The sequence below is a fragment of the Nicotiana tomentosiformis genome, chromosome 8 (assembly GCF_000390325.3).
Source record: "Nicotiana tomentosiformis chromosome 8, ASM39032v3, whole genome shotgun sequence".
NCBI classification, from domain to species: Eukaryota; Viridiplantae; Streptophyta; class Magnoliopsida; order Solanales; family Solanaceae; genus Nicotiana; species Nicotiana tomentosiformis.
Genome location: NC_090819.1, coordinates 131,179,802 through 131,314,827, shown reverse-complemented (window position 1 = coordinate 131,314,827; position 135,026 = coordinate 131,179,802). Strand labels below are relative to the sequence as shown.

The following is a 135,026-nucleotide window of genomic DNA, read 5'->3' as shown; positions in this document are numbered from 1 at the left end:
TGCCTCAGAACCCAAACAAACTCACAAATTCCAAATACCCATTCGCTTAATATTCCAACAATACCAAATCAATCAAATTCCAACCACAAATCGTCCCTCAAATCATCAAATCTCAATCTCAAATAACACGGTCCAAAACCCCCAAATCCCAACTTAAATTCATGAATATTAGGTGTATTAATCAATGGGAAATCAATATCTATCGTCAAAAGTGATTCAATTTCAATTACCTCTTCAATTAGTAAAATCACTCTAGAGATCGCCTTGGACCGAGCTCCGCAAAAAAAAATGAGAAAAACACTCAAACCCTCTATATTATAGAGTCTACCAGCAAAATTGCATCTATGATCTATAACAACGCACCTGCGATATCGTATTTGCGGCCAAAATCACGCACATGTGAACTCCACATATATCTAAACCTACCGATTCTGCGGACATACTCCCGCAACTGTGGAGCCCTTCCGCATCTACGTTCCATGCTACTTCAGCCAAACTCCGCTTCTGTCGACCCCTCCTCGTAGAAGTGCATCTGCTTCTGCGGAATTCTTCGAAGTTCGCATCTGCGATGGCCCTCTCGCACTTGCGTGTCCTCACCGCGGCCAATCCCACCGCAGGTGCGATAACACTAGACTTCAACTTCAGGAATAACACCAAGTCCCAAAATGGCCCGAGCTCTATCTAAAACAACCCCGAGGCCACCACAAACCTGTCCAAACATACAAATCAATCCTAAGACATAAGAAGAACCTTCTCGAGGCCTCAAATACAATAGAACAACATCAAAACGTCAAATCACACCTCAATTTAAGCCTAATGAACTTTCATCTTTTAAAACCATGCCAAACCATATCATATAAACTCTGAAGGACCTCAAATTTTACATGCAGGTCCGAATGACACAACAGACCTATCCCAACTCTCAGAATCAAGATAGGAACCTGATATCATCAAATTCAGCTCTCGATCAAACCATATTAACCTTCCAAATATTCAATTTTCCAACTTCCTCCAAAATGACACCAAATCAACCTATGGACCTCCAAATCAACATCCGGACATAGGAATGAGTCCAAAATTACCATACAAAGCTATTGAAACCATCAAAACCCCATTCTGGAATTGTCTACGCAAATGTTAAACTCTGGTAAACTCTTTCAGCTTAAGCTTCCAACCTCGGGACTAAGTGTTCCAATTCACTGCAAAACATCACCGAAGCCAAACCAACCACCTAGCATGTCACGAAACCTAAAAAAACACAGACCTAAAGCACCAAATAGGGGAACCTGTGCTAAAGTACTCAAAACGACAGGCCAGGTCATTATATTCTCCCCTTCCTAAACAAGCGTTCATCCTAGAACGAGTGTAGCATTATACCTGGAGTTTCAAGAAGGTGAGGATATCTGATATGCCTCTCCTACTCAGTCTCCTAAGTAGCCTCCTACACTAGCTAACCTCTCTAATACACCTTCCTGACGCTATATTCTTTGACCTCAACTTCCGAACATGCCGATCAAAAATAGCCACCAGCGCCAAATCAAAAGTCAAATCCCTGTCGAACTGCACCGTACTGATGTCCAAAATATGTGACACATCACCATAATACTTCCGAAGCATCGAAACATAAAATATTGAGTGAACCCCTCATAGATTAGGTGTCAAGGAAAGTCTGTCAACCACCTCTCCCACTCTCTCAAGAACCTCGAAAGGACCAATATACCTAGGGCTCAACATGTCATTATTCCTGAACCTCATCACACCCTTCATGGGTGAAACTCTAAGCAGATGCTTCTCCCCCACCATATATGCAACATTACGAGCCTTCATGTCATCATATCTCTTCTACCTCTATTTATCTATACGAAGTCACTCCTAAATCAACTTCACTTTCTCCGAAGAATCATGGTTTAGGTCAATTCCTTACATCCTAGCCTCCCCAGGATCAAACCAACCAACCGGAGAATGAGATCGCCTCCTTTATTAGGCATCATAAGGAGCCATCTGGATACTCGACTGATAGTTGTTGTGGTAGGTGAACTTTATTCATGGAATAAACTGATCCCACGAACCTCCAAAGTTAATGACACAGTCACCTAACATGTCCTCCAAGATCTGAATAGTGTGCTCGGACTACCTGACTTTCTAAGGATGAAATGCTATGTTGAACTCTACCTATGTTCCCAACTCTTGCTACTTTTCCCTACAAAATTTCGATGTGAACTGAGTGCCTCGATTCGAGATAATAGATATGGGCACACCATGAAGGCGAAAAATCTCACGAATATAAATCTGAGCCAACAACTCCGAAGAATATATATCACGACTGGAATGAAGTGTAAAGAATTGGTCAGTCTGTCCATAGTGACCCATACTACATCAAATTTCCTCAAGGTCTGTGGAAGACTAACTACAAAATCCATGGTGATGCGCTTCCACTTACACTCTGCAATGTCAAGCATGTGAAGCAAACCACCCGGTTTTTGATGCTCGTACTTCACCTGTTGACAGTTCAACACCATGCAACATAATCAAAAATATCATTCTCCAACCTCCGCCACCAATAGTGCTGCCTCAAATTTGGTACATCTTTGTGGCACCCGGATGAATGGAATACTGTGAACTGTGGGCCTCCACAAGTATCAAATCTCGCATCCCATCCACATTCGGCACACATAATCGACCCTGCATCATCTCCAATAGTAACTTCCTTGGCATCACCATATTGAACCATGTCCTTCAAGACAAGAAAGTAGGGATCATCAAACTGACACACTCAAACAAGAAAGACAGTGAAACCACACAAGAAAGAACCTGGCTAGACTCCAAAATATCCAACTGATTGGCCAAATCCTGAACTTCCAATGCTAACGTCCTCTATCCTACTAGAATAAGCAATACTCCCCATGCTCTCAACCTTCCTACTCAAAGTATCGGCCCCCACATTGGCCTTCCCCGGAAGTTAAAGAATTGGTGATGTCATAGTCCTTTATTAGTTCTAACCACCTTTATTGCATCCTTTTGCTTGAACAAGTGATGTAGACTCCTATGATATGTGAACACCTTATAAGACATGCCATAGAGAGAGTGCCTCAAAATCTTCAATGCATGAACAATAACTGCCAACTACAAATCATGCATGGAGAAGTTCTTCTCATGGGGATTCAACTAACGTGAAGCATATTCAATAACTATACCATCCTACATCAATACACATACAATGCAAATTCGCAAAGCATCACAATAAACTGTATAAGAACCTGATGTTGAAGGGAAAACCAAAAATGGAGCAATGGTAAAGAAAGTCTTGAGATTCACAAAGCCCTCCTTACACTCATCGGGCCTCTTGAATTTGGCACCCTTCATGGTTAATCTAGTCAAAGGTGCAGCAATGGACGAGAAACCCTCCACAAAAAGACGATAATACCCGATTAAACTAAGGAAACTACCGATCTCAAGAGCAGAAGACGGTCTGGGCCAACTCTGAAGTGCGTCCACCTTCTTCGGATGAACCTTAATTTCCTCACTAAACAATACATGGCCCAAAAATTACACTGAATCAAGCCAATAATCACACATGGAGAATTAAGTCTGGAGCCAATACACCAATATGCTATAAATGAGAACTATGATGAAGGAATCAATATAGGGTTGAAATACATTGTTCATCAAGTGCATCAATGTTGTTGGGGAATTGGTCAGCCCAAAAGACATCACACGAAATTCATAGTGACCATAGCGGGTCCTGAAACTTGTCTTCAAAATATTTGAAGGCCAAATCGTCAACCGATGAGACCCCGATCTCAGATCAATCTTTGAGAAAACCCTATCACCCTCAAGGTGATCAAACAAATCATCGATATGAGGTAGTGGGTAATTGTTCTTGACAATAACTTTGTTCAGGTGCCTATAATCAATACATATACTTATTGAGCTATCCTTCTTCTTAGTAATAAATCCTAAAATTGTCCCTCAACTCCTTCAACTCAATAGGTGCCATGCGGTACAGTGAAATAGACATCACCCTCTACTAGCAACTATCTCATCTTAAATAAGGGGAATAATGTCATCCCAATTAAGGAAAATAATTTCATCATATCAATATGAGGATTTATCCCTAAATAACTCCTACGCAGACATGTGTAGTTTTAGGGTTAGGTTGTTTCAACCTACCATTCCTCAGTGACTAACGATACTCCCAAAAACATTTTTGTTTACATACAAAGAAAACAGAAATACAAATGCATTCACCTCATAACCTTTCACACCATATATAGAGTCATTAGTACTTTCAACCATTCACAACATAATTATTTCATTGGCTCTGTTGGCCACACATATGATTCTTCATTCATGGCCCGGTGGCCCTATCTCGTATTCCATATTTTCAATTTTTTAATTTCAATGATAATCATCATAAACATCAACATATGGAATATTCCGGAAATCACAACTTTAGGTTAACTAGTAATGCAGGCTATAAACACAATAGTTTCGTTTCCAAAGAATAGAGCAAAATGACTAGCAGTTGAAGCACGAGTTAAAATCATAAACGAATGCTACACCACTTATTCTTGAAATACTTTTTCCCAAAAGGGCAACACACAATTTCAACTTATGAGTATGTAAGAACTCAATTCACATTGGAGATGTTCATAAAAGAGATCATGGTGATTTACGACTAAAACAGTGGTTCAAATCATAGGTATCAGTTGAAACAGCCATATTTTAATAGGAATTGAGTACATAAGCCGTTAGGCAATCCTTTTTTCAGAGTAAATTTGGAAAAGTTGATTCAAGGTTCATTTCAAAATCTTTCATGCATCATTTCATCTCATTGGCACCATTGGCCACAAGTATAACTTTCATTATTGGCATGGCAGTCACACTTTATATCCCCAACTCACTTCTTTCCATTTCAAGCATCTTTATAGATTATCAACAACGAGAGCATTTGAAATAAAGGCCTTAAGTATAAGTATAGGCATTAGGGGTATTAGGTACATTGAGTATTCTTTCCAAGCTAAGCATAATGGACTTTCATGTAAAACATAAATTGAAGTTATAACACTTTAACACATAAACCATACTTGAACACATTCCCTAAGGAGATCATGATGAGATAGGAGTAATTGGAACATGTTTTGAGTACATACATCTTTCGACACATTGATTACTTGGGATAATCGAATTTATTAGGAGCACCTCGAAACATAGGAATTGGGAACTTGGGCCAACCATACTTGAAACTTACGGAAACATTACAGAATTCAATTCTAAGAGAGAAGTTTCAGCCAACATACCTTTCTCGATCTTTCCATAAGTTACTACAACGTCCCAAAACCTCTAGAAATATAAATCTATAGGAAGATAGCTAAAATCGGATAATAATTAGAAGGATTCTCATGATATAAATCTCTTGGGAATTTGTTCAAACACCTATTATGCAAAATTGGCTACAAATCTCTATAATGGTTATCCCCTCCCCCCTCAACCAATTTCAACAAGAAACTACCCAAAATAGTTCAACAACCCCACATACCACCGCCTAATGTTACATGCATGGCCTATCTCCGATTCCATAACCTAATTATACCCATAACAATTTCATGAAGATTTTAGTACAAGGTCTTACCCAGGTAGATGATGGTCTAGTGAGTGGCTTCCCTTGAATCTTCAAGATTGGGGCAAGGATTGATGATTAGAATGACTAGGTCTTCTCCCTCTCTCTCCAAGGTACTATCACTTCTCTCTAAAACAATAGGTTTTTGCTTCAGAATGAGCCCCAAAGGCTACTAATCAAAATGGGGTCGGGTAAGAAAATTTTAAAAAATAACCCCCAATGTCAATTATGCGATGCCGTTTTTGGGTAGCAGAATGGTTATGCGGCCAGCAGAATGGTTATGCGGCCAGTAGAATGGTTATGCGGCTAGCAGAATAGACACAAAGGGGTTTTCAAATTCTTGGTTGGGTCTGGTCACCTCCGCCATGAAATTTCACGACAGCATAATAGTTATGCTGCCAGCAGAATGGCCACAAAATGATTTTAAAATTTTAATTGCTTCTGATTCATTCTGTGGTGATTATGTGGTCAGCAGAACAGATCCGCTATAGCATAATGGACCACATTATTGCCATTTTTGCAAATTATTCTACCATCTTTACGATGCATTGTACAATAAAAAAATTCTATTTGTGGCACGTTAGCTTACCTTGGCACCATAAAAACTTAAATTCTTGGTGAACTTTTACGGGGCCTTACAGTTTTTTACTTTGGCTTAGGCGAGGTTGATCCCAATTACACCAGCTACTTCTCAGGATAGGGGAGGAGCTCAAATCCCCCCCCCCCCACTACACAATATCGGGGTCATGTTGATCTGGCTCCGCGTGTTATAACGATCAGCCCGTGGTTGCAATTCAACCCAAGGTCAAGTCAGTTACGCCAGAAGGGGGAGCAGAAGAGGTTAGAGATGCCCTAGAAGTATCATCCTCCTCATTACAGCAACGGGCCTTCTGAGGATGCGTAGGGTTTCTTAGACTAGTTTCATTGTATTCTATACACTATGGCATAGTGCAGTTGATCGGGGTTGACCTTACTACTTTCCAGCTGACGGAGTTGTCATATTAATGGTGGCAAACTTCTGAGGAGAGTAGGCAATTTGGTGCCGCACCACTTACTTGGGCTCAGTTCATTTATCTCATTTTGAGGAACTTCATTCTACAAACCCTCTGGTATGCATTGCGCACTAAGTTCGAGCAGTCTTAGCAGGGGACTATGACCGTGACCGAGTATGCTATGAGGTTTATCAAGCTAACTCGTCATGCACATGCTTTGGTTTCCACTGTTAGAGAGAGAGAGAGTTTGCAAACTTATTGAGGGGCTCGGTTATAGTCTCACATTTGGGATGGAACGGGAGCTAGAGACTAGGACTCTATTCCACCAGGTTTTGTAGATTGGTAGGAGGTTGAAGCGTATCAAAGGGTAGAATAGAGGAGATAGAGAGGCCAAGAGTCCTCGGGGTTTTGGATGATTTAGCGGTTCCCATTATTAAGCTCCAGCTAGTGCACCTTCTGCACGGGGTTCCTACAGCGGTTATTTTATTTGTACGAGGCAGACTCAATACCTGCATCCACGCCTGCAAAGTAATTGTTTCGAGTATCGTTATACAATGCATATGGTAAGGGATTGGGTGGACCTCCCAGAGTATTCAGGCTATGGCTACTGCTCTAGTTGCTACTTCACTTGCACAACCGGGTAGAGGTAGAGAACATGCGGGCAAAGGACATTCTAGAAGGGGAGGTCAGGTCCATTGTTATGCTTTCCCTGATAGGATTGAGGTTGTTACATTAGATGTTTAAAACCATCAGTTTAATTTGATCCGAGCTCCACTTATTTGTATATGTCATCCTATTTTGCTTCATATTTTGAGTGTCTCGTGATTCTTTCAGTACCCTTATTTATGAGTCTATTCCTATTGGGGTTTCTATTGTGGTAGACCATACATATCGCTCTTGTCTTGTCACTATTGGGCTATAAGACTAGGGTTGACCTTCTGTTACTCAATATGGTAGATTTTGATGTGATTTTGTGTATAGATTGATTGTCACCAAATCACATTATTCTTTATTGTCATGCTAATACTGCGATGTTAGCTATGCTGGAGTTGCCGATGATGGAGTTGAGAGGTGCATTGGGTCATGTACCTAGTACTGTAGTATCTTTTTCTAAAGGCACACCGGATGGCTGAAAAGGGGTGATTGGACTACTTAGCCTTTATGAGTGATGTTAGTGCTGTTACTCCTACCGTTGAGTCATTTCTGGTTGTGAGCGAGTTTCTAGATGTATTTCTAGTAGATCTACCGGGCACTCAGACCAACTTTGTTCCATCTTATCGTATGGCACCAGTGGAGTTGAAGGAGTAGAAGGAAAAACTTCAAGAGAAAAAACTCGATAAGGATTTCATCAAACTGAGTGTCTCACATTGGGGTGCCCCAGTTCTATTTGTGAAGAAGAAAGGCAGCTCTATGAGGATGTGTGTTGACTACTGGCAGCTGAACCAGGTTATGGTTAAGAAAAAGTACCTACCACCACGTGTTGATGATTTATTTGATCAACGTCATAGTGCTAGGGTATTCTCAAATATTGATTTGAGATCGGGGTACGATCAGTTGTGGATCCGGGCATCGGATATATCGAATACGGCTTTCAGGACTTGCTATGGTCACTACGAGTTCTTTGTGATGCCTTTCAGGCTGACCAATGCCCCATCATCTTTTATGCACTCGATGAAAAAAGTGTTTCAGTCGTATCTCGATTCCTTCATCATTGTATTTATTGATGATATACTGTTGTATTCACGTAGCCGAGAGGAGCATGAGAAGCGCTTAAGGATCGTGCTCTAGACTCTGAAGGAAAAGAAGCTATATTCAAAATTCTACACGTGAAGCATATGCAATAACTTGACTGGGTGGCGCTCTTGGGTCACGTGGTGTCTAGTGAGGGGATTAAGGTGGATATGAAGAAGATTAAGGCAGTTCAGAGTTGGCCCCGACTTTCTACTGCTCCAAATTATTCTAGGTTTTGCTAGGTATTATCGTTGTTTCGTGGAAGGGTTTTCATCCATCGCAGCTCCTTTGACTAGATTGACTCAGAATGGTGAGACGAGAGGGAGGAGAGCTTTTAGAACCTCAAGACTACTCTGACTACAGGTTTAGTTCTGGTTTTACCTTCAGCATCGGGTTCTTATGCAATATATTATGAGTTGAATACTTACGAGAATAACTACTCGATGCACAATTTTGAGATAGCATCCATTGTTCACATGCTTATGATTTGGAGGCACTATCTTTACGGTGTGTCATTTGAGGTGTTCACGGATCACAGGAGAATATAACACTTATTCAAAAGAAAAAGGATCCGAACCTAATGCAACAGAGGTTGTTATAGCTACTAAAGGACAATGATATCACCATCTTTATCATTCCTGAAAGGCCAATTTTGTGGCCGATACTTTGAGTAGGAAAGCTGAGAGTATGGGGAGTCTTGCTTTTATTCCAGTCAGGGAGCGACCGGTAGCTTTGGATGTTCAAGTTTTAGTCAATAGATTCGTGAGTTTGGATATTTCAGAGCCTAAATGTGTTCTTCCTTGTGTTGTGTCGTGATCGTCTTTGTTTGAGTGTATCAAGGCACGTCAGTATGATGATCTGCAATTGCTTGTCCTTAAGGACACGGTGCAGCACGATGATGCTAAGGAGGTGACTATTAGTGATGATTTGGTATTGAAATTGCAAGGCCAAATTTGTATGCCCAATGTGGATGGGTTATTGGAGCAGATTCTTGTAGAGGCCCATAGTTCGCGGTATTCCATTCATCCAAGTGCGAAGAAGATTTACCATGATTTGAAGAAGCACTACTGGTGTAGAAGAATGGAGAAAGATATTGTGGAGTATGTGGCTTGTTGTTTGAACTGACAACAGGTTAAGTACCAGCATCAAAGAACGAGTGGTTTCCTTCAGAGGATATTTCAGAGTGGAAGTGGGAGCGTATCACTATAGATTTTGTGGTGTGGCTTCCACGTACCTTGAGGAAATTTGATGAAGGAGAGTATGACATTTCATCCTTAGATGGATCAGTGGCTCATGGGACCCGTTCATACCGCTAGCAGAGTTTGCCTACAACAACAACTATCAATCGAGCATCTAGATGGATCCGTACGAGGCCTAATATGGGAGGCAATGTCGTTCTCCGGTATGTTTGTTTGAGCCTGGGGAGGCTAGGTTGATGGGCACTGATTTGGTCTGCGATGCTTTGGAAAAGGTGAAGTTGGTTAAAAAGCGGCATCATACATCGCAATCCAAAGAAAATAGTAATGTAGATATGACGGCTCGTGATGTAGCATTCTTGGTGGGTGAGAAGTTTATGCTCAAAGTTTCTCCCATAAAGGATTTAATGAGGTTTGGTAAGAAGGGCAAGTTGAGCCTTTGGTATATTGGTCCTTTTGAAATACTTGAGAGAGTGGGTAAGGTGGCCTACAGACTTGCATTGCCACCCAATTTATCGGGATTTCACCTGGTTTTCCGTATTTCCATGCTCCGAAAGTACTATGGAGATCCGTCATATGTGTTAAATTTTAGATCAGTACAACTAGTCAAGGATTTGACCTATGTTGAGGAGCTGGTGGCTATTTTTGACAAGAAGGTCCGAAAGTTGAGGTCGAATAAAATTGCATCAGTGAAGGTTTAATAGAGAGGTCAATCGGTCTAGGAGGCGACTTGGGAGACCGGGCATGATATTTGTTGATGTTATCCTCATCTTTTTGGCGTTTCAAGTATGTCTCTATACTTGTTGGAGGATGAATGTTTGTTTAGGGGAGGGGGGGAATGTAATGACTCGACCAACTGTTTTGTGTATTTGATCCTGTTTTTCCTTTCTGAAGCTTCCCATATATGTATTTGTGGTTTCTTTAGTTGCGGGGATGATTGGTTGGGTTTCGGGAAGGTTTTAGGTTGATTTGGAATGCTTGGTTCTTAGTTAGGAACCTTAGGTTAAGAGTGTTGACCGAGGTTTGACTGTTGTGAAAATGGCCACGTAACGGTATTTTGATGGTTCCAATAGATACTTATGGTGAATTTAGACTTAGGCATATGTTGGGAATTTGATTTGGAGTTTCCTATGTTGAATTGGCTCTTCTTGCTGAAAGTTGGCAATTTGGAAGCTTAGAAATTTCATAGGTTTAACCATAGGTTAAGTTTGTGGCTATCAGGTTCGGATTTTTTGTTTGATACTTGGATTACGTCCGTTTTGGCATTTTGAACTTGTGTGCAATATTTGGTGCCATTCAGATTTGGTTTGATATGAATCGGACGCTGGGTTGTGATTTTAGCGGTTCTTGAGTTTCATCATGAATTCTCTATGTTTTGGTGTCCGACTCGGGGTTTTGGATGTTATTTTGGTGTTTTGAAGTTTGTGATAAGATTGCGAGCAAGATCGTATGACGTTTCGAGACTTTTATGGATGTTTGGTGTGGAGCCCCGGGGGCGCGGGTGAGTTTCAAATTTGTTTCAGATTGGTTTGGACTTGATTCATAATTGCTTGTGTCGTGGTGTTGCAGTATAGCAAATGCGAGCACTGGTTCGCATTTTCATATACCCCATTTTCAAAATAACAATCACATTAGCGAAGGGGGCAGTGGATGGCATGCTTTGCACTTGCGAAGCAAGCCTCGCAAATGTGAAATAGGTTGGGTTGGGAGTGGGTCGCTTTTGCGTAGGTGTATTTCATCACATTTGCTAAGTGAGTATCACTTTTGCAACATTCTCTAGAATTTTGGGGATTTTTTATTATGTTTTGAAAAATAAAATTTTGAGATTTGAGGGTTGAATTGGACTCGGATTTGAAAACCAAACACATATACGGACTTGTGGTGTTATGGGTAGTCGAGATAAGGTTATTGTGCATTTAGTTGTTAATGGCATTCCATTATGACTAAATTTATGACTAGATTCGGCATTCCATTGTTAATGTGCATGCGACGTCATAAGAATAGCTTGTGGGGGATAGTTATGAGATATATCGGGGGTGATTCTTGTTATTGTTTATATGTTGGAACTGAGGGTTGATGTTTTGATAAAATTCTTGTTTTTATTAAATAACGTTCCCTTGTCTTTTATGAGTCATTGGTGGAATCCAATATGTTATCACATGCCCTGAACACATAATGTCATACTTTGGCCATGGGGCCACCTTGCAAGACAATTTGCGAAGCAAAATATAAAACTGAATGGAAACTAGCGCTAACTAAATATCAATATAAAGCTAGGCCGACAAGGCCGTCATAGCTACTACAGCTGACAAACCACCAATTTATACAAACCCAACATACTGCACTAACCAACAGGATATGCCTACAAGCCTCTACTGATAGATGTACTGTGATCGGAACAGGGCCCCGACCTACCCATAACATATATACAGATATACATAAGATGTACACAAAACTCTAGACCTGGCAACTCCGAAAGATGTGGAGCTTACCGATCAGGCGGAACTCGGGAAACACCTACTGAGGAGGTCTACCCGTCTGTCTGTCTGAACCTGCACGCATGAAATGCAGCGCTCCCCAAAAAAGGGACGTCAGTACGAAATAATGTACCGAGTATGTAAGGCAATAAAATAACTGAAATCTGAAACTGAACTGATAATATGATAACTGAAATTAATTGGGTGTCAAAGATGATTTGGAGATATACTTACCTGCTGATACTGACTCAACTCCTTCAATATAGTAAGTAAAATAATTGTACGACCTTATAAGGCTCGGTATATATAACTGCTCTGCCATAGTAGGCTCGCTCATAGGCGCTCGGCCATACTAGGCTATGTATCTCGACCATGCTGGGCTCGCTCATAGGCGCTCGGCCACAGTAGGCTCGGTATATAACTTTCCATATGATCAGAGGTTGCCCAATAGGGGCCTGCCCATCGATTATAGCTCGATGGTAATGAAAATACTGTAATATTGTATATATAGGCTTGTTGCTCTCTTGACTGGAAGAGGACAATACTAAATTGAATATAGAATCTCGATAAGGAATAATATTGTAACTTATGAGTCTAGAATAGTGTGAATAAATTCATGAATATGAACTTCTCTTTATGTCTCATTATTAACACATGTAGCTACGAGATCATGCCAAAATAAAGGAAGGCTTAGACTTAACATACCTTATCACAATATTTCCAATCACCAAGTTGAACTCACCTATTCGCACCTTAATCTACAAGAATGATAATAATACTATCGTTAAGTTACGAAAGGTACAACTATCGCACAACGAACGACAAACCTATTTTGTATTAAAACGGGCAGCATCTCCCCTATAATATGCCCTTCCTCCAAATTCAAGATAACACCAACAATACAAGAACAGAACAATAACAACATATATACATCATTTTCCAGCCCTATATACACCATCAAATACTACAAAACAGCCCAACACACCCCAATCTCTTCGTACACAAAACGACCACCGTAGTAGTGTCAAACGACCCGAAAATGTTATGACGAATGACCAGCCAACCACCCTACATTTATATGGTGTTTATAAACCCCCTTCCTCCTCCAAAACTCCACAAAATAGTAGTAAAACACGCAGCCCAACAGCAACACAAAACAGTCCACAAAACAGTCCGCTACAAGTGAATAACTCGAACTCACGGCTTCCGATCACCGTCCCGTGAGTTCTTACAAGTATAGAACGACTTACCATGAATTTACAGCACAATGGATGAAAGAGAGCAGTAAACTCACCTTATTTGTTGGATAACTCAGCTCCTATCTTGGTTCTTCAAACTCAAAGTTTTACCTCCAATTGGAACTTGAAAGGTAGAGAAAATCAATTAGGGTTTGTGGGAAATTTTTGGGAGGATTCTTTGCAGAGCTTATGTCTGGTTATTATGCTCTATTTTAAGTCTAATATATGAAGAAAATAGGCCCTTAAAAGGCCTCTTTGGACGACCCGAAATGGCCCAATTTTGGGCTTTCATTTAAGCAAGTAGGTGACACACCTACTTGTCACCTAGCAGCTTGCGCAGTATCGCAAAAATGCACATATCTCTCTACTCCGATGTAGTATTGACAAATGGTTTAATGCGTTGGAAAATAGACTCATATATCTTTAATTTGATGGGTGGAACACCCCATAACTCTAAGTATATTGGGAGAAAATCGCAGTTACATTTGACCCAAAGTTTCAGTAAAACTTATGAATGTAACTTGTGATGACTTTCATCGACTTTTGTTCCACAACTCTCTTGACTTCAAAACATAACACACGGATGTCATACGACTAATATAAATCATAACATAATCTCCTTATCATGTTAAGCACCCTAGTCTCACCCCAAAGGTATATGTTATAACATTCCCAACTTGTCGACTTTCGACGAAACATTATTTTCTTCAATTGCTTTAGCTTCTGAACTGTCCAACCCTCTTTGTACTTGTTGTTCATGATCTTCAATATTTGTAACCTCAGAGGTAACATGATTAACTTACTTTATATACTTTTAAATATTATCTCATTTTTGGTCCTACATTAGTTTGCTTACGACGCATTTTTACGTACGAAAATAACATCACTCCCCCCTTGGGAACATTCGTCCTCGAATGTTTACTCTTGGAGACTTTGGAAACTTTTTCCAGAGTATCCTTCGTACACTAGGTTAAAACCAACCTGCACGTAGCCAGAAACATACTATGCATGCCACACATGGCCAATCTTTATAAATAGCAGCAATTTGCCTCACCGACCGTAAATCATAAATATTGAAAGTGAAAAATAAAAGCTTACCTGATGACCTGCTAGCCTACATAGAGCTATGTTGTAGCGTCCCATCTCGAACCATATCTTCATTTTGAAATAGGTGGGGGTATTTAGACTTCATTTCTTCCTCCGATTCCCACGTCATCTCTTCTACATTCTTGCTCCTCCATAAAACCTTTACGGAAGCTACCTCCTTATTTCGTAGATTGCGGATTTGTCGGTCTAGGATGGCAACTGGAATTTCCTCGTATGACAAGTCCTCTGTAATCTGTACATCATCCGTGGGCACCACTCGGGTAGGATCGCCAATGCACTTCCGTAACATAGATACGTGAAAAACCGGATGGACAGACTCCAATTCTGAGGGCAACTCTAACTCATAAGCTACTTGACCCACTCTCCGAATGATCCTATAAGGCCCAATATACCGTGGGCTAAGCTTTCCTTTCTTGCCAAACCTCATCACGCCCTTCATAGGTGATACCTTTAAGAATACCCAGTCATTAATCCTGAACTCTAAGTCTCGTCGCCGCACGTCAGAATATGACTTCTGACGACTCTGAGCTGTCAACAGTCGCTCCCGGATAACCTTTACTTTCTCTATGGCCTGCTGAACCAGGTCTGGCCCATGTAACCCAGATTCTCCAAACATCAAACCACCCTATAGGAGATCTGCACTTACGCCCATACAAAGCCTCATACGGAGCCATCTGGATACTGGAGTGGTAACTGTTATTATATGCAAACTCGATAAGAGGTAGATGTTCATCCCAACTTCTTTTAAAATCCAACACACATACTCGTAACATATCCTCGAGCGTCTGAATTGTGCGCTCGGCTTGTCCATCAGTCTGTGGATGAAAAGTTGTGCTGAGATTCACCTGAGTCCCTAGACCTCTCCTGAAATGACCTCCAAAAATGTGCTGTAAACTGAGCCCCACGGTCAGATATAATAGAAACTGGTACTCCGTGTAGCCGCACTATCTCCTTAATATATAACTTTGCATAATCTTCTGCTGTATATGTAGATCTGACCGGTAGGAAGTGAGCTGATTTCGTGAGCCTATCGACTATCACCCATATGGAATCGAACTTACGATTAGAACGAGGTAAACCCATGATAAAGTCCATGTTTATCGCCTCCCATTTCCATGTCGGGATCTCTATAGTCTGCATTAGCCCTCCAGGCTTCTGGTGCTCTATCTTCACTTGCTGGCAACTAGTACATTGGGCGACAAACTCAGCAATGTTCTTCTTCATATCATTCCACCAGTACACATCCTTAATGTCATGATACATCTTCGTCGATCCAGGATGGATGGAATACCATGAATAATGTGCCTCTGACATAATCTTGTCTCGTAGCCCTGCTACATCTGGAACACACAAACGACCCCTGTATCTGAGAACCCCATCTCCCTTGAGCTCTAACAATGGCTTCTTCTGCTGCGGAACTCGCTCTCTCAACTCGACCAACTCTGGGTCCTCGTACTGCCTTTCCTTGACTTCAGCTATGAGGGATGATTTTGTAGTGTTTTGGATTACAACTCCACCATCCTCAGAATCTACTAACCGAACCCCCAACGAAGCCAATTGATGAATCTCTCTAGCTAATTGTCTTTTCTCGGGCTCTACATGTGCTAAGCTACCCATAGATCGGCGACTTAAGGCATCTGCTACAACATTAGCTTTCCCTGGATGGTAGAGAATGTTAACATCGTAATCTTTCAATAACTCAAGCCATCGCCTCTGTCGCAAATTCAACTCTTTCTGCTTGAAAATATATTGTAGGCTTTTATGATTAGTAAATACATCAACATGAACACCATATAAATAATGCCGCCATATCTTAAGTGCATGGACAATCGCAGCTAACTCGAGGTCGTGGGTCGGATAATTCCTCTCGTGCTTCCTCAACTACCTTGAAGCATATGCAATTACCTTCCCATGTTGCATCAGGACACATCCTAACCCGACACCTGATGCATCACAATACACGGCATAACCCTCTAGACCCTCTGGAAGTGTTAGAACTGGAGCTGAGGTCAACCTGTTCTTAAGCTCTTGGAAACTCCGCTCACAAGCCTCTGTCCATTGAAACTTAGTTTCTTTCTGTGTCAACTTCGTCAATGGTGCCGAAAGGGAAGAAAAACCCTCTACGAACCTCCGATAGTATCCTGCTAAGCCTAGAAAGCTACGAACCTCTGTCGGAGTGGTAGGTCTAGGCCAAGATTTCACGGCCTCAATCTTCTGAGTGTCCACCTTTATCCCTTCATCTGATACAATATGCCCCAAGAATGCTACAAACTTCAACCAGAACTCACATTTAGAAAACTTAGCATACAACTTACGATCACGGAGGGTTTGGAGTACCGCTCGCAGGTGGTCCGCATGCTCATCCTCTGAACGGGAATAAACCAGAATATCATCAATAAATACTATCACGAACAGATCTAAAAATGGTCGGAATAGGCTATTCATCAAGTCCATAAATACAGCGGGTGCATTAGTCAACCCGAAGGACATGACAAGGAACTCGAAGTGGCCATATCGGGTCCTGAAGGCTGTCTTCGGAATATCTTTTTCCCGAACTCTGACTTGGTGGTACCCCGACCTCAAATCTATCTTTGAAAAGCATCTAGCCCCCTGCAACTGATCAAACAAGTCATCGATCCTTGGAAGTGGATACTTATTCTTAATAGTTACCTTGTTCAGCTGCCTATAATCGATACACATCCTCAGCGAGCCATCTTTCTTCCGCACAAATAGTACTGGTGCACCCCAAGGTGAGGTACTGGGCCTAATGTAACCTTTCTCCAGCAAATCTTTTAACTGCTCCTTCAACTCCTTCAATTCGGCAGGTGCCATTCTATACGGAGGGACGGATATTGGTTGAGTTCCTGGAAGCAAATCGATGCTAAAATCAATCTCTCGCTCTGGAGGAATACCTGGAAGCTCATCTGGAAACACATCTGCATACTCTTTGACTATGGGAATAGACTGAAGTGTAGGTATCTCAGCATCTGCATCTCTAACTCGCACAATATGATAAATGCACCCTTTTGCGATCATTTTCCTCACCTTCAGATAGGAAATAAACCTACCTCTGGGTGTTGGTGTATTACCTACCCATTCAAGGACTGGCTCACCCGGAAAATGAAATTTGGCTGCCTTTGCTCGGCAATCAACTGTGGCATAGCAAGCTGCCAACCAGTCCATGCCCATGATAGCATCAAAATCCATCATCTCTAGCTCAACTAGGTCAGCTGAGGTCTGACGACTACAAATTGTCACCGTACAACCTCGGTAAACCCATCTAGCAATAATCGATTCTCCGACCGGTGTAGATATCGCAAAAGGATCACTTAGTATTTCAGGCACTATACCAAACTTTCTCGCGACAAATGGGGTAATATACGATAAAGTAGATCCTGAGTCTATCAAAGCATAAGCATCGTGAGAGCAAATGGTTAATATACCTGTGACAACGTCTGGTGAAGACTCCTGGTCCTGTCGACCCGCTAAAGCATAGATACGGTTCTGATTACCACCTGAACTGGAACCTCTACCTCTACCTCGACCTCTACCAGCCGAAGTCTGAGACTCGCGCCTTGAAGGATGCATGGACATAGATGATCCTGTTGGTGAACTTGCTGGTTGTGCCATTCCCCCCGAATCTCTATTTGGGCAATCTCGCATCATATGCCCCGGACGCCCACATATATTACAAGCATCAGAACCTGCTCGGCATTGGCCCAAGTGTCCTCTACCACAGATGTCACACCGTGGAGGAAATGACCATGTCTGCGCAGATCCTCACTGTCGCTGTAAACCCGATACCCGTGAGCTCTCACCTGGTCCTGACTGAGTATAGCAGTCATACCTGTAACCCTGTAACCGAGGTGGCGAAGGCCTATGTGGCCGTCCAAAGTACTGGGTCCTATAACTACCCTGAGATTCCTCTTGAGGCCTGGGAAATCTCATCCTCTTACGTTGCCCTTGCTCAGCCCTCTCTGTACCCTGCTGCCGACGCCTACCCGTTTCTATATTCTGGGCGAATGCCTGAATCCGAGAGATATCCATACTATCCTGCAATGCAGCTGTGGCACATGCCTCGGTTAACTCTGGGGCTAACCATGATATAAACCTGTGAATCCTATCCCGCATAGTAGCAACTATGGATGGTGCATATCTGGCCAATGAGTCAAAATGGAGACTATACTCTCGAACACTCATATTACCCTGCTTGAGGGCTAGAAACTGATCGACTCGAGCCTGTCGGATCTCCCGCGGTAAGTACTGGTCAAGTAAAGCATCTGAAAAATTCTCCCAAATAGCTGGAGGTGTATCACGTCCCCTGGACCTCTCCCATCCCTCATACCAAAGGATGGCTATATCTCGGAGTCGAAAAGCTGCTAGCTCAACTACCTCTTTCTCCGTGGCATGCATAACATGAAAGATCCTGTGAAGTTGATCTATGAAATCCTGCGGGTCCTCCCTCTGATCTGTCCCCGTAAACTCTGGGGGACTCAAAGCAATAAACTCTCGGACCCTTGAACTCCCAGACCCCTCAGAAGTTCCTGCACTAGCTGATGCCCTAGCATGTTGCTGGGTAGCTACCAACTGTGTCAACAAATGCACCGCACTCCTTAAGTCCTGATCTGATGGAAGTGGAGGGGGAACTGGATGTGCGGTTTCCCTAGGAATCTCCGTAGTTGGTGGAGGAGCCGGTAATGGCTGAGTAGGGGTCTCCCCTTGAGCCTCAGACTGGGCCCCATCTACTGGGGGTACCATGCTGGTCCCCTCACCTACTACTGTATCTCTCCTCTGGCTAGCCGTAGTCTTCCTAGTCACCGTCATCTGTGAATGCAAACACCAACACATAAGTTTAATTCAAATTTCCTATAACTCAGTTCTATAGCACGATTTAGATTTCAAAGAAGTGTAACCAACTCCTAAATGCCCTGTAGTTCCTTGCTTTTATAATGTGGTGCACAACACATCTATAAACAAGACCCCACTAGACACGGCTTGTAGACTCCCTAGGACAGAACTGCTCTGATACCAAGTTTGTCACGCCCCGAACCTAGGAGCGAGACAAGCACCCGGTGCCTCACCTAACCTGGCGTACCAAATTGCGACTAAGGGACTCTGAACACATAATGTCATACTTTGGCCATGGGGCCACCTTGCAAGACAATTTGCGAAGCAAAATATAAAACTGAATGGAAACTAGCGCTAACTAAATATCAATATAAAGCTAGGCCGACAAGGCCGTCATAGCTACTACAGCTGACAAACCACCAATTTATACAAACCCAACATACTGCACTAACCAACAGGATATGCCTACAAGCCTCTACTGATAGATGTACTGTGATCGGAACAGGGCCCCGACCTACCCATAACATATATACAGATATACATAAGATGTACACAAAACTCTAGACCTGGCAACTCCGAAAGATGTGGAGCTTACCGATCAGGCGGAACTCGGGAAACACCTACTGAGGAGGTCTACCCGTCTGTCTGTCTGAACCTGCACGCATGAAATGCAGCGCCCTCAAAAAAGGGACGTCAGTACGAAATAATGTACCGAGTATGTAAGGCAATAAAATAACTGAAATCTGAAACTGAACTGATAATATGATAACTGAAATTAACTGGGAGTCAAAGATGATCTGGAGATATACTTACCTGCTGATACTGACTCAACTCCTTCAATATAGTAAGTAAAATAATTGTACGGCCTTATAAGGCTCGGTATATATAACTGCTCTGCCATAGTAGGCTCGCTCATAGGCGCTCGGCCATACTAGGCTATGTATCTCGACCATGCTGGGCTCGCTCATAGGCGCTCGGCCACAGTAGGCTCGGTATATAACTTTCCATCTGATCAGAGGTTGCCCAATAGGGGCCTGCCCATCGATTATAGCTCGATGGTAATGAAAATACTGTGATACTGTATATATAGGCTTGTTGCTCTCTTGACTGGAAGAGGACAATACTAAATTGAATATAGAATCTCGATAAGGAATAATATTGTAACTTATGAGACTAGAATAGTGTGAATAAATTCATGAATATGAACTTCTCTTTATGTCTCATTATTAACACATGTAGCTACGAGATCATGCCAAAATAAAGGAAGGCTTAGACTTAACATACCTTATCACAATCTTTCCAATCACCAAGTTGAACTCACCTCTTCGCACCTTAATCTACAAGAATGATAATAATACTATCGTTAAGTTACGAAAGGTACAACTATCGCACAACGAACGACAAACCTATTTTGTATTAAAACGGGCAGCATCTCCCCTATAATATGCCCTTCCTCCAAATTCAAGATAACACCAACAATACAAGAACAGAACAATAACAACATATATACATCATTTTCCAGCCCTATATACACCATCAAATACTACAAAACAGCCCAACACACCCCAATCTCTTCGTACACAAAACGACCACCGTAGTAGTGTCAAACGACCCGAAAATGTTATGACGAACGACCAGCCAACCACCCTACATTTATATGGTGTTTATAAACCCCCTTCCTCCTCCAAAACTCCACAAAATAGTAGTAAAACACGCAGCCCAACAGCAACACAAAACAGTCCACAAAACAGTCCGCTACAAGTGAATAACTCGAACTCACGGCTTCCGATCACCGTCCCGTGAGTTCTTACAAGTATAGAACGACTTACCATGAATTTACAGCATAAAAAATGGATGAAAAAGAGCAGTAAACTCACCTTATTTGTTGGATAACTCAGCTCCTATCTTGGTTCTTCAAACTCAAATTTTTACCTCCAATTGGAACTTGAAAGGTAGAGAAAATCAATTTGGGTTTGTGGGAAATTTTTGGGAGGATTCTTTGCAGAGCTTATGTCTGGCTATTATGCTCTATTTTAAGTCTAATATATGAAGAAAATAGGCCCTTAAAAGGCCTCTTTGGACGACCCGAAATGGCCCATTTTTGGGCTTTCATTTAAGCAAGTAGGTGACACACCTACTTGTCACCTAGCAGCTTGCGCAGTATCGCAAAAATGCACATATCTCTCTACTCCGATGTCGTATTGACAAATGGTTTAATGCGTTGGAAAATAGACTCATAGATCTTTAATTTGATGGGTGGAACACCCCATAACTCTAAGTATATTGGGAGAAAATTGCAGTTACATTTGACCCAAAGTTTCAGTAAAACTTATGAATGTAACTTGTGATGACTTTCATCGACTTTTGTTCCACAACTCTCTTGACTTCAAAACATAACAAACGGATGTCATAAAAATAATATAAATCATAACATAATCTCCTTATCATGTTAATCACCTTAGTCTCACCCCAAAGGTACATGTTATAACATTTCCAACTTGTCGACTTTCGATGAAACATTGTTTTATTTAATTGCTTTAGCTTCTGAACTGTCCAACCCTCTTTGTACTTGTTGTTTATGATCTTCAATATTTGTAACCTCAGAGGTAACATGATTAACTTACTTTATATACTTTTAAATATTATCTCATTTTTGGTCCTACATTAGTTTGCTTACGACGCATTTTTACGTACAAAAAAATAGGGTGTAACAATTACTATTTGAGATGAAGGGTGAAAAGAGTAACTTTGGGTAGGGGTCTCATGAAACAAAGTTATGAATTTATATAGGGAAAATAGATGAATACCATAAGGTATGTCACTATTTAAATTTAATATTTGGAGGTTATGAATATGAAATGCATATGAGTTGTGAAAATTATAAATATACGTGGGCTATGTTCTAGAAAACTGCTACATTAGGTTCTTGATTACTCCATTGTGTTAAACAACTTAAATGAGATAAATGAAGGGAAAAATAGTATTAAAAAAAATAAAAATTATCATAAAGTTACACATTAAACATTTGGGAGTTATGGATATGAAATAGATGGGAGTGATTGATATTATTAAAAGTATAGGTTATGAAGATAAAAAAAATGTGAGTTATAAAAAAATATTAATGTAAACTAAATTGAAAGAATGATGAAAAATTCAAAAAATTTAATTAGAGAAAAAAGATGAATATGCCTTTTTTGCTTTAGAGAAGTCCCACCTCACTTTCCTATTGCTCTCTTACATATATATAGACAAATTGGCGTATAAACTATCATATAGGTTATGTTGAATACAACGACATGCTATTAAATGGTAATAGTTTTTTTTTTAAAAAAAGAAAGAAAGAAATGCCATGTAATTAAAAGAAATAAGATAAATATCAATTGAATAAGATATCGTTGTACATAGATTAAAGAATTATATGAGAACTTACATTGTACTATACTGAGAGTTTTTCTGGAAAAGAAAAGAAAGAAGAATAGTCGACAGTAAAACTCTAACGATTAAATATAGAAGAGAAAAACATTTGGGAAGAATGATTGACTTTATTCTTTATATTGATAAGAAGATGTTGAATTGTTTGTGTGATGACCCGATAGGTTGTTTTGAGTACTAGCTTCATTTTCTATGTTTCAGGAAATCATGTAGCTTTATCTGATGATATATGACTTGCGTGCTTGATCCGTATCATTTTTTCAGAAAGCTTATATCACAAGTTTAAAGAAAAAGTAATTTTTGGCTTTAAACACAATTAGAGGTGAAAACGGTCAACTTATTTGGTAAATGACCTCAGATCAATTTTTTAATGATTCTGATAGGTTAGTATGATGTTTTTGGACTTGTACGCATGTTTTGTTGGGGTCCCGGGTGACCCGAGGCCGTTTCAGCGCATTATGTGAACAATTAGAAAATTGAATTTTTAAGAGGAATATCTTGAGTTTTGATGATCAATTCTTGATATTTGGTGTTATTTTAATGATTTGAGGTAGCGCGCAAGTTTGTGTGATGTTATTGCACTTTTATGAATGTTTTGATTGGAGCCCGAGAGGCTCGGCTGAGTTTCGGATATATTTTGGAAGGTTTGGACAGTTTATGCAGACATTTGTTAGTATTGATCTGCAGTTCTTGCATTTGCGAGGACCTGCTCGCAAATGTGAACCTCGCATTAGCGATATCAGACTCGCAAATACAACGGGGGACAGGCGGCTGGGACTTTGCTTTTGCGATGAAAAGACTACATTTGCGAAATCTAGGCATCGCATTTGCGACACTGGAGGACTGGGTGTTTCTTTGCTTTTGCGAAGCCTTGTCTGCACTTGCAAGCTGGTGGGTTTTTACAAATGCAAAGGACATGTCGCATTTGCAACAACATTGTGGCTGGGACACTGATCGCTTTTGCGATATCTACATCTGTGCAAAAGTTTGAAATTTCGGGACTTAGCTCATTTTGCACCATTGTTTCAACCCTAAACTCTATAGAGTCGAATATCGAAGAAGAATGTCTTCCCTAATTCATTGGTAAGTAGCATTAACTTGTTTTCAATAAATTTCAATTGCTATTTCTTGAATTTTATCATCAAATTTATGAATTTCAATTTAGAAATTGCGGGTTTTGAGTAGAATTTAAGAATTTTATAAAATTTAAATTTAGACCTCGAATTGAGGTTGGATTTGACATAAGTCATAAAGCAAGGCTCGAGGGTGAATGTGTAATCGTGTTTTTGGCCCAAATCTCAAATTTTGACCCCATGGGCCCGGGGTAATGTTTTATTGACTTTTTCAATTTAGTTAAAGACTCAACCTTTTTTTATTTGTGGGTAGTTTCTATGGCTTGTATTGATGTGTTTAAACAATATTTGACTATATTTGATTGGTCTGGAGGCTTGGTCCAAAGGGAAAGCCGTGTTAGATTGTTGACTTGTTTTCGGAAAGAGGCAAGTATCGTGGTTAACCTTGATCTAAGGGAATTAGGACTTGATTGGTCTATTTGCTACTTGCTTTATGTGAGGGAACAATGTATATTCAAGGTCACAAGTGTATATGCGTTTTTATGGGTTTAAGCATGCGGGGTGGACCAATTAATTGCATGTTTTAAATTATATTATGCCTTCTTTTTTTCCAAGTTATTACTTATTTCATGCTTTAATTGTTGCATATCTTTACTTATCAAAGGTGCCTTTACTTGTTACACGCCTCGATTTGCTTTATGTTCCAACTATCCATGCCTTTACATTTATGGACCGCACAATTATGATCTTGCAAAAGTGTAAAAATATCAACTCTTTGAAATTTGAGACTGTCAGTGTGGGGCTAATCTGCGACCACAAGAGGAAATCTGCGGCAGCACCTAAAAATATGCTGACCACACATTAAGATCAGAGAATGCTGACTGATGTGATAGAGTGCGGACCACACATGGAAATATGCGGTCGCACTTGACCCCTTTCCCCCCTTAAGATTCTTAGTATAAATAGAAATCTTGAGTTCATTTTACATTTTTTTCTTTCCTCAAAATCCTTGTTACTCTACAAGTTTCCTGAGAGATTTTCACTGTCCCCCCCTTACCCACCTATGCTTAAACACCTAGTGTACTCACTCTATCTGGTACGGTTCGTTTCATGTTAATGTTTTGTGTTAGTTTAATTTTTAAAATTTTAATATCTTTTTAGGCCTTCTGTTATTAGAGGTCATCCATGTGCCCATGTGGGGTAGATCTGTATTCGGAAGTTGATAATACATGCTATAATGGGTTGGGTTAATGAGATTTCATGTTTATACCATGTTACCATGTCTATTTGTACAACTAATTGCAAAATCTAAGTAGAAAAAGAATGCATGTGTGTAATTTTTTAAATCTACGACCGCACTTGAATTTGTTTCTTTCGTAGTTTACATGTTTTGGGAAACCTGGTGAAGCAAGTACTTCTGCGACTGCATTTTAATTGTGTGGACAACAAAAATCTTAAAGGGGTTGCACTCAAAAATGTACGGACCGCAGATGTATTATGCGGCCTCAAAACTGCCTCTGCACTATCGTCAGAGAGGGGCTTCTAGGCCTTTGATGTTTTTTGATAAATGTGTGGCCGCACTAGTAATTGTTCAGTCCGCACTTCCTATCTATGGCCGCACATAAGAAATATGTGGAATGGAGATCCCAGTTCCAGCAACCTACATAAGTCTTGCATATGTTGAATGATGAGTGGCAACTAACAATTTTCTTTTCTTTTATACAGGCAATGGTTCGATCGAACAGCGGCGGTGAAACTACAAAAGCAAAAGGTGAATCTTTTAGGGGTCGAGGTACAGGTACCTTGCCCGGTGGCCAGCCCAAAACCATTAGGAAGAAGGCCACAATAGGTAGATGGAGAGATGCAGAACTCTCTGAGTCTTGTTCCTATGTCCCATCTATGTATGCTTCGGAGGGAAACTTTGCCTATATTCAGGAGGAGCAGACACCAACACAGTCTAGGCCATAGGGGAGATTTCAGCTCATAGATGAGGCTTCTTTACCTCACAGCACTTCCGAGGGGTCAGAAAGGGCTAGCCAGAACTCTGATCCAGCAGCTGCCCCATACACAAATGCACATGGAAATATGCGGTCGCACTTGACCGCTATTCCCTCTTAAGATTATTAGTATAAATATAAATCTTGAGTTCATTTTACATTTTTCCTTTCCTCAAAATCGTTGTTACTCTACATGTTTCTTGAGAGATTTTCACTGCCCCCACACACCCACCTTTGCTTATACACCCAGTGTACTCACTCTATCTGGTATGGTTCATTTTATGTTAATTTTTTGTGTTACTTTAATTTTTAAAATTTTAATTTCCTTTTAGGCCTTCTGTTTTTAGAGGTCATCCATGTGCCCATGTGGGGTAGATCTGTATTGGGTAGTTGATAATACATGCTATAATGGGTTGGGTTAATGAGATTTCATGTTTATACCATGTTATTATGTCTATTTGGATAAGTAAATGCAGTGTGTAATTTTTAAAATCTACGGCCGCACTTGAATTTGTTTCTTTTGTAGTTTACGTATTTTGGGAAACCTGGTGAAGCATGTACTTTTGCGGCTGCATTTTAATTGTGCTGACCGCAGAAATCATAAAGGTGTCGCACTGAAAAATGTGCAAACCGTAGATGTATTCTGCGGCCGCAAAACTGCCTCTGCACTATCGTTAGAGAGGGGCTTCTAGTCCTTTGATGTTTTTTGATAAATGTGTGGCCGCACTAGTAATTGTTCGGTCTGTACTTCCTGTCTGCGGCCGCACATAAGAAATCTGCAGACTGCAGATCGCAATTCCAGCAACCTACATAAGTCTTGCATATGTTGAATGATGAGTAGCAACTAACAATTTTCTTTTCTTTGATACATGCAATGGTTCGATCGCACAGCGGCGGTGAAACTACAAAAGGAAAAGGTGAATCTTCTAGGGGTCGAGGTAGAGGTACCTTGCCCCTTCGCCAGCCCAAAATCATTAGGAAGAAGGACACAATAGGTAGACAGAGAGGTGCAGAACTCTTCGAGTCTTGTTCCTATGTCCCGTCTAGGGATGCTTCAGAGGGAAACTCTGCCTATATTCAGAAGGAGCAGACACCAACACAGTCTCGGCCATAGGGGAGATTTCAGCTCATAGATGAGGCCTCTTCATCTCACAACACTTCCGAGGGGTCAGAAAGTGCTAGCCAAACCTCTGATCCAGGAGCTGCCCTAGACACAAATGCATAAACTTTATAGGACATCCCCTATGATGTTAGAGGGGGGAGATAGTACACCCACGAGCGTGGACAGATTGAAGAAAAAGGAGATATGGGAGGTTAGGTTCATTAGCTTGGTAGCCTTCACTGACTTCCGTATGTGGTGGCCAGTATGATCCCTGACACTTGAGCAGCAGTTTCCCTTGAAGGATTTGGATAAATACAACCCGACAGTGTTGAGCAAGTTCATAGCAAGAAAAGGCTAGATGTGGTTTACCGAGAGAGTTGAAGATGCCAAGGAGTACCTCATTCGAGAGTTCTACGGAAATATTTCTCTCATCAAGAAGGGGACGAAGGTGACTAAATAACGCAACCTCAAGATGAGGTTTGATTAGTACACTCTAAATGCCTACTTGTGTTTTGAGGACATGGAGCTAAGGGAGTACCTATAGAAGTGTGCAATGAAAGAAGAAGTCCGACCTTGGCTAGCAGAGATCTTAGCACCACCAGGGTCACCACCACCATGGATCACCGTTAGGGTTCCCATTTAGCGGAACACATTGAGCTTTGAGATGAAGGTATGGGAGACCTTTGTTTGTAGCAGACTTTGTGCCAGAATGAGACTCATCTTCCTCTTCCTCGTGATGTTCTTGTGGCATCTATCATTTCCAGGTACCCAATTTATATGGGTGCCGTGATGTCGGCCAACATTTCATTGGTAGCACAACATACCAACATAACCTACCCTTATCCTAACGCTATCACTGAGTACCTCACTAATGTAAAGTTAGATCCAAGATCCTATGACACCAAGGTAAAGCCGAAGAAGTCATTTGACTGGTATTTGTTGATGGATGCGACAAACCCAAAGAAGAGAACTCGGCCTTCTACCACCACAGGCCAGTCTAATGAGCCGAGAGTGGTAGTCACCAAGACAGCTGACATTTCATCTACCTCTGCAGGTGACTACTTCAAAGTTGTCTGACATATATAGTATTGTTGCAGCGTAGTCATCTATATAGCTACCACAGGTCTCCTATGGTCTTGATGAGAAGTTGAAGAAGATTCTGGACAACTATAAGATGATCATGGACACTATTGTACATCATAAGTCAGTTATTGAGGAGTTGGCCAAAGAAGTAAAGAAGATGAGGAAGTCTCAGGCAAGAAAGAGATCGGTTGAAAAGCTCAAGAAGGAGGTGACCAGACTTGTGATGGCTGGGTTTCTACCCTTTGATATATTACTTGACCCAGACCAGTCCGTCCCAGATCCATATGCACCATCTACACAGGTTGCACTAGCTGACTAGTCTGATGAGCCATGCCTTGCTGCCAACACTGTTGAGGCAATGCGTGTGGTGTTTGCCACTCCCACCACTCCTAGATATGATTATGGTGATAAGTTGGTTGACATAATGGGAGATGATGTTGCTGGGGACACTGAGATGTCCAAGGATCCATAGGAATTTTCTTCGCCCTCTCTCTTTTCACTCTTATAATTTTAAGCATTGGGGACAATGCTTACTTTTATTCGTGGGCGGGGGGGGGGGGTGGTGGGGAGTTTATTTGATTTGACATATGACACATTTTGTATATATTTGGACTGTAATAATTTGATGATTCTATTCCTTTTCTTATTTGTAATTTATCTATCTTTAGTAGTTATTGTTCATTAGCTTCTTTAATTTTCCACTTTAGTTCTTGTTTTGTTAGTAGCATCTTCTTATATTTTCATAAATAATAAGGCTTTGGTTTTCTTAATGCCACTATTCTTTAGAAAGGTAGTTTTTGTGTGAACCGGGTGACTCGTCCCAAGGATGGATAGCGTGACAACCTTTTTAAGGAAGTGAGTCAGTTTATATATGACTAGGTAATAATAATAGTAATAATAAAAGGCCTAATCAATACATTCTCGTAAAAAGAGTCATTCATGCTTCATTTGGTACCAACACACTTAACTACGTGCTTATGGTTTGAAACAAGGTTTTTGAAAGAGAATAGCTCTAGTTAGTGACTTTGAGACTCTTGAGTTGACTTTGGTAGTCATTGAGTGGTTTATTGGACCATAGTGATCTTTAAATTGATTGTTTTTGTTGTAGTCTCTTGACTCTATCCTCTTTTAAGGTTTAGTTAAGTGAGGGGTGAGGTGATCTTTCGTTGCTAGTCCAAGTATCCGTGCGATTGATCTGGAAATTTTCCCCAATGTGCTTCAAGGCGAAATCCTGAGTTTTCTTGGTTTGGGAAATGATTGTAGGCTTTCCTTAGTCCATCTGAGCTTCTATTGCCAACCAATTTTGTTATCCCTGCCTTTCTCATTTGATTACCATGATATAAGCCTTTACCCATTTTGTCGTGATCCTCTCTTGGCACCCGAACCTTCCTTAACACTCTTGTGAAATAATTGTCCTAAGGCATAATGAGGGAGAGTTGAGGAATTTGAAAAAGGTAACAAGGCACCAAAAAGACAAAACAAATGATTTCTATGAAAAGATAAAGAACAAAAAAACAAAAAGAGAAAATGCAATAAAGATAATAGAGGGGGAGATGGTACATCCACGGGTGTGGAGAAAAAGAATGAAATGCACAAGAAAGTGTGATGTCAAGTCTCTCTAGCCCCCAAGAAAAAGAGAATGCCTATAAGAATTGGTAATTGAGTGACAAGAAATGAAAATATGGAGTGCTTAAGGAAAGGTGTAACCACTTAACCATATGGTATTCTACCCCAATCCAAAATCCTTCATTACAACCCGAAATAACTCCTACTTGATTTTGAACCGAGTAAGCTTACATTAGTGGTGATGTACACCAGGGGCAAGCTTATAGCCGCACTTGTGACATTCTGTTGTGAGAGAACAGTAAACCATTCATTGATCTAAAGATTGAGTGCTAACCTTTATAGTGAACTTGGCAAATGGAAGGTTGAGGATAAAAATTTTGGATTCCACCATGATCTAATTGATAGAACAAGAGTCCTCGATGAGTAAAGTCAATTCTTGAAGCTCAAATGTCACATTAGAACTATAGGTGCATGATATGTGAATCGTCAACTTGTTGACAATGCACGAGTGTTGTGTGTAATTGCCAGTCCCAACTGAGTATGGATGGCTTACCATTGACTCGCTAAAATTACCCTTCACTCTGAGGAGGTGGGAACTAATCTATTTGCTAGAGGAAAAGCAAAGACTTAAGTTTGGGAGAGTTGATAAGTGTGGATGTTGACAACGTTTTAGTAACTTCTTGCTTTAGTTTTAGTTTAAAAGTGTTGATTTATATTCTCAAAACTAATCGAAGTATGCAAATTGCAGTAATGTAGGAGATTTGACTATAATAGAGAAATCCAACTCAAAAAGGAGTGTTCTGCCTCACAAGGAAAGAGGGGCGCAACAGACCAGAGGTGCAGACCCCAGAATTCTCTCTACGGCCGCAGATCTTATGTAAAATCCTAGAAGTGATTGAAGAGAAGTGCGTCCGCATAACATGATTGCACTGACAATAATTCAAAAAGTTCATAGAGTGCGCAAAAATACCAAGAATAAATCCTTGCCAGAAGTGCGGAGCGCACATGATTTGTGCGGCAGTAGAAGCTGAAGTGTAGCCACAGATCAAATTGTGCGGCTGCAGAATCTCTCAACCTATAAACTCAAGCAATGTGCGGACTGCACATGGAATTGTGCATTTTTTTTATGGGAATAACTTTTTAAGATCATGTTTTGATGTTTTCCTAGATGTAGTCGTTGTAGTTTACCATTTTGGATAATTTGTGATGATTTTTGGACAAAACATCATAGTTTATCATTTCAATTTTATATTATGGCTTTAATTAGTGTTTCTTCTTTCTTTTCTTCATTTTCTACTATGAGTAGCTCGATTCTTACTAGGGTTGTGACCCAACCCTAGTGTGTAAACCTTATGGGTATTTAATTTAACCCTTGTTTATGATTGGCTGTTTCTTATTTAGCCTTGTTCATGCTTTAGTTTTATAATTAATGGTTGCATACATTGATTAATGCCTTTTTGACTTGCTCTTTACTTGAGAAAGAGGGACATAGTCTAGGAAAACATGGCTAACAAGAAATTGGGCCAATTAAGGATTTGTCTAGCCTAATTAAGAGGTTTGAATTAGGGATAGGGAAAACCCTACTTTAGCTCATATAAACTATTTAGCTTAATACCTATTTGAGCTTAAGAAAGCTAATTTGGGCAAAATCACTCTATGACCGGGAGGTATTGAGTGGGTAACTTAGAGTTGATAGCTATGATACACCCCAATTACTAAAACAAGTGTTAACATAATTAACCCATTAGGAGAATACCTAGGCGAAGGTTACATCCCTAGATCACTCTATGGTGTGGCATGTCGATCGAGCAGCTTATGCTGGATGAGATGAGGTTATTGGACCTGGAATAAGTGCTACCGGATTTGATTACGGTTTGTGGGGAAGAATAACGTCTCTAGCGAGCTTAGAATTTGGCTATGGTTCTTGTCGGGTGAGACAACTCGGAGTTTGAGCTTTTGTCATTCTATTCTCTCACATATAGTGAGAACATGAGCTGGAGTTACTGATGACCTTGCACCCCAGAGGCGGTGTTGCTAGAGGCCGGGGCAGGGGTAGAGGCAGAGGCCGATGAGGAGCATGTGCGATAGCTAGAGCACCTAGCAGAGTAGCAATTGAGGAGCTGCCAGTAGCTCTTGTTGGGGGACAGGCACTGGAGGTGCCTGTTGTTGCCACAGACTTTAGGATACCTTAGCATAGTTCCTGAGCATGTTTGGTAGATTGGTTCAAGCGGGTTTGATTCCGGCTGCACCAGCTTCTTCACAAACCAGGGGAGGAGCTCAAACTCCCGTCGCGCGCACCTTAGAGAAGCGGGCTAATATTGGTTAGGTTTCGGGTGTGGTGTCGGCGCAGCCAGGTTTTCCAGTTCAGCTTGTGATTAGGGCATCAACATCTGAGGAAAAATAGGAAAAATAGCCTGTGATTAGGGCATCAACATACCTTCCTACCTTCAGTGGTTTAGCTTCACAGGATGCACATGGTTTCCTAGAGGACTGCCAGCGTTTTCTCTGCACTATAGGTATTGTGGAGACGAGTGGGTTGTTACTACTACATTCTATCCTAAGGGCGCGACATATCAGTGGTGGCGAACGTACAAGTTGGGTAGCATGGCCAAGGCAACTTCACTCATGTGGGATCGATTTTCAGAGTTCTTCTTGAGGGAATATGTTCCTCAGACTCTTCGGGAAGCCTGGCACATGGAGTTTGAGTAGCTGCACCAGGGAACTATGTTAGTGTCATAGTACGCCGTCAAATTCAGTGATTTTTCCAGACATGCACCTGCTTTAGTTTCAACAGTTAGAGAGCAAGTCTGCAGGTTCATTGTGGGGCTCAACAAAGATATCCGGTTTAGCATGGCTTGGGAGTTAGAGTAAGATGTTCCATTTCACAAGGTGGTAGAGGTCACTCGCCGACTATAGTGCATGCGGGACTAGGAGGGAGAGGACATACGGGTTTAGGAGAGATAGGACAGGGAGGCTAAGAGGCCTCGTAGACCGGGAGGATCTACTAGTCCCTATTTTGGAGGCAATGTACGCCATGGTAGAGGGTTCTGGGTCAGTCTATTATTTTTTACTTCAGGCTTAGTGCGGTGCTTCAGATATCCATGGGTCTCAGAGTGCCCGTGCCAGATAGATTCCACAGCCACTCTAGCGAAGAGGCTGCATTGAGTATGGAGATACCAGCCATATGGTGAGAGATTGTCCTAGACTGTGAACATATGTGTCACGGCGGGGTATCTAGGCTATGCGTTCTGCTGAGTTACTAATATCACTGCACCGCCAGGTTGGGGTACAGGTCAGGCAGGTAGAGGGCACCCAAGAGGGGGGGCTCGATCCGGTGATGTACTTTCTATGATAGGGATGAGACCACTACACCGGATAATATCGCACAAGTATGGTTTTGATTTGTTATAGAGGATCATCATTCATATTTTATTTCGGTTCTGCTTATCGGGGTAAGTCCTCCTATGTTGCTTTACATATGGGTTAGTTTCATGATTTTATACTCTGCTTATAGTGGTAGCCCGTGTCTATCATTTTGTTTTATTCATTATTGAGAGCTATAAGACTAGGAATGACTTTCTGTAACCCATTACAGTAGGTATTGATGTGTTTTCTGGGTGGTCGGTTATGATTTGTGAATTAGATCCTTTACCGGTGTGGGAGTTCAGCATGTGTTGTGACCTTGCTAGCGAAAATTTCATTAGTGGAAGGTTTCGATTGGTATGATGTGTAATCTACTTGTGATTTAGAGATGAAGATGGGATCCTCGCGTTTCCATGAGGTTTGTTATGTTTGGGCTGGGCTTCATGCCGCGGTGAAGTTATATTAGGATGAGATCCTTGTGCGTTATTCGTATAAATTAATTCTCCCTTGTGGAATTAATTAGTAGCATGCTACTAATAGGGAGTTGTACCGGTCGGGCTTGTGTGATAGTTCTTTCATGTGTTCCCTCATATATCAGTCATATTCATGTTGTGCTTATTGGAGTTTTAGCTTGTGAGGTGTGTGCCCAAGTGGTGTTGGATGTGACTTGCTTATTTGAGTGAATAATCGTGGAATCTTCGTGCTTCTTGCATCTTTGTCGGTGTTATGGATGTTTGGAACAGGGTTCTAGCTGATATGAGGTTAAATGTCGGTGTTAGGTTTAAGTATGGATGACTATTGTTATTAGAAATGTTATTATTGACATATGTGTAGTGTGTTAGGTCATGTGTTTGTATTTGGTGAGTGTATACATAGGTTATTGCAGCTGGTTGAGGCTGATATTGTGTGTTGATGTAGGAATCAAGTCTTGTGAAAATAACCGAATGGTGAGAAATTTGGTTCTAAGGCCTATAGGTATTGGTGGAAGGAAAAACCTTTAGTTTAGGTGGTGTTATCCGGCTTACGTGTTTTTGGGGTGACGTGGTGTCACCCGCGGGTTTATGTATGGTTTGTTCACACAGTGATTGATGACTTCAGAATGATTCTTGGTACGGTCGAGGATGAACATTTGTTTTAGAGGGGGAGAAGGTAACGACCCGACCGGGCGTTTTGAGAATTAGTGTACCGTTCACCGGCTTAAGGTCTTGAGCAGCTTTGTGTTATGTATTATGACTAGCGTGTTTGGTAGAGTTCGTATTTCGGATGATTCATGGTTAAGGAAGTAGGATTCTTCTCTTAGAAGCTTAAACGGTAAGAGTTGGCCGGAGTTTGACTTTTGTATAGACGACTCCGAAATGGCATTTTGATGATTCTAACAGCTTCATATCGTGATTTCTTACTTAGGCGTATGTCCGGATTTGGATTTGGAGGGCCGTAGGATAATTTGAAGCATTTTAGGGAAAAATTGGAAAGTTGATATTGAGCGCAGATTGCTATTCATAGAGTTCGATTAGCTCGGTTATGTCATTTGAGACTTGGATGCAAAATTTGATGTCATTCCGGGTTGATTTGATTTGTTTCGGCGCGAGTTGTAGATGTTGAAAGTTAAAAAATTTATTAAGTTAGATTTGCGGTGCGATTAGTATTTCTGATACTCGCAAATCTGAGATATCCATGGGTCTCAGAGTGCCCGTGCCGGACAGCTTCCACATCCAACCCAGCGGAGAGGCTGCTATGAGTGTGGAGATACCAGCCACGTGGTGAGAGATTGTCCCAAACTATGAAAAGATATGTCACGGCGGGGTATCCAGGCTATGCGTTATGCTTGAGTTGCTGATATCACTGCACCGCCATCTTGTGATGCAGGTCAGGCGGGTAGAGGGCACCCAAGAGGGGTGGCTCCGTCCGTTGATGTACTTTCTATGGTAGGGAAGAGGCCGCTGCACCAGATGATGTTGTACAAGTATGGTTTTGATTTGTTATAGAGGAGCATCATTCATAATTAGTTTCGGTTCTGCTTATCGAGGTGAGTCCTCCTATGTTGCTTTACATATGGGTGAGTTTTGTGATTTTGTACTATGCTTATGTGTTTACCCCTATGTGGTGGTTATATAGTGGTAGCCTATGTCTATCATTTTGTTTTATTTATTATTGAGAGTTATAAGACTAGGAATGACTTTCTCTTACCCATTACGTTCGGTTATGATGTAATTTCTAGGTGGTTGGTTACGATTTGTGAATTAGATGTTTTACCCGTGTGGGAGTTCAGCATGTGTTGTAACCTTGCTAGCGGAAATTGAATTAGTGGAAGGTTTTGGTTGGTATGATGTATAATCTATTTGTGATTTAGAGATGAGGATGGGATCCTCGCGTTTCCATGAGGTTTGTTATGTTTGAACCAGGTTACGTGCTGCGGTTAAGTTATATTAGGATGAGATCCTTGTGAGTTGTTCGTATACATCGATTCTCCCTTGTGGACTTAATTCATAGTATGCTACTGATAGGGAGTTGTGCGGGTCGGGCTTGTTTTGATAGTTCTTTCATGTATTCCCTTGTATATTCAGTCATATTCATCTTGTGCTTATTAGGGTTTTAGCTTGCGAGGTGTGTGCCCAAGTGGTGTTGGGTGTAACTTGCTTATTTTAGTGAATAATCGTGGCATCTTCGTGCTTCTTACATCCTTGTCAGTGTTATGGAGGTTTGAAATAGGGTTCTAGCTGATATGAAGATAATTGTCGATGTTAGATTTAAGTATGGACGACTATTGTTATTAGAAATATTGTTATGGACATATGTGTAGTGTGTTAGGTCATGTGTTTGTATTTGGTGAGTGTATACATAGGTTATTGCAGCTGGTTGAGGTTGTTACTGTGTGTTGATATAGGAATCAGGTCTTGTGGAAATAATAGAATGGTGAGAAATTTGGTTCTAAGGCCTATTGGTATTGGTGGAAGGAAAAACATTCAGTTTAGGTGGTCTTATCTAGCTTACGTGGATTTGTGGTGACGTGGGGTCACCCACAGGTGTATGTATGGTTTGTTCACGCAGTGATTGATGACTTCGAAATGATTCTTGGCACGGTGGAGGAAGAACGTTTGTTTAAGAGGGGCAGAAGGTAACGACCCGACTTGTCATTTTGAGAATTAGTGTCCCGTTCACCGGCTTAAGGTCTCGAGCAGCTTCGAAATTATGTATTATGACTAGCGTGTGTGGTGGAGTTTGTAGGTCGGATGATTCGGGATCAATTTGGAAAAAGGATTCTTGTTTTAGAAGATTAAACGGTAAGGGTTGGCCGGAGTTTGACTTTTGTATAGACGACCCCAAAATTGCATTTGGATGATTCCAATAGCTTCATATGGTGATTTTTGACTTAGGCATGTGTCCGTATTTGGATTTGAAGGGCCGTAGGATAATTTGAAGCATTTTGGAGAAATTTGGAAAGTTGAAGTTTTGGAAGGTTAAGAGGTTTGACCGAGAGTTTACTTTGTTAATATTAGGCTTAGATTGCGATTCATAGAGTTGGATTAGCTCGGTTACATCATTTGAGACTTGGATGCAAAATTTGACGTCATTCCGAGTTGATTTGATATGTTTCGGCGCGAGTTGTAGAAGTTGAAATTTCGTAAGTTTATTAAGTTGGATTTGAGGTGCGATTCGTATTTTTGATATTGTTTGATGTGATTTGAGGCCTCAAGAAGGTTCGTGTGTTTGTTGTTATTGCGCATATGGTTATTGAATTTAGAGCATCGTGGTATGAGGTATTCTATATGGCCAGTGTTTAGATTGGGTCATGCATCGCATTAGAGTAGGTTGGAATATGATCCTTTTTCTTATTTCGTGTATATTGTTCCTCCTTTGTGTGACGGGTTCATATAATCGCTCCTTGTAGTTGTATTTTTTCAGCTTCCGAGACGGTTCTCTTATTTGTTTTTCTTTCCATTATTGGGTACATTCCAGTTGTTGCTTATTTGGTGCACGGGTTGCACTAAATATGGATAAAGGCGGTGCTGGTGTTGCATGTCGGTCGAGCAACTTATGCTGGATGAGATGAGGTTATTGGACCTGGAATAAGTGCTACCGAATTTGATTATGGTATGTTGGGAATAATTACATCACTAGCCAGCTTAGAATTCGGCTATGGTTCTTGTCGGGTGAGACAACTCGGAGCACCAACTACTTCACAGATCAGGGGAGGAGCTCAAACTCCCGCAGCCCGCACCTTATAGCAGCGGTCTCACATTGGTCAGGTTCTGGGTGCGGTGCCGGCACATCCAGGTTTTCCATTTGAGCCTGTGATTAGGGCATCAACATCTAAGGAAGAACAAATCAAACTTGCAAGGTTCAAGAAGTATTACCTTCCTACCTTTAGTGGTTTGGTTTCAGTTGATGCACATGGTTTCCTAGAGGAGTGCCAGCGTTTTGTCCGCACCATGGGTATTGTGGAAACGAGTGGGGTTATTTTTACTACATTCCAGCTTAAGGGAGCGGCATATCAGTTGTGGCGAACGTACGAGTTGGGTAGCATGGCCAAGGCAACTTCACTCACATGGGATCGATTTTCAAAGTTCTTCTTGAGGGAATATGTTCCTCAGGCTCTTCGGGATGCCTGGCACGTGGAGTTTAAGCAGCTGCGCTAGGGCACTATGTTAGTATCACAGTATGTCGTAAAATTCGGTGATTTGTCCAGACATGCACCTGCTTTGGTTTCTACAGTTAGAAAGCAAATCCATAGGTTCATTGAGGGGCTCAACCATGATATCCGGTTTAGCATGGCTAGGGAGTTGGAGTCGGATGTTCCATTTTAGACATACGGGTTTAGGAGAGAGAGGACGGAGAGGCTAAGAGGCCTCGTAGACCGGGAGGATATACTAGTCCCTATTTTGGAGGCAAGGTACGCCATGGTAGAGGTTTTGTGGGTCAGTTTGTTAGTTTTCACTTCTGGCTTTGCGCGGTGCTTCAGATATCCAAGGGTCTCAGAGTGTCTGTGTTGGACAGCTTCCACATCCACACTAGCAGAGATGCTACTTTGAGTGTGGAGATACCAGCTACATGGTGAGAGATTATCCCAGACTCTTAACAGATGTGTCACGACGAGGTATCCCACCTATGCGTTATGCTCAAGTTGCTAATATCACTGCACCGTCAGCTTGTGGTGCAGGTCAGGCGGGTAGAGTGCACCCAGGAGGGGGGGCTCGGTCCATTGATGTACTTTCTACAGTAGGGATGAGGCCGCTGCAGTGGATGGTGTCGTACAAGTATGGTTTTGATTTTTTATAGTGGACCATCATGCATATTTTGTTTCGGTTCTGCTTATCGGGGAGAGTCCTCCGATGTTGCTTCACATATGGGTGAGTTTCGTGATTTTGTACTCTACTTATGTGGTTACCCCTATTGGGAGGTTCTATAGTGGTAGCTTGTGTCTATCATTTTATTTTATTCATTATTGAGAGCAATAGGACTAGGAATGACTTTCTCTTACCTATTACGGTAGGTTTTGATGTGATTTCTGGGTGGTTGGTTACGATTTGTGAATTAGATGCTCTACCGGTATGGGAGTTCAACATGTGTTGTGACCTTGCTATCAGAAATTGAATTAGTGGAAGGTTTTGGTTGGTCTAATGTCTAATCTACTTGTGATTTAGAGCAGAGGATGAGATCCTCGCGTTTCCATGATATTTGTTATGTTTAGGCTGGGCTGCGTGCCGTGGTGAAGTTATATTAGGATGAGATCCTTGTGAGTTGTTCGTATACATTGATTCTCCCTTGTGGAATTAATTCGTAGTTTGCTACTGATAGGGAGTTGTGCCAGTCGGGCTTGTTTGATATTTCTTTCATGTGTTCCCTCGTATATTCAGTCATATTCACGTTGTGCTTATTCGGGTTTAAGCTTGCGAAGTGTTAGCCCAAGTGGTGTTGGGTGTGACTTGCTTATTTGAGTGAATAATCGTGGCATCTTCATGCTTCTTACATCCTTGTCGGTGTTATAGAGGTTTGAAATAGGGTTCTAGCTGATATGAGGATAATTGTCGATGTTAACTTTAAGTATGGATGGCTATTATTATTAGAAATGTTGTTATGGACATATGTGTAGTGTGTTAGGTCATGTGTTTGTATTTGGTGAGTGTATACATAGGTTATTGCAGCTGGTTGAGGCTGATACTGTGTGTTGATGTAGGAATCAGATCTTGCGGAAATAACCGAATGGTGAGAAATTTAGTTCTATGACCTATTGGTATTGGTGGAAGGAAAAACCTTCAGTTGATGTGGTGTTATTGGGGTTACGTGTATTTGGGGTGACGTGGGGTCACCCGCGGGTGTATGTATGGTTTGTTCACTCAGTGATTGATGACTTCGGAATTATTCTTGTCACGGTCGAGGACGAACATTTGATTAAGAGGGGGAGAAGGTAACGATCCGGCAGGTCATTTTGAGAATTAGTGTCTCGTTCCCCGGCTTAAGGTCTCTGGAAGCTTCGTATTATGTATTATGACTAGCGTGTGTGGTGGAGTTCATATTTCGGATGATTCAGGATCAATTTGGAAGAAGGATCCTTGTTTTAGAAGCTTAAACGGTAAGAGTTTTTGACTTTTGAATAGATGACTCTGAAATGACATTTTGATTATTCCAATAGCTTCCTATCATGATTCTGGACTTAGGCGTGTGTCCGGATTTAAATTGGAGTGCCGTAGGATAATTTGAAGCATTTTGGCGAAAATTGGAAAGTTGATGTTTTGGAAGGTTAAGAGGTTTGACCGAGAGTTGCCTTTGTTGATATAGTTCTCGAATTGTGATTCATAGAGTTGGATTTTCTCGATTACGTCATTTGAGACTTGGATGCAAAATTTGACATCATTCCGGGTTGATTCGATATGTTTCGGCACGAGTTGTAGAAATTGAAAGTACTGAAGTTTAATAAGTTCGATTTGATGTGCTATTCGTATTTCTGATGTTGTTTGATGTGATTTGAGGCCTCGAACAAGTTCGCGTGTTTGTTCTTATTGCGCATATGGTTATTGAATTTAGAGCATCGTGGCATGAGGCATTCTATATGGCCGGTGTTCAGATTGTGTCATGCATCGCATTAGAGTAGGTTGGAATATGATCCTTTTTCTTATTTCGTGTATATTGTTCCTCCGTTCTGTGACGGGTTCATATAATCGCGCCTTGTAGTGGTATTTTTTCAGCTTCCGAGACGGTTCTCTTATTTGTTTTTCTTTCCATTATTGGGTACATTCGAGTTGTTGCTTATTTGGTTCACGGGTTGCAGTAAATGTGGATCAAGGCGGTGCTGGTGTTGCATGTCGGTCGAGCAGCTTGTGCTGGATGAGATGAGGTTATTGGACCTGGAATAAGTGCTACCGGATTTGATTACGCTATGTTGTAAATAATAACGTCACTAGCCATCTTAGAATTCCGCTATGGTTTTTGTCGGGTGAGACAACTCGGAGTTTGAGATTTTGTCATTCCATTCTCTCGCATATGGTGAGGACATGAGCTAGAGTTAGTGATGACCGTACTCCAGAGCCGGTGATGCTAGAGGCCGAGGAAGGGGTAGAGGAAGAGGCCGATAAGGATCACGTGCTATAGCTAGAGCACCTATCAGAGCAGCAGTTGAGGAGCTGCCAGTAGCTCCCGTTGGGGGACATGCACCGGAGGTGCCTATTGTTGCCCCAGACTTCAAGAGACCTTAGCACAGTTCCTAAGGATGTTTGGTACATTGGCTCAGGCAGGGTTGATTCTGGCTGCACCAGCTACTTCACAGACCAGGGGAGGAGCTCAAACTCCCGCCGTCCCGTACCTTATGGTAGCAGGCTAACATTGGTCAGGTTCCGGGTGTGGTGCCGGCACAACCAGGTTTTCCATTTTAGCCTGTGATTTGGGGAGCAACATCTAAGGAAGAACAAATTAGACTTGCAAGGTTTAAGAAGTATTACCTTCAGTGGTTTGATTTTAGAAGATGCACATGGTTTCCTAGAGAAGTGCCAGCATTTTTTCTGCACTATGGATATTGTGGAGACGAGTGGGGTTATTTTTACGACATTCCAGCTTAAGGGAGCGTCATATCAGTGGTGGCGAACGTACGAGTTGGGTAGCATGGCCAAGGCAACTTCACTCACATGGGATCGGTTTTCAAAGTTCTTCTTGATGGAATATATTCCTCAGACTCTTCGGGATTCCTGGCATGTGGAGTTTGAGCAGTTGTGCCAGGTCTCTATGTTAGTGTCACAGTATGCCGCCAAATTTAGTGATTTGTCCAGACATGCACCTTCTTTGGTTTCTACAGTTAGAGAGAAAGTCCTCAGGTTCATTGAGGGGCTCAATCATGATATCTGGTTTAGCATGGCTCGGGAGTTGGAGTAGGATGTTCCATTTCAGAAGGTGGTGGAGATCGCTCGCCTACTAGAGGGCATGCAGGACTAGGAGGTAGAGGACATACGGGTTTAGGAGAGAGAGGACAGTGAGGCTAAGATTCCTCGTAGACCGGGAGGATTTACTAGTCCCTGTTTTGGAGGCAAGGTATGCCATGATAGAGGTTTTGTGGGTCAGTCTGTTAGTTTTCCCTTTAGGCTTTGCGCGGTGCTTCAAATATCCACGGGTCTCAGAGTGCCTGTGCCGGACACCTTTCACAGCCATGCAAACGGAGAGGCTGCTTTGAGTGTTGAGATACCAGCCACATAGTGAGAGATTTTCCCAAACTCTAAATAGATGTGTCACGGCGGAGTATCCAGGCTATGCTTTCTGTTTGAGTTGCTGATATCACTGCACTGCCAGCTTGGGGTGCAGGTCAGGCGGGTAGAGGGGTAGCTCGTCCTGTTGATGCACTTTCTATGGTAGTGCTAAGGCCGTTGCACCGGATGATGTCATATAATTATGGTTTTGATTTGTTATAGAGGAGCATCATTCATATTTTATTTCGGTTCTGCTTATCGGGGTGAGTCCTCCTATGTTGCTTCACATATGGGTGAGTTTCGTGATTTTGTACTCTACTTATGTGTTTACCCCTATTGGGAGGTTCTATAGTGGTAGCCCGTGTCTATCGTTTTGTTTTATTCATTACTGAGAGCTATAAGACTAGGAATGACTTTCTGTTACCCATTACGGTAGGTTTTGATGTGATTTATGGGTGGTTGGTTATGATTTGTGAATTAGATGCTCTACCAGTGTGGGAGATCAACATGTGTTGTTACCTTGATAGTGGAAATTGAATTAGTGCAAGGTTTCGATTGGTATGGTGTGTAATCTACTTCTGATTTAGAGTTGAGGATGGGATCCTCGCGTTTCCATGAGGTTTTTTATGTTTGGGCTGGGCTGCGTGCCGCGATGAAGTTATATTAGGATGAGATCCTTGTGAGTTGTTAGTATACTTTGATTCTCCCTTGTGGAATTAATTTGTAGTATACTACTGAAAGGGAGTTGTGCCAGTGGAGCTTGTTTGATAGTTCATTCATGTTTTCCCACGTATATTCAGTCATATTCATGTTGTTCTTATTGGGGTTTATCTTGCGAGGTGTGTGCCCAAGTGGTGTTGGGTGTGAATTGCTTATTTGAGTGGACAATCGTGGCATCTTCATGCTTCTTGAGTCCTTGTCGTTCGGTGTTGTGGAGGTTTGGATAGGGTTCTAGCTGATATGAGGTTAATTGTCGGTGCTGGGTTTGAGTATGGACGGCTATTGCTATTAGAAATATTGTTATGGAGATATGTGTAGTGTGTTAGGCCATGTGTTTTTATCCGGTGAGTGTATACATTGGTTATCGCAGCTGGTTCAGGCTGATCAGGTCTTGTGGAAATAATCGGATGGTGAGAAATTTGGTTCTAAGGCCTACTGGTATTGGTGGAAGGAAAAACCTTTAGTTGAGGTGGTGTTATCCGGCTTACGTGGATTTGGGGTGACATGGGGTCACCCGCGGGTGTATGTATGGTTTGTTCACTCAGTTATTGATGACTTCGGAACAATTCTTTGCACAGTCGAGGAAAAACGTTTATTTAAGAGGGGGAGAAGGTAACGATCAGACCGGTCGTTTTGAGAATTAGTGTCCCGCTTGCCAGCTTAAGGTCTCGATCAACTTCGTATTATGTATTATGACTAGCGTGTGTGATGGAGTTTGGATTTTGGATGATTGTGGATCAATTTAGAAGAAGGATTCTTGTTTTAAAAGCTTAAACGGTAAGAGTTGACTGGAGTTTGACTTTTGTATAGATGACTCTGAAATGGCATTCTGATGATTCCAATAGATTCGTATGGTTATTTTGGACTTAGGCGTGTGTCCGGATTTGGATTTGGAGGGCAGTAGGATAATTTTAATCAATTTGGCGAAAATTAGAAAGTTGAAGTTTTGGAAGGTTAAGAGGTTTGACCAAGAGTTGATGTTGTTGATATGGGGCTCGGATTAAGATTCCAGGTTGGTTTGATATGTTTCGGCACAAGTTGTAGAAGTTGAAAGTTCATAAGTTTTTAAAGTTTGATTTGAGGTACGATTCGTATTTCTAATATTATTTGATGTGATTTGAGGCCTCGAGCAAGTCCGCGTTATGTGTTGGGACTTGTTGGTATATTCAGACAGGGTTCCGAGGGGCTCAGGTGAGTTTCGGATAGGTTTGGATTGTGTTGCGCTCGTTTTTTATGTTTCGACATCGTTTCTTCAACCATAAATGCTACCGCTTTAAGAAAATGACGTCCAATTGTTGTTTTGATTGAAATATTGGATTTGTATCGTAATTACGGAGCCATAGCAAAAACATTGTTTAATTTGGACATCTTATGAGCGAGTTATGCTCATTTTAGTGTCGTAGAAGAGAACCGGTGCTGGTGCTTCGTAGATGCAAAGTTGGGTCCGCAAAAGCAGAAAAGTAGTCCGCATCTGAATGTGTTTATTTAGTATTTTGAGCATAACTTGAGTTCCAGAGCTCCGATTGAGGTGATCTTTGTAGCGTTCTTTTTGTCTTTTCATTGGGGTCAATATCAAATTAAATGTTTTGTATTTTAATATGATTACAGACGTTCATTTTTGAATAAATCTTATTTTGATTGGAGAATTGGGAGTTTTTATCAAAAACTTTTTATGAAGAGAATAATTGGTCTTTGAACATCGATCTAGAGTCAGAATTGGATGAAATTAGTATGTTTGGACTCGTAATTGAATGAGCGTTTGGATTTTATGAATTTTGTCGGGTTTCGAGGTGTGGGTCCGGGGTTTATTTTTTGGTTGACTTTTTAGTTTTTTTTAAGGATTCAAACTTTATTATCCGGAATTGTTTTCTATGAGTTTTGTTTATGGTTTGAAGTTTTTTGGCTAGATTTGAGCCGTCTAGAGGTTGTTCCACTCGAGAAGGACATCTTAGAGTAATGGTCTAGCTTCTTTGAGGTAAGAATCTTGCCTAACTTTGTGTGGAGGGAAACTACCCCTTAGGATTTAAGTCATTTCTGCTAATTGTGTCATGTGAAGGCCGTGTACGCGAGGTGACGAGTACGTACTCGGGCTTATTAATGAAAATTTGACCGTTTAGTGCTCTTGGGTTTTTATTTTCATTAGATGTGAAGTTTTTTTAGCATGTTAAATCTCCCATTTACTAAATTTACCCTTACACGTCTTATTTGGAATTAATTGATTCTTATTTTACCCTCGTTGCCAATTAAACGCTTATGTGCCTTAATTGAAGATATTGCCTCTTTATTGCCATGCTATCTTTTCTGTAATTGCTTATCCTTAATTAAAGTTATTATTATCCTTTCCGTAATTGCTTATCCTAAATTGAAGTTATATTATTCTTTCCGTAATTGCTTATCCTTAATTGAAGTCATTATTATCTTTTCTGTAATTGCTTATCCTTAATTGAATTTATTAGTATCTTTTCCATAATAACCTTAATTGAGGTTTTGTTATTCCTTTAATTATTTACTTATCATTATTTAGAATAATTGATTCATGCTATCTCTCTTACCGTCGAGTTGTAGTTATGTGGAAATCATTGTTTCACGCTATCTCTCCACTTGTTGGGCTATTCTTGTTGAAATCATTATTCTCCGTTGTCTCTTTCATTGTGAGCTCGTTCGTCCATTTCTTTGTGTTCTAAAGTTCTTGAGTTAATTTACTTTCTGTATTCCCGTGTTATTGTTGTTGTTGCTGTTGTACCGAGCATTGGTGAACCGAGGGCTATGCGTGGTTGTGGTATTGAAACTGTTTTGAGGAAATGTTATGGCATATGTGCACATGTTGTAAAGTTATTTTATTGTGTTGTTATGTTTTGGCACACGTGGTATTGTTGAGAGGATTGTCGGGGTGTTCGCACATGAGTTTTTTGTGCTATTGTTACTATTGATATTTTCACATGCGGTGTGACAAGGCGGGCTATATACGTGGGTTTGCACATGTGGCGAGACAAGTTGAGAATATTATTATGTGCTTGCTGCGAGACAGTGTGGGCATTTAATTTATTATTGCGCACGTGGCAAGACAAGGTGAGCTATGTCGGGGAATGATTTGTGAGGACTTGTGATGGCCTGGGGCATTGTTATTGTTGTTATTTATGTAGTGGTGTGCATACCCCGTGTGAGTTAGAACGTGTACATTTTGTGGTGGTCGTTTCTTATGTGCCATTCATTGTCTCTACTCTTGCTTGTTTACTTTAATTGTGGTAGGACACTTGTACAGCCATACACGTAAATAAATCACCCATATCGGTTTAAGAAGATGACTCCTGATGTTATTGAGCATTTACATGTACTCCTGTGTACTTTCCTTCTGTGTGAGAGTTATCCTGTTGGCACGTGAGTTGTCCGTGCAGCCTGATGGTAGGCTATAATCCCGTATTTTAGTCGCTTATCACACTCTAATTTACTGCACTTCAATTGAGTTTGAGCTTTAATCGCTAGTGTTTTGCACTAATTGCGTGTTTTATGCCTAGTAGTAGTGATTCCAAGCTATATAGCTATTATGGAATGAAATTGAGATATTTGGAGCTTTGAAGTCTAAGTAAAAGCCCAGGGGATTAAGTCGGGATCGGGTTCGGGGGTCGAGAACCACATCTGAATTTCAAAACACAAGGAAAAAGATTCACTATGACAAAACACACAACCGCGATGTGTGGGGCGCTGCGGCTGCACAAATTCTGCCCCAGACAATTTTTCACACTCTCTGACCAATCCCACTACAACCCCGCTTGGCGCATCGCCCCATGCGGTGCGCCTATGCAATTTTTACAGAGCTGGATTTTTGTCTGGGCACGACCCTACTAAGTATAAATACATGTAAAAACATTATTTTTAGGAATTTTGACACATCTTAGACCTAAGGAAGCAATGGAGGAGGTGGAGAAGCAAAATCACAAGGATTTCATCAATCTATCCTCACTCATGACAAGAGTTTGGATCGTTTTATGTTTTCCTTTATTTAAACATTGTTGTGATGAATTGCTCCATATTTATGCAGTAGTTCTCTTTAGGGTTTGATCGATTTGGTGTATTGATACTTGTTTGTGGATATTAATTCTAATTTTTATGTATAGCATAGTTTTGGATGTTTTAATCATTGCATCTATATTCATTTAACCAAGAGAGGCATAACTTGTGATATTCTTGCATTTTATCTTGTTGGTTGAATTCATTAATTCTTCTTAGTAATCGAAAGAAGCTAATTGAATTGTTGATTAAACTTAGTTAGGAGGATAATCGAGAGAGGTTCTCCTAAAGACCAATCCACTACTATCTGGTACATATCTTCACTGATCTTAAATTAGTTTATCTTGTGAGGTTGAGACTTAATCGAGAGAGGAGTTTCTACTAAACAATTGAATTAATAAACTAGTGAATTCGAGAGACTCACTTGAAAATTAGAAGTGAATTATCTAGAGTTAAATCCCAACATTTGTCTTACACCTATCATATCAACCATATCTTCTCCCAATTGATAACCTTCTTTGCTCACTACTTGTGTCGATTGTCATTAGCCAAAAGTTTAGATTCTTAGTTAACTTTAGTTTTAATTACATAAATCTCAATTGTTGATCATCATGGATAGCAATCTATCTATAAACTACAAAAATACTATTTAACTCCAATCCTTGTGGATACAATATTATATTTTACTATATTCGTTTATCAAGCATATTTAAGTGTGTGTTTTGCGCTCGTCAAATTTTGACATCGTTGTCAGGGAATGGCAATCAATGGTGTTGGAAATAGTTTTACGGTTGGTGTTCTTTGACTATGCGTAGGCTACAGGATAGATTGGTGCATGACCTGATCGTCTGGGAAAGAAGTGCAGCCATACGAGCTAGAAATAGAGAGACAACTGCGACATTTGAGGAAGGAAAGAAATATCCCTGAGTATATAGAGAAGGTTTGGAAATCCTCAACCAAAGAAAACATGGCCAGAGATGATGATAATGTAGATTTGGCTGCGATGGAGGCAACCCAACAAAGAGAAAAAGCTGCAAGGGATGCCGAAGAAGCAGCTATCAGAGATGCAGAAATTGCATATGAAGAAGAGAGGACTCTAAGAATGGCACATAATCAGCCCTTAGGTGCATACCAAATCGAAAACATATCTCCCGGCCAAGGGTTAACAAGTGTGAGACCACCCCCAGTTGGAGCTATTAATTTCGAGTTCAAGTAAGGGTTACTTCAAACCCTTCGAAATCGTTGTGTCTTCAAAGGCAAGCAGAACGAAGATCCAAACAATCATCTAATGGAGTTTGAGAAGATCATGAATACCATTGAAGATGGTAAGAAGAAGAAGGTAAGAATGGAGTAGAGCAAAAGAAGAAGGAGGAAACTTCAAGCAGGGATGACTCTAATGAAGAGACCAAGCACAAGCCTGCTTTAGCTTTTCCCTAAAAGCTCTATATTGAAAAGTTAGACAAGCAGTTTGAGGGATTTTTAGATATGCTGAGACAGGTTAATGTGAACCTGTCATTCACCGAAGTTCTCTCACAAATGAAAGCTTATGCAAAGTTCTTGAAGGAGATCCTTACAAATAAGAGGAAGATAGAAGAGACATCGGTAGTCAAGCTCACAGAGCATTGCAGTGCAATCTTTCAAAACAAACTCCCACAAAAGTGTGGAGATCCAGGGAGCATTACTATACCTTGCTCTTTAGGCACTCTTAACTTTGATAAATCCTTATGTGATTCTGGTGCCTCAATGAATCTAATGCCTTTGTCAATTTATAGGAAACTAAAGATTGAGATTGGAGAGATAAGGTCTGTACCAATATCATTGCAGCTGGCAGATCAAAAACAGATAACACCCGAGGGGATAGTTGAAGATGACTTAGTGTAGGTGCATAAGTTTGTAGTTCCAGTAGACTTTATAGTGGTGAAAATGGAGGAAATAAAGATATACCCCTCATCATAGGAAGACCATTAGTAGAAACAGGTAGAGCAATATTAGATATACATGAGAAAAAGCTCATGCTTAGAGTGAGGGGAGAGACTACAACGTTCAAGATGGATGTAGAAAAGGGGGTGGAAAAAGAGAAGCCAACTGCAAGTGTTGAGTGGAAGGTGAAGGGTGTGAAAGAGAAGGATGCACTGAGTGAAAAAGATAAGTGTGGGATGTACCCCAAGAAGGCTGAAAAGAAGTTGTCCACATGGATGTGTGCACTAGTTCGGGCGTGTAGAATAGATCCCTACTTTGATTCAGACCCCGACTAGATATTCAGGAAAGTTTCCACTGCCTTATTCTTTTTAATTGTGTTCCAGAGGGACATGCAACAACTTAAAGTGTGGGGTGGGGGATATTTGTATGTTGTAAGTATATTAGTCTTAGCTGTTACTTTAGTTAGTTTGATTGTTTTTGCATTTGTTAATTTGAGTAGTAGAAACAAATTGAAAAAAACATAAAAATTTTAAAATTTGTTATTTTTCCCAGCGATGGATATCATTCGACAGGTTTCTTGAGGGATTAAAGTCGAAGGAAAAAGACAAAAAAAATCATCTGTTAGGTAGTTTATCAATTCCCCCTTGGTTTTTCTTTGTGCTGCGATTCTTTTCCAAGGGTTTTGTTTGATTCGGGTGTAGTTAGTTTTTATTTTGTAGAAGTAGGAAACCTTGTGTTGTGATTTGAAATGAAAGCAATATCTCTTGACTTTATTATGCCATTTGAATAGTGAGTTCTCAGTTTTTTACTTTTGTATAAGTGATTTAAATGGTATGAGCTTAACTTTACTTAACTGCTTTGAATATAGTGTCTCGATAATCCGATCTTGGGTGAGTTATGTGCCCATTGTGTGTGAGGTTTTGTGTTAAATATTGCAATTCATTTGATGTATAGAACTTGCCATGTGTTTGCAAAGCGAAATAGTAGTTTTGTTTAGTCTTGGAAGTGGTATATTCATTTCTTTGTTGAGCCAGTTATATGCTTTTAACCACCTAATTGTTATGTATTTTAGTTAACCCTTTTGAGCCTGTAACCCTGTTTCTTTGGCAACCACATTTGAAGCTTTACTCGTTTGTTTGAATTAACCATCTATTTGAACATTGTACCTCTCGTGATCACTTGAAATTGATATGAACTTTGTAAAGGTTGAATTATGAAATGGCTGATTTGGCTTTTAAGTGGAACTAATGAAATAAGGAGAAAGATGCACTGTTTTGAAAACGTAAGAGCCATTTGAATTGAGAAAAGTAAGAAAAAATAGTTGTATTGTTGTGAAACAATTTCATGGATATGTGGTAACTCTTGATGTAATTGTGCTTAAATAATTTGGTAGTTGATGTATATTGATGTGAAGGTGGAGTTTTGGTTTAACATAAGTTTGGTGTTTTGAATGTTAGAGTACATGTATTAAACTGCTTAGGGAGGTGTAGTCACTCTTATATCTAAATGTATCCTACCCGTCCCACAGCCTACGTTACAACCAATTAAAGTCCTACTTGATCCTTGACTGAATGAACTCGATTAGTAGAGTAGTACACTACGGGCAAGCTTATGGTTCATATTTTGTGGGATATGGATGTTGTTTCTAAGAGTGAGCAAATTTTTTCTATCTTGAGTTCCTAATTGTTCTTAAAATTTATTGTGTGGAACTACTCTATATTGTTGTGTGAGGGAACTTGATTCAAGAAGAAAATGCAATGTCGTTGACCTCTATGTTATAATAAATGAGCGGGTTATAAATAATGTGTGGTTATATTGAGTCAAATCCTAAGGTGAATATGTTAAACTATTGTGCTTAGACATTAAACCGTTTGTCGATACGACATCAGATTATAGAGATATTCGCATTTTTGCGAGACTGCACTAGCAGCTCCCAATGGGACCCACTTAGGTGGTAGACGGCCCTTGAACATTTTAACGGGGTTGGACGCCTCATTTTTGGCTATTTTCTACCAAGATAATTTCTCAAACTCTCTCAACATCTCTCTAATAGCTCTCCTAGGTGCCAAGTCTAATCCAAGGTGGTTTCACCTAGACCTATCCTCAAAAGTTAGCCTAAGTGAAGAAAATAGTCTCTATGGTGTTGTAATGCCATTAAGGGTGCTTGGAAGCTAAATGAAGCTTTCGTTCGAGTTATTTCTGATTATTTAAGGTATGTATAACACTCTATTTCTTGGGCTTAAGCTTATATATGCATTGGTTAAGTTATTTGGATGATGAATTACAAGATAGAACTTGAAGTTGTATAAGAAGTTGTTGTCTCTTATTGGACTATTTTGAAGTTGTTTATATGACTTCATATGGACGGAAATCATATGGAATGGCTTGGTTATAATGTTCATATTGTTTTTATGCTGGTAAATATTTTTAGTATGTTGATGATGTTTTAAATAGGAGAATAAGCAACCACACGATACCTAGAAGTTGTCCATAATCTTGTAATATATTGTTGGGTTACTTGATGTTACTTTTATGATGGATTTTAGGTTGCAATATCATGCCAATATATGTTTTTAGATTCTGGACTGTTCGAAGGTGTTTTAAGTATAGGGGAGATGGTATAAAGATTTGGGGTTTGGTTCCAATTTAAGCTTACTGCTCGTCGTGTTAAATAGTAGTTCTGATGGTGTCATTTGTGCACTTGTTGTTGTGTAGGGTGAATTGTGTTGTGGGTTGTTCAGTGTGTTGTGGCGCTGAAAGTATATAGTTGAAGGTCGTATGTGATCTTGTTTTTTTTTTATGGACTTGGGGAAATAAAGGAAAACAAGGGAGATGCTGCCCGTTTTAATAATAAATAAGCTTGTTGTGCGTTGTACGATAGTTGCATCTTTCGTAGCTTAATGATAGCATTATTATCGTTGTTGTAGATTAAAGTGCGATGAGACGATTTCAACGTGGTCATTGGATAGACTGTGATAATGCATGTTAAGGCTATCTCTTTTTTCCTTTTGGAATGATCCATATGATACAAACGAAACAAGCAAACATGCGACTTTCACAAATAGTGTTATATAAGCGTATATTATATGTATATGTGTTATGGGAAAAGGTTATGGTGTTATATATGCACCAGCCACCTGATCAACTGGCATAGGTTTATTATTTCGCACACTAAGGCCGAGATGATATGATGGGATGCCCTCATAGGCTTGATGATGTTATGTATGCATATACCTGTACACGATATGATATTTATACCCATATACATGACACTATGAAGATTTCATGATTACTGAGCTATTCAGAGTTACAAATTGAGTCCTTTAATCCATGTTTCTTTCACGTCTTTTATATACTTATTTTCATGCCTTACATACTCAGTAATTTATTAGTACTAAAGTCCCTTTTGCCTGGGGACACTGCGTTTCATGCCCGTAAGTCCCGATAGATAGGTTGGCAGTCCTCCTAGTAGGCTATCTGCTCATTGTAAGGAGTTGGTGCACTCCACTTGCTATGTAGTTGCCTATTTGGTCAGTATGCTCTGGGCATGTATTGATTGGTATGGCAGGGCCCTATCCCGACCATTCTGATTTTTATGTACTCTTAGAGGCTTGTAGACAGATTTCATGTATATGGGTACTTGTATGGACTTGTCGGCCTATGTATTGAGGGTACAAATGATCATGTCGTCCTTATATGCCCTTATGTCACATGTGTAAGTTTCTATATCATGCTGGATCATCATATGTCGAGTATTAATTTACATTTTATTCTAGTTATCTTATGACGCCCCTTCTGTGCTATTTACCCATGATGGTGTGATAAGAAAGACACGTTACGTTGAAACTCGGTTGAGTAAGGCACAAGGTGCTCTTCGCAGCACATCGATTTGGGTTGTGACAATATGGCCTTCTAAGGAGCCATCTAAATACTCGATAGGTAGATGTTGTTGTAGGCGAACTCTGCAAGCAGTAAAAAGTGATCCCATGAACCCCCGAAATCCATAACACAGGCACATAGCATATCCTCCAAGATTAGAATGGTGCACTCGGACTACCCGTATGTCTGGGGTTTGAAATGTTCTACTCAACTCAACTTGTGTGCCTAACTCATGCTGCAAAGCTCTCCAAAAATACAATGTGAAGAGCGTGCCTCGATTGGAGATAACGTACACCGGCACACCATGGAGACAAACAATCTCATGGATATAGATCTGAGCTAGCTTCTATGAATAATAGGTAGGCACAACCGGAATGAAGTGTGCAGACTTGGTCGGTCTATCAACAATAGCCCACACTGCATCAAATTTCTTCAATGTTTGTGGGAGCTCAACAATGAAATCCATGGTAATACGATCCCACTTCCACTCTGGAATCTCAAGTGTCTGAAGAAAATTGTCCGACCTATGATGCTCGCACTTCAACTTCTGACAACTCAAACACCGAGCCACATACTCTACTATAGCTTTCTTCATTCTTCTCCACCAATAGTGTCGACTCATATCCTGATACATCTTGGTGAAACCTGGATGAATGGAATACCGCGAAGTGTGAGCCTCCTCGAGGATAGACTCATGAAACCCATCCACATTGGGCACACATATCCGACCCTACATCTGCAACACCTCATCATCTCTAATACAAACCTCATTGGCATCGCCGTGCTGCATTGTGTCCTTAAGGGCAAGCAAATAGGGTCGTCATACTGAGGCACTCTAACGTGCTCATATAGAGAAGATCGAGAAACCATGCAAGCAAGTTTCTCACCCCAAACTGAGGGTGCGCGACCGGCGCTAAACCGAGATAACCCGACCGAGCAAGCCTGTACATTACCTTCTACCCGAACTTATTCAAGAATAACACTAAAATCCAATTTATTAATTAAGCGGTGAGAAGGATCAAGTAAACAACAACTTACACTCGTTATCAGTAGTTACATCATTTATATGTTTCAAAATACATACTCTTTCATAGTTTGACGTGGAACGTGTGATACAATTACCAAATTACCAATTTGACATTCCCCATACCAACATACCACCCACGCTATGTCTACGAAGCATCTATTAGATACAAAAGAGTACAATGATAGTGTCGGCAACAAGGCTCCGGCTATACCTCAAAATATGGTGATAATATGAACAAAAGATACATGACCCCGAGTGAAGTGGGGCTCACCAAATCAGCTGGGAAAAGAGTGTAGTGATATCACTTATCAATGTCACCTGTTGTGGAACCACCTGGATTCATTAAAGATGCAGCGCTCCCGGCAAAAGAGATGTTAGCACTATTGAATAGTACTAGTATATATACTAAACTCTCAAAGAAACAAGCAGTAATTCAAGTAAGGACAGTCGTAATATCAGTTAAATCCTCAAACAAGTACCAAATATCAAATTAGAGATAAGATAAGTTTTAAATAAATTTCAAAATTTTATGTTAGGAAATCTTTGGTACCAGTATACCACTATTCACAATTTTGATTACGATTTCCAACACAGTCACCACCATGTGTGCGACATGGCGTGCGATCACGACCCGATTGGCTAGGACTTGAGACATCCTAGAATGTACGGGTTATCCATGTATACAAATGATAATATGATAAACACAAAACGTCCTAGCAGTTTTGGTCTAAGGCATACTTATGTATCGGTTATGACTTGAAGAGGTTGATTTCGAGGATGACTCGAATGAGGAAATTGTTGTATGCACGATATGCTATACTTTGTGGGAATATTGGAAATCTTGGAATGATTCGGGTTTGTTATTCGTGGTGGATGTAGTATGCACACAGAAGGGATTCACACAGTTTCATAAGATGGGGTTTATTTATGAGGTATTTGGGTGTTGATTGAGCACAGGTCATTCGGATCGTATTGGCAGTGCATTTGAGATTATAGTAGAGTGGATGACTTTCAAAAAAAATTTAATCAGTTTAAGATTTATGTATCATTAATGATTCTACATTTCAGCACTTTAGAGTTTAAAGAAACAACTTCAGATTCACAAAAGGTCTCTTTGGTGTGTGCATTTTGGTTGTGGTATTATTAGATTATTAAGAGGGAATATAGTGTCTTATGTGCTTTAGGATAATGTGAATTCAGTTTGGTAGTGATACGGGTTGGCATGGTAATATATTTCATCGATTCTGATGACTTGGTTTTGTGCTAATGTGTTTCGAATAGCTCCCAATTATTTCAACCACAGCTTGGGGCGAATGTTTTTGATAGCGATGAGGAATATGTTGGGTGTTGTGATTCTTTCTTGGATAGCGGTCAAGAGGAAGGTTTCTGACTGACATAATATGTGTCCGGCTTGTAATTTCGGGAAGATAATGGGGTTCTCGTATTTTTCTTATGATGGCATGATAGATGCGGTGAGACGTGTGTGATTAAGGTTTGCATGTACGAGATTGCGGTTTAGCTTTGAATTGAATGTCAGGAGTTCTAGACAGCATTGACGGTTTCAGACATTTAGAAGGATGCTTGCACTGTATGTATCACCTGATAATGGTGCATATTTCAGAAGGCGCATTGTGTTTGACTTGCAGATGCTTGACTGGTATTACGGTAATCGCCTGGTTGTTAGTTGACTACTGATGTTCAGATTTTGATATGTGGCACGAAAGAATTATGGAAATATTTCTTGTGAGGTTATTGTGTATGAGGGATATATTGTTCATTTGAGTGGTGGAGTTGGGATCGGAAGTGGATATTCATGTATTCTAGGGATTTAAAGACTATGAGGGTTCTCAAAGGTAGATTGTTCGTTGGTTGTAGACGGTGACGGTATGTTGAGAGGTAAGGGTTCTCAAAGGCAGATTGTTTGTTGCTTGTAGACGGTGACGGTATGTTGAGAGGTTGACAGCTGTGTGAATGTGTTAAATATAGGTTAATGTGGACTTTTCAGAGGTTCTCTACCTATTTCGTGCATATCGGAATTGATTTTGAGGCCATTGGTAGGCCTAATGAGAATGTGTGTTCTACATCGGGTTGGCTTTGTTTACTCAGCCCATTTACTATTGAGGGAGTGTCATATGTTATAGTTGATCATATTCTTTTTCTTATATTTTCCATGTATTACTCTCCTATGCTATAGTGATTTGTGAGACTGTTGACTATTTACACACATGATGTGGTTCTATTTGGGCCTTGTGGCGGAATTCGAGCGAGATGGCCCTTGGTGTTAAAGGGTTGGTAGTGCCTTGGTTATGGTCTTCCTGCTTGTGGTATATTGATGAGTGTGGATTTTGACCACTTTAATACCTTCATGCTCTAGTTTTAGTCCTAAAATATGGATTTATGTTCCCAAAACTAATGAAAGTATGCAAATTGCAGGAATATTGGAGATTTTGACTCTAATGAAGAAATCCAACTCAAAAAGGAGTGTTCCTATCACGACCCAAACCGATGGGCCGCGATGGGCACCCGGTACCTTACTCAACTAAGTACCAACGTAACGTATCTTTCTTATTACATCATCATACACACATGATATACGGGCCTAATAGGCCAACATGATCATTTATAAACTTTAAATATAGGCCTACAAGGCCGTACAATATTTCACGTATACGGCATATGTCTACAAGCATCTAAGAGTACATAAATGACATAAAGGTCAGGACAGGGCCCTGTCATACTAATCAGTACATGTCATAATCATACTGACCACATAAGCAACTCCGGAGCAAATGGAGCGCACCAGCACCTTCCGCTGAGTTGATAGCCTACTTCGAGGACTCTCGACCTATCTATCAAGACCTGCGGGCATGAAATGCAGCATCCCCAGGCAAAAGGGACGTCAGTAAAAATAATGTACCGAGTATTTTAGGAAGGAAAATCAGTAAATAATAGACATGAGAGAAACATAGAGTAAAAGACTTGACAAGTATGTTTGCATAGCTCTGTGAATCATTTCATTTTTATAATGTCATGCATATACGTATAAATGTCATATCATGCATAGTTATATAACATCATCAAGCCTCTGAGGACATCCCATCATATCATTTCGGCCACTGTGGGTAAATCATCAACGTATACCAGCTGATCAGGTGGTGGTGCGTATATAACGCCATAACCTTTCCCATATCCCATATATATATATATATATACGCGTATATAATGCCATCTGGTCATGGGTCAATGTGCATGTATAAATGCATGAAATGCATATGGAATACATTAATAAAATCTCTTAGTACGTCATAAGACCATTACGCCTCTAATTAATATCATGAAATAAACTTTACCAACTTAAGTTTTTTTTGAGACCCATGAACAGATGATAAAATAATATGACACGTGGGGAATCAAGAACATAAGCATCTCTAATATTTCTATGAATAGAGTCATGTATGGAAATTGTGAATTTTCTCATTTCGTTTGTGTCGTATGGATCATGCCAAAAGAAATAAGGGATAGCCTTAACATACCTGGATTAGGGAAAAGTCTGTATGATGTTCTTGGAAAAGGTTGCACCGTACTCCTTTAGAATCGTAAAATCTCACGTTATAGCTCCGACCATTGTAAATCATGTATGAAATCTCTCTGAAACGTGATGTTGTATCTTCACAACATTATTTGTGTAAATCACGTTGAAGAAGGCCTAAGGAATGCCAGAGTGCCTATATTTGTATGATTCACGTTCAAAAGGCTTAAGCTAGGTGAATCTTGTTAAATGTTATAATAAGGTGACACCTTGCCATGTATTTTATGAGTTGTTGATTAAACCTAGTTAGGAGAATAATCGAGAGAGGTTCTCCTAAAGACCAATCCACTACTATCTCCTGCATATCTTCAGTGATCTTAAATCATTTCATCTTGTGAGGTTGAGACTTAATCGAGAGAGGAGTTTCTACTAAACAATTGAATTAATAAACTCCTGAATTCGAGAGACTCACTTGAACATTGGAAGTGAATTATCTAGAGTTAAATCCAAACATTTGTCTCGCACCTATCCTATCAACCCTATCTTGTTCCAATTTATAACCTTCTTTGCTCACTACTTGCGTTGATTGTCATTAGCCAAAACTTTAGATTCTTAGTTAACTTTAGTTTTAATTACAGAAATCTCAATTGCTGATCATCTTGGATAGCAATCTAGCTATAAACTACAAAAATACTATTTAACTCCAATCCTTGTGGATACAATATTATATTTTACTATATTCATTTATTGAGCATATTTAAGTGTGTGTTTTTCGCTCGTCAAATTTTGACGTCATTGTCGGGGATTGGCAATCAATAGTTGGAAATAGTTTTTAGTGCTAATTCAGGAATTTTTCTTTTTATTTTATTTTTCTCTTTTTAGTGTTGGTGTTCTTTGACTATGCGCATGCTACAGGATCGATTGGTGCATGACTCGGTCGTATGGGAATGAAGTGCAACCATACAAGCCAAAAAAAGAGATACAATTGCGATAGTTGAGGAAGGAAAAAATCTCCCTGAGTATATAGAGAAGGTTGGAAAATCCTCAACAAAGTAGAGCATGTCCGGAGATGATGATAATTTATATTTGGCTCGGATGGAGGCAACTTAACGAAGAGAAAAAGCTGAAAGGGATGCTGAAGAAGAAGCTATTAGAGATATAGAAATCGCATATGAATAGGTGAGGACTCGGAGAATGGCACAGAATCAGCCCTTGGGTGCAGACCATATCGGAAACATAGCTCTCTGCCAAGGGTTATCAAGTGTTAGACCACCCCCCCAGTTGCAGTTAATAATTTCGAGTTGGAGCAAGGGTTACTTCAAACCCTTCAAAATTGTTGTGTCTTCAGAGGAAAGTAGAACGAAGATCCAAACAATCATCTAATGGACTTCGAGGACATAATGAACACCTTTCACTATAATGGTGTGTCACAAGATGCAGTTTACCTAAGGACATTCCCCTTCATTCTCAAAGATGATGCAAAGCATTAGCTTCGGATCTTGACCCAGAGATCAATTAGAACATGAGAGGAGATGACCAAAACATTTCTTGCTATATATTTCTCCTCAGCTAAGACGGGCAAGTTTAGAAGAGAAATCCATAACTTCCGGCATAATGAGACTGAGACTGTATTTGAAGCTTGGGAGAGGTTTAAGGAGATTGTGCGAAAGTGTCAACATAGCGGAGTTGAACACTGGAGGCAACTCCAGGACTTTTGGGATGGATTGACATCGACCTCACGTAGAACATTGAGCAATGCTGCTGGAGATCCATTGATGAAAAAGACTGCAGAAGAGATAGTCACAATTCTAGATGAGTTATTTGAAGATGAAAATCAGTGGCCCTCAAAGATTGCTGAAAGAAGAAGATCAACCGGTGTTCACCAGGTTAATACTAACACATCTATGCAGGTACCACTTGATGCCATGGCAAATGAAATAAGGAATCTTACCTTAGCCTCAGTACATAACAAGCCTCATGCAGCAAGTGATATATGTCGAAGAGGACACCCTACTCATGAGTGTCAAGCTACCATGGAGGAAGTGAATGTTGTGGGTAATTATAATTTCAATGCAATGGGTCCGAAGCACCCCGATCTTTCATGGAGTTCACCTGGGGTACAACAAATGCATGGAAACAAAATAACTCCAGATTTCAGGAGAGGCCGCAGTCTCGGTCTCAACAGCCAATTTAGACTGGGTTATAAGATTTGACGAAGTCTTTCATTATCAAGATAGATGAGAGATTAAATGCTCATGGTGCAACTAATAAAGAACTTGGAATAGATTTGCGTAACATGGAGAGACAAGTGCAACAAATTGAAAATATATTGTCTAAAAGAATCCCTGGTACTCTGCTAGCTGATACTGAAAAGTATCCCAAAGAAACGGTAAATGGTGTGATCTTGAGAAGCACGCAAGTATTGAAAGATCCCACTCCAGTCCAAAAAGAGGTAATACCTAAAAAAGAAAGTGGGGATGAGCTAAAAATTGAAGATGGTAAGAAGAAAAAAGGTAAGAAGGGAGTAGAGAAAAAGAAGAAGGAGGAAACTTCAAGAAGGGAGGACTCTAATGAAGAGACCAAGCACATGCCTGCTTTAACTTTTCCCTAAAATCTCTATGTAGAATAGTTGGATGTGTGCACTAGTTAGGGCCTGTGGAATGGATCCCTACTTTGATTCAGACCCCGACTAGATATTCAGGGAAGTTTCCTCTACCTTATGCTCTTTAATTGTGTGGCATAGGGACATGCCACAACTTAAAATGTGGGGTGGGGGATATTGTATGTTGTAAGTATATTAGTGTTAGTTGTTGCTTTAGTTAGTTTGATTGTTTTTGCTTTTGTTAGTTTGAGTAGTAGAAACAAACTGAAAAAAACATAAACATTTTAAAATATTTTGTGCACATTGTTTTTCTGATGGTGACATTTGTGCACTTGTTGTTGTGTAGGGTGAATTGTGTTGTTGGGTTGTTCGGTGTGTTGTTGTGCTGAAAGTATATAGTTGAAGATCGTATGTGATCTTGTTGTTTTTTATGGACTTGGGGAAAGAAAGGAAAACAAGGGAGATGCTTCCCGTTTTAATAATAAATAAGCTTGTCGTTCGTTGTACGATAGTTGCATCTTTCATAGATTAACGATAGCATTATTATCATTGTTGTAGATTAAAGTGCGATGAGTCGATTTCAACGTGGTCATTGGATAGGCAAGTGATAAGGCATGTTAAGGCTATCTCTTCTTTCCTTTTAGAATGATCCATATGATACAAACGAAACGAGCAAACATGCAACTTTTACAAATGGCATTATATACACGTATATTATATGTATATGTGTTACGCGGAAAGGTTATGGTGTTATATATGCACCAGTCACCTGATCAACTGGCATATGTTTATGATTTCGCCCACTGAGGCCGAGATGATATGATGGGATGCCCTCAGAGTCTTGATGATGTTATGTACGCATAAACCTATGCATGATATGACATTTATACCCATATACATGACATTATGAAGATTTCATAATTGTTGAGCTCTTCAGACTTACAAATTGAGTCCTTTATTTTCTCGCATTACTGTTCAAATATTTACTAATTGCCCTTCAAAATTATTTTGTGATGACTGAATCATCCAAATCTATTATTTACACCCACATATATGTTTTTTAAATTCATAATGTTAAGCTATTATTTCTCAACATTTTACTGCATAATATTTTTTACTATTTATTAATCATTTTTATAAATTATTTTAAACAATATTTGCATATTTAATTTCATAGACCTATCCTAAACAAATTTTCGGACCCAAATACCAACCCATACCTCAAAAAACCTTGGCCTAATCCCCCTAGCCCAAACCAAATGACCCCTTTAATCATAACCCGGTCGAGACCCGTTCTACGACCCGCCCCGCTTCTCCTCTAATCTTGTCTGTTGATCTTAAATGCTCAAATGATCAATGACTCAATGCCATTACCCTATTTTAATCATCCCCGGTCCAAACCCTAACACCCATTCTTCGTAGACAACCTCCCCCAAATCCTCTAAACCCTCATCTCCTCTCTTCTAAAAGAACCCTAGCTGCCTCTCCCTTAAATCCCTCTCCTAATCCCGTTGATATTGGGATTCCATCATTATTTTCTTACCACATCTATGTTTCTCTACTACTGGTCATACATTTATGGTATTACAAAAGTACTTGCCCAATTTTGGCAAGTACCATCTCCAGATCAGATATCAATCGACTTCAATCTTTGAGATTTGGACAATATTTTGTCCATATAGATAAAGAAAGGTCTGATTCCTTATACCAGTTGGCCGATCTTAAGCACCAATCCCTTATTAGGGTTTGGAGTTTGATTTATTTCCTTTCCGGTTACTTTACTGATTGCATGTGTATTTTTCTTCTTTCCTTATTTATGTGTGCTTAATTTTCCTTCCTTGTTTACTCGTTTGATCTTACTATTGTATAAACCCCTTTCCCTGCTTCCCCTTCAACTCTTAACGATATTGCATTGAATACCATGTAAAACTACTGCTATTGCTCTCTCACTCTCACTCATACTGTTCTTTATTTTGAGACCTTGGTCGGCTGAAAGCCAAGGCCATCGAAATTCGATTTCTACCTTTTCTCGATGCGAGCACTACTTGGGGTTCACTTGAAACCCTTGGGAACTCTGATGCACTGGGATTTTGGGGTTATGCTGTTCATTGCTATTGATGATTGGAATATTACTGAGATTGCTTCTTTTTACTTGTTTGTTTGTTCATCTACAACTGGTAAGTGTCTTTGGCCTAAGAAATTTCATTCCCTTTCATTTATATTTATGATATGTACATTTTTGCCACTTATTTCATGGCTCTGAACTTGCCTAATTTCTACCTTCGATGTATGCATATGGTATGTGCTCGGCATGAATGATTCTCACAACCTCGAGCATGACTAGCCTGGTGGGTTTTTATGTGTCAGAATGTTTATACCTGTTGCTCGTCCTGAGATGATATCCCTACTTTATTTTGCATTCTTGTGATAGACTAATTCATGTGTTCTAGTTCATGTTGGATAATTTCTGTGAGACTTAATATTATACTAAAGTCAGTTCTCAACTATGTTAGCCAAAATGTGTTACCATTGTAACTTTAATGTGTGTTCCATGCCTAGTTTAATGCTATGTTGTTTACTCCCGCCTATGGATTACAAGGTAAAGAATGAAATATCAAACCTTTTCTCCTATGTGTGGTCTGATAATCCAGTTCTTGAGGTATCATTGCCTACTATTAGTTTTGGTGTGTTTGCTATTTGTGCAAAAAATGAGCTTATTTGTGAGAACTGGTAAAATTTTGCAAAAGAAAATAATGTTTCGTGGTGCTGAATTGGTTTTACGTGTTGAGTATTATAGAAATTCTTATTTGTAAGGCCCCGTAAGTTTGACTCGATTTGGGTGATTGTGGATCAACTCACGAAATCAGCACACTTCTTGCCGGTTAAGGCTATCGATACAGCGAAACAATATGCTCAGTTGTATATCAAAGAAATAGTCAGGTTGCATAGCACTCCAGTTTCCATCATATTTGATCGGGGAGCACAATTCATTGCTAACTTTTCGATGAAATTTCAGCAAGGTTTGGGTACTCAGGTGAATCTTAGTACATCCTTTCACTCGCAGACTGACGATCAGGCAGACGGGACTATTCAGACGCTTGAGGATATGTTGTGTGCTTGTGTTCTAGACATCAAAGGTAGTTGGGATGATCATTTACCACTCATAGAGTTTGCATACAACAATAGCTATCATGCTAGCATTCAAATAGAATCGTTAGAGGCTTTATATGGTAGGAGACGTAGATCTCTTATTGGATGGTTCAAAATTGGGGAGGCAGAGTTGATAGGCCCAGACCTCATGTATTAGGCCATGGAAAAAGTTAAAATCATTAAGGAGCGGTAGAAGACTGCTCGGAGTTGTCAGAAATCCTATTTGGATGTTCGTCGTAGGGATTTGGAGTTCAAAGAAGATGATTGGGTATTCTTAAATGTTTCCCCCATGAAAGGGGTAATGCAATTTGGTAAGAAAGGGAAATTGAGTCCGAGGTATGTCAGACCGTACAAAATCATTCAGAGGATCGGTGAGGTGGCGTACAAGGTTGATCTACCACCTGAGATGTCATTAGTACACCAGGTATTTCATGTGTCTATGTTGAAGAAAGTAGTTGGATACCCGACAGTCATTGTTCCGGTTGAGACTATTGAGGTAAAGGAAGAATTGACTTATGAAGAGATTCCAGTTTCTATTATTGATCGGCAAGTCCGAAAGTTGAGAAACAAGGAAATTGCATCCGTGAAAGTGTTATGGAGAAACCAACATGTTGAAGAGGCTACTTGGGAGGCCAACAAAGAAATGAAGAAAAAGTATACTTAATTGTTTGAATAGCCATGTATTTATAAAGTTGTGATCTATGAAAATTCTAAGAGTTACTTTCTATGAATTATGTATCATTTATATAATTGGCATTAAGGGTGTTTCTTTCTGGTAATATATTGCTTGTGAGGACACAGTTGATGTTGTTTTGTGTTATGCTACATCGTTGGATTCAATATATGTTGTTAGGATGTGTTTCTGGGTCTCTCTAAATGGTTGATAAGCCTAGTTACAAAGGAAACTATGGCGAAATGTTTTGAAATTTAGGGAGTTAGTCAAATTTGGGGCTTCTGGTGTGTGGTATGAAAAATGAGTTGCATAAGATGCTAATAAGAGATTTTCACCCTCATTGGAAGATTAATAAGGGAAACTCACTAGGTCTTCATCCTAGAGGTAAGATTCTACACCCTAACCCTCAATTTCGAAATTATCTGAAAATGGGTAATTACCAAGATAATATTTGGGCATGAGAGTTGTTTATTTCACATGCATGTGATATCAAGGGGTGTATGAAGATTGCTGAACTAGGCATGGTAATGATTGGGTTGTGGGATGATGGAATTCTCCATAAAAGGACCTTGAAACCATATGCACACCTAGTGTTTGATAAAATGCTCAAATGAGCTAGAACCATGATCCTCTTCCTAATTTTGGTTCAATTTGTTATATTTGTAAAATAGATTGAAGTTGCTAAGAATTCCAGAATATTTAGAGGGTAAGAAAGCTCAAGTGTGGTATGTTGGCTAAACTCTTCTTTAAGAATTGGATTTCCCATTATCCTTGTAAGTTCCAAGATATTGATTACAAATCGAGTATTCCGATCAGTCTTGTGATAAAGATATATGTTTAATTCGTGTTTCAAATGCTCCTATCATATTGCGTTATAAATTGAGGATGTGTCCCAGGCTATGGATTGTGTATCCACATGTTAAAATTTCAAGTTATGATTTATGTGAAGGTTATTTTGCCAAGATGTGTAGAGATTGTGATTGTGATACACATCCACCCACTTACATTGAGGTGAGGCGGTACGACCGTTTTGTGTTGGTATTGGTATCATTGATGCTTTTACACCCGCATACATTGCGGTGAGGTGGCATAGCCGCTTTGTGTTGGTATTGGTATCGTTGATGCATTTCTACCCGCATACATTGGGGTGAGGCGGCATAGACGCTTTGTGTTGGTATTGGTATCATTGATGCATTTCCACCCGCATATATTGGGGTGAGGCGGCATAGCCGCTTTGTGTTGGTTTTGGTATCGTTAATGTATTTCCACCCGTATACATTGGGGTGAGGCGGCGTAGCTTTGTGTAGGTTCTTGGTACTGTGGTTATACATCTACCCGCATACATTGGGGTGAGGCGACAGGACCGCTTGAGTAGAGTTATGGTATTGTATGTACACCTCCACCTGCATACATCGGGTGATTCGGCGGGGCCGCTTAGTGTGAAGATGGTTATAGAGGATCTCAACTTAAATCCTATAAATGTTATTGATAGATTTTAATAATCTTGCTATGGTTTCAACGGTTATCTATATAAAGCTATTGTCGCCCTGATTCATCATATACATATTATATTTCTAAATTCTTTAATTGGTATTTGGTTTTCAGACTAGTACTATTTGATGGTACTAACGTCCCATTTGTCGGGGGCGCTACAACTTTAAATAGATGCAGGTGGTTCCACAGCAAGAGGTATTGATCAGTGATAGCAGCACACCTTCTTCCCAGCTGACTTGATGAGCCCCACTTCATCTTGGGGTCATGTATCTTTTGCTCTTTGTGTATTCTATTTGAGGTATAGCCGATGCCTTGTTGCCGACATTATCATTGTACTCTTCTTTATCTATAGTGGCTCCGTAGACATAGTGTGGGTTGTGTATTGGTGCTGGGAAAGTCAAAATATGTTATGTGGTGGTTGTATTACTTGTCCATTTGAGACTTTAAAAATGATGAAACTATTGGTAATGAATTGGTATTGCATACATGATCACATTTTTGTCTAATTAATGAAATTTTGTATTATATTCATTCGTGGATGAATTTGAGTAGAAGGAAATCTAACAGGCTTGCTCGGTCGGGTTCACTCGGTTAAGCGCAAGTCGCGCTCCTCGGTTTTGGGGCGTGACAAACTTAGTATCAGAGCCTAAGGTATTAAAGTGTCCTAGGATGTCGCAGAACCGTGTCTACTAGAGTCCTTATTACCGGTGTGTTGTCGACCATATCTATAATTAGGATGCTACATGGGCATTTAAGAATAATACCCTTCTTTCATGTTCTTGATCGTGCAATAAAGCTGGTTGTAAGATTGTTCCTCCTTTAACTTTTGAGTTGCTCTAATTTTCAGTACATGGCACCTAAGAAGAAGGCAAGAATTGGCCAAAGAGCCAATTTCACCCCAGGAGTGACAGTTGATCCACTAATTGATGATGCGGGTGAGCACCCGAGGAGTTAGAATATTCCTTAAGTAACTACACTACCCAATTCTACCACAGCTGATCAGACCGCACCTGTCCCTACACCTACTAAAGGTGCAACAGTTCCTCCAAATGATATTCCAGTTCCACCTCCAGCTCCAGCTTCCAATTCTGGTGTGTCTGATATTGATCTTAGGGGAGCCATACAGATATTGACACAGATAGTGGCTTCTCAAGCCCAGAGATCGAGTGTTGTGCCTACTTTTTCCAGTCATCCAAGGGAACCTGCTAGTTCCAGGGTGAACAAGTTTCTGCAGTTAGATACTCCAGTGTTTACGGGTTAGATGGAGGGAGTAGAGTTGTCCTCTTATCGCCTGAAAGGGGTGGCCTATTCTTAGTTTGAGTTGTGGGTGGAATCCCGTGAGGAGGGAAGCCCTTTATGGATCATTTCTTGCCTGCCGAAACTAAGGCAGCTCGTGCCGCTGAATTTGAAAGCCTAAAGCAGGATAGTATGAATGTGTGGGAGTACCATATGGAGTTTGCGAGCCTGTCCAAGTATGCTATTCACATGTTGCCCACTATGGAGGCTAGAGTGCGCCGGTTTGTTCAGGGCCTTAGCCTCTTGGTTATTAATGAGGCCTCTACAACTGCCTTAAATTCCGATATGAACTATGGTAAGATGGTGGCATTTGCTCAAGCCACAGAGACCCGCAAATTAAAGAATAGAATGGAGTGTCAGAGTAGCAGCAGGGCCCGGTCCGCGGGCAACTTTAGTGGTTCTTCCGGTGGTGGTGCTGGTAGGTCGGCATTCAGGGGATGGTCATCAGGACCATCCCATTCATTCGCCCAACCTTTGATGGGTGCACAGTCATCTAGACCTAGTCATCGCAATACGGGAACTCACCAGCAAGGTCGGCCCGTCAGAAGGTTTCAGCAACGGAGGTTTCCATGCCCTAAGTGTGGTAGAATGCACTTTGGGACCTGCTTCATGGACTTACCAGTATGCTATGGGTGTGTTGTGAGGGGTCACATTGAGAGAGATTGTCGCTCGTCCCGCAGAATTATAGGCAGAGGTACGACACAGCCAGCTAATTCTACAGCTACTACATCCACAACAACTCCAGCTTAAGGCACCCGTAGGGCGTGGTACAGCTAGAGGTGGTGCATAATATTCGGGAAGACCCAACAGATTTTATGCTATGCGGAGGCGTCGGGAATTAGATACTTCTCCAGATGTTGTCACATGTATATTGTCTATCCAATCCCATGATGTATATTCTCTTATTGATCCGGGTTCCACTTTTTCATATGTCACTCCTTATGTTGCTGTAGAATTTGGGATAGAACCAGAACAACATCATGAGTCATTCTCTGTATCTACTACGGTTGGTGAGTCTATTTTGGCCGCGTGGGTTTATAGGGATTGTGTTGTCACGTTGCGTGGTCGGGACACTGTGGCCGATCTTATTGAATTAAGAATGGTCGATTTTGATGTGATAATGGGGATGGATTGGCTTTCTTCATGTTTTGCCAAGCTTGATTGCCGAACCAGAACTGTTAGTTTCGAATTTCCAAATAAGCCGGTTATTGAGTGGAAGAGTGATGATGTAGTGCCGAAAGGTAGGTTTATTTATTATCTTAAGGCCACGAAAATGATCAACAAGGGGTGTATTTACCATTTGGTTTGGGTTACGGACACCGATGCAGAGGCACCTACGCTTGAGTTTGTACCTATTGTGAATTAATTTCGGGGGGTCTTTCCGGATGAACTCCATGGGATCCCACCAGACAGGGAGATTGATTTTGGGATTGATGTGATGCCAGACACGCATCCTATATCTATTCCACCCTACAAAATGGCACCGAGAGAATTGAAGGAGCTAAAGGAACAATTGAGAAGTTTGTTAGAAAAGGATTTTATCCGGCCAAGTGTGTCGCCCTGGGGCGCACTGGCCCTCTTTTTAAGAAAGAAAGATGGGTCACTGAGAATGTGTATTGACTATCGGCAAATTAATAAGGTCACAATCAAGAATAAGTACCCACTGCCAAGGATAGATGACTTGTTTGATCAATTGCAAGGTGCCAGATACTTTTCCAAGATTGGTTTAAGATCAGAAAATCACTAATTAAAGATCAGGGAGCGGGATATTCTAAAAATTGCTTTTAGGACCCGGTATGGGCATTTCAAATTTTTGGTGATGTCTTTTGGGCTAATAAACCGCCCAGCAACTTTCATGGATCTTATGAACCAAATTTTCAAGTCGTTCCTCGATTCTTTTGTGATAGTGTTGATTGACGATATTCTTGTATATTCACGAAGTCGAGTAGAACATGCTGGTCATCTTTGGGTAGTTCTGCAAACCCTACATCAGCACCAGTTATATGCAAAGTTTTCAAAGTGTGAATTTTGGCTTGAATCGATCAAACTCTTTGGTCATATAGTCTCTAGTGAGGAGATTTGTCACGACCAAAACTGATGGGCCGCGATGGGCACCCAGTACCTTACTCAACCGAGTACCAACATAACGTATCTTTCTTATTACTTCATCATATACACATGGCATACGGGCCTAATAAGCCAACATGATGATTTATAAACTCAAAACATAGGCCGACAAGGCCGTACAATCTTTCACATACACGACATGTGTCTGCAAGCCCTTAAGAGTACATGATTGTCATAAAGGTCGGGACAGAGCCCCGCCATGCCAAAACATACACATCTAAATCATACTAACCAAACAATCAACTCTGGAGCAAATGGAGTTCACCAATATCTTCTGCTGAGCTGATCGCCTACTTGGAGGACTCTCGACCTGTCTATCGAGACTTGCGGGCATGAAACACAGCATCCCCGGGAAAAAGGGTATATCAGTACAAATAATGTACAGAGTATTTAAGGAATGAAAATCAGTAAATAATAGACAAGAGAGAAACACAGAGTAAAAGACTAACCATGTATGTCTGAATAGCTCTGTAAAATCATTTCATGTTTATAATGTCATGCATAGGCATATAATGTCATACCATGCTTAGGTATATACGTTCATAACATCATCAAGCCTCTGAGGGCATCCCATCATATCATTTCGTCCACTGTGGGCAAATCATCAATGTATACCAGTTGATCAGGTGGTGGTGCATATATAACTTCATAACCTTTTCCCATATCCCATATACATATAATATACGCATACATAACGCCATCTAGTCATGGGTCAATGTACATGTATAAATGCATGAAATTCATAAGAAATATGTTAATAAGATTTTCTCTGAATGTCATAAAATTAATATGCCTATCGGATAAATTTTATTAAATACGTATTTTTCAGAGACCCATGAATAGAAGATATAATAATGATTCACATGGGGAATCAAGAATATAGACACCCCTAATATTTCTATGAATAGAGTCATTTATGGAAATTGTGCATTTGTTCATTTCTTTGTATCGTATTGATCATCCCAAAATGAAAGAAGGGATAGCCTTAATATACCTGAACCGATTTTTCTTTGCGAAAATACGTAACAGTGGATCGAAGTAGGGGAAAATCCGTATGATATTCTTGAGAAAGATTGCACCGTACTCCGTTATAATTGCAAAATCTCACTCTCATTTTGAATTGTTGAAGACTGGTGTTGCTTTGATATATGCAGATGCATATGGAATCTCATATTGAATTCTTGAAAATTAATATTTTGGCATTTGACATATGCTTAAAGTTGAGATGCCTCATGTTGAAAGCCTTGGAGTTCAAAATGAATTCTCTGAAGTTTCAATATGAATTCTTCGAGTTTTAACAGAATTCTTTCAATGAATTGCTTGGTAGGCCGCACTTGACTTTAATTACTAACCCACCAAAAAGACTCTTAATTCCACCTTATTCTATGGTTTTAAGAGTTGTACTTTGATAAAGCCTTGGCTGCCACGTTTTTGAGATAAAGATTTATCCAAAATACCATTAATTAACCACTAATCTCATGATTAATTGATAATCTCCCACTATCCAATAATTAACCAATTACGCACATAATTAAGAATTATCTCAAATTACTTATAATACTACTGACTTTTAACATACCTTATACACCTTACTATCATGGCCATGTGGTACCTTGTATGGTACTAGTCCATAAATATCGGGTATTTTTAGCTCTGGTCGTATTTTATCCAAAATGTCAAACTTCGACAAAATTCATTTTCTTCGATTTGCTTACCCTCTCACCTTCACTAATTTACTCGTCACTTGTTTGAAATAGCATAATGCTTCTAATGTCAAAATAATCCTATTCTCGAATTTACGTCGATTAACTTAAGACGAAACTTTAACGTACGAAAATACGGGATGTAATATCTCATTTCTGAGCATTCATCAATTTATTTATGGCGTACTTTTACGTATGAAAATATGGGGTGTAACATCATTCCCCCCTTTGGAACATTCGTCCTTGAATGTTGATTGATGCACTTATCATTCTCATAACCCATAGCTCTTGCGAATACTTTAGTACTCCTCTTGCCATCTTGGCAACTGTTATATGAATGAATCCCAAATGCCAGGGCATTCCCCCCTTTAGTCATCTTTCTCACACCACGACTTATGGTCGGAATCCTTCCAATCTTCTAACTGTTGCTATCTTATATCATGCAGCCTGTACGACTCTGACCTTGTAAGTGCGCCTATGCGACTCTTCTCTCCTTTTTCCTGCAGTTGTTAGTCCATCTCTAGGCCTCACTTTAAACATATACAGAGCTTGACAAAATGTCCCTCTAGGCATCTGTAGGTATACTGGAGTTCTTCGCTCAGTACTTAGTCATACTTACGAATATTGCTATATCTTATTTTATAGACCCGGTTATCCATCCGTTATTGATTCACCTCAATATTGATCTACAATCTACCACTGATAACTTGCATCATAGAACATTTGAAGTGATTTTCCTGATCCACTTGGGGGCGATATAATACTATAATTCCATAATCGTATTTCATAGCATCCCAATGTTATTTACCTTACGTGGGTATTTTAATCCTGTACAATTCATGAAATCATTACCCAACGCCATCCTTTATCTATCACAATTACACCTTGATTCTATTTCCAGGGCAACATTCCACCTCTGCTGAATGCTATTAGCCTTAGCCTTATTTGAGTTCATTCAGGCTATACTGAGCTTTGTATAACATAGAGAAACCATCAGCTCTTCTTGTTTTCATGGGCTTAAACCTAAGGACTTATCCATTTCTCATAACCTTCTCACTTTCCCTTTCTTATCTTTACTTCTTTTATAAACCTTGTCACTTTACTATACTTTAGCTTACGACCTATACATATCTATTTATACTACTCGGAACCTTCCTTCAACTTGTTTGCACCATAGATTTTCTTATTTTATTATGGAACATCAAGCGAGACATCACGTCGTCTCTTACTCTTCTTTACTCTCTTGGCTAGATCTCTCGGTACCTAGAAATCATAGGCTGGAAAATATGCCACTTATGATGCTGCTATCATTCCTGGATATTGAATCCCAGTGCTTCTAGCCTGTTTTCCGCAGTATGGACAATTACAACCTTCTGCTTTTGAGTATCTCGTACGTTGTTCACCTTTACCTTACATTCCTTTAAAATGTTGCATCACATCTTCTATCCCTTTCATAACCTCATAATTCACATCCACAACTTGGACCTCTATTGTAACACTTGCACCTCTGGTGCATACACAATCCGGTGGGAGCTTCATATTGACTTCTTATAAGGCTAGTACTCTTCTAACTAATTTTATTGTACAACCATTACAAAATATCGCTATTGTACTATCTCTCTTGCACCTCTGATATTAAGAGTGATTTTGCAATATTCTCTATCATGATGTCTAAAATTTTCTGGGTCCAATAACTAGACTCCTGATTCATTTGGTTGATGTAACTCTTTAGTTTCCTCTTCCTTCTGATCAGCCTTCATGTATGCTTGAGCAATATTCTGATCTGTGGCTCCTAGTATTATTTATTACTTTCCCCTTCCATCGGTGCTATAGAATATCCATGATACAATCTTCTAACAATTCAATGATTTGTTTATACCCTGGGCTTAATTATTTCTTTTGACTTATACCGGAGTCTTCTATGGCTGTATGATTGTCAATATATATGCTACATGGATAATACTCTGAACTCTTAAGTGTGTTCATAATGTAACTAACTCTGGATCATTGATCGAATAATTTCTTTCGTTCCTTCTCAGCTTTCTTTAAATGTAAGCAATTACTTTTCCTAGTCGTTTTGCCATTTGTTGCATGAATACTTGGCTTATCTTAGTGCCCACACATATTGGAATTCCATACAACCCATATGATCTTGAATATCACCTTTTTATTTTTTTTTCATGTTCCTGTTCATTAGCCACAATAGGTGCCACTTTCTTATGCAGTGTATGCAATGTTGTTGTGACACTGTTTTTACATGACCATTTATTCTTTCGATCACTGTGCTTAGGTTGAAGTTTTCTTCCTTATTTCCTCAGCTAGTCTTTCATTGTAGTACTTAGGGAGGACCCTCTAACTCTTGTAAAGCTGCGAGCCTATTGCATCGCATACTTGAAGGAATTTGTTTTTTATGTCCCTCCTCGCCTATTCCGTAGTTACTTACCTCCACGCCCTTAAGCTTGTAGGGTTGCTTCTGAACTGATATTTGACTGTCTTCCTAGTGGCACTCTCTTTTTTTTCCGTAACACTCATATGGTACCTTTAACAACCCAACTCCTATCTGAATATTTCTCAAGTATTACAATGTCATATCTGCGAGATAGAATTCCCATGTTGGGGTTCACTATGTTTATCTTGCACAATATATTGATTTTTCTGTATCCTCTTGTCTAGCCATAACTAGGCTCTTCCTGAATCAACTACTAACTATTCATTGGCTCATTCTCAAATCAATATGCTGCGTAATCTTTCGTGGCTCATTTCCTTTATCTTAACTTACGTCCTGCACTGGCTCTTTATCTATCAATAACATCTCAGGCAGGAACCCTTATTTCCTTTTCTTGATGTCGTGTTTGCATAATGTTCTGGAATCATAGCATATCTGTAGGATTTGAATAAGTGCAATCTTATCCCTTTCTCATTCTTATCACATTTTTCCTTTATTAATCCATAGTTTCTAGAATCACTTAATTCTGACTTAGTGCCACATCACTCCATATTCCCCCCTTTAGGGGAGTACTAGGAGTTGGAGCCACGAGGATCTACCTATAGATATTTTAGCTCTTCATCTTTAGTTTCCTTTCAAATCATCGATGACCCTTACTTGCTTTGCGGCAATCCTTTTGTATCAAGGATAATAAAATTCCTTATTCACGAGGGTGACACTTAGCATAACTGGCATATACAGTCTCTTAAGTTTAACTTTGCTCACATTGTTTGCTTTACGGAAGCATCTTCCTGAATGACCATTCTCTGAATTTCTCATGAATCTTTTTCTATTTTCCACTCTATTATCGCCGGAACAAAATTTGAAATTCTCATGATGCTGACTATTATCCAATCACTCCGTCCTTAATTCATGTTTAGTTTACCTTTTTCACCGGTCCTTTTTTTAAGAAAGAAAGATGGGTCACTGAGAATGTGTATTGACTATCGACAACTTAATAAGGTCACAATCAAGAATAAGTACCCACTGCCAAGGATAGATGACTTGTTTGATCAATTGCAAGGTGCCAGGTACTTCTCCAAGATTGATTTAAGATCCGAAATTACCAATTAAAGATCAGGGAGCGGGATATTCTGAAAATAGCTTTTAGGACCCGGTATGGGCATGTTGAATTTTTGGTGATGTCTTTTGGGCTAATAAGCACCCCAGTAGGTTTCATGGATCTTATGAACCAAATTTTCAAGTCGTTCCTCGATTCTTTTGTGATAGTGTTCATTGACGATATTCTTGTATATTCATGAAGTCGAGAAGAACATGCTGATCATCTCTGGGTAGTTCTACAAACCCTACATCAGCACCAATTATATGCAAAGTTTGCAAAGTGTGAATTTTGGCTTGAATCGGTCATATTCTTGGGTCATGTAGTCTCTAGTGAGGTGATTTGTCACGACCAAACCCAATGGGCCACGACGGGCACTCGGTACCTTACTCAACCGAGTACCAATGTAATGTATCTTTCTTATTACTGCATCATATACACGTGACATACGGGCCTAATAGGCCAACATGATCATTTATAAACTCAAAACATAGGCCGACAAGGCCGTACAATCTTTCATGTACACGACATTTGTCTACAAGCCTCTAAAAGTACATGATTGTCATAAAGGCAGGGATAGAGCCCTGCCATACCAAAACGTACACATCTAAATCATACTGACCAAACAAGCAACTCTGGATCAAATGGAGTTCACCAATATCTTCTGCTGAGATGATCACCTACTTGGAGGACTCTCGACCTGTCTATCGAGACCTACGGGCATGAAACGCAGCATCCCTAAGCAAAAGGGATGTCAGTAAAAATAATGAATAGAGTATGTAAGGAATGAAAATGAGTAAATAATAGATAAGAGAGAAACATGGAATAAAAGACTCAACATGTATGTCTGAATAGCTCTGTAAATCATTTCACGTTTATAATGTCATGCATATGTGTATAATGTCATACCATGCTTAGGTATATGCGTTTATAAAATCATCAAGCATTTGAGGGCATCCCATCATATCATTTCGACCACTGTGGGCAAATCATCAACGTATACCAAGTGATCAGGTGGTGGTACGTATATAATGCCATAACCTTTTCCCATATCCCATATCCCATATACATATAATATACGCGTATATTACGCCATCAGGTCATGGGTCAATGTACATGTATATATTCATGAAATACGTTAATAAGATTTTCTCAGAATGTCATAAAATTAATATGCCTGTCAGATAAATTTTATAAAATACGTATTTTTCTGAGACCAATGAACAGAACATATAATAATGATTCACATGGGGAATCAAGAATATAAACACCCCTAATATTTCTATAAATAGAGTCATTTATGGAAATTATGCATTTGCTTGTTTCATTTGTATCGTATTTATCATACCAAAAAGAAAGAATGGATAGCCTTAACATACCTGAACCGATTCTCTTTTGCAAAAACACGTAATGGTCGATCAAAGTAGGGGAAAATCCGTATGATATTCTTGAGAAAGATTGCACCGTACTCCGTTATAATTGGAAAATCTCACTTTCATTTTGAATTGTTGAAGCCTGGCGTTGCTTTGATATATGCAGATGCATATGAAATCTCATATTGAATTCGTGAAGATTAATATTTTGGAATTTGACATATGCTTAAAGTTGAGAATGAATTCTTTGAGTTGCAACAGATTTCTTTCGATGGCTTGCTTGCTAGGCCCCACTTGACTTTAATGACTAAGTCACCAAAAAGACTCTCTTAATGCCACCTTATTCTATGGTTTTAAGAGTCATACTCTGATAAAGACTTGACTGACACATTTTTGTAGTTAAAGCTTTATCCAAAATACCATTAATTAACCACTAATCTCATGATTAATTGATAATCTCCCACTATCCAATAATTAACCAATTACCCATATAATTAAGAATTATCACAAATTACTTATAATACTACTCACTTTTAACATACATTATACACCTTACTCTCATGGCCATGTGGTACCTTATATGGTACTAGTCTATAAATACCGAGTATTTTAGCTCGGGTCGTATTTTATCCAAAATGTCAAACTTCGACGAAATTCATTTTCTTCTATTTGCCTACCCTTTCACCTTCATCAATTTACTCGTCACTTGTTTGAAATAGCATAATGTTTATAATCTCAAAATAATCCCATTCCCGAATTTACGTCGATTAACTTACGGCGAAACTTTAATGTACGAAAATTTGGGATGTAATATCTCATTTACGAGCTTTCATTAATTTATTTATAGCGTACTTTTACGTACGAAAATATGGGGTGTAACAAGATTAAGGTTGATCCTTAGAAAATTTCAGCTGTGAAAAATTGGCCGAGGCGTATAACTCCAACAGAGATTCGCAGTTTGTTAGGCTTAGCTAGATATTATTGAAAGTTTGTGAAGGGTTTTTCTACTCTTGCCTCTCTATTGACTAAATTTACGCAAAAGGCAATTAAGTTCCAATGGTCATATGCTTGTGAAAAGAGTTTCCAGGAACTGAAAGCAAGATTGACTACGACACCGGTGTTAACTCTACCAGAGGGTATAGATGGATTTGTGGTATATTGTGATGCTTCAAGAATTGGTCTTGGATGTGTATTAATGCAACATGGAAAGGTTATATCTTATGCTTCTAGACAACTCAAGAATAATGTAAAGAACTACCCAACACATGATTTAGAACTTGCGGTAGTGGTACTTGCATTGAAAATTTGGCATCATTATCTATATGGGGGCCATGTGGATATATTCACGAACCATAAGAGCCTTCAATATATTTTCAAGCAGAAGGAGTTGAATCTAAGGCAGAGAAGATGGCTTGGGTTACTCAAGGACTATGATATTGATATTCTATATCATCCGGGGAAGGCCAATGTTGTGGCAGATGCTGTTAGCCGGATATCCATGGGTAGTTTGGCTCACTTGGAGGAATATCAAAGGCTACTGACCAAGGAAGTTCACCGATTGGCTAGTTTGGGAGTTCGTCTTACGGACTCCAGTGAAGGAGGGCAATTGTGCAAAATAGGGGCGAATCATCACTTGTTGTGGAAGTCAAAGAGAAGCAATACAACGATCCATTGTTGGTGCAATTGAAAGTGAGGATTCTTAAACATAAGACCATGGCCTTTTCTATTGGTATGGATGATGGTACACTAAGGTACCAAGGGAAACTATGTGTTCCAAATGTGGATCGTCTCCATGAAAGAATTATGACTGAAGGTCACACTTCTAGGTATTCCGTGCACCCAGGTTCTACGAAAATGTATCATGATCTTAAGGAAGTCTATTGGTGGAATGACATGAAGAGGAATGTAGCGGAATTTGTGGTGAATTGTCCAAATTGTCAACACATGAAGGCCGAACACCAAAGGCCTGGTGGGTTGGCACAAAACATAGAAATTCCAATGTGGAAGTGGGAAATGATTAATATAGACTATGTGGTAGGATTACCTCGTACTCATCGTAAGTTTGACTCGATTTGGATGATTGTGGATCGACTCACAAAATCAGAACACTTCTTGCCGGTTAAGGCTACCGATACAGCGGAACAATATGCTTAGTTGTATATTAAAGAAATAGTCAGGTTGCATGGCACTCTAGTTTCCATCATATCTGATCGGGGAGCACAATTCACTGCTAACTTTTGGAAGCAATTTCAGCAAGGTTTGAGTACTAAGGTGAATCTTAGTATAACCTTTCACCCATAGACTGATGGGCAGGCACATCGGACTATTCATACGCTTGAGGATATGTTGCTTGCTTATGTTATAGACTTCAAAGGTAGCTAGGAAGATCATTTACGACTCATAGAGTTTTCATACAACAATAGCTATTGTGCTAGCATTCAAATGGCACCGTTCGAGGCTTTATATGGTAGGATATGTAGATCTCCCGTTGGGTGGTTTGAAATTGGGGAGGCAAAGTTGATAGGGCCAGACCTCGTGCATCATACCATGGAAAAAGTTAAAATCATTAAGGAGCAGTTGAAGACTGCTCAGAGTCACCAGAAATCCTATTCGGATGTAAATTGTAGGGATTTGGAGTTCAAAGAAGATGATTGGGTGTTCTTGAAAGTTCCCCCCATGAGAGGGGTAATGCGATTTGGTAAGAAAGGTAAATTGAGTCCGAGGTATGTCGGACCGTACAAAATCATTCAAAGGATAGGTGAGGTGGCGTACAAGGTTGAGCTACCACATATGATGTCATTAGTACAACCGGTGTTTCATGTGTGTATATTAAAGAAAGTAGTTGGAGACCCGACAGTCATTGTTCCGCTTAAAACTATTGAGGTAAATGAAGAATTGACTTATGAAGAGATTCCGGTTTCTATTATTGATCAGCAAGTCCAAAAGTTGAGAAACAAGGAAATTTCATCCGTGAAAGTGTTATGGCGAAACCAACAGGTTGAAGAGGCTACTTGGGAGGACGAGGAAGAAATGAAGAAAAAGTATCCTTATTTGTTTGAATAGCCATGTATTTATAAAGTTGTGATCTATGAAGATTCTAAGAGTTGCTTTCTATGAATTATGTATCATTTATACAAATGGCATTAAGGGTGTTCCTTTCTGGTAATATATTGCTTGTGAAGCCACAGTTGGTGTTGTTTTGTGTTATGCTACATCGTTGGATTCTATATGTTGTTAGGATGTGTTTCTGGGGCTCTCTGACAGGTGGATAGGCCTAGTTACAAAGGAAACTCTGGCGAAATTTTTGGAAATTTAGGGAGTTAGTCAAATTTGGGGCTTTTGGTGTGTGGTATGAAAATTGAGTTGCATAAGATACTATTAAGAGATCTTTACCCTCATTCGAGGACGAATGATCCTAAGTGGTGGAGAATGTAAGGCCCGGTAAAATTTTGCAAAAGAAAATAATGTTTTATGGTGCCGAATTGGTTTTACATGTTGAGTATTATAATGTATCGCAAGCTCTCCGCGGATCGGACTTTATGGCTTGAGCAAAGCACCGAAAAGTAAAGGAACATTTTTGGCAGAAAAGCACATTTATGCGGTCCATTATGCGACCACAAAATCACTCTGCGGGCCGCATAGTGGTTGCAGAACTGTGGAAGAAGAGGGTCAATTGGGATGCAATTATGCGGTCGACTATGCGACTATATAACTGTTATGCGGTTCATTATGCGACCGCAGAACAGTTATGCGGACCGCATAGTGACCGCAGACACAGGTAGAGTTTTGGTCGTTTTGGTCAGCGACTATGCGACCGATATGTGGTCCACATATTGATTATGCGATCGCATATGCGATTGCAGAACCTATTACGGAGCTTCATTTTTGGGTTTTTAAAACCCGACCCTATTTCGTTAAATACACTCTTTGAGCCATTTTTTAGCTATAATCTAACATTTTAGAGTGAGAGAGAGTGCCCTAGAGTGAGGAGGTGTTCTTCAATTCTTGCTCAAGTTTTGGAAGATTAAAAAGGGAAACTCACTAGGTCTTCATCATAGAGGTAAGATTCTACACCCTAACCCTCGATTTTGAAATTATCTGAAAATGGTAATTAGCAAGATAATATTTGGGCATGAGAGTTGTTTATTTTATATGCATGTGATATCAAGGGGTGTAGGAAGATTGTTGAACTAGGCATGGTAAAGATTGGGTTGTGGGATGATGGAATTCTCCATAAAAGGACTTTGAAACCTTATGCACACCTAGAGTTTGATAAAATGCTCAAATGAGCTAGAACCATGATGATCTTCCTAATTTTTGTTCTATTTGTTATATTTGTAAAATAGATTGAAGTTGGTAAGAATTCCGGAACATTTAGAGTGTAAGGAAGCTCAAGTGAGGTATGTTGGCTAAACTCTTCTTTAAGAATTGGAATTCCCATTATCCTTGTTTGTTCCAAGATGTTGATTACAAATCGAGTATTCCGATAAGTCTTGTGATAAAGATATACGTTCAATTCGTGTTTCAAATGCTCTTATCATATTGCATTATAAATTGGGGATGTGTTCTAAACTATGGATTTTGCATCCACATGTTAAAATTTCAAGTCATGATTTATGTGAAGGTTATTATGCCAAGAAGTGTAGAGATTGTGATTCTGATACACCTCCACTTGTTTACATTCGGGTCAGGCGGTACGACCGCTTTATGTTGGTATTGGTATCGTTGATGCATTTCCATTTGTATACATTGGGATGAGGCGGCATAGCCACTTTGTGTTGGTATTGGTATCATTGATGCATTTCCACCGGCATACATTGGGGTGAGGCGGCATAGCCGCTTTGTGTTGGTATTGGTATCATTGATGTATTTCCACCCGCATACATTGGGGTCGCTTTGGGTTTGGTATTGGTATCATTAATGTATTTCCACCTGCATACATTGGGGTAAGGTGGAATAGCCGCTTTGTGTAGGTTCTTGGTACTTTGGTTATACATCCACCCGCATACATTGGGGTGAGGCGGCAGGACCTCTTGAGTAGAATTGTGGTACTGAACGCACACCTCCACCTGTATACATCGGGTGAGGTGGCGCGGGCGCTTTGTGTGAAGATGGTTATAGAGGATTTCATCTTAAATCCTATAAATGTTATTGATTGCTTTTAATAAGCTTGCTATGGTTTAAACAGTTATCTATATTATGCTATTGTTGCCGTGATTCATCATATACATATTGTGTTTCTAAATTATTAAATTGGTGTTTGGTTTTCATACTAGTACTATTCGACGGTACTAACGTCCTTTTTTTCAAGGGCACTGCATCTTTAAATGAATGCAAGTGCTGCTCAGCAGGAGGTATTGATCAGTGATAGCTACACACCTTCTTCCCAGCTGACTTGGTGAGCCTCACTTCATCCCGGGGTCATGTATCTTTTGTTCTTTGTGTATTTTGTTTGAGGTATAGTCGGGGCCTTGTTGCCGGCATTATCATTGTACTCTTCTTTATCAATAGAGGCTCCGTAGATATAGTGTGGTTTGTGTATTGGTGCTGGGAAAGTCAAAATATGTTATGTGGTGGTTGTATTATTTGTCCATTTGAAACTTTAAAAATAATGAAACTATTAATAATGAATTGGTATTGTAGACATGATCACGTTTTTGTCTAATTAATGAAATTATGTATTATCTTCATTCGTGGATGAGTTTGGGTAGAAGAAAATCTAACAGGCTTGCTCGGTCTGGTTCACTCGCTTGAGTGTCGGTCGCGCTGCTCGATTTTGGGGTGTGATATTATTGAATGCATCGACGTTTATTGGGCATGTATTCGTCTTAGTTGTAATATTTGACCATGTATTCTTTATTTTGGGCCTGTAATGATTTGTAAACATAAAATTGTGGAGTTAGTGAATCTTTGGAAACGAGTGTACTCTATTCTTGCATAAAAGGGTAGAAAACATGCCTATAGGGTCTAAGTACTTTATTTAATATCTTGCTCAACATGTCCTATTCTTGTACACTGTTAGAAAACATCCCCATAAGAATCTAAGTGCTTCACTTGTTCACATGCTCCACTTCTATACGGTATTAGATAGTATGCCTGTAGGATTCAAACATCACTGGTTATCAGCTCAATTTGCTCTAATACTATGTGTTAGATATCATGCCTATATGATACAACAACATGTGTTTTTACTAACTCTCATCTAGGTATCATGTTTATAGGGCTTCAACTAATTAATCAATCAATCACACACTGCTCATCTAGATATCATGACTCTATGACCTTAATCAACTAAGCGATTACTTTGTTTCTTCATTGTATTGATACACTTAGATGACATGCCTATAGGGACAAAGTATCATAAAATCAATTTCAATTGTCAATCGTAAGAAATCCTGCTTATAAGATATTGTTACTCGTCTTAGAAAGCATGTCTATAAATCAACATCGTTAATCTTGGGCTTTTGAAGAGTCTTATTGCCTCGATGCACGAACAATATAGATGACATGCCTATATGTAAGTAATATTTTTAATCTGCAAATCTATTAGCCTAAAACTGCAATGCTACAAGTACAGTGCTGGAAATCAGATTCACCTAGAAATGATGCCTAAACGACTTAACGGCTATAATGCTTCTTAATACTGAAATTGTCTACTGCCTAATCTGCCCATGTGCATTTGTTTTTTATGTGTGGAGGCTAACTTGAGCCCTTCATGTTCTTTATGTGAAGTCCAATATGTTTTGAATGTATGCCCATTTTATCATTTTTTTAGCATCCTAAGTAGAGTCTATAACCACCCAAATAGTAGGTCTAACGACTCCTGGAGAGTAGGCGTGGGATGGGTAGTGCACGCGTAGGACACGCCCTAGAATTGAATTAAAGCGCCTTTAAGTAAACAACTTTAACTTAGTAATCGGGTTGCAAGAGATGGTAGTCTGTTCCCGCTGAATAATATGAGCAACCCCTACATCAAGGGAGTTGCGAAGTATTAATTATGTTGTTCTGGGTGATTCTTTAGGATAAAAAACTCGGGACCCCCTTTTTTATATGTTTATTGTTCACACATAGTCGTCAAATTAAGTTGTATCTTGCAACCTCTAAAGACTTGTACTGATTATCTATATAGTCTAATTATTCCCCGATTTTCTTTGCATGTGTTCATAATAGAACCTTTAAATTCCTTATCTTCCCCTCACTTATATGATCACTTAGGACTATTGTAATCCAAAAATCCCACAGAGTTTAAACTTATATTGGGACCTACATTTATGGACCTCGAAGAGTGCCTAACACATTCTCTTTGAGGTAATTTGATACCTTAAACCATCTTTGGTGACGTAGACTAGTTAAACATACTTATTTGCAAATAGGTCCCCTAACGCACCCCAAAATCATTTGGTGGCGACTCTTCTCATTTAATACCCCCATTTAAAAGAGTTGTCACATGTCGAAACCCGCTTTCGAGAGAAAAAGGGGCACGGCATCATGGCGACTCCGCTAGGGATTTACACTTAGGCTAGTACCATAACGAAGTTGACTTATGTGGATTATTTGATGACATGTACATCCTTTCCCTTATTTGTTTAAATTGCTATGACATATCCCCTCCCCTTATTTCCATTTATTTGATATGACATGAACATCATTCCCTCCGTTGCTTTCATCTTGTTTAAGATTGCGACATCATGTCTCTCTCGTCCCTATCTCCCTATTTGCTTCATTTAATTACGTTCTCGCAGGTTTTCATGAATAAAACTTACTTTTCTCTTCTGTCTTTCTCTTTTTTGTTTTTTCTCTCATTTATATTGTTTATTGTTTTTACACACTTTCATCATGCAAATATTTGGCAACGTGTTACTATTTTTGCATAAAGCATGCCCCCCCCACATCATACGTCACTCATGGTTATTATCAACATAGCGATGCTTGATGAGTGTCCGTGATTTCCTAAAAAACATCCTTTTAAACTAGAAAGGATTATTTGCACTAGACTAGTCGATCAGCGGTGCAGTCGACGGTCCCGTGCCTTTCCCTCTCAATTTGTTCACTTGAGAGTACCAGTCGAGAACTTTCTAGAAACCACACTATGATTTGAAATATACATGCATCATGCTAAACCTAGCACGGATTGAGATATCATTGACGTATCAATTGACTTAGATGAACCGTGTCGAAAGTCAATAAGGCCTGGACAAGCGCTAATCAAAGCCAATAAGGCCTGATGCGGCATGCAACCCAATCCGCATAATAATAATAGTAATAAAGCCAATATGGCATGTTGCAGCGTGCAGCCAGATCAACAATAACACTCCCAACATGATTCTAAAGCCCACCTCAATCATCAATCTCTCAAGTCTCAAGGGCTCACAATCTCATAACACTCAGCCCAATAATGATAACATGTTATGTAACAATGAATGATGAACATAGACTGAGATATGATATGTGTCACACCCCAAACTCGAGGAACGTGATCGGCGCTCAACCGAAAGAACCTGGCCGAGCAAGCCTGTTAGATTTAATTCTACCCAAACTCATTTATGAAATAAGAGGAGATGTACTCCATTAATCAAACACTGAGAGTATTTTATTAACAATATCATTTTCATTCTCATTAACAGCTTCATTCATAGTTTCCAAAATATTACGAGTTTATTGAATTAATGAAAAAAAGAAGATTTCCAAATACCAACATTTCTAGTCCAATTCCCAACATCAACCACAACCCACAACCTATCTACGGAGCCTCTAAGTACAATAGAAGAGTAATATGGAAATGCCGGTAACAAGGCCCCGGCTATACGTCAAGATCATGTACATGGTCCCAACATTATTAATTACTACTAGGAAACTCTATGCCTCATTTGTCGAATCAATGATGTCATCATAATTATTAACCATGTCAGAACTATTGGTAGTAAACTTCATGTCTCTTAGGATATAACCAAATGAAATGCCTTGCTAGTACATTGATGGAATATTAAAATAAAAAACAATTCTAGCCCAATCTCCGGCCTCGTTTTTCCTATTTATAGTAACCTATGGGGGTTGAAGATTCAAGCATGTCAAGGAAGAAGCGTTATCCCGTGATCAAATATATTAGATAGCAAGTTTTATGTTCATATACAAGCTAGTAATTGTTGGAGGTCGCCAAAGGATTAATTGGGTGTTCGGCGTAGGATATATTTGGTGAATTGTTAAGGCAGGTAAAGTATGTGTAGTCACATTAGGCCTTATGAAATCTTGAAGGAAATAGGCCAAACTATGAGTATGACGTGTCCTTATTTTTGTCCTCCATGTATCCGGTGTTTCATGTGTCTATGTCTAAGAAGGTAGTTGGAAATACTTTGTCTGTCGTTCCGGTGAAATCTAGTTAAGGTGAAGTTAATGGATAATTGGATTATGAGGGGTATCTATTTTCCATGTTTGTTGTATAAGTTCGAGAATTGAGATTGTCTACGTTGATGTGTTGTGGAAAATTCTGTAAGTCGAGGATGCCACCTTGAGGGCCAAAAGTGTTAAGGAAATAAAATCTTCTCTCTTGGTGTATAGTCAAATGACTGTGGATCGAAAGTTACTTTCTTTTTGTTACGATTTAAATATGTGCAGTTCATGTCCAGATGCTACTTTTGAAAATGTAATTCTGGTAATGTTAAAATTTATATTATTTGTATGTTATGATGCTTTGTTGAGTTGAGGATGTGTTGTTAAGAGTTGTTTTGGTGTTACTCTGGCAGGTGCATAGGCCCAATTACAAGGTTGACTCTGCCGAAATTTCTGAAAAATCTAGGAGTTAGTAAAATATCGGAGCTTAAGATGTGTGGAAGAAGAAACTGGTTATGTTAAATGTTTGGGGACAGACTCTACTCCTCATTCAAGGACGAATGTTCTTAAGTGGGGGAGAATGTAGCACCCTGAAAAATTTCACAGTACATAAGCACTACTAAGAAAGTTGATGTGTGCTAATTCTATTATTTTGTATGCAGGTGAGGACTATTAATATTATGGATATAAATTAGATATGATAATAAGTGTACGAGGCACATTATATGTGATGCGGGGTATAAGGAGAGCCCTAAGTCCAAGTCAAGTTGGAAATTACATAATAGACTAAAGTTCCAAATGAGTACGCGCAAGACAAAACTTTGCACGATCCAATCTACGTATATATAGTTTCTAACTCTTCAAACCGTTCGTCAGTTGGACAACCTTACAAAAAGTTATGACCAAATTTCCAAAGGCTGGCAGAATGTGATTCTACGGTCAATTCTGTGACCGCAGAATTATTCTACGGATTGCAAAAGTGATCTGCGGACCGCAGAATGGTCGCAGAACTGACCATTTTAGCCCAGTTCTGGTCACCAGTTTTACGGTCCATTGTGTGGACCGCATACCCATTTTGCGGTTCATTCTGCTATGGCAAACCTGAGTTCGGAGGATTCATTTCCCTATTTTTATAACCCGACCCCATTTTGATAAATAGCCTTTGGGCTAACTTTGAAGGCAAAAAACTAATAATTTTAAAGAGAAGTGAGATTTGTCTTGAGAGAGAAAGAAGCCCAAGTGCTTTGTTAATCAAGATCTTTTAAAAGCTTTGAAATCCAACAAGGAAATCTCACAAGATCTTCACTCAAGAGGTAAGGATCAAACCCTAATTTTCAATTTTGAGTTTGGGGTAAAGAATGGGTGATGCGGAGTATGATTCTTGGGTGTAAGAGTATTATTGATACATGCAAGTAGTAGTAAGGTTTGTGGGAAGATTGATAAGCTCAAATAAGTAAGGATTGGGTTGTGAATTGAAATAAATATTGTGAAAGAACCTTGTAACGAATTTGCCCACTTAGTGCTTAATAAAATGCTCGAATGACCTGAGACAAAGAATATCTTCCTAATTATGGTTCACTTTTGTTATGTTTCATATTAGATTTAAGTTGCTAGGATTTTCGGAACATTGTAGTAATTTAAGGAAAGCTCAAAGCAAGGTATGTTGGCTAAACTACTCTTTTATAATTGAATTCCATGATGTTCCCGTAAGTTTCAAGTATGGTTGGTTCAAGTTCCTTATTCTCTTATTCCGAGCTATTCCCAGTAAAGGCAATCATCCCAAGTAAGCAAAGTGTCGATAATTATCTATTCAAAATGTGTTCTGAATGGTCCTATCAAATTATGTTATCCTTCGGGAATCTTTTCAAGAATGATATGTGTGTTAAAATGTTATGTCTTTGAGTCGTGTTTCAAATGAAAGCTAGTATGCCAAACCATGTGAGAAAAACTCAATATGCTTAACACTCTTAATTGCTCATATGTCTATCTATAGTCTTGATTGGAAATGTCTTATTGTTGATAATCTATAGAGATGGTTGGAAGTGAAATAAGTAAAATAAGGGTAAATATTAGGTCAGTAGGGCGAGTCAGCTTAGCGAAACTCATACCAGTTGCGTGAAATGTAGGAGATGTCATTTGGGGGAGTATGTCACTATGGTACCAATGTATGTTATGGATATGGATTTGAGGGGCATCAGTTAAGGTACTGTCCTATCAACTTAAAGTCATCAAGTAAGTCACTCCTTAGTACGTCATTATGAACATGTATAATTTTTCCTTGTTGTATATGTACATAAATATGGTCTTAACAAGACGCTGAATCACAAAACATTCCATGTATTTACTTTATGAATGAGACGCATTATTTGTGAAGCCACTCTATCACAAATTCATATATTTACAATATCTTGTGGAATTAAGCCCTGTAATTATTTCCTTGAAGTGAGTTATAACCCTAGGCTAATACTACCCATTTATTTCCCCAAGTTCTCAACAATGGGCATACCTGATGAATTTATTATAGGACCTTCTGATTCAAATGGAAAACACCTGCTCACTTATGCTTATGCATGCACCGTCATAAAGTTTACCTATGTTGTATCAAATCCAATTTATAGCGGCCTCGCTTTGAGATCTTTCTTGAGCCACTATTTTTCTCTCCGGTGTATGTGGCTCTTATAGTTTGAAAAATGACTTTACTCCTTTGTGAATATTATCATGAATAGTTTTCACTGTTTAGTAACACAAGAGCATGTCTCAGCGCCAATCATATATGTACATGTCAATTGAAAGGGTTCAGTTGTAAGCAAAAACGATTATGGGAAATTTGAGATTTTCACAAATTCGTCACAAGAAGATCGTTTTGTTGGCCCATCTCAGTATGACATTCATGTCCACTTAGATCATTCTGCAGCAAGTGGCTCACTTTGTTCCTAGTATAGTAGTTTTCCATGAAGTGGCCTGGTATGGAAGCATGAGAGTTATTTTGGTACAAACATGTCTAGCTCATGGCAAATAGTTCATTCTCTCTAACCAATATCTGATTTCACCACAATAGTAATATGTCCTCGCTATGTGGTTTCACTCGTGAAAGGTTGAAATTAGATGCTTTCAAATTTTGGCACATATCGTGAGCATATTGATTTGAAAGACAAGTTTGTTGTATCTCTAGTCCTCTCATATAGGATCAACTATTGGCAAGGGTTAAACTATCAGAATGATAATAATCTCACAAGTGTCCAACTTCTTTTTTTTCATCCTCATTGGCTTGTGGTATATCTATTCCTTGTGTTAGTTACTATTAAGAGCATAATGCAACTACTTGTCTTTTGAAACCCATATCACATTCAAGGTGCCAGAATATTCTCACTTCGAGTTAAACTGATTTTCTCAATATTCCAAGAGGCGACTGGTATCACGTACTTGGCTATTTCTCTTTGAGGCCTACTATTGCTGAACAAGGCACATATGGGATGAAACAATTATTGTTGTCCTTTTTATGACTTATAGTCTTCCAAGAATAACTGATGTTAAAGTCTTTATCCTCCCGATCATGCCTCCCATAGATCACATGTCTAAAATTATTCACCTCTTTTACATCTTAAGATCATGTACATACTCCCAACATTATTAATTCCTACTAGGAAACTCTATGCCTCATTTGTCGAATCAATGATCTCATCATAATTATTAACCATGTCAGTGATATTGGTAGTAAACTTCATGTCTCTTGGGATATAACCACCTAAAATGCCCTGCTAGTACATTGATGGAATCTTGAAATAAAATAAAATTCTAGCCCAATCTCCGACCTCGTTTTTCCTATTTATAGTAACCTATGGGGCTTGAACATTCAAACATGTCAAAGAAGAAGCGTTATCCCGTGATCAAATATATTAGATAGCAAATTTTATGTTCATATGCAAGCTAGTAATTGTTGGAAGTCACCAAAGGTTTTATTGGGTGTTCGGCGTAGGGTATATTGGGTGAATTGTTAAGGAAGGTAAAGTATGTGTAGTCACATTAGGCCTTATAAAATCTTGAAGGAAATAGGCCAAACAATGAGTATGATGTGTCCCTATTATTGTCCTCTGTGTACCCGGTGTTTCATGTGTCTATGTCTAAGAAGGTAGTTGGAAATACTTTTTCTATCGTTCCGGTGAAATCTAGTGAAGGTGAAGTTAATGGATAATTGGATCATGAGGGGTATCTATTTGCCATCTTTGTTGGATAAGTCCGAGAATTGAGATTGTCTACGTTGATGTGTTGTGGAAAATTCTGTAAGTCGAGGATGACACCTTGACGGCCAAAAGTGTTAAGGAAATAAAATCTTCTCACTTGAGTGTATAGTCAAATGACTGTGGATCGAAAGGTACTTTCTTTGTGTTACGATTTATATATGTGCAGTTCATGTCCAGATGCTACTTTTGATAATGTAATTCTGGTAATGTTGAAATTTATATTATTTGTATGTTATGATGCGTTGTTAAATTGTGGATGTGTTGTTAGGAGTTGTTTTGGTGTTACTCTGGCAAGTGGATAGGCCCAATTACAAGGTTGACTCTGACAAAATTTCTGAAAAATTTAGGAGTTAGTAAAATTTGGGAGCTTAAGATGTGTGGAAGAAGAAACTGGTTATGTTAAATGTTTGGGGACGGACTCTACTCCTCATTCGAGGACGAATGTTCTTAAACGGGGGAGAATGTAGAACCCCGGAAAATTTCACAGTACATAAGCACAATTAAGAAAGTTGATGTGTGCTAATTCTATTATTTTGTATGCAGACGAGAACTATTAATATGATGGATATCAATTGGATATGATAATAAGTGTACGAGGCACATTATAAGTGATGCGGGGTCTAAGGAGAGCCCTAAGTCCAAATCAAGTTGGAAATTACATGGTAAACTAAAGTTCCAAATGAGTACGCAGAAGACCAAACATTGGACGATCCTATCTACGTAAATATAGTTTCTAATGCTTCAAACCATTCGTCAGTTGGACAATCCTACAAGAAGTTATGACCAAATTACCAAAGGCTGGCAGAATGTGATTCTACGGTCAATTCTATTACCGCAGAATTATTTTGCAGTTCACAAAAGTGATCCGCGGACCGCAGAATGGTCGCAGAACTGGCCAGTTTAGCCCAGTTCTGGGCACCAGTTTTACGGTCCATTGTGCGGACCGCATACCCATTCTGCGGTCCATTCTGCTATGGCAAACCTGAGTTTGGAAGGTTCATTTCCCTATTTTTTTAACCCGACCCCATTTTGATAAATAGCCTTTGGGGCTAACTTTGAAGGCAAAATCTGATACTTTTAGAGAGAAGTGAGATTGTTCGAGTTTGGGGTAAAGAATAGGTGATGGGGAGTATGATTCTTGGGTGTAAGAGTATTATTGATACATGCATGTACTAATAAGGTTTGTGGGAAGATTGTCAAGATCAAATAAGTATCTTCCTAATTATGGTTCACTTTTGTTATGTTTCATATTAGATTTAAGTTGCTAGGATTTCCGGAACATTGTAGTAATTTAAGGAAAGCTCAAAGCAAGGTATGTTGGCTAAACTACTCTTTTATAATTGAATTCCATGATGTTCCCGTAAGTTTCAAGTATGGTTGGTTCAAGTTCCTTATTCTCATCTTCCAAGCTATTCCCAGTAAAGGCAATCATCCCGAGTAAGCAAAGTGTCGATAATTATCTATTCAAAATGTGTTCTGAATGGTCCTATCAAATTATGTTATCCTTCGGGAATCTTTTCAAGAATGATATGTGTGTTAAAATGTTATGTCTTTGAGTCGTGTTTCAAATGATAGCTAGTATGCCAAACCATGTGAGAAAAACTCAATATGCTTAACACTCTTAATTGCTCATATGTTTATCTATAGTCTTGATTGGAAATGTCTTATTGTTGATAATCTATAGAGATGGTTGGAAGTGAAATAAGTAAAATAAGGGTAAATATCAGGTCAGTAGGGCGAGTCAGCTTTTGCGGAACTCATACCAGTTGCGTGAAATGTAGGATATGTCATTTGGGGGAGTATGTCACTATGGTACCAATGTATGTTATGGATATGGATTTGAGGGGCATCAGTTAAGGTACTGTCCTATCAACATAAAGTCATCAAGTAAGTCACTCCTTAGTACGTCATTATGAACATGTATAATTTTTCCTTGTTGTATATGTACATAAATATGGTCTTAACAAGACGCTGAATCACAAAACATTCCATGTATTTACTTTATGAATGAGACGCATTATTTGTGAAGCCACTCTATCACAAATTCACATATTTACAATATCTTGTGGAATTAAGCCCTGTAAATATTTCCTTAAAGTGAGTTATAACCCTAGGCTAATACAACCCATTTATTTCCCCAAGTTCTTAACAAAGGGCTATACCTGATGAATTTCTTATAGGACCTTCAGATTCAAATGGATAACATATGCTAACTTATGCTTATGAATGCACAATCATAAAGTTTACCTATGTGGTATCAAATACAATGTATAGCGGCCTAGTGTTGAGATCTTTCTTGATCCACTATTTTTCTCTCCGGTGTATGTGGCTCTTATGCTTTGAACAATCACTTTACTCCTTTGTGAATATTATCATGAATAGTTTTCACAGTGTAGTAATATGAGAGCATGTCTCAGCGCTTATCATATGTGTACATGTCAATTGAAAAGGTTCACTGGCCAACAAAAACGATTCTGGGAAATTTGAGATTTTCACAAATTCATCACAAGAAGATTATTTTGTTGGCCCATCTCAGTATGACTTTCATGTCCACTTAGATCATTCCGTAGTAAGTGGCTCACTTTGTTCCTAGTATTGTAGTTTTCCATGAAGTGGCCTGGTATGGCAGCTTGAGAGTTATTTTGGTAGAAACATGTCTAGCTCATGGAAAATTGTTCATTCTCTCTAACCAATATATGATTTCACCACAATAGTAAGATGTCCTCACTATGTGGTTTCACTCGTGAAAGGTTGAAATTAGATGCTTTCAAATTTTGGCACATATCGTGAGCATATTGATTTGAAAGACAAGTTTGTTGTATCTCTAGTACTCTCATATATGATTAACTATTGGCAAGGATTAAACTATCAGAATGATAATAATCTCACAAGTGTCCAACTTCGTTTTTTTCATCCTCATTAGCTTGTGGCATATCTATTCCTTGTGTTAGTTAATGTTAAGAGCGTAATGCAACTACTTGTATTTTGCAACCCATATCACATTCAGGGTGCCAGAATATTCTCACTTCGTGTTAAAAAGATTTTCACAACATTCCAAGAGGCGACTGGTGTCACGTACTTGGATATTTCTCTTTGAGGCCTACTATTGCTTAACAAGGCACATATGGAATGAAACAATTGTTGTTGTCCTTTTTATGACTCATAGTCTTCCAAGAATAACTGATGTAAATGTCTTTATCCTCCCGATCATGCCTCCCATAGATCACATGTCTAAAATGATTCACCTCTTTTACATCTTAAGATAATGTACATGGTCCCTACATTATTAATTCCTACTAGGAAACTCTATGCCTCATTTGTTGAATCAATGATGTCATCATAATTATTAACCATGTTAGCGCTATTGGTAGTAACCTTCATGTCTCTTAGGATATAACCACCTGAAATGCCCTGCTAGTACATTGATGGAATCTTGAAATAAAAAAATATTCTATCCCAATCTCGGACCTCATTTTTCCTATTTATAGTAACCTATGGGTGTTGAAGATTCAAACATGTCAAAGAAGAAGCGTTATCCCGTGATCAAATATATTAGATAGGAAGTTTTATGTTCATATGCAAGCTAGTAATTGTTGGAGGTCGCCAAAGGTTTAATTTGGTGTTCGGCGTAGGGTATATTAGGTGAATTGTTAAGGAAGATAAAGTATGTGTTGTCACATTAGGCCTTATGAAATCTTGGAGGAAATAGGCCAAACGATGAGTATGATGTGTCCCTATTATTGTCCTACGTGTACCCGGTGTTTCATGTGTCTATGTCTAAGAAGGTAGTTGGAAATTCTTTGTCTGTCATTCCGGTGAAATCTAGTGAAGGTGAAGTTAATGGATAATTGGATTATGTGGGGTATCTATTTGCCATCTTTGTTGGATAAGTCCGAGAATTGAGTTTTTCTACGTTGATGTGTTGTGGAAAATTCTATAAGTCGAGGATGCCATCTTGAGGGCCAAAAGTGTTAAGGAAATAAAATCTTCTCACTTGAGTGTATAGTCAAATGACTGTGGATCGAAAGGAACTTTCTTTGTGTTATGATTTAAATATATGCAGTTCATGTCCAGATGCTACTTTTGATAATGTAATGCTAGTAATGTTGAAATTTATATTATTTGTATGTTATGATGCTTTGTTGAGTTTTGGATGTATTGTTAGGAGTTGTTTTGGTGTTACTCTGGCAGGTGGATAGGCCCAATTACAAGGTTCACTCTGCTGAAATTTCTGAAAAAATTGGGAGTTAGTAAAATTTGGGAGCTTAAGATGTGTGGAAGAAGAAACTGGTTATGTTAAATGTTTGGGGATGGACTCTACTCCTCATTCGAGGACGAATGTTCTTAAGTGGGGCAGAATGTAGCACCCCAGAAAATTTCACAGTACATAAGCACTACTAAGAAAGTTGATGTGTGCTAATTCTATTATTTTGTATGCAGACGAGGACTATTAATATGATAGATATCAATTGGATATGATAATAAGTGTACGAGGCACATTATAAGTGATGCGGGGTCTAATGAGAGCCCTAAGTCCAAGTCAAGTTGGAAATTACATGATAGACTAAAGTTCCAAATGAGTACGCACAAGACCAAACTTTGGACGATCCTATCTACATATATATAATTTGTAACGCTTCAAACCGTTCGTCAGTTGGAAAATCCTACAAGAAGTTATGACCATATTACCAAAGGCTGGCAGAATGTGATTCTACGGTCAATTATGTGACTGCAGAATTATTCTGCGGATCGCAAAAGTGATCCGTTGACTGCAGAATGGTCGCAGAACTGACCAGTTTAGCCTAGTGCTGGGCACCAGTTTTACGGTCCATTGTGCAGACCGCATGTTCGGAGGGTTCATTTTTCTATTTTTTTAACTCGGCCCCATTTTTATAAATAGCCTTTGGGGATCATTTTGTAGGCAAAAAACTGATTTTCCTATTTTAGAGAGAAGTGAGATTGTTCTTGACAGAGGAAGAAGCTCAAGTGCTTTGTTCATCAAGATATTTTCAAAGCTTTGAAATCCAACAAGGAAATCTCACAAGATCTTCACTCAAGAGGTAAAGATCAAACCCTAATTTTCAATTTCGAGTATGCGGTAAAGAATGGGTGATGGGGAGTATGATTATTGGGTGTAAGAGTATTATTGATACATGAATGTCCTAATAAGGTTTGTGGGAAGACTGTTAAGCTCAATTAAATAAGGATTGGGTTGTGAATTGAAATAAATCTTGTGAAAGAACCTTGTAACCAATTTTCCCACTTAGTGTTTAATAAAATGCTCGAATGACCTTACACCAAGAATATCTTCCTAATTATAGTTCATTTTTGTTATGTTTCATATTATATTTAAGTTTCTAGGATTTTCGGAATATTTTAGTAATTTAAGGAAAGCTCAAAGCAAGGTATGTTGGCTAAACTACTCTCTTATAATTGAATTCCATGATGTTCCCGTAAGTTTCAAGTATGTTTGGTTCAAGTTCCTTATTCTCATGTGCCGAGTTGTTCCCAATAAGGTCAATCGTCCTGAGTAAGTAAAATGTCGATAATTATCTATTCAAAATGTGTTCTTAATGGTCCTATCACATTATGTTATCTTTCGCGAATGTTTTCAAGAATGTTATGTGTGTTAAAATGTTATGGCTTTGAGTCGTGTTTCAAATGAAATCTAGTATGCAAAACTGTGTGTGAAAAACTCAATATGCTTAACACTCTTAATTGCTCCTATGTGTATCTATAGTCTTGATTGAAAATGTCTTATTGTTGATAATCTATAAAGATGGTTGGAAGTGAAATAAGTCAAATAAGGGTAAATATAAGGTCAATGGGGCGAGACAACTTAGCGGAACTCATTGCGTGAAATGTAGGAGATGTCATTTGTGGGGGGGGGGGGGTTGTCACTATGGTACCAATGTATGTTCTGGATATGGATTCCAGGGGCATCAGTTAAGTTACTGTCCTGTCAACATAAATTCATCAAGTAAGTCACTCCTTAGTACATCATTATGAACATGTATAATTTTTCGTTCTTGTATATGTACATAAATATGGTCTTAACAAGACGCTGAATCACAAAACATTCCTTGTATTTACTTTCTGAATGAGACGCATTATTCGTGAAGCCACTCTATCACAAATTCACTTATTTACAATATCTTGTGGAATTAAGCTCTGTTATTATTTCCTTGAAGTGAGTTATAACCCTAGGCTAATACAACCCATTTATTTCCCCAAGTTCTTAACAAAGGGCTATACCTGATGAATTTCTTATAGGACCTTCAGATTCAAATGGATAACATATGCTCACTTATGCTTATGAATGCACAATCATAAAGTTTACCTATGTGGTATCAAATACAATGTATAGCGGCCTAGTGTTGAGATCTTTCTTGATCCACTATTTTTCTCTTCGGTGTATGTGGCTCTTATGCTTTGAACAATCACTTTACTCCTTTGTGAATATTATCATGAATAGTTTTCACTGTGTAGTAACATGAGAACATGTCTCAGCGCCTATCATATGTGTACATGTCAATTGAAAGGGTTCACTTGTCCGCAAAAAAGTTTCTGGGAAATTTGAGATTTTCACAAATTCGTCATAGGAAGATCATTCTCAGTATGAATTTTATGTCCACTTAGATCATTCCACAGTAAGTGGCTCACTTTGTTCCTAGTATTGTTGTTTCCCATGAAGTGGCATGGTATGGTAGCTTGAGAGTTATTATGGTAGAAACATGTCTGGCTCATGGCAAATTGTTCATTCTCTCTAACCAATATATGATTTCACCACAATATTAAGATGTCCTCGCTGTGTGTTTTCACTCGTGAAAGGTTGAAATTAGATGCTTTCAAATTTTGGCACATATCATAAGCATATTGATTTGAAAGATACGTTTGTCGTATCTCTAGTCCTCTCATATAGGATCAACTATTGGCAAGGGTTAAACTATCAGAAAGATAATAATCTCACAAGTGTCCAACTTCTTTTTTTTCATCCTCATTGGCTTGTGGCATATCTATTCCTTGTGTTAGTTAATGTTAAGAGCGTAATGCAACTACATGCATTTTGAAACCCATATCACATTCAGGGTGCCAGAATATTCTCACTTCTAGTTAAACTAATTTTCTCTACATTCCAAGAGGCGACTGGTGTCACGTACTTGGCTATTTCTCTTTGAGGCCTACTATTGCTGAATATGGCGCGTATGGTATGAAACAATTGTTGTTGTCCTTTTCGTGACTCATAGGCTTCTAAAAATAACTGATGCTAATGTCTTTATCCTCCCGATCATGCCTCTCAAAGATCACATGTCTAAGATCATGTACATGGTCCCTACATTATTAGTGCCTACTAGGAAGCTTTATGCCTCATTTGTCGAATTAATGATGTCGTCACAATGATTAATCATGTCAGAGTTATTGGTAGTAACCTTCATGTCTCTTAGGATATAACAACCTGAAATGCCCTGCTAGGACATTGATGGAATCTTGAAATAAAAAACAATTCCAGTCCCATTTCGGACCTCATTTTTCCTATTTATAGTAACCTATGGGGGTTGAAGACTCAAACATGTCAAATAAGTAGCGTGATCCCGTGATTCAATATATTGGATAGGATGTTTTATGTTCATATGAAAGCTAGCACTCCTTCGAGTAATTGTTGGAGGTCGCCAAAGGTTTAATTGAGTGTTTGGTGTAGGGATTTAGAGTTGAAGAAAGAGAATGGGTTATTCTCAAGATTTTCAGTATGAAAATATTGGGTGAATTGTTAAGGAAGGTAAAGTATGTGTAGTCACGTTAGGACTTATTAAATCTTGAAGGAAATAGGCCAAACTATGAGTGTGATGTGTCCCAATTATTGTCCTCCGTGTACCTGGTGTTTCATGTATCTATGTCTAAGAAGGTAGTTGGAAATACGTTATCTGTCGTTCCGGTGAAAGCTAGTGAAGGTGAAGTTAATGGATAATTGGATTATGAGGGGTATCTATTTTCCATATTTGTTGGATAAGTCCAAGAGTTCAGATTTGTTAAATTTTCTAGTAAAATTAGGGAGCTTAAGATGTGTGGAAGAAGAAACGGGTTATGTTAAATGTTTGGGGACGGACTCTACTCCTCATTCGTGGATGAATGTTCTTAAACGGGGGAGAATGTAGCACCCCGGAAAATTTCACAGTACATAAGCACAATTAAGAAAGTTGATGTGTGCTAATTCTATTATTTTGTTTGCAGACGAGGACTATTAATATGATGGATATCAATTGGATATGATAATAAGTGTACGAGGTACATTATAAGTGATGCAGGGTATAAGGAGAGCCCTAAGTCCATGTCAAGTTGGAAATTACATGACAGACTAAAGTTCCAAATGAGTACGCACAAGACCTACCTTTGGACGATCCTATCTACATATATATAGTTTCTAACGCTTCAAACCATTCGTCAATTGGACAATCCTATAAGAAGTTATGACCAAATTACCAAAGGCTGGAAGAATGTGATTCTACGGTCAATTATGTGACCGCAGAATTATTCTGCGGATCGCAAAAGTGATTCGCGGACCGCAGAATGGTTACAGAACTGACCAGTTTAGCCCAGTTTTGGGCACCATTTTTACGGTCTATTGTGCAGACCGCATACCCGTTCTGCGGTCTATTCTGCTACGGCAGACCTGAGTTTGGAGGGTTCATTTTCCTATTTTTATAACCCAACCCCATTTTGATAAATAGCCTTTGGAGCTCATTTTGAAGGCAAAAAAACTGATTCTTTTAGAGAGAAGTGAGATTGTTCTTGAGAGAGGAAGAAGCTCAAGTGCTTTGTTCATCAAGATATTTTCAAAGCTTTGAAATCCAACAAGGAAATCTCACAAGATCTTCACTCAAGAGGTAAGGATCAAACCCTAATTTTCAATTTCGAGTTTAGGGTAAAGGATGGGCGATGGGAAGTATGATTCTTGGGTGTAAGAGTATTATTGATGCATGCATGTACTAATAAGGTTTGTGGTAAGGTTTGGGTTGTGAATTGAAGTAAATCTTGCGAATGAACCTTGTAACCAATTTGCACACTTAGTGTTTAATAAAATGCTCGAACTACCTAAGACTAAGAATATCTTCCTAATTATGGTTCACTTTTGTTATGTTTTATATAAAATTTAAGTTGCTAGGATTTTTGGAACATTGTAGTAATTTAAGGAAAGCTCAAAGCAAGGTATGTTGGCTAAACTACTCTCTTATAATTGAATTCCATGATATTCCCGTAAGTTTCAAGTATGGTTGGTTCAAGGTCCTTATTGTCATGTTCCGAGTTGTTCCTAATAAAGTCAATCGTCCTGAGTAAGCAAAGTGTCGATAATTATGTATTCAAAATGTGTTCTAAATGGTCCTATCACGTTATGTTGTCCTTCGGGAATGTTTTCAAGAATGATATGTGTCAAAATGTTATGGCTTTGAGTCGTGTTTCAAATGAAAGCTAGTATGCCAAACCATGTGAGAAAAACTCAATATGCTTAACACTCTTAATTGCTCATTTGTGTATCTAAAGCTTTGATTGAAAATGTCTTATTTTTGATAATCTATAAAGATGGTTAGAAGTGAAATAAGTTAATTGGGATATAAATTGTGGCCAACGTGCCAAGAGTGAAAGTTATACTTATGGCCAATGGTGACAATGAAATGAAATGATGTGAGATTGATTATGAAAGGAGCTTTGATTCAACTGTTCCAAAATTGAATTTGAAAATAGAATTGCCTAAAAGCTTATGAACTCAAGTGATGCACATATGTGGCTGTTTTAACTTATGCTATGCTTTGTAAGGAGTTTCAATGTGTTTTGCGTTCTTACATATTATTGGGTGGAAATTGTGTATTGCCCTTTTTGTGGAAAAGTGTTTCAAGAATAAATGATGTATTACTCGTTTATGATTTTAACTTGCGCTTCGATTGCCAACCATTTTATACCATTTCTTGGAAAGAAATCCATTGTGTTTAAAGTCTTCATTACTGATGAACTTAAAGTTTTGATTTCCGGAATACTATATATGTTGATACTTATGATGATGATACATGAGAGGGATAAAATAAAAGTGTTGAATATCAAATACGGCCACCGTGCCATGAATAATGAATCTTGTGAATGGCCAAAAGAGCCATGGGAATATTGCTGTTGTGATTTGTTGAAAGTACTAATGAGGATTTATACAATGTGAAAGATGATAAGGTAAATATATTTGTATTTATGTTATCTTTGTGTGCAAACCAAAAATGTGTTTGGGGGTATCGATAGTCACCGATGAAGGGTAGGCTGAAACAACCTAACCCCGAAACTACACGTGCCGGTGTAGGAGTGGATTGTGATTATTCCTCTTATTACTGATGAGATTGATGTGATAAAATTATTTCCCCTTAATTGGAATGAGATGATTGATAGAAAAGGATGATGTCGATCCACATGACATTGTGGTGAGATGGACTAGCTGATCGGGTCATGATCGAACGCCATGCCACACACATGGTGGTGATTGTGCTAGAAATTGTAATTGAAATTGTGATTGTGGTTGATGTCTCGGATGAGATGGCCTAGCCGATCGGGTCGTGATCGGACTTCGTGCTAAAAGTATGGTGGTATTGGTATTGTGAACATTGGTATTGTGAATGGTGATATTATGAATAGTGGCATATCGGTGCTAAAGATCTCCCAACCAAAAATAATATTATCTTTGTATTTTGGAAATTAATATGTTTTAACTTGGAAATTGGATATCATTTATTGTTGATTGTTGTTTCCATGATTTTTTTTTATGTTGGCGTTCTATTTTGAAAGAGGACAGTTAGCTTTACATACTAGTACTATTCCATATGTACTAACATCCCTTTTGCCGGGGGCACTGCATCTTGAATGGATGCAGGTGGTTCATCAGCGGGCTTCTTTGGTCCTCATTAGTAATCACTCTCTATTCAGCAGGTTTTGGTGAGCCCTACTCTAGTCCGGGCTTTATGTCATCTTACGTTTTATTTTGTACTATGAGGTATAGCCGGGGCTTTGTGACCGACACTTTCATTCTTCAATTTTGTTGCACTTAGAGGGTCGGTAGACAGGTTGTGGGTGGTATTTGATGTTTGGGAATTGAACTAGAAATGTTGGTCTTTGGCAAACATGTTTTTCATTATATCTATAAACTTGTAATAATTTGGAAATTATAAATGAATTTGCTAATGGAAATGAAATGGGATTTGGTAATCAAATCTTTTCAATGTTTGATTAATGGAGTACATCTTCTCTTTATTCATGGATGAGTTTGTGTAGAAGGAAATCTAACAGGCTTGTTCGGCCGGGTTCATTCGGTTGAGCGCCGGTCGCGCTCCTCGATTTCGGGCCGTGACATGTAGATTGATGATTATTGATTAAGGGTGTTGTTTATCTGATCTGTGATTAAGAATGATATTGATTATAACAATTTGAGATTTTAGAATTATCTATGAGCAAGAGGATGGGTTGTTGGGTGTAGAAACACCATTAATAAAGGCTATGATGCTTTATGCCCACCAAGTGTTTGATAAAATATCTAAGTGACTAAAACATAAGCATTATTGCTAATATTGGTTCCTCTTGATATATATTGCCATAGTGTATTGTTGAAAGAGGCAATGAACATTGTGATACGCTTAAAAAGGCCAAAGTAAAGGTATGTGAGGCAAAATCCTTATGTTTGTGAATGTTTATGAATTTCCCTTCGTCTCATTCTTTATGACTATTATGAATTGCATCATAAAGTAATTATGCCTCAATTCCTTAAATAGAAGTAGAACTTTTTTTCTATAGATAACATAGTTTCATAATTCATTCAATATCCCATGAGACTCACTTATGACATATCAATTTATTATGAATACATGTCCCAGTCCAGTTCTATTAGACATTCTGGTATCATGTTACTCAATATGATTCAGTATTTCACTATCATGTATTGCAGTATGATTCTCAGTTCATGATTTTAAAACCCTGAATGTTGAACACATGTATTTGGGCCTGATGTGACAATTTATTCTTTATGAATCTGTGGGCCTGAGGCCGTTGTTTATGCATCTTTGGGCCTGAGGCCGCAATTATGTAAATGTATACTTGGGCCCGAGGCCACAACTTGTGCACATATATATTAAGAAGATTGTATTGGTTGTAGAGAAGTCTTCTCAGAATGCAGGACCCATCAAATCCTTAGAGCACAGGTTAGCAAGCTTGCAGTACGATATTTGTCCGCTGGGTACTTCTATTTTCCGTTTCTTCCAGCAGCAGCAGAAATATATGGTGTCTTTAGAAGAACAAATACACCACTTGAAAAGTAATCACTTTGTGGCCTAGAAACCTTGAAGGCCTCAAGTCACTTCTCTTCCTCCCATAAGTACATTCTCACTCCAAAGATATTCCTCTCCTCGGCTTGATTATCCTTTTTCTAGCTTTTTCTCTCCCCGAAGAAAATGCCATATAGCTGCTCATAACCCATTTGCTCAAACTATTAAAGAATATTAGTTTGGGAAAGTAAAGATGCACTTGTAGCCTAGAGACACCTGAAAAGAAGAGGGAGGTAGGAGAAAGCTAAAAAAATGCTAACTCAAAAACTGCCAACTTTGAGAACCTCATGATCTCGACCCTCCAAATACCAAGCCTCTATGTTGCTGAACAACAGAGTGATTTAGAGGAGGTAACATCTCAAGGGTCTTATACCTAACAAACAGAGCAGCTTAGTTATGTTTCTATCCAAGAAGTTCGAACATAGGATAGTTATGAGGTAAGTTCTATTTTCTCCCAATATTCTTCAAAAGAAGATATGATTATTATGGGATGACTTATGAGCCAATTCCATAAAGGAGATATGATTCGGCAACAGCCAAATAGGTAGGTACTGGTTTCCATACCTTCACCTTAGATGATATAAAAGTCTCAAGATTGCCTCAAATAATCCAAGATTTCTACACATGGATGGTGACCAACAATTTGGCAAAGCGAGAAAATTACATAATTCTATCAGAATTCACTTTTCACTATTAAGGTATTGTTCGATACTGGTGGAATTCCCTTGGGTTCCAGGAGAATAATGTTTTTCTTACTTCCAAAAATTTTACTTTTAACATTAGAATCTTGCATGAAGTTTTCTGCGGCGATGCTGGACAAAGGCTTGCAAAACGTCGAAGATAACTTTTTAAAATGAAGTGTTTGTCTTTGGAAAGAGATATCATTGTCAAACATTTCCAGAAAAATGGCAAAAATCCTTTTTGGGCTGGGTGGGGATGTCAATCTAAAATTATAATTTGTATCATCCCTAACAAAGATGTTTCCTAGTCGAACCATGACATCATATAAGATAAATACCAGTCAATAAATGCTCCAAAATTTAGTTACATTAGGCAAGCCATTTTTATGCTCTTAATGATATATGTTCAAAAATATCTACTCTAAAACATACAATGGAGAATGATCCAATACTTGATAGATCTTGCCTAGGTCAGACATGATAATATGAAAGAATTATTTCTCTTGCGAGGCACCAAGGAAGAAGTTCGAAAGATTCAGGTTTCCAAAATTCTCAAGCGACAGGTCCAAGTTCAGAAGGAAAAAAATACTTTAGAAAGGGAAGACAGGGTAATGCAAGAGGAAATAGAGCATGTTTTATTTGTAATAAAAAAGGATATTTTGCGAGGAATTTTCTGCAATCGAAGCAGTGTATTATACTTCTCTCTGAAATTACAGACTGCACAAGCTTTCATTTCAGCGAAGACGACAATCATGAATCCGTTTTCTAACTTGAAGATAAGCCCACAGAAGAGACTCTATTTTCCCTAGATGTTTATGAAGAATATTGTGATGATAATTACCAAATTTCAGAACCAAAGCCAAAGGTGAAAGAAGAGATCCACATCATCACGGTGATCCCATAAGAAGAAATCAAAGTCTATGCATCCAAGTGGGAGAAACAAACACATGTCATAGCTTTCGACCACTCTCGCATTAAAAAGTCAATCAAGGTTACTTTTTCTTTCCATATGGTACATCCCATATACCACTCTCCCTGTGGATATAATCTTGAGTATTTCTTTGAATGAATAGATGGAAGCATGTCAGACCATGGAATGGACTGTGCACTTTGACATCGAAGGTGGAAATGTGTAGTAGTTCAAGGTTCCTTTCACAGGTCACTTCCCATGGGAAATTGAATGTTCCTGCCAAGAATGACTTAAGAAGCTAGCAGAATACTATCGGGTGCCCAAAAAGAAAAACATGAAGGCCAGAAAGAAAAAGTGCAAATCATTTGCAGAATGCCTTCGAGAAAGGTATGAAAAAGGCGACCCATCACTTGGCTTGCTCAGCTCCCAGGTAAGTATAAATACCTTGTCAGCCATAACCCTCGGGAATGGCCAAAATTTCCAGAGAAAATGCCAGGCCAATCACCCTAGTTGGGAAGATGACGAGGTAGCCGTTTTTTCCAGCAATCCTGAAATACTAATGTATAGCCCTGTTAGCGGCAGATATACCCATGATTTTGCACCTCCTGAATAATTCAGTAAATATGGTGCAGATCATGCCCCCAAAATCCCCAAAAAGAATGTTGTTTTTCCTTAGTGAGAAAAACAACCATTTAGTGACATTGAAGCAACAATGAATTGTCAATCTGAAAATTCTATTTCTCAAAATAGAATCTTGAACAACATGGATAGCACTGTTAAAAATATTTTACACACTCAGAATAAAATGCTTAGCAGTGTGGAAAATGAGAAATAGGGCGAACAGGTTGTAGGAATGTCTTCCCAACATGCAGGACTCATCAAACCCTTGGACCGCAGGTTAGTAAGATTGCAGCACGATAATTGTCCGCCGGGTAATTCTCTTTTCCATTTATTCCAGAAAGTGATGGTGTCTTTAAAGTGACGGTGTCTCTAAACAACTACACCTCTTGAAAAGTGATCACCTTGTGCCCATGAAACCTATGTGTCCTAAGGTCACTTCTCTTCCCCCACACAAGTACATTCTCAACCCAAAGCTATCCCCATCCTCAGCTAGATTATCATTTTTCTATCTTTTCCTCTCCCCAAAGAAAATTCCATATAGTTTCTCATAATCAATTTTCTCTAACTACTAAAGAACTCGAATTTGACATCGCAAAGTTAGTTTGGAAAACAAAAATGCACTTGCAACCTAGAGACACCCGAAAAAGAATAGAGATGTAGTAGAAAGTTAAAAAATGCTAACTATGAGAACCTCAAGATCTCTACCCTCCAAACCCTAAGCCCCTATGTTGCCCAAAAACAGAGAGATTTAGAATAGGTAACATCTCAACGGTTCGATACCAAGAAAAAACAAGAGATTACTGATCATTAGATCCAACAAGTTCCAATAGAGGATAGTTTTGAGGTAAGTACTAATTCCTCACAAGTTTCTTCAAAAGATGAACTTTCCATATGCATGAATCAGCCCAGGGAGCCAGAGGTCTTCGAAGTTGACGATAATCAAGATAGGAGGACTGATGAGCCCATTCCAAAAAGGAGATATGATTCCTCCACAACCAAACAGATAATGAAGAATGATCCAACACTTGATGGATCTTGCCGCATGTCAGATTTAATCATCGGAATGAAAGATTGCTCGTGCCAGGCACCAAGGAAGAGGTTCAAAAGATTCAGGTCGCCAAAATTCTCAAGCGACAGGTTCGAATACTAAATACTTCAGAAGGAGAAGGCCGGGCAATGCAAGGAGAAATAGAGCACGTTTTATTTAAAATAAAATATGACATTTTGCGCAGAACTACCTGCAGTCCAAGTAGTCTATTAAACTTCTCTATGAAATTATAGATTACACATGCATTCATTTCAGTGAAGTTGTCAATCTTGAATCAGTTTTCTCACTCGAAGCTAAGCCCACATGAGAGACTCTCTTTTCTCTTTATGTTTATGAAGAATATGAAAATGATCATTAACAAATTTAAAAACCAAAACCAAAGGTGAAAGAGGAGATCCAAAGCATCAAAGTGATCCCGCAAGAAGAAATCAATGTCTATGCATCCACGTGGGACAAACAAACATATGCCATAGCTTTATTTGACTCGGAAGCAGCCTCCTCACTCATTAATCATGCAGTCTTACAATATGAGTATTGGGTGTCGTACTTCAAGAATTTCAACACAAAATGAAATAGAATTCTGACCGGAACTGTCATTACCAAGCACCCGATCACCATTGAATTCTTCATAGGACTAAAGTACATGAGCAAATTGATTGAGTCACATGTCCCATGTATGGATTTGATTATTGGTTTTGACATTTACAGGGTTTTGCAGGACAAACACTAGATCAAATCCAATGGGATAGCATTCAAAAAGGAATTCAAGGTGTATTGTATAGTCCTGAGATTGTTCCAGCTCATAAAAGAAGATCAAGTGAGGGAAATCGAAGCACAAATCACACAACACTCTTGTGAGGGAAATCGAAGATCAAGTGAGGGAAAAATGAAGAGTTATTCATTAAGCTACCATTGAATAAAAATAATAATATCAATCCTACACTAGCAAGTCACTCTGGTATGAATACAGACCACTTCCAGCTTGCAAAAAAGGAGAATCGGGAGCTAGTGGATTTTGATCTCATTGTGCCATCAAATTCACAATGGGCGTGCTAAGCATTTTATGTTAACAAAAAAGCCGAGCAAACAAGAGGTAAATTGAGATTGACAATTAATTACCAACCACTCAATCATTTTCTTTTGGATGACAAGTTTTCCATCCCTAATAACCTCACCCTTTTGTCCCAACTTGTCTAAAAAAATATTATTCTATGTTTCATCTCAAATCAGGCTTTTGGTAATTGGGAATCCCCATTTTCATTGGAAAGTCGTGCCTTTCAGTTTAAAAACTTCTCCATCTTTGTCTCAAAAGTCCATGATGAAAATATCTCAGTCCATCCTTCACACATAACTTCTTTATATTGATGATATTTTACTATTCAGTGATACTTGGGAAGAGCATATAAATTTGCTCAATCATTTTGCATCTTTAATGCGAAAAAATGGCATCATCCTTTCAGCCAAAAAAAAAAAGTTTTTGCAAAAAAAGAGATTGATTTTTTGTGCATGAATTATTCCCATGGAGAACACACCTCAGGGCCTCATATTTATAAAGAACATCTCAAGTTTCCCGATATTGGGTTCACAACGAAACAAATACAGTAGTGTTTGGGAATAATATATTAAGTGAGAGTTATTATTCCTATTTTTATACATATGTTTCTCCTCTCACATAAATGTTAAAGCAAAATGCCCAGCATCAAAACGATGCAGTGAGAAAAAATAAAAGAGATGTCTTAAAATGTCAGAATCTTTGCACATTTCCTAATATGGAAATAAAATATTGCAGATAGATGCCAGTAACGAATATTGGAGCGCAACTTTATTTGAGAAAGAAAATGTTCAGAGAAAACTATATGGTTACGCAAGTGGAAGATTCAAGGCGTCTGAACAACACTATCATTCCATGTTCAAGGAGATTCTTGCAGTTAAAAATGGGATTAAAAAGTTCAATTTTCTTCTAATTCACTAACAATTTCTTATACAAATGGTTATGAAGGCTCTTCCGAGATGATCCAGTTGAATCAAAAGGTCATTCCGAATCCGCAAATTCTCAGATGGGCTGAATGGTTTTGTCCATACAAGTTTTAAGTCGCGCACTTGAAAGGGAAATATAAACATTCATTTTTGTGTTATAAGACCTCAAAAATCACTATTCATCTCTCCTCGACTAGCGTGCGTAGTCCGAATAATTTTCCAGAATGTTTTTATATGAAAAATTTATTAAAATGTGAAATAGAGCTTTAAAACTCAACTAAGTTGACTTTGGTCAACATTTTGAGAAAACATAGTTCGACCAGTATTTTGACAGCTCCGGTAGATCCGTATCGTGATTTGGATCATGGGTGTATGTTCGGAATCGAATTCGGAGGTCCCTAGGTCAAATTATGTCTATTTAACGAAAACTAAAAATTTAAAGGCTAAACATTTTCAAAGTTTGACCACGGATTTGAATTTTTGATATAGGGGTCGGAATCTGATTTTGGAAATTTGAATAGGTTCGTTATGTCATTAATGACTTGGGTTCAAAATTTGAGGTCAATCGGACTTGACTTGATAGGTTTCGGTATCGAATGTAGAAATTGAAAATTCTTAAGTTCCTTAAGGTTGAATTGGGGTATGATTCGTGGTTTTTGTGTTGTTGGATGTGATTTGAGATCTCGACTAAGTTCGTATGACCTGGACAGAACCCATAAAAATCCTGGACAAAACCCATAAAATCGGAAGTTAACCATTTTTACTCATTTATGATTTTTGAGTCTAGGATTTAGGCGATTTCAAAGGGATTTTTCACGACTTTTAATTGGGTAAGTGTTCTATAACCAAAGATGATTATATTTCATAAATCTATGTCTGTATTCATCATTTATTTCAGATTTATATTGAATAATTTGAAATTTTGTAAAACTTTCCAAAAAACAAAAAATGTAAGATTTGAAGGTCCATTTTACATCAGAATTTGATAATTTTTGTATGGTTGGACTCATCTCGGAACGGGTGTTCGGATTTCGTAAGTTTTTTCGAGATTCAATATGTGGGCCCCACTGTTGATTTTTGAGATGAATTTCAGATTTTTATCCGGAAAATTGGTAAATTCATATGGAATTAATTCCTACGATTTGTATTGAGTATATTGAATAGTTTATGACTAGATTTGAGGATTTCGAACATGAATTCGCGAGGCAAAGGTTTATTGGAATCTTGAATTTTGTTCCAAAGGGAGGTAAGTGTAGTGGTTAACCTTGACATGAGGGAGTAGGATGTATTTGTCTATTTGCTACGTGATTTAATGTGCGGGTACAACGTATATGTGAGGTGACGAGTACTTATGCGTTGTGGTTGAGTCAAAGCATGCTGGAGGAATTTATTTCATTTTGAATAGTTGCTTATTTAATTAAGATATTCCTGCTTAAGTTTATTATTGATTATTTGATAACTATTCATGAAATTTTTATTGATTTAATTATTTTTGAATATGGTGAGAAAGGGTGTAAAAGCACAAAGGGTGTTTCCGTGTCATTTTTGAGTGTAAAAGCACGAAGGGTGATGCCGTGCCATTTTCAGAGAGTCTAAAAGCACGAAGGGTGCTGTTGTGCCAAAAGAGAGTTAAAGCATGAAGGGTGATGCCATGCTAATTATTATTATTATTATAATTATTATTATTATTATTTATATATCAGTTTATGGGAGGAATGAGAGTAAAAGCACGAAGGGTGGTGTCATGCCATTTTCATATTATTAGTTGCTCATTTTATTGTTGATGAATTAATTGGTAGTTAAGTGATACTTCTCCTGCTGAAATTATACTTCCTCCCAAGTTTAGGAACAATATCACTTCTTTCTTATTCTTTCGTGCGATTTTATTCTATCATCGATGACTGAATCATTCTATTCTTATTCGCTCGCAGATGGCGAGAGTGCTTAATACATCTACCGACAGACAAGGGCCAGAGCCCCCGGTGGCAACTAAAATAAAGGGTAGAGGTTGAGGCGGAGGTCGCGCTAGAGGTCGATGTAGAGGTAGAGGTAGAGCTCAGTCTAGTGCTCGAGAAACAGCACCTGTTGTAGAATCTCAGGTGGATTTGGAAGCAGAGGTTCCAGCTCAGAAAGTACTTGTTATACCAGTCCAGGTCCCGGAAGGATTCATAGCTACTCCAGTACTTCAGGATGCTCTAGTCCTTTTGGTGAGCCTTATGGAGGGTGTGGCCTAAAATGGTACATTTCCAGTGGCACCAGCCATCTCACAGGCATGGGGAGGAGCACAAACTTCCACTACTCCCGCTCCGGAGCAGATGGCTCCCCTGTATCAGGCTCTAGCAGCCCCGTTAGTTGGGGTAGTTCAGCTAGTTGTTACGGCACAGCCCGGTGATAGGCCTGCCATGTCATATGGGGCCTTATTGAGACCGGATAAGTTTACTAAGCTCTTTCTAGATCACTTCAGTGGTACACCTTCCGAGGACCCATATGATTCTCATGACCGCTGCCATGAGGTATTGCGGAACATGGGTATAGTTGAGACCAATGGGGTCGATTTTGCTGTATTTTAGATGATGGGTTCCGCCAAGAGGTGGTGGAGAGCTTATAGGTTGAACAAGCCAGTTGGAGCACCTACACTGACCTGTGAATAGTTCTCACGGCTATTTTTAGAGAAGTTCATCCCTATCACATTGAGAGAGGATTACCGCAGGAAACTTGAGCATATACAATAGGGCAGTATAACTGTTACTCTGTACGAGACTCATTTGGTGGATTTAGCCCGTCGTGCTCTCTTTTTACTACATACTGAGGGAGAGAGAGTGGGGAGGTTTATTGAGGGACTCTCTCACCCTATCAAGCTTCAGATGGCCAAGGAGACCGGAAGTGAAATTTCCTTTCAGGCGGTTGCTAATATTGCGAGGAGGATCAAGATGGTTCTTACATAGGAGAGAGGGCAAGGGTCTAATAAGAGGCCTCGTTAGTTCGATGGGTTCAGTAGTGCCTTCTCTAGAGGCAAGGGTAATTTAGGTAGAGGCCATCCTTGTACGCCATTTCATTCAGTGCTCCAGTCACCTCACAGTACTTCAGGTGGTCATGACCCTTACGTGTCTCATTCTGACCTGCTAGCTTACAGTGCACCACCGGCTCTTATTGATGTACTTTTGATTGGAGTGATCAAAGTGGTTATCCAGGTTGACATGGCCAGTTCCAGGGTTAGTAGTCACAACATACGAGACACATTGCTAGATTTTCCCCTTAGGCATCGGGCAGTTCACAGCAGCAGGGTTCCCATGCTATGATTCCAGCACTAGCTATTACGCCACCCACCCATCCATCTAGGGGCAGTGATCAGACATGTAGAGGTGGAGGTCAGGCTATTAGAGATGGAGGCCAGCTAGTTAGAGGTCGTCCCAAGGACGTGGTTCAAAGTGGTGGGGCCCAACCCTTATTTTATGCTTTTCCAGCTAGGCCTGAGGCCGAGTCATCTGATGTAGTGATCACAGATATGGTTCCAGTTTGCCATAGAGATGCTTCAGTTCTATTTGATCCAGGATCTACTTAATCATGCGTGTCCTCCTATTTTGCTTTATATCTGGTTGTACATTGTGTCCACACCGGTGGGAGATTCTATTGTGGTAGATCATGTCTATCATTCGTGTGCGGTTACTATTGGGAGTCTTGAGACTAGCGTGGATCTTCTACTACTTGACATGGTAGATTCTTATGTCATCATAGGTATGGATTGGTTGTCACATTATCATGCTATATTGGATTGTCACGCCAAAACGATGACCTTAGCCATGCCGGGGTTACCTCCACTAGATTGGAAAAAGACTCTTGGCCATTCTACCTGCAAGGTTATCTCTTATGTGAAAGCTCAGTGTTTGGTCGAGAAGGGATGTCTAGCTTATTTTGCTTATATTCGCGATCCCAACGCGGAAGTTCCTTCTATGGATTCAGTTCTTGTTGTCCGTGAATTTCTAGATGTATTTCCTGCAGATCTACCGGGAATGCCACCCGACAGAGATATTGAATTTTGTATTGATTTAGCTCCGGGAACTCAGCTCATTGCTATCCCACCATAGCATTTGGCCCTGTCGGTGTTGAAAGAATTGAAGGAGGAGTTACAAGATTTGCTTGATCAGGGATTCATTAGGCCTAGTGTCTCGCCTTGGGGTGCACCAGTACTATTTGTAAAGAAGAAAGATGGCTTTATGTGGATGTGTATAGATTATCGGCAGTTTAACAAGGCCACTATCAAAAACAAATATATGTTGCCAAGAATTGATGACTTATTCGATCAGCTTCAGGGTGCTAGGGTGTTTTCAAAGCTTGATTTGAGGTCTAGTTACCATCAGTTGAAGATTAGTGCATCCGATGTCTCTAAGACAGATTTTCAGACTCGGTATGGACATTATGAATTCCTAGTGATGTCATTTGGGCTGACAAATACCCCAGCAACATTTATGGATTTGATGAACCAGGTGTTCAAACCCTATTTGGATTATTTTGTGGTTGTATTCATTGATGATATCTTGATTTACTCTAGCAGTCGAGAGGAGCATGAGCAACATCTTAGAATTATGCTTCAGACTATGAAGAATAATCAGTTAGATGCCAAATTTAAAAAATGCTAATTTTTTGTTAGACTCAGTTGCCTTTTTGGGTCATGTTGTATCGGCAGAAGGGATAAAAGTGGTCCTAAGAAGATTGAGGCAGTTTAGAATTGTCCTAGACCTACTTCAGCTACAGAGATCCAGAGTTTCCTGGGTTTGGCAGGTTATTATCACCAGTTTGTATAGGGGTTTTCATCTATAGCATCCCCGCTGACCATATTGACCTAGAAGGGTGCCCCATTCAGATGGTCAAACGAGTGTGAGTTGAGATTTCATAAGCTCATGACCTCTTTGACTACAACACTAGTGTTGGTATTACCTACAGGTTCAGTATCTTATATGGTGTATTTTGATTCATCTCGCATTGGGTTAGGTGTAGTATTGCTGCAAGATGGCAGAGTGATTGCATATGCGTTGCGGCAGTTGAAAGTTCACGATAAGAATTATCATGTCCATGGCTTAGAATTGGCAGCCATTATCCATGCACTGATGATTTGGAGGCACTACCTTTACGGTGTCTCGTGTGAGGTATTCACTGATCATCGTAGCCTACAATAACTGTTCAGGCAAAAAGATCTCAATTTGAGGCAGAGAAGATGGTTGGAGTTGTTGAAAGACTATGATATAACTATTTTGTATCATCCCAAAAAGGCCAATATGGTGGCCGATGGTTTTAATATAACTATTTTGTATGGGTGGTCTTGCGTATATTCCGGTTTGTGAGAGACCGTTAGACGCAGATGTTTAGACATTGTCTAATCAGTTCGTGAGGTTACATGTTTCAGAACCCAGTCGGGTTCTATCTTGCATGGTCGCTCAGTCTTCTCTAGGTGAGCGTATCAGAGAGCGACGGTATAATGATCCTCGTTTGCTTTTCCTTAAGGACACGGTATGACATAGTGGTGCCAAACAGATTGCTGTGGGGGAAGATGGAGTTGTACGGATGCAGGGTCGTATTTGTGTTCCTAATGTAGATGGGCTTCGTGAATTAATTCTTGAGGAGGCTTATAGTTCCAAGTATTCTATTAATCCGGGTGCTGCCAAAATGTATCAAGATTTGAGGAAACATTATTGGTGGAGGAGAATGAAGAAGGATATTGTTGCATATGTAGCTCGGTGTCTAAATTATAAGCAAGTCAAGTACGAGCATCCGAGATCTGGTGGTTTACATCAGAATTTAGAAACTCCTAAGTTGAAGTGGGAGCGTATCACTATAGATTTTGTTGTTAGGCTTCCACGAACTCAGATAAAGTTCGATGCAGTACGGGTCATTGTGGACAAGTTTACCAAGTTGGCACATTTTATTCTAGTAGAAGTTACCTATTCTTTAGAGCGGTTAGTGGAGATTTACATCCGCGAGATTCTCCGCCTTCTCGGTGTGCCCGTGTCTATCATTTCTAATCGAGGTACACAATTCACTTCGCACTTATGGAGAGCTGTACATCATGAGTTAGGGAAGCGGGTTGCGTTGAGTACAACATTTCATCCACAGACAGACGAACAGTCGGACCGCACTATTCAGATATTGGAAGATATGCTTCGTGCTTGTGTTATAGACTTTAGAGGTTCTTGGGATCAGTTCATGCAATTTGCGGAGCTTGCCTATAATAACAACTACCAGTTAAGGATTCAGATGGCTCCATATGAGGCATTATACAGAAGACGGTGTCGTTCGCTAGTTGGCTGGTTTGAATTGGGAGAGCTCGGTTGTTGAGTACCGATTTGGTATAGGATGCCTTGGATAAGATTAAAATTATTCAGGATCGACTTCGCATAGCTCAGTCTAGGAAAAAGAGTTATGCCGACTGTAATGTTCGTGATATTGCATTCATGGTTAGAGAAAGAGTATTGCTCCGGGTTTCACCTATGAAAGGTGTACTGAGGTTTAGAAAGAATGGCAAGTTGAGCCCTAGGTATGTAGGACCCTTCAAGGATGAACGTTTGTTTTAGAGGTGGAGAATGTGATGACCCAAAATTTCATATTTAATTTAAACATTAATTTTTGTGTTATAAGACCTTGAAAAGCACTATTCATCACTCCTCGACTTGTGTGAACAGTCAGAATAATATTCTGAAAAGTTTTTATATGAAAAATTGATTAAAATGTGAAATAGTACTTTAAAACTCAACCAAGTTGACTTTGGTCAATATTTTTGAGCGAACGGAATTGGATTAGTGTTTTGAAACTCCAGTAGGTCAGTATCATGATTTGGGACATGGGTGTCTGCCCGGAATCGAATTCCGAGGTCCCTAGCTCAAATTATCGCTATTTAACAGAAACTATAAATTAAAAGGCTAAAGATTTCCAAAATTTGACCACGTATTTGACTTTTTGATCTCGGGGTCGGAATTCGATTCAGGAAAATTGAATAGTTTTGCTATGTCATTTATGACTTGTGTGCAAATTTTGAGGTCAATCGGACTTGATTTGATAGGTTTCGGCATCGAATGTAGAAGTTGAAAAATCTTAAGTTCTTTAAGCTTGGATTGGGGTATAATTCGTGGTTTTAGCATTGTTTGATGTGATTTGAGGTCTGGCCTAAGTTCGTATGATGTTTTATGACTTGTTGGTGTATTTGGTTGAGGTCCCGGGGGCCTCGGGTGGATTCCAGATAGTTAACGTATCGAAATTTGGACTTAAGGAAAATCTGAAATTTTGGCCTTCCAGTGTAATCGCACCTGCGGATTTTAGACAGCAGATGTGAGCTCGCAGAAGAGAACAGTCTGTAGAAGATGATGGGGTATCGCAGAAGCGCGACCACAGAAGCGGTCCACACATCGCAGAAGTGGGAAAAGGGGGAAGGGGCAGCCTTGCGCAGATGCGAGCCATCCCACAGAAGCGACCCCAATTTCCGCAAAGCAGAACCGCAGATGCGGTCAAGTATCCACAGATGCGAAAAATCCTGGATAGAACCCATAAAATCGGATTTAGATGGAACCCACGACTTTGAATTGGCTAAGTGTTTTATAACTAAAGGTGATTGTATTTCATAAATCCATGTCTATATTCATCATTTCTTTCGGTTTTAGATGGAAGAAATTGAAATTTTTGTAGAACTTTCCAAAAAACAAAAAAATTAAGATTTGAAGGTCCATTTGACATCAGAATTTGATAATATTTGTATGGTTTGACTCGTCTCGGAAGGGGTGTTCGGATTTCATAAGTTTTTCTGAGATTCGATACATGGGCCCCACTGTTGATTTTTGAGATGAATTTCTGATTTTAATCCGAAAAATTAGTAAATTCATATGGAATTAATTCCTACAATTTGTATTGAGTATATTGAATTGTTTATGACTAGATTTGAGGATTTCAGACACAAATTAGTGAGGCAAAGGTTTATTGGAATCTTGAATTTGGTTGCAAAGCGAGGTAAGTGTCGTGGTTAACCTTGACTTGAGGGAGTAGGATTTATTTGTCTATTTGCTACTTGATTTAATGTGCAGATACAATGTATATGTGAGATGATGAGTACTTATGTGTTGTGGTTGAGTCAAAGCATGCTGGAGGAATTTATTTCATTTTGAATATTTGCTTATTTAATTAAGATATTCCTACTCAAGTTTATTATTGATTATTTGATAACTATTCATGAAATTTTTATTGATTTAATTATTATTGAATATGGTGAGAAAGAGTGTAAAAGAACGAAGGGTGATCCGTGCCATTTGTTTTATTTATACAATCATTGTCATGGTGAGAAAGAGTGTAAAAGCACGAAGGGTGTCGCAATGTCATTTTTGAGTGTAAAAGTACGAAGGGTGGTGCCGTGCCATTTTTAAAGAGTGTAAAATCACGAAGGGTGATGCCGTGCAAAAAGAGAGTTAAAGTACAAAGGGTGATGTCGTGCCAATTATTATTATATATTTATCAGTTTATGGGAGGAATGAGAGTAAAAGCACGACGGGTGGTGCCGTGCCATTTTCATATTATTAGTTGTTCATTTTATTATTTATGAATTAATTTGTTCCTAAGTGATACGTATCCTGCTGAGATTATTATATCATTCCCCTTCGCATATCGCCTCCCAATTTATAAATTGTTATTTATTGTATTATTGTTGCTTCGTATTTGTATATACTTGTACACGTTGTTTATGTACGTGTATTGTCATAGCCTCGTCACTACTTCGTCGAGGTTAGGCTCGATACTTACGGAGACATGTGGTCGGTTGTACTCATACTACACTCTGCACTTCTTGTGCAGATTTTTGAGTTGGTCCCAGCGGCATACCATAGACGTGCTTGGATTCAGCTACTCAGAGGAGACTTGAAGTATAACTGCACAGCGTTCGCAGTTCTGAAGTTCCCTTCTATCTTATATTAGCTATTTATTATCTTTCAAACAACTTGAATTTTATTCAGACCTTTATTTATATCATTCTAGTAGTTCGTGCACTTGTGACACCACATTCGGGGATGTATTGTGATGATTCGGTAGTTATGGTCTTCCGCACTTTATTTCAGTAATTGAGTTATGTTTAATTTAATTTTCTTAAAAATAATTAAGATTATTTTAACATTGGCTTGCCTAGCAAATGAAATGTTAGGCGACATCACGGTCTTGAAGGTGGAAATTTTGGGTGGTGAATTTTCCAAAAGGTTTCTGCAACAAAAGCACATGAAGAAGAATAAATCAGCAATTCAAATGTTCATGTTCTCACATGATCCACGCCCAGGTTCTCCATCATTACCTCACCCACCGGAGTTGTTTGATTTTTCAGAACCTATTGATCCGTCCATCTTATTAGGGCGGAGAGTTTTTATGAACTCCAAGATTTTTGAAACTAAGGAGGTTCCATACTAGCATCTTTTGGTTTTAATCCGGAATTTTCACTATACTGCGTGTTCAAAACGTAGGCCAAGAATTTTCCACAAGAGCTCTTATGGTTCTTTTTGTATCTCTTTAATCAATACCACATTCTCATGGAATTCAAGTACCGTGATTTTCGAGACTTTGACACTCTTGAACCTTTCTTAAAAATATTTGTATTGTGGTTCAAACCTCAAATATATCGGGTTCATCATTTTCATTCTCATGGAATCAAAATATTTATGTTCCACAGGCAATTTAGTGTGATCAAATGAACTATAAAGGTGATGCTTACGGTGACATTTTGGTTTCATTACGTAGTCACAATCCGAGCAATGAAAAAGGAGTACGTTGAAGCTCAAAGGATCATTTTTCAGCAAAATAAGTGTCTTCCAGAGGAGACATGACCGGAAGAGGAAGGAAGTTCGAATTATTCTTTCACTCACCCCCATTGGAAAAATGGTAAGATATCACTTAAGGGATACAAGGAAATGCTTGAAGACTGACCAGTAGAAATTTCTAAGATAAATTTAAATAAGGATATTGATACTTCGTCGCAGAAGAAGAAAGGTAAAAGAGTAGGAATTATTGAAGAAAATCATTCGTATGCAAAGAGATATTTCACAAGTGCTGAAAAGTGAATGATAGAAGGGTTAGAAGACAAGTATAATGCATAATCATGAGTGAGGAAATAATTTGCATGAGTCTTCTAAACCTTTTTATCCAATTTCCCGTCCATAATCCCCATTTTTCCTAATCTATAAAAATGCACAAGTATCACCATTTTCAACTCTTAACCCCCTAGGTATGTACCCATTTGAAGAAATAAAATTTTGCACACCTTATTTATCCTTTTCACCACTCTACCCCACAAGAAATTACCATGGAAAAACAAATAATCTACATAAATTTTTCACCTTTTAGCCACTTTAAACCACCAAAAGTTACCATTAAAATACAAATATATATCAATAAAGTTGCCTACCCATTTCAAGCCATAAATTTTTCCAAGTTCTATGCCATGCAAATACTATTCAAGGGTCCATCATGTCATCAAAGAAAAGTCATCCATGTCAAGCAATAAATTTACCCAAATCCAATGGCATGAAAATACTATTCATTGGTCCCTTTACCATCATCCATGTCTTGTCCAGACTAATTTCAAAACCCAAGGCCATGAAATTGTTTTTTCAGTTCTTGATCATTCTTTTATCTTTTGTCTACTAGCAAAATAAGGATCTTACATTGCAAGGCTTTTACGTTTGTTGTACTTTTTTTGCCCCACTTGTACTATGTAATTAAATAAGAGCAGTACATGAGGTTATATCCCAGGTAAGTACTGATTCTCCTAAGATTCTTCAGAAGAAGAACTTCCTCTTATTTTCATGAATCAACCTAGGGAACTAGAGGTCTCCAAAGTTGACAATGATCAAGATGGGATGATTGATGAGCCCATTATACAAATGAGATATGATTCTACCACAACCAAAAAGATAATGAATAATGATTTAATCAGAGGAAAGAAATATTGCTCCTGCAAGATGTCAAGGAAGAAGTTCAGAAGATTCAGGTTTCCCAAATTCTCAAGTGACAAGTCCAGGTTTAGAAGAAATACAAAATACTTTAGAAGGAGAAGGCCGGGCATTGCAAAGAGAAATATAGCGTGTTTTATTTGTAATAAAGCAGGACATTTTGCGGAACTGCCCGTAGTTCAAGCAGTCTATTAGACTTCTCTCTGAAATTACTAATTACACAACCGTTTATTTTAGCGAAGGTGACGATTTTGAATCAGTTTTGTTTCATAGGAAGATGAGCCCACTTAAGAGATTCTCTTTTCCCTGTAAGTTTGTGAGGAATAAGGTGATGATCATTACCAAATTTTAGAACCAAAGCCAAAAGTGAAAGAAGAGATCCATAGCATCATGGTGATATCACAAACAGCAATCAAAGTCTATGCATCTAAGTGGGACAAACCAACACATGGGAAGAAAACCACATCATCACTGTGATTCCGCAAGCAGAAATCAATCCAAGTGGGGCAAACCAACACATGTCATAACTTTTCTTTGACATGAGAGCAGCCTCCTCACTTGTTGTCATGTGATTGGTAATTAATAACCAACCAGTCAATCAACTTCTTTTGGATGACAAGTTTCTCATCCCAAATAAGCCCACCCCTTTCTCCCAACTTGCCAAAGCAAAAAAACATTCTAAGTTTGATCTCAAATTAGGATTTTGGCAAATAGGAATCCACCTAGATGATAGGGCAAAAACTAGATTTTGTATTCCCGATCACTATTTTCAATGGAAAGTCATACCTTACAGTTAAAAATCTATTCCATCTTTGTTTCAAAAGGCCATGATAAAAATACTTCAGCCCATTCCTCATACATCACTTGTTTATATTAAAAATATTTTACTATTCAGTGATACTTGGGAAGAGCACATAAATTTTCTCAATCATTTTGCATCTTTAGTGGGAAATATGGCATCTTTCTTTCACCCAAATAATAGTTTTTGGAAAACAAAGTTTGATTTTTTGGGCATACATTTTCCCATGGAGAATATACTCAGGTCCTAATATTTCTGAGTAACTTCTCATGTTACCCAATACTGGGTTCACAATCACGCAAATCCAGTAGTTTTTGGGAATAATAAATTATGTGAGAAATTTTATTCCTAATAATTTTACATATATTTCTCCTCTCCCAAAAATGTTGAAGAAAATGCCTAGCCATGGGGCAAGGAATAAAATGATACAGTGAAAAAAATAAAAGAAATATCCCAAAGTGTCAAATCTTTGCACATTCCCTCCAATTGAAAGAAAATATTGCAGACAGATGCCAGTAATTAATTTTGGAGCGCATTTGTTTTGAGGAAGAAAATGGTCAGAGAAAAATATGTGGTTACGCCAGTGGAAGATTAAAGGATGCCGAACAACAATATCATTCTACTTTCAAGGAGATTATAACACTGAAAAATGGAATTAAAATATTTAATTGTTTTTTAATTAACTCACAATTTCTCATAGAGATGGATATGAGGGCTTTTCCGAGGATGATCCAGTTGAATCCAAAGGTCATTCTGAATTAGCAAATTCTCGGATGGGCTTAATGGTTTCTCCATACAAGTTTTAACCCAAGTACATTAAAGGGAAAGATAATGTTTTTACTGATTTCCTTTGAAGGCAAGGTGATTTTTTCAAAAGAGTACTGTAACAAAAGCACATGAAGATGAATAAATCAGCAGTTCAAATGTTCATGTTCTCGAATGAGCCACGCCAAGGTTCTCCACCATTACATCATCCGCCAGAGTTGTTTAATTTTTCAGAACCTATTGAATCGTCCATCTTATTAGGGCAAAAGGTTTTTCTGAACTCCAGATTTTTTGAAACTAAGGAGGTTCCATACTAGCACCTTTTGGTGATAATCCGAAATATTCACTATGCCATGTGTTCATAGCTTAGGCCAAGAAGCTTCCAAAGGATCTCTTATGGTTCAGTTGGTATCTATGCCATCAATACCACAATCTCCTGGAATTCAAGTGTCGTGATTTTCGAGATTTTGACAATCTCGAACCTTTTCTAAAAATATTTTTATTGTGGTTCAAACCTCAAAAATATTAGGTTCATCATTTTCATTCTTGTGGAGTCAAAAAATCTACGTTCCACGCGCCATTTAGTGTGATAAAAAAGAACTATAAAGATGATGCCTATGATGTCCTTTTTGTTTCATTATCCAGTCACAATCACATCAATGGAAAAGGAGCATGTTGGAGCTCATAGGCTCATTTTTCAGCAAAATAAGAGACTTCGGGAGGATATATGGCCATGAGAGGAAGAAAGTTTGAATTATTCATCCACCCACCTCCATTGAAAAAATGTTAAGACATCATTTATGGGATAAAACGAAATGCTTGAAGACTCACCAGCCACCTATGATATTTATGCAAAAAAATTACTAAGATCAATTTAAATGGGGAATATCGGTACTTCGTCGCTGAAGAAGAAAGTTAAAAGAATAGAAAATATAGCAGAAAATCATTCGCATGCAAAGAGATATTTCACAAGAGCTAAAAAGTGAAGGCTAGAAGGGTTAAAAGACAAACATAATGCATAATCTTGAGCCAAGAAATAATTTGCATAAGTCTTCTAAACCTTTTTAGCCAACTTCCCTTCCATAATCCCCTTTTTTTCTAAATTAAATACTGCACAAGTGTCTAAAATAATTTTCACCTCTTAACCCCCTAGGTAAGTACCCATTTGAAGAAATAAAAGTATGCACACCTTTTTTATCCTTTTCAACACTCTACCCCATGAGAAATTACTATGAAAAAACAAAACAATCTGCACAAGTTTTTCACTTTTTAGCCACTTTAACCCACAAAAAGTTACGATAAAATCCAAGTGTAATGATTAATCTGCCTACCCATATGAAGCCATAAATTTCTCCAAGTTCTATGCCATCCAAATACTATTGCACCAGGTCAGATTTTAATGAAGAATGATCCAGCAATTTATAGAGCTTGCCCTAGGCTAGATTTTAATCACAGAAAAGATACATTGCTCGTGCCAGGCGCCAAAGAAGAAGTTCAAAAGATTTGGGTTGCCTAAATTCTAAGGAGACATGTCTAGGTTCAGAAAAAAAAAAATACTTCAGAAGGTGAAGGTTGGGCAGTGCAAGGAGAAATAGAGCATGTTTTATTTGTAACAAAATATGAAATTTTTCCCGAAACTGCCCGCAGCCAAACAGACTATTAGAATTCTCTTTGAAATTACAAATTACACAAGCGTTAATTTTAGTGATGATGACTATGTTGAATTTGTTTTCTCACTTGAAGATGAGCCCACAAAAGAGACGCTCTTTTCCGTGGATATTTATGGGGAATATGGTGATGATCATTACTAAATTTCATTACCAAAGGCAAAGTTAAAAGAAGAGATCCATAGCATCATGGTGATCTCGGAAGCAGAAATAAAAGTCTATGCATCAAAGTGGTACAAACCAACTAATGGGAAGAGATCCACAACATCACGGTGATCCCTCAAATAGAATTCAAAGAATATGCATCCAACTGGGACAAACCAACACATGTCATAGCTTTTATTTGACACGGGAGCATACTCCTCACACATTATCATGCAGTCGTTCCAGATGAGTATTGGGTGTCGTACTTCAAGAATTTTGACACCACCTCTAATGGAATTCTGACCACAACCGTTATTACCGGGCACTCCATCACCATATAATTCTTCCCAGGACTGAAGTACAAGACAAAATTGATTAGGTCACATGTTCCAGGGAAGGATTTGGTTATTGATTTTGACATTTACATGGTTTTGCAGAACAAACTACAGATCAAAGCCAATGGGATAGCATTCGCAAATCACACAACACTCCTCTGTAGCATCTCACACTGAATTCTTAACCAAATATGACAATCCATTATGGAAAAATGAAGAGTTATTCATCAAGCTAGCTTCAAATAAAAATGAGAATGTCAATTCTACAAAGACAAGTCACTTTGGTATGAATCCCGACAACCTTCAGCTTGCAAAAAAGGAGTGTCAGGAGCTAGTGGATTTTGACATCATCGAGCCATCAAATTTATAATGGGTGTGCGAAGCATTTTATGTCGCCAAAATAGACGAGCAAACAAGAGGTAAATTGAGATTGGTAATTAATTAGCAGCCACTCAATCAATTTTTTTGATGACAACATTTCCGTGCCAAACAAGCACATCCTTTTCTCCCAACTAACCAAAGAGAAATATTTTTCTAGGTTTGATCTCAAATCATTCATTTGGCATTGTGAATCCACCCGAATGACTGGGAAAAAACTAGTTTTTGCATTCCCGATCACCATTTTCAGTGAAAAGTCATGCCTTTTAGTTTAAAAAATGCTCATTCTACTACCAGGGAAAAAATCATGCATGTTCATCCTTTATCTATCACAATCACACCCTCATTCTACAACCAGGGAAGCATTCCATCTTTTCTAAATGCTACTAGTTTTAGAATCTTTTGAGTTCATTCAGGCTATACTAGGCTTTCTATAACTTAGAGAAACCATCATCTCTCTTATTTTCACTGGCTTAATCCCGAGGACTTATCCATTTTCGTCACCTTCTCATTTGTCCCTTCTTATCCTTACTCCTGTATTCCTAAAACCTTGTCGCTTTACCATACTTTAGCTTGCAACCTACACATATCTATTTATATTATTCACAACCTTCAACTTTCTTGCACCATAGATTTCCTTGTGTTATTCTGGAAAATCAAGCGAGATATAACATCGTTTCTAACTCTTCTTTTCCCTGTTATCTAGGCCTCTCGGTACCTAGAAACCATAGGCTGGAAGATATGCCACTGACGACGCCGCTACTATTTCTGGATATTGAATCTCAGCACTTCTAGCCTTCTATCTGCAGTATGGATTATTCACAACCTTCTGCACCTGATTATCTCGTACATTGTTCATCTCTACTTTACTTACTTTAAAATCTCTCATCACATCTTCTATCTCTTTCATGACCTCCCTTCCACATAGGTATCATTTACATCTACGACTTGAAGCTCTATTATAACACTTGCACCTCAGGTGCATACACAATCCGGTGGGAGCTTCATACTGACTTCTTATGAGGCTGGTACTCTTCTAAATGGCATTATCGTAGAGACGTTATAGAATATGGTTGTTGTACTATCTCTCTTGCACCTCTGATATTAAGAGTGATTCCGTTATGTTCTCAATCTTGATTTCTATAATTTTCTGGGTCCAATAATCACACTACTAATTTACTTAGTTGATGTAACTCTTTAGTTTCCTCTTCCTTCTGATCGGCCTTTATGTAGGCTTAAGCTATCTTCCGATCTGCGGCTCATGGTATTAGTTTTTACTTTAGCCCTTCATGGACGTTATGGAATATCCATAAAATCTTCTAAGATTTCAATCCTTTGTCTAAGACTTGGACTCAATTCGTTCTTTTAACTTATACCAGAGTCTTCTACAACTGTATGATTGTCAACATACATGCTGCATGGATAATACTCTGAAATCTTGACTGCGTTCGTAACGTAACTAACTCTAGATCATTAATCGAATAATTACTTTTGTTCCATCTCAGCTTTATTTAAACGTAAGCAATTACTTTTCCTGGTCTTCCTGCCCCCTTGTTGCGCGCATACTTATCTTATATTAGTTCCCATGCATGTCAGAATTTTTGCAATTCATATGGTCTCGAATATTACTTTTGGTTTCATTTCCCGCTCATTAGCCACGCTAGGTGCCACTTCCTCATGGAGTGCATACAATATTATTGTGAGACTGTTGTTACAAGCCCATTTCCTGTTTTGGTCACTGTGCTTAAGTTGAAACCTTATTCCTTATTTCCTCAGCTAGTCTTTCGTTGTAGTATTTAGGGAGACCTTCTGGGTCTTGTAAAGTTACAATATTATCACATCATATACTTGACGGAATTTTTGATGTTCTTCCTCGCCTATAATTATCCGTAGTTACTTATTTCCACACCCTTATGCTTGTAGGGTTGCTCCTGATCTGAAGTTTTGACTGTCTTCCCAGTGAGACTATCTTTTATTTCCGTAACATTCATATGGTACCTTTAACTACCCTAACTCTTGTCTGAATATTTCTCAAGGGTCACGATGTCGTATCTGCGAGACTGAATTCCCATGTTGGGGTTCACTATGTTTATCTTGCACTATCTGTAACCTCTTATCTAGCCATAACTAGACTCTTCCTGAATCAACTATTAACTGCTCGTTGGTCTATTCCCATATTAATATTACGCGTAATCTTTCTTCAGTTATTTCCTTTGTCTTAACTTACATCTCGTACTGCTCCTTATCTATTAATAACATCTCGGGAATGAATCGTTACTTCCTCTCCTTGAGGTCGTGTTTGCATAATGTTCTGGAATCATAGCATATCTGTAGGATTTGAATGAGTACAATCTCACCCCTTTCTCATTTTTATCGCATTCTTCCTTTACCATTCCATAGTTACTAGAATCACTTAATTCTGACTTAATGCCACATCACACAGTATTCCCCCTTTAGGGGAGCACTAAGATTTAGTGCTATGATGATCTACGTATAGATGTTTTACCTTTTCATCTTTGGCATCTTTTCACAACATCAGTGATCCTTACTCGCCTCGCGGTGATCCTTCTGTACCAAGGATAATGAAATTTCTCACTCGCGAGGGTGACACTTAGTGTAACTGGAACACACAGTCCCTTAAGCTTAACTTTACTCACCTTGCTTGCTTTAGGGAAGCGTCTTCCTCTATCGTCCATTCTATTATCGTCGGGACGCAATCTCTGAAATTCTCATGATGCCGACTATTACTCAGTCCCTAGTTCATGTTTAGTTTATCTTGTTCATCAATCCATGCTTATTTCTTATTACTCTGGGGTCTATTGTTTCCTTTTGGTAACAACGTTGGAGTCACGAACTTATTTCTTGAAATGAGTATATGACTTTATGGCCTATACTCTTTTGTTATCTCAAGGCCTGTCACCTCTTATCTTTTCCTTCACTTGACTATAGACTTTGTAATACTATCATTTTTTTGATCTACCGTTGTCATCCATGTATCACATCTTACTCATAATGCTTCATTATCTCTCTTCTTATTTCCCTATTAATATTTATGTCTATCCCTTTATTCTAAAAACTCGAACAAGGCATTCCTTTGCTTTTAGCTCTCCTTGCTCCATCCATTGGCTCTTCGGGTTGCCTAACATTCTCTCTTTACTAGGGACGGGAGCCATACTAAGGTAATATTTATCCCTTCAGGATTCCAGTGCCTATCTTTGAACATTCTAGTATTCATATCCAGCTGTACTATTCTAGAGTGCATCATCTGAGTGTCTCACAAAGAGATCTATTAGAACATTTGCAATATCCTTCGGAAATGTCAACTAACGCAAAAAATCCATTCACCATTTTGGGTTACCCTAACCCCAGCTAGATCCTGATATCCTGCCTTCTCTTATACTACTTCTGCTAGCTCCCATAGGGCATAACTGAGATCGATGTGGCCAATTGTACATACCTCTGTTATAGTTGAAGGTAACTTAAAAAGCTTATATTGCTCAGCCTGAATTGTAAATACTGATAATCTTCATTAGCTGGGTACCTCGTACCCGTTTTCACCTTGCGTCTTTTACTTGTTGAAACTTATATCTACCTCCTGAATCTCTCGTTGCTTTTCACCATATAGGTAGATATTCTTACCTTGAGGTTCCTTATCAAGAATCTTACACACATGTTCTACTTAAAACTTCACATTTACTCATTATAAGCATCATGAAAAATCGAGTTCCCCTAACTCAACTCTTCCACATCTATATCTCTTACCAACCGTCTTTTTGGATGTAGGCATTGTCATATTATGACTAACATAGAGTTTACGAAATTGAGTTCTTACAACTGAGCTCTACCATATGATCTACAGTAAGAAGAACGAGTGACAGTCTTAAATGCCCTGTAGCCTCCTGGTTATAAGTGCGGTGCACAACACACCCATAAGCAAGACTCTACTAGACACGGCTTGTAGACCGCCTAGGACAGAACTGCTCTGATACCACTTTTGTCACGACCCAAACCGATGGGCCGCGACGGGCACCCGGTACCCTTATTCAACCGAGTACCAACGTAACGTGTCTTTCTCATTACATCAACATGGGTAAATGTGCCAGAAGGTCCGTATGAGGTAACAAGAATAAAACATGAGAGAATAGTTAACATAAGATAACCCAACCTGATATACTGACTTATACATATGACGTACAAGACTATAAGGCAAAAATAATCACTCGTACACTGAACATAGGCCGACAAGGCTATACAATCTTTCATATACATGACATTTGTCTACAAGCCTCTAAGAGTACATAAACGTCATAAGGCCGGGAAAGGGCCCTGACATACCAATCGATACATGTCTAAATCATACCAACCAAATGAGCAACTACAGAGCAAATGGAGTGCACAAACATCTTCCGCTGAGCTGATCACCTACTTGGAGGACTCTCAAACTGTCTATCGGGACCTACGGGCATGAAATGCAGCATCCCCTGGCAAAAGGGACATCATTACAAATAATGTACTGAGTATGTAAGGAATCAAAATCAGTAAACAATATACTTGAGAGAAATATAGAGTAAAAGACTCAACATGTATATTTGAATAGCTCTGTGAATCATTTAATATTATAATGTCATGCATATGCATATAAATGTCATACCATGCATGGGTATATGCGTTCATAACATCATTAAGCCTCTGAGGGCATCCCATCATATCATCTCGGCCACTGTGGGCAAATCATCATCGTATACCAGCTGATCGGGTGGTGGTGCGTATATAACGCCGTAACCTTTTCCTATATCCCATTTACAAAAATTATACATATATACGCGTATATAATGCCATCTGGTCATGAGTCAATGTAAATGAATGCAATGCATGATAAGTACGTCAATAAAATCTTTCGGAGTGTCATAAGACCATTATGCCTCTGATTAATATCATGAAATAGACATTATCAACTTACGTATTTTTTGAGACCCATGATCGGATGATAGAATAATATGACACATGGGAATTCAAGAACATAGGCATCTCTAATACTTCTATGAATAGAGTCATTTATGGAAGTTGTGCATTAGCTTATTTCGTTCGTGTCGTATAGATCATGCTAAAAGAAAGAAGGGATAGCCTTAACATACCTGAGCTGATTCTCCTGACAATCCCTCTCACATACATCAATTACGACAATTATAACGGCAGATCGAAGTAGGTAAATTTCTGTATGATATTCTTCAGAAAGATTGTACCGTGCTCTCTTAGAACTTCATCTCACGCTGCTATTACATGATATAATCTCGTATAATTTTGTCGAAACTCCCCTTCATCTTATTATAGAGATGCAAGCCACATTTTTCCGAAACTCCCTTCATCTCATTGTAGAGATGCAAGCCTCCTGCTTAAATTATTTAGAGACGTTTTTAAACCTTAATTTGTGAGGGCCTTACATAAGTGATGACTAAGCCACCATAAGAGTGCTATCTTGCTTCATGAAATAAGACTCATCATTTTTTATTTGATTAAGCTTTGTGGCTGCCATGTTGAGGGGTGATATCCCCCTTAATATTATCCACCACATATCTTAATTAATTTGTTAATCCCCCACTACTCTAATAATTAACCAATTACCCACATAATTAAGAATTATCTCAACTTACTTAAACTACTACTCACTTTTAACGTACCTCATACATCTTACGATCATAGTCATATGGTATCTTGTATGGTACTAGTCCATAAATACCGGGTATTATAGCTCGGACCATATTTTATCCCAAATTGTCAAATTTCGACGAAACTCATTTTCTTTGATTCGTTTACCATTTCACCTTCACGAATTTACTCATCATTTATTTGAAATTGCATCATACTTATAATCTCCAAATAATCTTGTCCTTGAACTGATGTCAATTATCTTATGACAAATTCAACGTACAATACTATAGGGTGTAACATCGTCACAACAAATTACTGCGGAGCTTAACATCTTCGTAATAAATTACTGCAGAGCATAACATCGTCGTAATAAATTACTGCGGAGCATAACATCGACATAATAATGCGAGGTGTAACACGTATATTAATCCAATTGTTGCTGGTTAATGTGGTAAAGTATGTATTGCTACGACAACCGTTTGAGGTATCCATGCCAGTGGGCATGTCCGTTACATTTAGGCGAGTGTATCGAGATTCCAATGTGAAGATTTATGATCACCTTACCTTAGCCTATTTAAATGAATTAAAAATGGTAGAATTTAATGTCATTATGGGAATTGATTGGCTGGCCTCTTGTTATGCGATAGTAGATTGTTGGAGGAAAGTATTTCGCTTTAACTTTCTGGGAGAGCCCGTTATCGAAAGGAATGACAATGTTGTAGAGCCGTAAGGCAAGCTTATTTCTTACCTTAGGGCCCGAAAGATGATCATGAAAGGATGTTTCTATCATATGGTATGGGTACGAGATGAAAAGGCAGAGCATCCACCCTTCAATCGGTTTTGGTCGTTTGTGAATTTCCTGATGTGTTCCCGAATGAGCTCCCAGGCATTCCACCAGACAGGGAGATTGAGTTTTCTATCGATGTTCCACTCGATATTCAGCCTATATCTATTCATCCATATAGAATGGCTAATGCAAAGTTTAAGGTTAATGGACTATTTGAAGGAACTTCTTGATCAGCACTTCATTCGACCCACCACTTCCCCGTGGGGATCCTAAGTGCTATTTGTTCGAAAGAATGATGGTTCATTAAGGATGTGTATTGATTATCGACAGCTAAATAGGGTGACCATCAAGAGAAAGAATTCACTTCCAAGGATCGATGATATTGTTTGATCAATTGCAAGGTGTCAAAGTGTTTTTCGAAGATCGATCTCAGATCTAGATATCATCAGCTAAGGATCAAGGAAGAAGATATTCCGAAGACATCCTTTAGGACAGGATATGTCCACTACAAATGTCTCGTTATGTCGCGTGGCCTAACCAACGCACCAGCGGCCTTCATGTATTTGATGACTCGGGTGTTCAATCAGTATTTGGATATTTTTGTGATTATGTTCATAGATAATATACTGGTATATTTTCGAACGGAGGCGGAGCACAGAGAGCATTTGTGAATGGTTTTACGCATACTTTGGGATCAAAATTTGTACCCCATGTTTCCAAGTATGAGTTCTAGTTGAACTCAGTGGCCTTTCTTGGGCATATAGTATCCGGTGAGGGTACATAAGTTGAAAGTCACAAGGCTGAAGAAGTTAAGAATTGGTTAAGGCCTACAACCCATTCCAAGGTACGCAACTTCCTTGGCTTGGCTGGTTAGTACTGAAGGTTTGTTGAGAATTTCTCATCCATAACTACTTCTTTGACGAAATTGATTCATAAGGAAGCGAACATTCGGTGGACTGATGGTTGTGAGAAGAGCGTCCAGGAGTTAAAGGATATGTTAACCTCGGCACTAGTATTAACTCATCCTGAGGGACCCGAGGGTATGTCATATATTGTGATTCCACATAGTGGGCTTAGGAAGCGTACTAATGCAACACGGGAAAGTGAATGTATATGATTCAAGGCAGCTGAGGAAACATGAGCAAAATTATCTGACCCGTGACCTGGAGCTAGTAGCTGTCATTTTCGCTCTAAAGATATGGCGTCACTATCTATACGGAGGTCATGTTAACATATTCACCGATCACAAGAGCTTGCAGTGTATATTCAAGCAAAAAGAGTTGAATTTAAGGCAATGAAAGTGTCTCGATGTATTAAAGGACTCTAATGTTGATATTCTATACCAGCCCAGGAGGGCAAAGATGGTGGAGGATGCATTAAGTCGGATGTCTATGGGCATCCTGGTGTGTGTGGAAGAGTAGAAATTGGAGATGAATAAGTGTACAATTGCTTAACACCGTTAACGGAGGAATCACAGTTTTGGATACTGCCGAGTCCTTGTTAGTGGCCAAAGTAAAGGTGCGACAATTTGATGATCCAACCTTGGCAAACATAAGAGGAAGCATCCCCTTTCAAAAGAAACAAGCGTTCAGGCTATCCAAGGATGGGGACCTTAAATATAAGGACCGACTATGTGTACCTTATTTCAGAGGTATCAGAGAGAAGATCATGATAGAGATTAACAAATCCCGGTATTCCATTTATCTGGGGTGAACCAAGATGTACCAAGATCTTCGACAGTTATACTAGTTGAACAACATGAAGAGGTGCATTGTTGGGTACGTCACTCGTGTCCAAATTTCCAAAAAGTTAAGATTGAACATCAAAAATCGGGAGCGTTGCTGCGATACATGGAAATTCTGACCGAGAAATAGGAAGCGATCAACCAGGATTTCATTACTGGATTATCATGATCACGTCAAGGGTTTCATTAAATTCAGATTATCGTGGATCGACTCACCATGTCAGCTCACTTTCTTCCAGCCAAAACTACTTTCTCGGCTGAATAATATGCTATGTTGTATATTAAGGAAATAGTTCGACTTCATTGGGTCCTGGTTTCTATCATATCAGATAGAGGTTGTTTGGTCACAACTAATTATTGGAAATCATTCCAGAAAGAGTTAGTTACAAGGATCAACATCAATACAACTTTCTATCCAAAAAACCAATGTCCAGGCCGAGCAACCTATTCAAACGCTCGAGAACATGTTACAGACCAATGTTCTAGACTTCAAGAGTGATTAGGATGATCGTATATCACTCATCAAATTTTCTTACAAAACAGCTACCATGCCAGCATTCGAGTGGCACCATATGAGGCCTTACACAGACGAACATTCATATCGCCTATAGGACAGTTAGAGGTTGGTGAAACAAAGTTATTAGGCCTTGAGTAGGTGCAACAAGCTGGGGAAAAGGTGAAGGAAATTCGAAATCGATTATTGACCACTCAGAGTAGGCAAAAATCTTACTCAGATAGTCGGCGACGAGATTTGGAGTTCGTTGTAGGAGACTAGGTGTTCTTGAAGGTGTCACCTCTGAAAGTTGATGAGGTTTGGTAAAAGAGGCAAACTCATCCCCTGATATATCAGACCATATCAAATCATACAGGAAGGTCGGTCAAGTGGATTATGAGCTGGAGTTGCCCCCGGAATTGGAGGTAGTGCATCTTGTTTTTCATGTATCTATGATCGGCATGTGTTTAAGTGATCCATTGCATATCACCCCTCTTGAAGTTATTAAGGTTACATGAGATCTATCGTACGAAGAAGTTCTGGTAGCCATTCTTGATCGTCAAGTCCGAAAGCTGCGAAGTAAAGAAGTGGCTTCAATTAAAGTGCTTTGTGGGAACAATAGTAAGGAAGAAATGACATGGGAAACAAAAGAGCAAATGAAATCTACATACCTAGATTTTTCCAAGTGTTGAGAGGCAATAATGAGGTAATCATGATGGGTTGTGATCCAACATTCGAGGAAGACTATTCCTAAGGAGGAGATGATGTTACACCTCACACCTAAATAAATCTTGGTAAGTTTGGTCTCAAACATGGCCAGTCAGCCAACGACATATGAGAAGGGAAGGGGGATTACACGATTCCGCAAGCTTGCGCCAGATGTCCCACCTGGTATCGTAACCAGCGCAGGGTGACCCATTTTGCATGAGAACCCAACGGAGATTTCTATGCTAGTATAAAAAGTTAGTAAGGTTCATTACCTCTCATCTTCTAGAAGTATCAGCAACACTTGTTTTCCAAAAATACTCTTAATTCCCCTTTTCGGATTTCCAAACGAGTAAAGAAGAAGTCGAAGATGAGTTTGAATCTTGCAATATTTTGGTGAAGGAGCCTGGAACCATCGTTGTAATAGTTATTATCTATTTGAATCGATTTTGGGGATTCATTGAAGGCAGGGTTGATCATCCTATAAGCGTAGCTAGCGCTTCAACAAGGTTTGTAGGGCAACTTTCTTTCTTGGCACGAGTTTGCGAAAGTTTCTCCTTCCTTTTAAATAATTCATGCACTGTAAGATTTGGTGGTTCTATGGCCTCTAAATAATGTTGTTCCATCCTTGTATATTATTGCTAGTAGCATTCCTATTAATGTTTAAATTATTCCAAGATGGTATCATGTGATCGGGAAGCATGGTTCATTTTGAGGTTAAACTTAATATCTCTTGGAGTTGATTCTGCAAATCACCACATATGAACATGAATCTATTTTTAGCGAGTTGCACTATAGATAGTCGTGTACGACACCTATTGTGTAACCACTGATCAATTGGGTATGATGTGAAATGCTAATGAGCCCTTACATGGTCTGGTACAATCGAGACCTTGTGTGGCCTGGTACGAACCTGAGCTCTCTATGACATTACCGAGCCTTTATATTGACGGGTACGATCGATTCATTACATGGGGGGGTACGACCGAGACCTTATGATGTCAGGTATGATGTGATAAAGGAAATTAATCTTACGGAGTCCTGTGCGAGGCCAGGTACGATGTAAAGTAAGATGACCCAACGCAGGGCTAAATAAATTTATATTGTATTTAATGCAAAGATTCAATAAGTGGCCTACTCCTTTGTATCGTTGCATCTTTATATGTTATGGATTCTATTGTTCATGCCCCCGGTGGTTGTCCTCGGTACCTAGGTTGAGACCATGAGATCATGTTTCCTATACTATGACTTTTATTTATATGATTTCTTAGCTTTGTATACTCATTACATCTTTCGTACTGACGCCCTTTTATTTTGGGCATTGTGTTCATGACCATAGGTGCAAATAGACCCAGTGGCGTCCCTCCCCAATAGGGTGTTGTTCGAGTTGATAGGTTGTTGCTCTCCACTCTTTCGAAGTAGATGTTCAACATTTAATATGTACTGAAGCAGATGTCATGAACGTTTTGGGTACGGTGGAGCCCTGTCCCGACCAAGTGGTGTAATATATATATTTCTTTTGATACTCTTAGAGGCTTCCAGGCTAGTGTTAGTATTTGATTGCATGTTATGGCTGGGTATGGCTGCGCTAGTGACAGTGATGATCATATATTAATTGCTAATGTTTATTTTGCTAAAAAGTTATTCACATATTAATTAAAGTGGTAATATTTGGAGGCCTCAATGGCCAAATTTAATGGATAAAAAGAATGTAAGAACTGACGTTGTTTCGCATGGGCGTTCGGGCATCGTGTTCTGGTTGCACCACCCAAGGTGGGGGTGTTACAACATTCTATTTTGAGAAATAGAATTTTCAGACTGCCAATTGATTGCTGCTTCAATGTCACTAGATGGTGGGTTTTCTCCTGAGGGCAAAACAACATTCTTTTTGGGGATCTTTGGGGCATGATCTGCACCATCTTTAATGGAATGTTCAATAGGTGGAAAATCATGGATATAGACAGCGCTAACAAGGCTATACATTAGTACATTAGGATTGTTGGGAAAAGCGGTTGCCTTGTCATCTTCCCAACCAGGGGTTATTAGCTAGTTATTTTTCTCTAGCAATTTTGGCCATTCCTGAGTGTTATAGCGGAATAGTTATTGATACTTACCTATGTGGCTGAGCAAGCCAACTGATGGGTCGCGTTTTTCATACCTTTCTCGAAGACATTCTGCAGATGATTTGCACTTTTTCTTTTTAAGCACCTGGTAGTTCTCTGTTGGATCCTCAAGTCATTATTAATAGGAACATTCAATATTTCATGGGCACTAACTTGTGAAAGGATCTTTGAACCACCACAGATTTCTTGCTTAGATGTCATTGTGCACAATCCAGTCATGGTCGGACATGAATCCATCTATCTATTTAGAGAAATTGTCTCGATCATATCCACACAGCTTACATCGTGTAGGGCCCCGTAATATTTCACCTAAGGCCCCAATGTTCATCGATTAGCTAGTATGGGGGTTCGTCTACGGGCTCTAGTGAAGGAGGGGTTATTGTGAAAAATAGGGGTGAATCATCACTTGTTGTGTAAGTCAAGGAGAAGCAATATGACAATCCATTGCTGGTACAATTGAATGAGGGCATTCACAAACATATGACCATGGATTTTTCTCAGAAGTCATCAGGAGTTCTATTCGGATGTACGTCATAGGGATTTGGAGTTCCAAGAGGATAATTGGGTATTCTTGAAGGTTTCCCCCATGAAAGGGGTTATACGGTTTGGTAAGATAGGAAAATTTAGTCTGAGGTATGCCAGACCGTACAGAATCATTCAGAAGATTGGTCAGGTGGCTTACAAGCTAGAACTACCTCCAAATATCTCTTTAGTGCACCCAATGTTTCATGTATCCATGTTAAAAAGGGTGGTTGGGGATGTGTCGCTCATACTTCCGGTTGAGATTATAGAGGTTAATAAGGAATTGACTTATGAAGAGATTCCAGTTGCCATTTTTGACAAGCAAGTCCGAAAGCTGAGAAACAAAGAGATTTCCTCCGTGAAAGTGTTATGGTGAAACCAACAGTTCAAAGTGGCCACCTGGGAAGCCGAGAAAGAGAAGAAGGAGAAGTATCCTCATTTGCTTAAATAGCTATGTAGTTGTGTCCATGATGTTAAAAGCTAACTTTCTACAAATGATGTTTCGCCTGAACAACTTATGTGAAGGATACTCCTTCTTGGTAATGTAATGTTTATGGCAGTGTGGCCGGTGTTGTTTCCATGTTATTTTACATCGTAATATTATGGTTATGCTGTTAGTATTTGTTTTGGGATTCTCTGGCAGGTGGATAGGCCCAATTAAAGGGGATACTCTGGCAAAATTTTTAAAAATTTAAAGAGTTAGTCAAAATGTGGAACTTCTGGTATGTGAAGTAACAGTTGGGTCACATTGGATGCTAATGGCGGATTTTGACCCTCATTCGAGGACGAATAATTTTGAGCGGGTAAAGATGGAAGGCCCCATAAAATTTCAACTAATTAGGGGTTTCATGGTGTCGAGGTCGGCTAATAAATTTAATAGTTGTAGAAAATCTTCGCGTTGAGCTTGCTGGCCAAAGTACGAACTTTTTGGGTTGAACAGAGGGTTGGGAAGTTGAAGAAAAATTGTTGTAGAACAGAGCATTTTTGAGGTCCATTATGCGACTGCAGAACTGATATGCATATCATAGATCTGCCGCAGAGCGAAGCAGAGAAATGGGCCAATTTTGGAGGTCGTTTTGCGGTCAACTATGCGATCGCATAATAGTTTCATGGACCGTATATCCGTCACAGAACCAGCATGAAGATTTTCAGAGGGAGATTTTGCGGTCCATTATGCGGCCGCATAATTGATATGTGGGCTGCAGTCCTAGTAGACCAACCCAGATTTTGGGATTATATCTGCGGTCCATTTTGTAGGTCGCAGACCTGATCTGCGGTGCACTCTGGGACCACATAGTTGAGTTCGGAGGGTCTATTTTCTGATTTTTAAAACCCAACCCCATTTGATTAAAAGCCACTCGGTTTCGTTTAGAAGGCAAAAATCTGCCATTTTAGAGCGAGGGGAGTGCTTTAGAGAGAAAGGATGAATCCCCAAGAACTTTTTTCATCAACCCTTACTTAAAATTTGAAATTCAACAAGGAAAACTCACAAGGTCTTCACCCAAGACGTAAGATTCTACTCCCTAGCCCTCGATTTCGGGATTGGACTGAAAGTAGGTAATTAGAAATGTGATTCTTCAGTGTTATTTATGCATGCATGTACCATCAAGGTTGGTGGGAAGGTTATTGAGCCCAAATGGGTAAACGTTGGGTTGTGGTATGAAAGAATCGCCCATATGAGAACCTTGAAACCTTAATGCACACTTACTGCTTGATACAATGAGCAATTGAGCTGAACCTCTGAATATCTTCCTAATTATGATTCAAATTTGTCATGTTTCTAATAGATTGAAGTCGCTAGGATTTCCGGAACATTGTAGTAAGTTAAGGAAGCTCAAGCGAGGTATGTTGGCTAAAATCCTCTTGTAGAAATCAAATTCCATGATTTCCTCATAAGTTGAGATTGTGATTGGCACAACTTCTTATTTCTCATGTTCCTAGTCCTTCCTAATATATTTCATAATTCTAAAATAAGCATTGCTGAAAGTTGTATGTACTCAAAATATGTTCAACCTATTCCTATCATAAAATGATTCCCTCCGAGAATGTAATCAATTATGATCAATGTAATCATGTTTCAATTGCAAGTTAGTATACATAATTGTGGAAGAGAAGATCAAAATAGCCTAACCCCGGAACTACACGTGCTAGTGTAGGAGTGATTGAGGGGTAAATCCCCATGTTTATACTGTTTTAGGCTCTCGTTAATTTCACGTTTCCTTCTCTTTTTACTGTTACTCATTCTATTGAGAGGGTGTTTAGTTTTACA

General features: G+C 39.0%; 4 protein-coding genes across 4 annotated transcripts; all 4 read left to right on the top strand.

Annotated features, from left to right (window-relative positions):
* The first annotated feature begins 9,030 nt into the window (after window positions 1-9,030).
* LOC138898160 (uncharacterized) lies at window positions 9,031-9,468 on the top strand. The gene is made up of 2 exons (XM_070184201.1): window positions 9,031-9,087; window positions 9,184-9,468. Exons 1-2 carry the CDS (start codon window positions 9,031-9,033, stop codon window positions 9,466-9,468), a joined length of 342 nt encoding a protein of 113 aa, XP_070040302.1.
* A 310-nt stretch (window positions 9,469-9,778) lies between these two features.
* LOC138898159 (uncharacterized) lies at window positions 9,779-10,240 on the top strand. Its single transcript, XM_070184200.1, has one exon. It carries the CDS (start codon window positions 9,779-9,781, stop codon window positions 10,238-10,240), a length of 462 nt encoding a protein of 153 aa, XP_070040301.1.
* A 55,612-nt stretch (window positions 10,241-65,852) lies between these two features.
* LOC138898158 (uncharacterized) lies at window positions 65,853-109,247 on the top strand. Its single transcript, XM_070184199.1, has 3 exons — window positions 65,853-66,355; window positions 108,765-108,897; window positions 108,945-109,247. Exons 1-3 carry the CDS (start codon window positions 65,853-65,855, stop codon window positions 109,245-109,247), a joined length of 939 nt encoding a protein of 312 aa, XP_070040300.1.
* Window positions 109,248-132,821: 23,574 nt separating this feature from the next.
* LOC138898157 (uncharacterized) lies at window positions 132,822-133,133 on the top strand. Its single transcript, XM_070184198.1, has one exon. The coding sequence runs from the start codon at window positions 132,822-132,824 to the stop codon at window positions 133,131-133,133; it is 312 nt and encodes a 103-aa protein (XP_070040299.1).
* Window positions 133,134-135,026: the final 1,893 nt, after the last annotated feature.

Excerpts from the sequence above, each read along its gene's own strand:
- LOC138898160 (XM_070184201.1), top strand. The coding sequence starts at position 9,031 with ATGGGGAGTCTTGCTTTTATTCCAGTCAGGGAGCGACCGGTAGCTTTG. Across the intron at positions 9,088-9,183 it reads CGGTAGCTTTGGATGTTCAA|GCACGTCAGTATGATGATCT; the intron begins GTTTTAGTCAAT and ends GAGTGTATCAAG.
- LOC138898159 (XM_070184200.1), top strand. The coding sequence starts at position 9,779 with ATGGGCACTGATTTGGTCTGCGATGCTTTGGAAAAGGTGAAGTTGGTT.
- LOC138898158 (XM_070184199.1), top strand. The coding sequence starts at position 65,853 with ATGGATCATTTCTTGCCTGCCGAAACTAAGGCAGCTCGTGCCGCTGAA. Across the intron at positions 66,356-108,764 it reads AGAAGGTTTCAGCAACGGAG|TACTTCAGGTGGTCATGACC; the intron begins GTTTCCATGCCC and ends GTCACCTCACAG. Across the intron at positions 108,898-108,944 it reads TTGACATGGCCAGTTCCAGG|GCATCGGGCAGTTCACAGCA; the intron begins GTTAGTAGTCAC and ends TTTTCCCCTTAG.
- LOC138898157 (XM_070184198.1), top strand. The coding sequence starts at position 132,822 with ATGAAAGGGGTTATACGGTTTGGTAAGATAGGAAAATTTAGTCTGAGG.